A 144,179-nucleotide genomic window follows, 5' to 3' on the forward strand; every position below is an offset into this window, starting at 1 on the left:
AGTAAAGTAGGTAAGGCTCCACAGAGACCTGCACAGGAATTGTAGCAAGCCTGCTTTGCTTTTTAAACTTCCTTTAAAAATTGGGGTTTGGTAATTCTGAAAAATTTTATGTTGGAGCAGGAAAAGTGGGATTTGTTCTCTCTCTCTCTCCCCTTGGCTGACCATTGGATTCTTCCTCCCATTACATGCTTATAACAGCTCTAGAAAGTAAGAAAGACCTGATTCAGTAATATGCATAGCCCAAGTAGATGAAGAAGTGATTTCTACTGTTTAATTACTTAAGAAGTAAGTACTTTGTATTGCTGAAATCTGTCCTCTGAAGTACACAGATTTCCATCATCACAAATGTGTTAGAGAGGAATGGTAGTGTGCATCACAGTTTTTAGGGGATGGTATTTAACAGGGGGCTTTCTAGTCAAAGGCTGAGTAGGATCATCCTTTAAGAATAACACTACATGAAAATTACAGTGAAATTCTTTGTACGAAGCCTGGCACCACTGCAAACCCATGTGAGTCCTTCAGGTTCCAAATGAAGTCAGTGTCAGAACAGATTTAATGTGGTAAGGTTGTGTCTGAGGTAGTCCTTGCTTAGCATTAAATGTCTGTGTGCAAATAGCAACTGTTGTTTTTCCCCCCGACTGATCATAAAAATCTATAGAGGCTTTATGTATTTGCTTACATAATAGCTGTATCTTTTCTATAGACTTCACTGTAAAAAACTACAGTGCAGCCAGTGTATGGCCGTGAACCTGCCATCATATATGCATGACCACTATGTGAATATTTAAGTGATGTTTATGGCATGGCCAGCTCTCATATGTATGTGTGCTTATATTTATTTTGTGGGGTTGACGAAAGGATCGTCTAGTTTATTGAGACTGAGTAGTGTTACAAGGAAGTTATTTAGCGCCTGTGAAGCTGAGTATCTAATATGCCTGTGTAGGTATTTGTGTTAAGCTGTTTGCTTTGATGGGAGAATGTGCCATTTAAAATTTACTGGAATATTTACAGTATTTGAAGGGCAGTGTGGTGCAAGTATTCAGGTAAAGATTAACACCAGTGTGTACCAGAGGAGTATTTTTCACAATGTCACCTTTACATGGAAAATAAATAGAGGTACAGGAATCATTTATGGCCCCATGGCCATTCCCTTACAAAGCTGTAGTTTCATTATCTTAAAGGATATAATGTGCACTTTCATTTATTTTCCACTTATTTTTTTTTATTCTGGAATAAAAATGAGAAGTTGTTGTTTACAGTGTTGCATATTTTGACAACTGCTCTTTACAAATTCTTTTTAAGTTATCCTAGAACCATTTTTTCAATATACACAGTTCAGTTTAATCAAAATAATTTCACAAACTACTTCACAGAAAAGTAGAGACAAGGGGAGCTAGAGAAATAACCCAGGAAACAAGTATGCCAGCGTACAAAAATAGATTAGAGCAGTTGGAGATTGTAGGTATGAAAATGTAGTCTCAGTAACAGCGAATTTGAACTAGCAGATTATCTGAAGAGGTAATGCTTACCGGAGAAGAAGCTAGATAGATGCAGAGATCTATTTCTAATGTCTTTAATTTCTAGGCAAATTTATAAGAGAGAGGGAGAAATAGTCTCAAGTTTCTGAAATGTTCTCATCTGTGGGTGGAGACAGTAAGCAGAGCAGGCAGATTGCCAACATTTTGTCTTGATTTCTCCCCCTCTCGTGCACACCAGGCTGTGCATCGCACGCTCGGAGCCAGAGATCATTACCAGCTCCCCAGGAAGGGCAAGTGGTACGTGCATAGCTGTCCTCCTCCAGCTGATCTAACAGAAGGACAGCTTTAAATTGCTGTTAGGTCTCTATAAAGTCTCTGCTCGTGCAGCCTGGCTGATCCATAGTCTCTGTCCCTAAATAGCTTCTCCTGTTTGAAACACCCAGCTAGCTGTCACAAAGCCACTAGCAGAAGAAATCAAGACTGTGAGGGTCAAGTGGAGATTCAAACCTCTCTTGAACAGTATTGGAAAACTGGAATCTATATGAAATCTGGATAGCATAGAAGTATGAACTTAAAGCCTGTCATAAAGCATCCAAAGGACTACTAAGGCTACAGCAAGTATTACAAGGAATTCAGATCATTATATATCCTCTATGGGTCATGAATCTGTTCCATTTTCAGAAAAGGGATTTAAATAAAAATGCTTCTAAAGTGTCCAACCCTGAAACTGAAACACATGCTCCATCCCTTCAGACTGTGTTCTCTGGGAACGCAAAGGAGGCTGTGAAGCATGTAGCAGCCATTGGAGCAAAATATGGCTAAAACATTTATGCGTTATTGCTATGAGAAGTTTTCTTAGAAATATAAGTTACTGTGGGTCTGCTGAGCAAGCTCTTCTTTCTAATCCACACCACTTGTATAGATTCATGGATAATTTGGTTCTGACCTAGTTAAAAGTACAAAACAATTTTTCCTATTTGCTTACTCAATATATCCTGACATCTACTTCCAGCAAAGCCTGAAAAAACCTTTTTTGTAAGCTGCATTTTCTTCCTCCAGGAAGAACATTTGGTGATGTGCTCTACAGCTCATAGGCCAAGTGCAGTAGATTGCTACACTGCTATTCAAAGAGACTTGACTTGGGCTTTAAACAAAGGTATATTATTTTTGATATGAAAAGGATCAAAAGGATCAACAGCTACTGTGTGCCTGACTCGGCAGAGCTCTGTAATGCTGAGGACACAGAGTGTGGCACAGGCACCAGAACTGCAAATAAGTCTGGTCTTTATATCCACTCCTCAGGGTACAAGAATTTTTAAATCCAATGCCACGCCTGCTGAATACAGAACTCAAAAGAATGTGATTGTACAGCCTTATTGCTTTGTATCGGCCAATGGAGGTGATCTGGAGTGCAGAAATGTGCCTGAGACTTTCCAGGGAGGTTCTGAAGTCCTTAAGTGTGCTGCTCAGAAAAATGCAGATTGGAGCCTGTGCCTTCCTCACACTGTTACAATCCTGTTCTTCTTGGACTGAAGATCAGAGATCGGGTTTTCCTTTGGCATATTCATTAGTGCTTCTGCAAAGTTTCAGGTCTTTAATTCATTAGTCAACACCTACCATATATATTATACACATACACATATATAAAGACCCTCCAGAAAAATGTAGCATAGACTCTTATTTGACAAAGTTGACATCATACATTGTGCTGTGAATAACAAGATTTAAAATATCCTGTGGTACTGAGGTACAGTGAAACCTGTTCATTCACTTGCACTAGCACCCCCTGTAATTTTCTTTATCCTCTTTAAATCATCACCAATGTGTACAGAATGACTTTGTTCCACTTAAAGACCAACTTTAAGGAGGTGACTGATTTCTGCTGATCCTGGAGGTGGTTTCACAGGTTTCATTGTACTTGAAACTTCACAGCTTCCACTGAAGTATTTGGTGAATGTATGTATCGGCTTAGCAGAGTACAAAAGTAGAATAATTTTTATTCTTGCCTCATATTGTTGACAGAATATGGTGTCCTCTACCAAAACTGTTCCTTTTTACTTGACAACTTATCAAAGACTCATGTTTTCTAAAGGTCAACCACCAATCTTAATACAGTATTTCTTTTAAATGTCATCAGGGCTCCAATACTTGTAAGAAATTGCTAAATTTCTATTAGCAAAACTTATTTACAAATTTCGCCCATAAAAACAAAGTTTTTCAGTAGTTAAAGAAAAGGCATTTACATTACACTCACTGGCGTTGGTTAATGAAAGGAAAAAGCTCACCTTGCATCTTTCAGTCAACCATTACCTGTAAGTGACCATGTGAAATTACAACCAATGGTCCTATCTCTCATGCTGGTCAAAGCTGTGAAAATTTCACTTCAGATCAGGGGAGTTATGCCAGCAGAGGAAAAGACTTAAGGTCAGACTGATCCCTGCATACCATGCTGGGATGAGTTAAGGACTAAAGGGAGACTTCTGCAGCACCTGCATCTTTTGTAGCACCCATCAATAAACCCACCTTAAAACCAGCAGAACTTCCTTGAACTTGGAAGGGGAGAAATGTCATCGGGTACTATTATATTAGACTAGAAAGTATGTAGATTAAAAAGTGTGCATCTTCTCACTAGCATATGGAACTGAGACAAACTACTTTCTGTCAACAGATGTCCTCAGCTCTTGGACCTGGGAAGCTCTCTTCTTCCATCGTCAGCATCCTCAGAGCTAAGCAAGCTTAGGGCACTTGTTACAGGATGGATCCATGACGTCGTCTGTGTCACATGGCTAAAAAGAAGCAGGAAAAAAAAATAAAGAGGTTTACCAATCTCAAAACAAGAAATACCAGATGGAGTCTGGAGTTGTAATGATCATTACAATACCAGAATAGAATTTGTCTTTTTTTGCTAACTATGAGATTTTTACAAAATGTGGAATTTTCTGGGTGCTAGAACCTGGACTGAAGGTCTCATTTCCCAAGACATTACAGGGAATGCTTTTGTAAGAGATTCCTGATGCACACTGGTGATATTTCCTGTTAATTAATAGTGCTGTAACACTATTAATTAACCCAGCAACAGTGTACAGCCCAGACTAGCAAAGTCTTAAAAACTCCAACAAGGTAGCAAGGTTTTAACATTGCCATCATACCGGTTAAAGCCCGAGGCATAGTGGTCAGAGGATGTTGACCAAATGTGGAATCACATCACAGAAATACACTCAGTTTGTTAGAGCATGAACTAATATTCCAGCATCATAAAGTCATTCCTCTTCTTGCAGAAAAAGGTTGACAAATGAATCCAACAGGGGTGTTCTTTACATGTCCTCTAGATCAAATCCTGGACGTGCTTCCACAGCCTTTCCACATGTAATAAAAGGGAGTTGGTACTACTTTTTAAGGCTTAAACCCTACATTTGACATGCAGTCTAGGCTGCTTTAGTTTTTGGTATGCTTCTGTATGAATGGTTAGAACCTGATCAAGGCTCAGTAAGGACAGAGAAACGCAACAGGCTTACTGTTTGTGGATGAGAACACTGTACACCTTATGATTGGTAGTAAGCATGCTAGCCATACTGTGTGTGGGCAAGACACAGCCTCTTCTCCCTTCTGGAATAATGTGTTCTTGGTAAAGGAAATAGCTTCTTTTCACTTAAAAAAATCTTGCTAATAAATGCACAGTTTTTATAGTCAAGTCAGTGCAAAGATGAATTTTGTAATATAAGTTCATTATAAGAACTAGCTGAAAAATATTGTACATATAATAAACACCATAAAAGACAAACATCTCTTCCTCACAACTGCTAACATACAGTGTACCTAGAGCCCTTGCCTAACCCAGTGCACCTGAAAGGTGAATATAAGTAAATATGAAGTGTCATGATGGAACTGTTCCAGATTAACCTTTTCAAGTGAAAACATATTTTGTCTTTCTGTCTTCAAGAATGCTCTCTTGAATATCTGACTGTGAAAACTGGTATGTTAAAGTAGGAATCTGAGACAATGTTCCACCACACTGAGTTATGGGCATCACTGTTCCAGTCAACAGGATCATGCTATGGTCTTACCTTGTATTCACACCTTTCATTTGCGTATACTGAGCTCAGAATAAGTTGGATGTGATGAGGACAACATTACTGTTCACCAAGAGGTAAATATGATGCTAACATAAATCACATCTTGAGCTGCATTAATAGGTTAACCTAACTCAGAACTGCTAATCTGTGAATTTAGCCAATACTTCAACTGAAGCGACGCCCGAGTAAGGACCAAACAAGAAAAACAAAATGTGGAAGATAAAGGCCATATCCTCAGTTCTTGTCCTTAAAAAAAAATCCAAAAGCTCCAGCCAGTGTAACAATTCATAAGTGCTTTTTTGGTCAGAGCAGCACTGGATGGACTCCATTCCTTCATGAATATATTACAAAAATGTGTGTTACCTTACTGGAGCTGTAGAGATCAGTTTCACAAAAGTTAAAACAGAAGTATAACTGAACAACATGTAGCTACAGAAGCAACATGTAGCAACAGCAGACACTGGCCATTCTCAAGTACAGTAATTATTGCATTCTGAGAAAGTGAATGTCCCATTTTTTTCTAGGAATGAGAACAACTTTCCAAAGTTTCCAATGTTTACCTTTAGAAAGTCAGGCGATAGCCAACATGAAGAATGTGAAGAGAGTCCTTTTACAGTGTTTTATGAAAGCTTTGTGAATAAAATCTGCCTCATCAAGAACATCATTCTCTTATTCCACAACACAGGGAAATGTAAGTATTCATATTTATATTATGAATATATTTATATTTGTAAATATACTAAGGAGAATATCTTTGCTGTATTTTCTATAATGTCAGGAAATTGCTTTGTTTTTTTTGATTAAAAAATTTAGTCGATATGGCTTAATACTGAAGATAGCACTCTAAATTAAAGTCACAGCATGTGATTTCATTTATCTCCATAACGACACAGAACTCCTTCCAATACCTGTGGAATCATGGGAGCTGAATGAACTGGATTCCATCCATTCCAGCTCTGCCAATGCAAGATTTATTGCCTGCAGGACTATTTTAAGTGTTTATATTGCCTGCTTTTATCAAGCCATTTCTCAGCAATCCGTTACTGAATTTAAATAAGAACAAAATTATTTTTAAATTTTATTTTTTCCCATTTGACTTCTCCATGTAGCATGCCTTGATCTTCCATGTATGTAAATCCTTATCTCTGTCTTTTCATGAGCATGCAATATCAATCATGTGAAATGGGAGAAACCGCACAGGAGTAGAGTTATGTGGAGAAGCATTCATGGGTCTTTGATGTAACCAACTAAAAAATTCTTTGTTAAGTGTTTATTCTTCAGAAGATTTTCCTCCTACATACTTTAGGACCAGGAGGCAAATGATAACATGCCTAACTTTCTGCTAACCACGGTAAGAACTTGATTTTATTCTCATAGGAATTAAATGCAAAAATTTTCCAGATCTTTAATAGTGCAGAATTGTGGCACTGAAATCAGGATTACAGTTTTCTCTATTCAATGGCATAACATTGTTTAATCACTGGTAAGAAAGAGGAGAACTGGTTTTCATCCATTTTCAAAATACATGGGGCCAAATTTTGCTCTAATGTCAATCTGCTGTAAATGCTTCTGTTTTGAACTCAGTTCTTTTAAACTTGCACTAGACTTTATCCCATGAACACTTCTACTAGGACAGTCTGTTTTATATCCCTTGCCAAAATCCTTACTAGGAAAAGAACTCTTATAAATAAACATTAAGTCCAGATACCATGTCTCACATTGTAGACAGACACACACAATACTCACAGATTATTTAGGTACAGAATAAATGTATAAACCCTCCTGCTATTTATTTTTAGCTCTCCAAAAGTGCTGTGGCTAAAGAGCTTTGACATAATCAGTCCAAAGAGATAATCCCAGATTTACTGGTTTGCAGAACATTCTTGTATTAGAAATACATCCTGACTTGTGGGTTAGGGCCAGTAATAAAAGTGAGAGGGAATTTGAATCTACCTCTAGGTTTTGCTTAATTGATAAACCTGTTTTGAATATTAAAAGAATATTTGGAAAGCTAGCATTAAAAATTTTAAATGTAAAACATTTTCCATTTGCAAATGTTCCTGTTCAAAAGATTAATTTCACATTTTCAGAGCAATTACCAATATTTAAAGATTTTTAGGTTTTCAAACAAGTCATTGCTATCAGAGTAGCCAAATTTATTGTTAGAAAACAGAAACATTTGATCTGGAAATATGTCAGTAGCTTATTCTGTCTTTTTAACATTAGTAGATTGCATGACAAATTTTAGAACTTGGAAAAACAAAACATGAGTACTCAGGGATTTTTTTGGCAAAGAAGTGGTAGCGAATAATTTAAAATACCATTATAATTACCCTCCTTATGGCTCTCCTTTGCATGGAAGATGATTTATTTTAAAATGAGAACTTAAGATGATCTTTTAAGAAAAGAATAATTCAAAGATAAATCAAAAGCTAGTGGAAAAAATGTCTGCACCTTTGCTAGATTTTGAGCATTATCAAGACATCTTTTTCACCTTAAGTTCTATTCTCCAACTAGGGCCAAATTCTGGAGCCTAACAAGGAATCATGAAGAGTCTTGCAGACAACACAAGTGCTGTAGGTCACTGTGTAGGATGCTGAGCTCCAAAGCAGTCATGCAGTATTCTTTGAAGTTGGATTTTTTTTTTCCATTTTGACATGGGATGACATTCATAACACCTGGCTGAAATTTTCCAGTGTACCAGGGTTACTTAGTAAAACTAGAAGTTTTTAAAGTACTTTAAAAGAGCAATCTTATGCAAGATTTTTTAAAGATCTGTTCAGGAGACAAGATGCAGCCTTAAACAATTAATCAGTCAAAGTCTGCTAATGAATAGGGACCATTACTCATTAGGGGCCAAATAGGATTTAGTTGTATCTGAACTTGGAAAGCCAAATTCTGGCCTCATATGAACCCTGTGCTTCTCTACAAAATTGAGCAGTATTGAAGGTGAAAGTGAAAGCAGAACTCTGCTCATATGAAATAACACAAAACCCAAGGAAGCTATTTTCCTCCCTAAATGAACATACCCCATAAACTAAATCCATTTAATCCATATAGTGCTTTTGCTAAACTTTTAATCTTTCCTATCTTAATTTTTGATTTCCCAAACTTCACTGGCCCTTTAAAATGCAATAATGCTGAGCTAAAGGGTAAAGCTAAAGGGTACTGATGCTTGATGGAGCTTCTACCAATTTGTGCACAACTGAAAATTTCTGCAAAGCCACTGTTGCAGTGTAGTGCTGCTGACAGCCGCAAGGCTGAGACACAGGAAACTGCACACTCTGAAAGCTTTACCCTTTAGTGATTTCACCGTTGTTATTGAAATAACCATTAAAAAATGTAGCAAATAACACTGCTAGATGTAGATGCAATGTGTTGGAAGGGGACATGCTCTATACTACCTGGAAATACGTTCTATATTGTGCTTTTTTAGTTTTTAGACTTACACATGTATCCAAGGGGGATGTTCTGAAGCTACTGCGGAAGGAGTACATGCCATCTGCTAGATGACTACCAGTGTGGGAGACTTCCTAGTGTGTTCCTTTGTCACCCACTAGTATGCAGGCCCCCATGCAGTGGTGGTTTGGAGGCTAATGAGGGCCAGAGCAACAGGAAAATAAAGAACAATGCCACTGAATGAAGATCCTGAAACTTAATCCTTCAGCTAGAGCTTGTATCATCTTCCCTGCTTGCTCTTGTACAGAATCTGTCTGTGTAGCTCTTTGCTGCACTACACACAGCTTTGCAACATTTGTTTTAATTATTGCCTTTGTCTTCTGTTTCTGGGCCTTTCTGTTTCTGTTCCCCTTGTGCTTGGAACAGACTTTTGCTTTGCAAGGATCCTTTTTTTCTTTAAAACCCTTGTCCCAAATCTTGCACCTTTGTGAAGGTATCTGGCTCTTTCATCTCTATTTTACTCATACTCCTCTAACCTGGGCCATGAACAATATTCCTTACACACCTTCTGAAACACTGCACAATAAGAAAATATACCATCAAAAATAGATCCTGAACAAAAAGTGGAGTAGACCTAGCTTGCACCAGGCACCTTGAAGACCTTCATGTGTTGGTAGGGTGACACAGAATTACCTTTCCTCATGCCAGCAGGTGGCAATGAAGCATCTGAGGGAGTACCAGGGAGCTGTTATTCCTGAAGGCAGAACATAGGATCCCAGTAATAGCAGACCTTTTAATTACAGCCGAGCCCACTCCCATGATTGTGGAGTTTAGATCAATACTACACAGCAAGATTTGGTCCACAGGATGGTCAGAATGCTGGAAGTGTGCTAATTCTGTTGCCCTCAAATCTCTACCTAATAGTGTTTCTAAATCATTTTACAATCAGCTTGAATATAATGTGTAGTTACTGGTGCTGCACCTGACATGTTTTGTGAATGCATTCTTAATTTTGTTTAGGATTGCATGATTTTTGGGAGCAGAACTATTTCTTAGATTTCTAGAGCCAGTGCTTCTGACACTTTGCTGTTGTCCCTTATGAATTTAAACTTGTTATTAGTTTTTTGTTTCTTCAATGCCAATACTTATAATGAAATAAGCTCTCAGAGCTGGCACAAGCTAGCAGACCTAGTCATGATATCTGTCATGTTTGGTATCCCCTTGAAAGATACCAGTGGTTGGAAAGCAGATGTTAAATGCTGTAAGGGGATACCAAGTCAAGCAATGGAAAACTCTTGCTACTTTGAAGAGCAAATGCTGGGAGGATCTGCAAGGAGTAATTTATTTTGAACTGTAACTAAAGGGATTGTAATTTAGTAGATAAGCAATTAGAACAAAATAAAACAAGTGAATGATGCTAATGCAAGAATAATCATTCAATCCTTAGAGCATCTAGAGAAGACAGTTTCCAGATATGGAACCTATGGGCAGTTTGGGAAGGGTTTTTGTATTGTATTTATCAAAATCAGATTACTTGAAATTAAGTGTTCTTGTTTTCTTTCCCCTTTTTGTTAAAATTGGTTTAAAACTGTACCCTCTTTCAAGACAACATTTCAAAAGAAACATAAAACATATAATAGTACCCCAGGAGATGCAGGGCAGGTCCTGGAAGATGGCAGTCACCATAACTTTTATTGGCTGTAATAAGATTGAAAGCACTTGTCACTTCATGGAACTGTGTCCTAAGGCAACATAAATGTTTCTCGTATTTCCCTCAGGGATCACAGATTTTGCCTGAGTATTAATTAAATATTGAGAGATATAAAGTGAAACCCCAGGAGACAGTCTTGCTATTTATTCCTTGATTAAACTGGTTAAACACTTGTTTACTAAGAAGAATCTATGAGCAATTTCAGAAGGCAGTAATCGCTAGGAAGAAGATTTATATAGCCAAATAGTGTGTTGTATCATTAAAAATTGTCAACAATACACAAATGGCCCAATCTAAAATAAAAACAGTAGTAACAGTAGGATCTGAGCCAAGTCTGAATAAGCCCAAAGGTTTGACTGACAGGAGATGCAAACTCACACTTTTAAAGCACTACCTGAAATCTATCTCACCCCAGTATTAGCTAACTGCTATTACTCTAAAAGTCCTATTTTAATATATGCAGTCACTCATAATCCTGTGTGTCTAAGTGAACAATATGAAAATTCTGGCATAGTTTATTTGCAAATGCATCAGAACATGCTCAGGGCTTATGTTTAAACTCCACGTGTACTAAAATGAAATAGAGCTGGAGCGATGGCTTAGGCCCATGCTTCAGATGAAGCACACACTGAAGAAACCTTGCTGTGCATTGCTTTGCTCCTGATGGCTCTCCCAAGCCCCAGGCAGGTCTCAGGAGAACTGATGGTGTAGAGCAGTGTACATGACTTGTTCTGCAAGTGCCAAATCCTGCCCTAACAAAGAAAAATTTAGTAGGAGTCTGAACTTTCACATTTCTAGTCCTACTGACAGAAGTAACTAGTTAGGTGAGAATCAGACCTTTGGTCACATCACTGCAAGACTAAAATTACCCAGCAGACGTAACAAAAATCAGCACACTGATTTCAGTGAGATTTATAGGTCTAGAGCAAAAAAAAATAATTTCAGCTTTGTGCATTTTCTCACAGAAGAAATTTTAACAGCTGCATTATATGATAAGCCAGAACCTGGCCAGTGTGTGCAGCATCTGTGGAAGCTGAAAGAATGTTTCTCCATTTTGGTTCTTGATATTAAAAAACAACCAACCTTTCAGGAAAAAAGATTGCCCAACTAAAAGCAGCTTAAGGTCTTAACATTCTTGTATTACAAGCTCATGTTATCATAAAATCCAATGCCAAGTTCCCTAGTTTTACATCTGAGATTATTTTCCTTATAGTCGTGCAAAATTATTTCAGTGAAAATCAGAGAAACTGAATTCCCTGCAACCCAACTATCTGGCAATAAACCATGTCTAAACCTTAGAAATTATTTTGAATTTTCATTTTATACTGGTTATCTGTAAGATTTCGTGAATTTTTACTTAGCAAAATGTCTTACACTAAATCACTGCTGTGCCTCTTAATAAGATTTTCTTCATTCAGCAGTGAGTGCGAACAAAGAACAACTAGGGAGTACAATTTTCAGAAGAGGACTATTACTTCTGGATATACTTATTCCTAGTGTCCAATCTGAGACACAGCAAAGAGTCATGTACTTCAGATGGCACGCATTAACACTTTGTGAAAAAAGTTCTCTGAGATGTCTATAGTTGGTTATCCAAAAATCAAAAAGAAAAATGTCAGGATTACCCAAATTCTTATGGTTACATCTGAAAGTGTTTGAACTGATGTTGAGATGATGGCAGAGTGCTTTGGATTGTTATACATTAGAAAGTTGTAATACCAGTTAGCACTTGGGTAATGCTGAGCCAGTTTTACTTAAATATTTGCAGCTTCTAGTGACTCTATAACTATTCTTTCCTCCATTTTCAGATAGGAGGACTTGAGGATGTCAGGTAAAAGGAACCATTTTCAAAAGCATCTTCTATTTTTGAGTGACATGTAAAATAGGAAAGATTTAATTTTAAGAGATGCAAAGTAATTGCATCTTTCTTTGAACCCAGTGAAAACAGAGAGCACTCCATGTGTCAAAATACCCATTCCTAGTCAGAAACATTGAAGTTATTAAGATGGGGACACCTACAATGATGATTTTGATAACTTAAAATTTTGGTGCGACTAAGAGGGAGGTGGGAGCAGAGCTGGTACTGGATTCATCCTGGGGGAATTACAATTGCATGTTCAGTATGGCAGATGACATTTTTTCTTAATTTGCTGCTCTGAACTCACTGAAACTTGAGTGGAACATACGGAAGTTTACTTCTAGATCAGCTCTGCTATGATTGAACTTTATTGAACTTCATTTCTTCTAGGAAGGGCCACTCCACCCACTACTGAGATAACCTGCAAATAATTAGTATACTGTAATATCCTAGTGTATGCTGGAATAGGACAGCAGAGGCGAAGCTGAACACAGCTTCTTATGTTGGGGTTTCGGTCCTTCCTTTATAATGTAGTGGAAACGTGTAAAGTCTGCTTATCAAAGGAACAGCTTTGTTTTTCCAATTTAAAATGCAGTAAGTAAAATCAACTGTGATTTATTTTCCTTTTATGATGATACCTTTAGCTTTAGTGCTATCAAACATCAATGTTTATACTACAGAAGTTCTTCATCTATCACACATGCTTTGCTATTCTTAGTTCAGTCATAAAATCATAAACAGTTTCTGTGAATGCCCAGCTTTCAGTAAAATTAATGATGGCTCCTTCCCAAGCAAAACCAAACAAAACAGAATATTATATAATTATGATGTGTTGGCTTTCAAAGTGGAAGCCTGATTTGTTAGGTATGATTTCAAAAGCTACCACAACACGTCATGTGTGGGTTTTATTAATCTGTGTTTTACAAGTATTGACTTTAGGCTCCTACTTAACGTGAAGCCAAATTCTGTACCTCTCAATGAAGGCACCTTCGTTGCCTATTTTGTCACAGTGAAGCACACAATGCTTCCATGTGAAACTTCTGACATTTAGATAAACTGCTGAAAGATAACCCTAAATCAAATATTAAAGTTTCCTTTGTGTTATAAGATAGAAAACATCAGAGGCCCTAATACATCTAAGGGAAGAGATCCTAGAAGTTTAAAGTATTTGGGAACTTTTACTTGTCTTTCAGGAAAATTTAACTTAAGATAAAAGTTCTTGAGGAAAATAACAGTTAATGTGGAATAGTTGGAATCTAGTCCTATTAAAATGCTAGAAAAACAGTGTTTACAGGGGCAAAATTCACAGCTGGTCCTTACAAACTGTATACATATGCAAGCAGTGGGTGGAAGTGGGAGGGAGAATAGCAAGGCCCTACCTAATTTTAGGTGCCAGTCTCATGATACAGAGCTGCCATATGTTAAAGGTGAACATAGTGGGAGGATGGAAGAGATTAAATATAATGGTCTTTCTGGGAAAAAAATAGTGTCCCAGCTATGTTTTTTTATACTGTTCCTGTGTGATTCTAAACCACCAGTGTATAACTATTAATTAATTAGCATATATAATATTTCACTAGGAGGGCATTTATGCATTGACTCTTTCTCCTATTTGAGAATCAAACTCAGAAGCTACTAATTCACAAAATCTGTTCAGTGGTACACTTTCCATTTGCACTGCTGCAGTGCTGTGACTTCCATGAGGAATTTTAATGTCAGACCATACACCAAAAGTGAAATTTTGTTCTAATAATGGTTACAAGACTCAGTAAACTCATTCAATGTTACACCTGAACTAAGCCTGGGCAAAACCAGCCACATGACTAGCTTTAAAATTGAACAAGATGGCCCTTCTCTTACAAAGCTTCCCATCCTAATGCCTCCCAGTTGACTGTTAAGTGCATACATACACATCTGAATGTAGGTGATACTTTATGAAGGCTCTTTAGCCCCTTTGTGTTTCTGGGACAGAAATTTCTATTGGAAAATCAGTAATTTAGTTTCTTACAAGAGAACAGCCTTAATCATCTAATAAGTAAAATTAATTAATATTGAACCTTTTTACCTTATTATGTAGGGTCTCTTCAGTACACTGGTCCTCCAAGTTCAAGACAGACAATGGAAAAATTTGGAGAGGATCCAGTGGAGGGTCACCAAGATGATTAGAGGGTTGGAGAACTTGGCACATGAAGAAATGTTGAAGGAAATAGGTTTGTTCAGCCTATAGAAGAGAAGGCTCAGGGGGTAGGGGGTGGGTGTCTAATCAAAGTCTTCCAATACCTGAAAGGTAGTTATAAAGAAAATGGAGGCACTCTTCTCACAAAGATGTATGGCAACAGGTAAGAAGCAATGGGCATGAATTGCTTCAGGGGAAATTCTGTCTAGATTAAGAAAATATTTTTCACTGTAAGAACAATTAAACATTGGAATAGGGTGTCCAGATAGGTGGTGGAATCTCCCTCACAGGAAATATTCAAGACTTGGTTTGACAGGGCTCTGGATAACTTACTCTTCAACAGACACTTAAATGAGATGACCTCCAGACATCCCTTCCAATCTAGTCTTTTCTGTGATTTTATTCTACGATTTTGGAACTGCAATGGAATTCTGAAAACTCCATTAGGCTACATTCAACTGTCACTTTGAGCAAATGAGGTCAGAATCTCACCAAACTGACTGATATAAACAGTGACAGAAATACCAAATGCAAATTGGTGAGGAAACAGGCACAAGTAATGTTTCTATTACACAGTAATTGATGAGATGTGAATCTGGTGCCACGTATGAATGACTGATTGTATTACTAGATGCAAAACAAAATAGTGCTTGCCCTCTCCATTACTTTAAAGTACACCAGATTATCTTTAAACATACCTGGGGCCAAATTCAACCTCTACTCTCCAGCAGGAGGAAAGCACAGTTATACTAGCAACGAAGCTGATTGCTGCCTTTTAGTTTATTGGTGTAATTTTTGTCTTTCTGGTAACTGTTAATTTATATTATATTAGTAAGACACTTGAACTTGCTTTTCTCCCCAGTGCATACTGAGATGTATGGCAAAGAGGCTTACATTACTTTTGCTATTTCATGGTAAACCTATACACATGACCTTAATGCCCAGCACAGAATCATGTGAGTTTATGACACACCAGCAGACTAAAAGGTAGTTTTCTCACACTTGCCTGTACTTTGTGACTGATCTTAGCAACCTGGTTGACTGACAATAATTTACTGAGAGACTGAAATGATTTCCTGAATAAGGGAGGGGATTTCAGAAATTGTCTTAAGGTGAGGATTCATGGACAAGATACAGCTTTCCCTGGTAGGTATAGAGAGCTGTTCAGTCCCTTAGGAATATAGCCATGTAAATGTTTTATTCATGTCAGCTATTCACACAAGTGGGTTTCACTTTAGTGTGTAACACAAGCCAGCTGGTTTGCTTCTTTTAAACTCTGATTTCTCATGCACTTCATACTGCTACACCCCCTTCAGAGATATTTATGGAGGTTTCACAGCAAGCTGTCTCTCTCAAGCTTATGCGCTATTAAGATTCCATTCTGGGGTGTTTACTGCATTAGATTTATAACATGTAGATTTATGGACTCAGCTACTTGATGGCCCAATAAAGCATGTTGGAACTGAAGGCAACTGCTAATTAAAATACTATTTGATTGTCCTTAGCTTATTGTAAATCTTCTGTGGATTTAAACAGAGCCATAGTAGCTTCTATATAGCCTCACAGCCTAGCTGCATTATAAGAAAACTGCTAATTCTTATATAAGATCAGTTTAACTGTGACTACACTTCAGGAATTATAACATGTTTTTTATCTGTTTGTATACATGGAAGTGGGCTAGTGCTGATATAGTCTTAAGCCCTTCATGGCTTTTGCTGTTCTAAACACCAAAGAATGAAAGGATTGAAATTCACTGCCAAAGAGAACAAGAAGGTTACAGTGTTAGTATCAGGGCTGTAAAGCATCAACTATTTTGCTAATCCCCATTTAAACAATTAGATTAAATCCTACTGAAAAAGATCAGCTGATAAGATGCACCTCAAGCTAAGTTCCTCCTAGAAAAAGATATTTTCAATGTTGGGTAGAATTTTCATCTTGAGATCTCTACCATTCAGTGTTAGAATCAGGGGACTTATGCAACCCCTGCTGCTTGCTCTAAGTAGTTAACTTTCTCAGACTGATTTCATACACATTACCAAGTGTAGTAAGAGGTATGAATTTTCAAGCATGCAGAAAGCCTGGCTTACGCTCAGCAAAGGCATTTGGAAACAGTGATGAAAGCAAAATAAGAAAATAGTTAATATTAATTACCATGATGTCTTATTGCAATGCTCAGTTAATTCCATTCTAATGAACTGCATTAAGAGCTCTTAACATCACCTCAGTGGGGTGGCTCCATTTAGAAGAACAGAATTTTTTAGACAGTGGTCATGAAAGGTGATTTCATACCCTTCTCTGCAATTAAAATGGATGGATTTTTCTTGCCTGCCATGTCGAGACTGACATGCAGGACTTTACGGGACAGATTAGAGAAGGTAACAACGATGAAAAACCAGGGGAGCTATCACTTGTAGTGCTAGAAGCACATTAAGAAGAAGGAGGAATATCCCTGAGTCATTAACAATCAAAGATCAGATATGCAAAAATCCTTTGAAAAGCTTTTTCATGTGAACTACTGAATTCAAATCTGTAGTTTCAGCAAGTGTGGATAACACGCAAAACATCTGATGCTTTCTGCAAATTAGGCTTCCACCAGCTAGACTAGCTGAGTCTACTGTTGCTAATATGCATCTTATTGTCATATCTGCAATAGTTAATCCAACTGCAGAATTTAGAAAGATATGTCTTAACACATATTCAGCAAATCTAGCTTTCTGCTGAGTCAGCAAGATAATTATATGTATGAGAAGCACAGTAACAAAAGCAGAAAAAAGAAGAAGGTGGGGGGAATGTTTCAAGAATGTGAGATTTCTTCTACTCAGTTTCTAAATTTTATTTGCTATTACTGTTAACTATCTTCAAGCTTAGTTCCAATTACAGAGGTATAAACCCAGAGTACTGCAAGTGTTTTACCCAGAACAGAATCCAGCATCCACCTTAACTTTCCAACTGCCCTATAATGGCTCCCTGTACCAACAGATGGAGACCAAGGGAACAGTGCTCTATTTTAATAGTTGCTCTTGTATTTATTTCCATTGCTATGAAATTGGCTTTTAATTCACTTTCATTTCCTAAGTTATTTTCCTACAATTTTTGTTGGTAGAAATCCCATGTAGTAACCTACATCTGTCTGAAAATAAAAGCTGCCCTTTGATTAGAGCTGGAATGCAGTATCATATACGGTGTGTTTGGAAACCTCTAAAGTAAAAAACATGTCTGATTTAATACATCTAGCTTGAGGCACCATGGGGTGAATCAAGGACAACAGCGCAGTATGTTTGAAAAAAAAGAAAAAAAAAAAGTCCCTGCTTTTCTTGGCTAGATAATCCATAAACTTCAGTGTTATTTATGTGACTTTTTAAGTGTTTGGGATGAAAGTAATTTTATCTCACTGCAAAGATTTATTTGCTGCTTTTCCTGTCTTTTAGGAGATTGTGGAAGTCCACCTGCAAAACAGTGTCTTCCTGGCACCTATAAGAATGAAACAATATGCAAATTTCAGCAGCTACAATAACTATTAATTAAACAATGATACATTATAAATATGGAATGGAGATGACTTCTCTTTTTCAACAATTGTTTCAGTCTTTTAGAGGAATAATAGAAAAACCTATTACATTAAATAACTTTCATTATATTCTGGGAAAAAACAACAGCATACTGTCCAATTGACTTCCTTAAGCTTCTGGAATATACAAGAACTACTTCTTTTTCATGCATTGTTCCTCCAGAATCAGGAGAATATAACTGAAAAAAAATAATTTCCTATCGTATATAACAAATTCCTATAGCTTTTATCAAGTAGGTCTTTGTAACAAAGCTTTCAATTTTCTACCTGCAAGACATTAGCAGGATATAAACCATACTTTGTATTTGGTTAAAAAAAAATACTTTTTTTTTTTTTTTTTTGGTAAATAATTTGCACTGCATTTTTTTCTTCTAGTCTTTCAGGAATATGATCACTAAGGAAATGTTATAGTTAAGGACAGCCAAAAAAGCAAGTATCAAGGGCCCAAGCTTAGTGCTTTGTTGTTTTTTTTTTTTTTTCCCCAGATGATTACATCTTCAAATAATTACTGCATTTAAAGCTTTTGTAGAAGTTTTCTTTATGCTTTAGACACTGTTATTGTAACATCTTATCAATGTCACCTTTATTCTAGTCTCTGGAGAGTTTTGAAAAATTGTTTGCAGTATCTTCTAAAAAAATAACAGGTAACCCCTGATACAGCCGTATTTTCTGTAATGTTTTTGGCGGGGTGCATAACTGCTCACTGTTGCAATGCCTATCCTGAACACTGGTCAGTGAAATTCACTATTAATTAATATAAGTACTTCTAATAAGCCAACTATGAAGAGTATGGCTTTATCTTTAGCAATCCCTTGAAGATGTAGAAAGCAGATCCTGTAGAAACTGTAGATATAATTTTCATAGGGTAGAAATCAAGAATAAGAAACAGTATATATGCAGAATATGAGAGAAGGCTTTTGCAGCTGGTGCAGCTTCAGTGGCATTATCAATGGAATAAAAGTTGCTTAACCTGCAGCCAGTGATACCGTGAAATGTCAGTATTCTCTGATACTCAAGTCAGTAAAACTCCATTTAGCATCTTAACTCTAGAGTATAATGACTTAGCTTCTAAATGAATGGTATGGCAGTTGGAAATCTCTTGATCATTTTACAAATATAACTATATGCTTTCAGTCTTGTTCCTTCACCCTCTTGCAGCAAAAGAACTTATTCCCACACAAGGGAGCAGATTATGATGTCAAAAACCCCCATTAGTACCTTTAGATTTAGGTGAAAGAAGAGCATTACCTTCTAAAAAATCTAAAAGTATTCTAAGAATTCTTCCACTTCCCCAAAATATAAGGGTATTTTAAAAAGCAGATATTTATATTTGCAAACTATTTAGGGGATGAGATTTTTTTTTTTTCATATTTCCTGAGTCCATTATTGGGTCAAACACATAACTGGGGGAGTTTTCAACTTTGTAGACTGGGGTTTTCAAAGACATCTGAAGGACTGAGAGATACACTTCTCACAATTTCAGTTGGATTTGTGACTAAGCCCTCTAGGACCTTCTGGATAGTGAAGCCTCAATAACCAGAAAAGAACAAGTAACAGTGGTAATAAATATGTATATAAACCATATGACACCTTTTTTTGTTTTATTAATTTTTCCATTCACTCTCGGTTTAAAAATGTGTTTAATTTGATGTGCTTTTATTTCATCTCTGACCCATTTTCCCCCAGAACTACTCACTTGATGAAATATTTGATTCCATCTGCTGTATAAGCTTCTTCCCATCCATAAGGCAGACCTAAGATGAAATAAATAAGATATGTCTCTAAGCTTAAGTGTCGCAAAAAACATAGTTTTGAAATGGTGTTAGAATGCTGTAATTTCAAACCTTGTCATAAAAAGATTATAAATAAATTCTTACTATTTTTGTAACAGATAATAATATAAACAATACAATTTAATAAATATTTGCTGTGCTACAAAGCTATAAACCATTTGCTGATACTTTTATTACTAGTATTTCTTTTGTAGAAGCTGACAGTCTAGTCAGATTAGAGTGTAGCAGTTCACTCTTTCTGAACTTTTTATTGTAACTTAGATGTACATGAAGTGACCAACAAATCCCTCTGCCTGTGGTCTGCTGAGGTCTGTTTTTACAGCTATTACACACAGATGCTAATAACTATGTGAGGTAGAGGTCTGGGCAGAATTAAATTCTCTGCTGTTTGGTTTATCACAAACATTTGTGTTTATACATAATTCTTTGAGAATTTAAATACAAACTCCAAAAGACTTGCGACAGATTCAGAGAAAATATGTGCAGATATTTGTATATGTACTCATCTTTGTCTACTTACCCTGACAAAGGTTAATTTACTAAATGCATTGCTTAATTTTGTGATTTGCAGTAATGTTTCTGGGAGCTAAAGTATTTAATAATGAGAAGTTAAATTAAAATAAATAATTCTGAAGGGGTGCCACTTTTACATGGACTAAGAAACTATGCTCTCTTTTCCCCTTTCGTAATTATCAGTCATGCTAATCTTAAAAACTCAGTCCTGGACTTTGTTCTTAGTTTGAAAGTCCTGTCCATGAGAAAGATAATACTTTTAGTAGGGTACTGTACTATATCACTTTAAAAATTAAATTTTCATAGGAAACCGTTACCTTTTGTATTACTATCTGGTCAAAACCAAATGTTTCTAGAGTTTGAAAGTGCTGCACATCAGTCAACGTGCAAAAATGCTCCTGATGTATGCTTTTGAGATACAGAACTATAATATATGTGATGGAAAGTGCAAGGTCCTGAAAAACCTCCCTTTTTTGGAGACTAGAAATATATATCAAATTAAAATATGCAAGAAAATTTTACTGCAAGTGTTTTAGCTTGAAAGTCATCTCAAAATGTTAGCGTCTTAGGAGTTAAACTATTTTTGTTCAAGTCACAGTATATCTCAAAGACCAGCTCATTAGAACCATCTGTGAGTCTGCTTTAGATTTAAAACTTTTATTTGGAAAATGTGCTGGACTGCACGCACCATATGATCTTTGAAAGCTGCTTCATACCAAGACATGCCCTAAGTGCACACATTTTTTTTTTTAAATTTGTTTCTTAAAACGCTCATTTTCTTTTCTTCCATCATCACACATTTGTCTCTAGTGTGGTCCTTCTTAAAAATCTGGAAAGGGATGACTTCAGTTCTTTAAGATAAACAGAGTTTTACAGCTACTGAATCATGACTTGGCACAGTGAAGCAGGTACAAACCATCTGAGAAGTGATTATACCTGTAGGTACCAAGTGAAGAGCAGTAAGTCAGTCTACCAAAAGTCCAGAATTCAGGAGCCTGAGAATTGGCAATTGTAGAACAGCACCATTACTGTTTAGTACAGCTTGAAAAGCAAAAAGCACACTGGATTGATTTTTTTCCTTTCACTTTTACCCCGTATTAGTCACTTATCTCAGGCTTCTTCCATTTTCAGTTTAGCATAGATCTATACAATCTGTTCCTCAGAACATGCCATCTACTGCCTTGGAGAAAGAATAATCCACAGCTACTTCTCTATAAGTAGCAACAAGGTAGTTGCTGTGTAACGGTTTTCAGGCTGATTCCTATGAAGGAAGGAAGGAAGGGATGTTTTAAGTTATAAATGTGCTAGACATGATCACTAGTTCTTCCTTCATCTCCCACAATGGATGTGACCTTTATTCAACATTGATATTTTCTAATGATTTAAATAGCAATAGGAGTAATCTTTCAATTGCTTCCACCTGCCCTGGCCTTTCCTCCTTCCTGCATGCAACATGCATATCCAAAATAAATGATGATGGATTTGCTCAATTAGGAATAAAACCCTTAGTATCTGCTCTGTGCTCACATGGACCCCCTACATCACCTATTTCATTCATAAGTGATAATTATACTTTTTTCAATAGTAATTTGACTAGAATTATTTCTTTTTCTTTTTTCCTTCTAAATGAAGAATGGCATGTCGGTAGCAATGATAACTGATGCTCTGTATTATTTTCTTAACCACAAAAGACTATGCTTTTCAAAATCACTGAATACATTTATCACCTATAAATGAGACTCTTGAGATATCTCCACAGCCTTATTTGCCTTTTTTGACTTTATATGCATTGGATTGTATATCCTATCCACTCTTTATATGCGTCAAATTTTCACCTACATCTGTAGGTTTTTTAATGCCCTTATTTTCCATATTTTTACTCTTTCTCCACTAGTTTTTCACTGCTGTTTCCTTTACTCTGTTCCTTCACTGTTAGATTTGTACTTATATTTCTTAGTATTTCCCATGGTAGCCAGGAGGCTCTCATCATTTGCATCACATTTCCCTAGACATCATCTTCACTTCCTTCAAGCTTACTTTCTCCATGAATCATTCATAAGTTGATCTACTTCCTAGTGCTCTATTTTTTCACACCCTCCAGGGTGAGATTTATTGCCTGTCCTAGGACTTGCTTTGGAAGAGTGCTAAGCTCTCACCTGGAGTAAACAGGAAGTAAAGGAACTCAGTCACAAATAGAATCTGAAAGATACACGATTTAGCCTATATAAACTCTAGCAGTCTTAGGTTTCCTACATATTTATAATTTCTCCTGTGAATTGCTACTGTCTTTTATGAAACTTCATAAATAATATATTTTGGATGCAGCTGTCTGCATATATCATCTTAAAAAAATTACAGATTTACAATGTATAAAAATAATTTATTTTCAGCAGAAAATACTTAGCTTCTTGCTATTCAACCATTTGTGTTTATTTATTTTTTGCAAGGTAAAGAAAAGGTAAAACTGCAGAAGTAATTACGCATGCAAAAAAAATGGATACAGTCCAAAGCACCCTTTGCCCAAATAGAATAAAGAGCCTCCTGAGAGAGTGCGTGTTAGCCAAAAGACATTATAACCTACCATTATTTTCTTCTGAGTATACACACTCGATTAGGGTTAATACAAAGGAGATTTCTATAATTCTATGCAAAAGAACCCCAACAACAAACCACTTGTGATTGTATGTATACCAGTAGTGTCGCAGCTGGTCACAGAGCAGCAAGGCAGTATCCCTGGTGACTGCTTGCCTCCTCAGCTGCAGGATGCCTGCTGTGATAACCACTGTTGTAAGGTTAGCATTATATAAAGCAGAAAGGAAATGAAACCCCAGGGCAAATGAAATTTTCCTGATACTTGATAAAATGTGGATCTCATCGATCTTTATCACTTCCTGGGGTTAACAGGACAAAGAAAGCGCACCAGCACTGATCCTTCGCTGGTTGCAGTAAGGAGAAAGATAGGCATCGGCCCAAATTATAAACTTGTGTGAAGAGACAGACATTGAAGATTTTGCCTACTATTTCCAAGACAGAATGCATATACTCTCCCTCAATAAAAGCTGCACATAGCATGATCAAAGTATGTCCCTAAAGGAAGAAAGGGAAAAATACAGATATTAGGAAAAAGCCTGATTTTACTGGGCAGTTATTAAACCTCGAAACTGTGCAGTAATGTAGTTGGATGGGTTTTTTCCAATACGTTAGTTAAAAAAATACTAAAGTGAAAGAAATGTGAGGATCAGCAGATGAAACTAATAAAAGCAGATACCATAGCATGAATATTCTGTTGACTCAAAACTGACAGTTATTTCCCTAACATCTGAATACTGCAGCCCAAATACGTTTTAATTTCCTTATTTTCTGGCAAAATTACTCAAAGGAAATGAGAGATTTAGAGACTATAGTAAGAATTGTTCAAAAATTTACTGTTCACTAGGACTCTATCTAGATTTGACCAAAGGGGGACTATTTAGATGCTCCAAGATAAATATGTTGCTAAGTGCTTTATTTTGGCCTTAAGACCAGACTTTAAAACCCTCCTTCCATTATAGGCAGTCACACAAACATTACTGATGAACTTGAAGAGAGTGCTTAGGGACAGCTGTCCACCAGAGGTGGAAATCTCATCCTAAAAACTCTTTTGTGAAGCATAAACTTAATTCAAGCAGTGTTCACAGCTTTGTCATCCACCATAAGAAGGATGTCTGCTCACAATTTTTTTCCTCTTAGGGCTAAACAGTCTCGTGGTTGTCTCATTAAACCACCTCATCTGGAATTAATATGAAGTATCAAGCTTAAGGGATGTAATATCTACCTGGAATTCAAAAGCCCCACAGTACAAGTATTCTGTTTCACAATGAGCTCATTCTTTGACCAACAACAGAAACAAGGATGTCTTCTTTACATATCCTTTTATCTAGCTTGACTTTTCAAGGTATACATATTTTTTTAAGTAAGAGAGCATGAGCTAGCTCAGAACTACTCTTTATTTACCTCCTTGTAATTTATTTATATTTAATATTAGATTCTCAAAAATGATGAAGTTTCTTAAGAAATACAAATTTCCTGTTAAAAGTACTTCTGAAATTTGCTAAAGAATATTATAAATAGTTTTCTCCATCACTTGATAAATGAGGTTTTGAAATCTGATCTCTCTTCAATATCCACCAATTCAGCTCTTATCAACACTTAAACCTTCCTCATGTGGCCTCAATAATAATGAAAAATTTGTCAGTTAAGATCCCCAATGCCTTTGGCTCTTCTCTTTGAGCTATCTAGGCAATGCAAAGAAGATGGAAAGCTGCAGATCTGACTCTAAATTAGCCGTTCGTGGAATCCTGAGTGCTACTGCAATATGGGAATATCCCAGATATGAGACTAGAGGGATCACATGATGCAAGAACAGCAAAGGAACTCCTCTGTGAGTGATGCAGTTTGATACAGCTAAAGCAAAAATCTGTGAAGTATCCAGCCAGGTTTGTTGCATGTATTCCATGGAGTGCAGGCATAAAATGGCCCTTTAATTGTTTGAGGCTGTCAATAATATATACTGTATTTTGCTGCTTTTATTTGTGAGTTAAGTATAAAAACTTAGGTTCAGAAAGACAGCTTTCAGAAGTGACTATGCTCTTCTGGCATTTGCTTGTGTGCCACTTTATTCTTTAGACCATTTCAAGTGTTCTTCCCACAAACAAATGCGTTTCATTTTATGAATAATACTATGCTAAGGGGACATTCCATTCCTTTCTTTCACATATCAAATTCCATTTAAAAGAAATTGTTCTTTTTCTTTTTGTTGCTGGTAATTTAATAAAACAAAGATGGAGTAAGTAGTTTTCAAGTGGAGACATCTGGGAAATACTAGCAACTGAAATTTATGCTAATTTAGAGTATGGTTGGCAGGTTGGCTTGTTGCTCTCAGTCTTGATCCTAGAAACCATGCTTCAGGAAAAATATTTTTCTTACTTTGGATATTCAGGGCATGGTGAAAGATGACCTCATGTTTTCCCATTTTCTATTAATCATAAGATATTGACCTATCTATGTTAGCAAACTCATTAATCTCTGATTAAAACAATTACATCATATCAAGTTACAAATCAGAATGAGATTTATAAAATAGCTAGTTGATCATATGATCCTTCAGCATGAGAAACAAAGATCTTTATGGTAACTTTGAAATTACAAACTATTATGAATGTTTTTCTTCTAATACTTGTCTGTGAATAACTTGGTACAGTTAATTAGAAACAGCACGGATAGAGCAGAAATTGTAATATATGAACAAAGACCAGTCAACTGACTAATTTAAGGAAATAAGAATGACCCCAATCGGTATATGTGATCAGACATTACCGTAGACATATTGCTCTCCTACCTAACAAATATGGAAATCCAAATTTAGAACAAACTCTGCCCACTGTGTACACTTAAGCTTTTCAGAAATGAGTGAGAGCTCTAGTCATCTATGCAATGAGGTTGCTGCTATGAGTCTTCAGAAGGATAAAGAATTATCTTCCTGAAACATTACTTGAAAAATGTACCTTTTCAGAAGCTGAATATTGGAAATACAACAAAACCCCCCCGAACTATATGTTTTCCAAATGAAGACTAATATTCTCCTTTCAATAAAGTTTTAGGTACTGTAGGATCCAAGCAATTTAGACTGTTACTAAAATGAGAAGCAGTCTCGCCAATGCTCACTTTTATCTGTGAGGAGGTTAGTAGTGTAAGTACAAAACAAGCACAACACACTTAACAAGGGCAATAAAGTACTTTCTTCTGCTTAGTTAATGGCAATCAAACGTGTACAATCAATTATAGAGAAAGGGCAGAAGACTCCGGAGCTTGCAGTACGTAACTTACAGTAACATTACTCTAAAACATTCCGCCTTTCAAAGGGAATGGAAAGAGTACAGCAAATTAAGTACTGAGCTGTCTGCTTCACCAAATAGAAGCTGCTGTTGTAAGGGACACTGGAGAAGATACAGACTTCTCTGAGAATACGGAAGGTAAATAAGCCACTATCACTGACAGAAAAAAACAACTTTTGGACAAGTCCTCCCTTTAGCACAGAGGTAAAACAGAAGATTCATGCCATTATCTACTGTCCCAGGCTGGAATCTGAGCATCTACACCAGCTACTGATGTGAAACCGGGAATGTCTTTTAGCATACAAAAAGCTGAAGGCTGCTTTCCTTGAAATGCTGACATGAAAGGAATTCAAAGTACTACTAATGATTACTATTTTTGTAATGTAATCACCTTTCAGAAAAAAAGGAATTATTTAGCAACTTATATTGAAAAAAAACCCACGCTTCTTATTTCAATATGCTTATAATACAATTAATATGTATCACATTTGGCTTACAATGCATCTTCACATACCACACATTTGATAGTCAGAAGTTCAACAATCGGTTTTGAGAAGGCCAAGATACCATTAAGCAGTATGTCCTTCAACATTACAGCTATTTTAGTCAGGAATGTGATGTTTATTTAGTCATTAGGTTGGGAAAGTGTAAGCCCTCAAAGGTAAGGGCTAATGAAAGCAGTAAGGGATCATGAAAGCAGAGAAGAGTTTAAGACTTGCTCATTCTGACCAAACACTGAATTTTGCATAATCTACTGGCTCATATTATTTGCTTTTTAAAATGCATTTAACATACCAATCAAATACACTGCAATTTACAAAGTAATTTTTGAGGAATATTTGCATAAGTTAATTTGAAATGCATTTTGTTTGTACCTACAAATCTGAAACTGCTGAGGAGAAGACAGGAAACACATTATTTATTATGAAATTACAGAAATGGTCCATAACTGGGGAATTCTACATAGATACCATGTAGGCTAAAAGAAAGTTAAATTCATAGAAGTACTCTCTTGAGAACATTCTTGTAATGAATTGGTACACTTTAATCATCTGATTAAAAAGAATCAGGTATGAAACGTTCTTATCCCAGAAATACAAGCCTGTGCACAGGGCGTTCACGACCAGGACTACGTAATTATGAACAGCCTGGAATACTTCACTGTATGGCCCAGCTCTAAACCACTTCTTTTTCCCCCAGTTTTCCTACTCTCTTGCTCCCCCGATTACTCTGTTCCACAATTCATCCATCTCTTCCTTTCCTTACTGGATCAATTTCTCTTGTCACCATCTATTGTGCTATCCACCCACTTCCATCACTGTCATCTCACACTGCTCACTGACGCATGTGATTGTTAAATAGAAGTTTAATTAGAAAGCATTCATTGGTAACAAACTAAAATGACTGTCTAAAATTAGAATTGAGCAGAAATTGTCTGAGATTTAAAAAGCAATAGTAATACATGATATGTCTTTCTTGATAAGTAATATCTTACTTTATTGCAGTGATGATGAAATTAAACTGTGCAGGGGGCTGGCATGAACCACCTACAATTGAGAGACACAGAACTACTCTCTGCTGAGCTCATTTCACAGTAACTACAGACCCAAGTAATACTTTCTCTTTTTGAAACAAGAATTGTAAAAATACATTAACACAGGCTATCCTCTTAGCCTGTTACAAAAACCACTGTAGCCACACATAAATAAAAGAAGGTTTTACAGGAAGACATGACTTCAAAGCCAGATTATTTTAAAAATCATGTCAAAACTTCTTAGAAACTAGGATAGATATCTTTCATTTTTTGTTATAAATCTGGAGGGGAAAAAAAAAAATCACCATGTGCCTAAATTAGCATATTTTATTTTACCTTAACTGTGAAGGCTTCAAACATAATGCCTGTAGCAACCACTAGTGCAAGGCAACATCTCCACCCTTAACTCCCAGTTAATGATACATATGCTTTATGGCATGAGGTAACTGATCTAGTATGAGACTTACGCACATTTTGTACCTCATTTTGGTCTCCTTCATAAGCATCAAGCAATTATGTTTTCCTCTTTCAAATTCTCCTTAAAATACACTTTTAAAAAGCTTCCTATATCATTCTTGGCAATCAACTTTCTCTGTACTTCTTTCCATTTAAATTATCACACTTGTGCACCATATATGTCTAAGTAACTCTGCTAGCCCTCAGCTTCTCACTCCTACCTACTGAAAAAATGTGAAAAAATGTGACAACTGAAGGAACTGACAGAAAAGCATACCAACCCTCTTAGACAAGATGAGCACTGATAGCTTTAGCACACACTGACATTCGAAACAAAGGCCTGATAATTCCCCTTTCTCTCACCAGCTTTAATCCAGCTCTCTCAGGATGCTTAGTTGTGTAGCCACAAAAAATTAACTCAGTATTAACTGCATAAAAGTACGCACAACTTTGGTTCAGCTCCATACTGTAATGGTTGCTTTATTTTTTGGTACCTGAAATAACGAGACAGTCGCTCCCTGACTGGTGTGCAGACATACCCCCCCCCAGAGAGACACCGGGTAACCCACCACTCCCGGTAACCAGGCGACTGTGTCTGAACTGGGCTTGCAAATCAAAAGAAGAGCGAGCTCAGCCTTGAGTTTGAGACCCCAGGATTCCATTCCTGTCTCACCTGTGCATTTCCTCTGACCGAGCAACTTCCATCTCTATGCTACAAAATTTAGCAGGTTTTTTCCTCCCTTCTTATGTCAAAACAACGTACTATAATTGAGGATTAATATACCAAAATTCTAAGCATTATGCCAACAGAAACTAACAGAGGGACAATTTAGGAAGTATTTACCATCCAGTAAAATTGTTGATTCTGGAGAGATTTGAGTTCAGTCTCCATAGTTACCAAGAGCAAGTACAACTTGAATGGGAAGAGGCACAAAGTCAATTAATTTTTTCATAGTGGGGTCACAGTATGAACTAAAGAAGTCCATAGACTTTTAAAGGTCTGTTTTTAAATAAAGTCTTCCTTCAGAGATGCTGGAAATTAACTTAATGAGACTGCACTAATCTTGTTAGCCCACCTGCATTTTAAGGTATAATAGTATCACTTACTTGTTTTTCATTATTAAAATGTTTTGATTTGAAAGTCAGTTCAGACAGTGCCTATTCAAAAGCTGACTCATCTTTTCTCATTAAAGGTAAGTGAATGGAGAGAGAATAAATTGCTTTTCTAGCAGCAACAACAGAGTTCTGAAATCTAGGTCACATTAAAGAACTATCTTAAATACGGGCTTTAGAGACTGACTTGTCTTTTTCCTTGCTGTGAAACACTGGGAATAACATACATGTTCAATCACCAATAAATTAGCTAGCAACTTGTTCATAATTGATTAAAAATTATTTTTTTTTCTTTGATCAGACTGTAAAATTATTCCGTCCTCATTAGTGTCACCTTTTATCTAGCTTCTCTGCTTGTACATAATTACTGTAATGTTCTGATTCTCGGACATCAAATTAAACAAGTGGGGTCTAATTTCTAGGTCCTGTAACAATACCCACAAGTAAGACCAGTTAGGTGAAAACAATGTCATTCCTCACTCACACTCAACAAAATGTGGTTTTAGTCCAAGTAAGGAGAGTTCAGGGATAATTCAGGATTTAAAACCCATTGTAAAAGGACATTTCCTTGAAATGTCATTGAAAAACAGGATTAGAATTTTGCAAGACCTTGACTAACTGGATCAAATGTTTGAAATAAATAGGGTGTAATTCAATAAAGACAAATGCAAAGTACTACCCTAGGTGCAAATAATCAGCTGCACGAAAGCAGGTGGAGTATGTCTAGCTAGCCTTTGGTTCAGCAGAAAAGACTCTGGAAGTATACAGGAGAGCCCAAACTTCAGATGAATCGGTGACATGAAGCTATCAGGGAAAGGGAACACCATTTGGGGACATAAGAGCTGGTGTGCTACATATTAAAGCAAACAGACTTGTTGCATTTTTGTCTCCCACAGGAAGGTCTCAACTACAGAACTCAATGTAATTTTGATGAATTGCAGAATTCATAGAAACACAAGCGTCATGAAATGGCTAGAAGACATGCTCTGTAAGGAAAAAAAAGAGCAAACTGGTATGCTTAGTTTATTCTGGGGAACAGAAAACAGAGTGGGGACATGATATGGTCTTCAAATATGTTAAAAGCTGAGACAAAGATCAAAGCAGTAGAGTGTTTTCAATAAATACAGGGATGAACACAAGTAGTAATGGGCTTGAACAACAATGAGGAGGATTTAAGCCAAAAGAAAAGCTTTCTAATGGCAAAGATAATTAAGGATTGGAATAGTTATCCTAGAGTAGCTGTGGAATATGCTAGACAAATACCTGTTTGGATTAATGTAGATGTAATTCATGTTGCTGGAGGCAAGTAGATGCACTACCTAATTGCTGGAGGTCCTTTCTAGCTGAATCTTTAATGATTCCTTGGCAGCAAAATACTGTCCGAGTGCTAGTTTTCTAAGCTTTTGTATAATTTACATTACATGCTGACATTTGTTCTGTTTCCCATTTGCAAGACATTTTTACATCTTGTGTTCACCGGTGTAATATATTTTAATTATGTTATGTACCGAGCAACTCTACACTTGTCTCCTTCCAAGTATTTACTGTAAAACCAAACCAATCCTGGCCAAAGAAACGGGCTTTATAACATGTTTTTTTTAGGCTTCTCAAATAGCACCTGAACTCACACCCTAATAATAATACTAAAAAAACCAAAACAACAACAAAAACACAGCCAAAGGTGAAACTGTGAAAGTTTTTTTGCTATTTACTACTGTTCTAATAAACTAGTCAACCCTGACTTGGCTTCACTGGCCTAATTTATGTAACATTATAGGCACTGCTTTTAAGTACAGGTATGCACTTAAATTTTACTATTTCAGCTGTGATGATGCTATAGCTCAGTGGTCTCAAATTGTTTTAAGTCAGGGATCACACTACCTACCCTCCAAAATTCTCACAGATTATCATAATGAATCTTTTAATTGAAAAGAATGTAAAACTGCTAAGTTTCCGTAGACAAGCTGTAAATAAGTTATAAGAGTTTTGTGGTTCAGTGGCTGTTGACAAACCACAGCTTGGAAACCACAACTGTAATTCTGAATTACTTTGAAATATATGGATAACTGTGCATTAAAAATGTAATCCGGATCAAGTACACAGCACTGAAATATGGCATCAAACACACAGTACCAAAATATAGGAATTAGAAAAAAAAAAAGGCAAGAAACCAAAACCAGTAAAACTTTTTCAGAAAACTTTAATGAAGCCTATGTTGGCTGTCTCTATTCTTAAGTCTAAGCCCTCTCATTAGTCATTCTCCTTTTCTAATGAAGCCTTTCTTAAAGGGTAAGACAGTAGTAAAGGTGCTACTTAACACTGTTCCACAGTCAAGGCACCAACCAACATTTTTGTTCAATGAAATTGCATTGCATAAATATAACATACAGTAATGATAAAACAAAACCAAATTATTTTTATAAATCACTAACAAACTTGACAGTTATCGAAGAAAGCAGAATAATTTAATCTATGTTATAATAGACTCTAGTAATAGTAGGTTACTATCCAGGTAGAAAAAAAAAAGTTGCTTTTTGGATTTCCTACCACTATGACAACTAGTCAGAAAAAAAATTATTTAATTCAGGAGAATTTTGTTAAATCCTTGCCTTACTGCCTCCCCCCCATGAATGAGTAAGTCAGATGCTTCAATGGCTCAAATTTTTCCTTAGAATGAGGATGATAATTTTAATCAAGGTATACAAATGATGGAAATAAAGCAGATCATATTAGATATACAGACTCAAGCATGTACTTGTCTCAAAGGTCTATGTCATGGTTTGGGCTCCATTTTTAGTTTAATATCCATGCACACTCAATTTAATTTAAATTGGAAATATTTTAAAAATTGTACACCATTACATTTCTCAAGTGGAATGCTTCATTTCTGTTGCAATGAAACATTTTAAAATTCTTGGCTAGATTTTCCTTTTGGAATTATAGTTCTTGAACACTGTCAAATTTACAACTCTTCATTCTTATTTACCATGCAGGCAAAATTGGAAATTTAAATGATTTGTAGAAAATTCAAAGTCTTGCTGCAGTAAACAGTTATGTAGAATAAGCTTTTGAGTTCTAGACTGTGTCCTTGTAAAATTGTATTAAATATGCTTTTTTCCTGAGGGCTATAGAAACCATTTAGCCTGTTATGCAACTACATATTCACCTTTGGGCTTCTCATTGTGCTCTAATTTGCAGCGTATCTAAAGAGTGGCTGATAAGCCACTGATAACTTAATGAAACATCCTCATTTTCAGAATGAGGCAAAAATGTAACAACATCTATATTATGGGGCCAAAAGGGATTCACTTCTCATCTCCTGTGCATTTGATGTTATGTACTGGAACAACTGAAATTAAGTCAAGGGTTATTCTCAGTTTACATCATTGAAGACGTAGAAGGAAAATTACTAACTTTTATTTCAGTTCCCAAACTGTATTCCTGTGTTGCACTAGAAAACTTTTCAGATTAGTGAAGAAATATGGGTACTCTGCAATTTAATAAAAAATGTTACAATTTCTTGCTACCTTAAGTTTCATTTTTGGACAAACTATCAGTTTGTGTAGTAGCCACTGTTTCTGCAGTGTCACTCTCACAATGTGTGATAGCAGGGATCTACAGTCCAGAGCACATGCTGAACTGGAAGACAACTGCTCCTAGTGTCTATAAAGTTTTCCACTGCGCAGAGCTGGAAACCATTAAACCACTGCCCCACAGAGACTGAATCAAGTGATGCATTCAGCAGCACCACGAAGCTCCTGTCTTGCTCCACCTTACCTTTACAAGATGAGACTCAGCAAACAAGATAGTAACTAAATTCCAAATTCAAGACAAACTATGAGATGCTTCGGCTACAAAAGGAAGAGGTTTTATGTCTCCTGTTGCCTTCAGAACTCAGTGGAGGCCAGGAAGACATGCTACAGGCACATATAATTCCTGCTCTTCTGTAAAGAAAGATGGATTTTGAAGTATTGTTCTTGAGAAGTTGACAACATTTGGTATCACGCCACGATGCTGCATGAGGAACACTGTGCCAATATTCTGTGGCAGAAGACAGCAGTTGCCATAAGCTCAAAATTCAGCATGATTTTGGAAGTAGAAGGAGCCACTGATGACCAGGTCATATTCCAAAATGACCAATGTGACTCTGGGATTGATCTTTTTTTGTTAAAAATGTCAACTCAGAAAAGATTCAACAGTAAAAAGTTCATTTAATAACTTAATAATTTTATTTTCTACCAAAATGAAATTACCCTTGCAAGAAGTATTTTTGTTTTGAAGGAAAAAACCTTCAAACCTAAGGGACTAGCAAAACTCTGAAATTTTCTACTAGATAAAACAGTTGTTAAATTCTCTTTGGGGAAAACTCACCTCTTCTGTTGTTGCTGAAAGTTTCAAACGAATAATACATTCTAATTTCACCAAATGAATACTTTCTAATTGAAGTACTGTCTCAGAAAATGTTTAATTGACAAATATAACCTCTTTAAAGCATACAGCACTAATTTTAAGATTTAATTCTTTTGCTAGTCAAAAACTATTAAAAAGGGGAGCTGTACAGCTGTGTTCAGGATATATATTGTATAATTTAATAGGTCTCTTCTATTTCTGATTTCAGTAATTCACTGAAATATTTATGGCCTTGCCAGAACAATGAATACACAGAGTTACCTCTTTAGTTATCATTATGCTGCTCCCTCCCAAGCAGCTCTTCCTGTAAAACATACAGTTCTTGTTTATTAGCTGAAAGAATATTAAAGGTATGCTATCCTCCCAATGCAGAATTGTCCCCACAAAGATGATTCTGCAGGAAATAATGTTCTCTTTCTGATACTAAAAATATAAAAAGACAGCAGCATGAGTTTCAGCAATCAGCTAGCAATCAGACAATATTCTTGGGGTCAACAGAAGACTTGTATTTTGATATTCAGCCTCTGCAAATGCATTTTTAATATCACTAGCTCAATTGACACAAGTCAAGTTAGCCAGGGTATGCCTACTCATGTTACAATTACATCTGGATTTTGATATATAGACATAAACCAAAAAGAGGGGGGTGGAACAGCCCATGGTTACATATCAACTTTTTCAGAACTCTCCTGATGAACTACAGCCAATTACCTGTACAAAACTATAGCACTGTTGTATCTTTCATTTCAAGAACAAAATAGTAATAAGGTCTATGGCATGAATTCTGTTGTAATAAACATACCAGGGCCGCAGCAAATAAATAAAAGAAATATGAACACTTAACAATATTAGCTCTTATCAAAATAGCAAAATTGTTATTTGTGAAGACTTACTACTCCACCTTACAACATTGTTCCACCCACACTGTCAAAAGAATGGGAAGGGACAACAAACACACTGCAGAATATGGAATAGTTTTGGCAAATGACCATAATATAGTTAAAGAAACTAAACTGAAGAAATTGATAGATTCCGTATCTCGGCTTTTAATGGGAGATGCAAGACTTTGTGGTCCAAAAATCAAAAGCAACTTAACTATCAAGAGAACAAGCACTAACGGATGCTGCACTAAAGGAAACCAGCAGTTTCCTTTGCCTTCCTTTCATAGATAATCAGCATACAGGGAAAATGAAAACAAAAACTGTGCAACTAAACTTCTGCCTGTAGGATCTTCATAATCAAATGTATAGTGACTGCTGTGACTAGCAAGAACAATATCAGTAAAGTAAGTAGGATTTTTGGAAGCTATATTAATTTGGAGATAGTTTTAGTGAACTTCAACTTGTGTCAGATCCCAGGCTGACAACAGATTAAAGGAACACGATGGGGAAAAAAAGAGTTCAAGATGCACTGCTTGAGGTCCTGCTGAGCAGAGGAGCAGGCTTCATAGCAGTTAATGGATACTGATGACTAGGACTGTATCAACAACAGCAAGATTGTATTTTTGGATAGAAATCTCAGAGGCATAATGAGGAAATTAGCAGTCAAAATACTTGAAAGCTGCATTATGCTAGTGCACATTTCAAAATGCCAGTTGCCTGCTATTTTATGAAGAGATAAGTATGTTCTAGAGTTAATCAGATTCTGGCCATTACCAGTACTAATTGTATTTATTTTCTAATTTTGTGATAGAAAAGAAGAAAATGCTTTCTCAATTCTATTTAGCATGATTTGCACCATATGGTCTAGTAAGTGCAGCCAGCAACTACTTTTAAATGCTCTTTCACTGAGGCATTATTATCCTTTGTATGATGGAAGTAATTTTATGTCTTCAGGAGATGCTTGCATTCTACAAAGCAGGAAGGCCTCTCAAGACTTAGTTTCTAAAAACTGCTTACAGTCTTTCAAGATGATGAAGGATATATCTTTCAAGGGACGAGCTTGATTATTCTGTTTATTACTTTCTTATTTGCATTTCTGGATCCTGAGGATCCTGTAGGCTGTAGTAGTAAGCACTGGAAAATGAGATGTGGTTGTTTTTTTTTTTTTAAACAGAGTCCTCACTTGAAGAATTGCCAAACTGACTTCACATAGCTGACATTCAACCTACAAAGCTGAAAACTGCTCTGCAGCATTATCACAAGACAATATATTATTGGAGATTTTCAGGAATACACTGAACCTCTTTAAAACTCTTCCCTCAGGCAAAATGTCATGCTATTATGGAGGAAGAAGACAGTTTGTGTGGCTAATTCATGAAGATGTCATTTTGACCTGGTTGTCAAGGATAATCTTTAACAAGGGAAGGAGTTTTCTTTTGGAAGAACACTCCACAACCTTGTCTTTGCACCTAGACTTTGTTTCACATGTATTGTAAATTAATCAAAAAGGTATATTGTTTAGGGGTCCTTTACTTCATGTTGTACAAAATGAAGCTAGTCATGAACGAGAAGTTCTATTTAGAAGGTAAAATATATCGTGATGGTTGCCCAGCTATACATTTTTAACCACTTAGCAATCTCAAAAACTTATTAAAAAATATTAACTCCAATTCTTAGAGGATTCATTAACAAATTATTATGTTGTGGACATCTTTCCAGAAGACAGGAAAACCTTCAGTCTGCAACATAATATCTATTCTACTTTTTTATTTGATGTGTGATAGTTATGAAATGCTACATACATGGGAGCCCCCTTTTTATAACAGCCCATCTGCGGGAAAACTGAAGAATGTACCTGGGAAACATTTTGTGAAAATCTGGCATAGAGGACTACAGACAGAATGCTGTTCAATAGTTACTCTGCCTTAACTACTTTAAGAGAGAGAACAAGTGAGGTTTAAAGCTTTAATCTCATACACAAGCTCGTCAGAGTCCAAATCTATCTGTAACTCTCCAGATCAGAATGAACTCAGAAGGATGACATTCAATCTTAAAATCCTTCTCTGCAGAGCTATTTTTAAATCTGAGATTCATAAAATGGATCCCTGCTGTGACTCCAGAGCTTTCTAACATGTATCCTACCTATTATGTTTGACACAACCACATGTTGAAATTCAGTTGCATTCAGAACTAAAAGTTTTCATTGCACCGTTTCCTGTGTAGTGTGATAGAAACAACTCAATGTGACAGAACACTGTCACTGGTGGAAAACCAATTATGTCCTCTCTTGGCCACTTCTTTTCACTTCCACCAGTAATTCTAATGCTAATATTCTGGACACTTTGGAACTTTTTTTATTGTTTTTATTTTGCTTTCTCCTCCATAGAGTGATGTAATAAATATTGCATAAATAGTGCCAAATAAGACATTTTTCATATCTTGAAACATTTCCTCAAATATATTTATACAGTCGCTTTCTAAATTAAATTCCCAAATAATGCAAAAAGGATATTCAATTCTTTGATACAATGATTATTGTCAACCATAATTCAGCAGCTTTCCAAAAACTCCTATAATATGTCCGGGCATTTCTATTTTATTTTTGAAAACCAAACCGTCTAAACTGGATTAGAACTGACATGTCTGCTCAACTATAGGTAAATACAATCAAAATATACAATCAGTTCCATGATCTAAACTGGAAATCGTATACTAAGCCACGGTCGTTTCTTAGGTTTCCAACTGCATGTAGTGTATTACAGTAACTGCTCATGAACTAGCATATTTTTTACTAATGGGAACAGATTTCTGTTAGTGACCTGAGGATATACACATATCTCCAGATGAAACTGCAGGCTACATTCACTCCCTACAGCAATAAAATCTTCATTAAGACACTGTGATACATGTTCACGTAAATTCAGCAGAGTAACATTTTGTAAACATTCCGGTATGAAAATAGAGCATTATGGTCAGGACATTCTTCTAATTTTACATGATTCTGGAAATCTTCATATTCCTCATTCTGGCATTAATTTTCTGCTTTAAGTTTTCCAGGAAAAAGTGTACTCTGGAATAACTTTATATTCTAATTACAGTTTGATGAAGGTGCATACTGAACTGACACTGAACCTGAACTGTCCTCTGGTGTGATGAAAGACTTACTCTGCCAGTGCACATCCAATTATAAATAAAAATATCTATCATCTTTGGTAATGAACTGATACCAGATTTAAAAGCTCTGGCAGATTTCTTTTCTCAAGGTCACTTCCTGACTTCAAAACTCACATTTAAAAATTCTTAACAATGCTCTGATTTTCTAAAAATTTGGAGAAATCTTCTGATTCTGATGCATCCTTCACATCTTGGAAGAAAGATATGTATTTGTGTGGTTTAAGATACTGAGTTATTAAATCTTATATTCCAAAATCCTGTTGACTTAGACTGCATTCACTGCTTCTGTTTAAAGGCCACCAAGGTCAATGGAAATATTCCCAACAGTGAGTTTCAATGAGTTTCAAGTGATTTCTTTTGAGACAAGGAAACCCAAGTCTCTACAATCCCATGTGATGCTTACTTCTGATTACCTCCTCCTAATGTTTAGATCAAGATGATCTTGAACTACAGAAAGTCATTGGTATATTGTTTTTGGAAGAATGATGGATGATAATCACAGAACCAAATTAACTTTTTAATATTATACTTCCATTTTTCCCTTCATTGGGTGTTTGTTAGATAAAAGCCTGTTGATGAACCCGAAAGTAAAGAGACTGTGCATAAGGCAATGGAAACGGAAGAACAAAAGTAAAATGTAAAATTGAATCCACTGAGAAATCTCTAAATGATCTGCTCTGTGGCAGCAAATCACTGAAGTCTCCAGGATCATCCACTGGCTTTACAGCACTCTGTAACAGGTGACTACTTTCAGCTTGCATAGATCTTACCACCTGCCCAGTCAACCCTTCTAGAATGGGATGAAATGTATTGTATACCTCTGAATTATCAGGTCTTTTCAGAAATGTCTACCCATTGCCAGGTTAAACCTCATTTTTGATTTATTAAACCACTGTATTCTTATTAAAAGCTACTAAAAGAATAGTAAAAGAGGAACAAAACTCCTCTCTTTGGCTTAATATAAACAGAAGAAATTTTCAACTGATGATTAACAAATCAACATACATGCTATCAGAAATAACACAAGGAAATGCACAATGCATTTTCCTGGAAGAGCATTTATGATCCAAAAATATTCCGTGACTTCATTATAATTCAAAACACTGTTTGTTACAAAGATTTCTTTAATTTACTTTGTTCTTTGTTTACTCTCTGTATTTTCTGTAAAAGTCTCACTGTTACTTATTCCACAACCTCCAGTGAATTAGAAAATACACCTAATTTACTTAAATAAGGTCATTATTCTTACACCCATTGACACTGGTGAGATGCATGCAAGAAACTGTCCTGGGATATCTGCTTTGCACTTACTAGTTTAAGGGGAACTAGAAATGCACTTACCAGTTTAAGGGGATTAATACAGAAAACCACTTCTAACTCTAGACAGATACTAGCTTTTCTTCATTCTGCATTCTGTATCAGTCCTAGGAAGTACTGACTAAATCTTAAGCAGCCAGAATTAAGGCAGATCTGTCGTGTTGGAATGAATTAAAAAATAATACAGTAAACAAATTCTACTGGGTGAAGCACACAACAGAAAGGAGGTCAAATCACCGTATGAAAACAGTTCAATTGTAGGAGAAGGTTCTGACTGTGGGTAGGGTAAGTTTAGGTTATGGTAAGGTTTAGGGTTAGAAAAACAAAGGGGATGGCCCTTAGCAGCAACAGCCCTTCTGCGTTTGCAAGTCTCCCACCATTCTGAAAGACACCGGACTCTTACCTATACCATAGTCCTAACCCAATCCAAACAGAACCTCTACTCAGGATCCTTCTTCCATATTTGGGAAAACCCCGCCATATGGTGCCTACTGAAACATGCTACTCTCAATTAGCCAGCAGGATGCTAAAGCCACAACATTTGATGGAAGAAAGGAAGTATTTATGTGCGTGTATACACACAGACACGCACACAAAGGCACACACACTCACTCACAATCTACTTCCAAAATGGCACGGACAGACTTGGCAAGGTCTCTGGCTTCTGCTGCAAGAGCTGTTGTGACCGTAGGCCCAATCCTTCCCAACCGTGCAAGAAGTGCTTTAGTAGACAGTGTTCTTCTGTCACTAAGAGAACAAAAAGTAGTGTTTATTTGTAAGATTGTAAAAGAAATGGTTATTTTTAATAAAGTAAACTTGTGTTTCTAGATTGTTTTTGGTCTCATTCCATGAACAAAAAAGATTCAATCTACCATACTGATGTGTGCCTCAGAAGCAGTTCTGTCTGTACAAAAAAGGTATAGGAAAGTTCAATTCAAACAATATTCACGTCTCAAAAATCTAGTGTCAAGAACTCAGTGGTTGCCAGGAAAGTAATTTACTTAAAAGTAATTTTCCTGTTAGCATTTAAGAAGGGACTCTGCTTTAGGGGACCAACTCTCATCTTCTACGCTGTTAGTACGTCAGTTTGTCACCTTAGCTTTGTGTTTTATACCTCAATCCATCTACTAAAATAGAGTCTCTGAAATCTATAAATCATGCAACATTACTCTTGTCCAGTGCCAATGGGAACTCCATTTAATTCATTAGGATTATCCTATGAGAACACAGACATCTACAGTATAATAGCTGATCTGATCCTGCAGATTTTTTTGAAATAAAGTTCCAGCTAACTTCACTTAAATATATTTGATTTCCATGAGAGCTTTACTGAAAAAGATGGCAGGACAGAGATCAAACAACTTTACTGTTATATAAATATTAATTGAACACTATCTGGGATATATAGGCACAATCATGCTGATATTCTGAAGGACCAAAGGCTGCTCTAAATCTTGTTGAATATTCCTAGGTACTTTTTTAAACAAGAAAAGTAATAAAACTTAAATGGATATACATGTTACCAATTTACATGCTACTGGATTAATGAAGATACAAAATTGCTCAGGCAAATGTAAAAAGTAATCTAAAAAAATATAAACCACTGTTCAAGTTTCTTGCAATTTTAACTAATCCTTAGCACATTATAATTACTTTAGGGAAACACCCAGACAATCATAGCTATGTAATTACTAACTGTTTTAATTTAATTATGAGTTTTTTAATGAAGCTGTATCCTGAAAGCCTAATTTATAATTCATGCCATTCCCTCTCCTCCAATAAAATGACACTCAGAAACATACAGCAGAAAATATAGGAAAATAGCTACAAGACAGATTTGGGAGACTTTGAAACAACAGTAGAGGTTTTCAATATTAATATTGCCATTTCAATATGAATAACTATGCCATTTCATTACCTTAAAACTGTTGAGGAAGTGGAATTATCTGAAAGTATTTCATGCACAACCTGTTGGCCATAGTAAAGAAGTTAACAGTTTATAAATTAACACAGTCAAAAAGTTAATACCTTAATTTATTTTTCTATTTGGGTGTGGGGGATTTGATTTGTAATTAAAGAGTCTAGTCTCTCCCAGCTAGAAGTGTAAAAGTAGTCCCAAAAATATTATAGCCCCTTTAAATGAAAGAAATATAACAGCATCACTTTTTTGTTTAAAAACGTTTCAAAATATTATCAAATGTTACTTTTGCTGCCTCCTTCTTCTGGGGAATTTCATGGAAATTTATATGAGTTTGTGAAAAATTAGGTCAAAAAAATTATCTGATCAGTTTCATTTGTTTAGTGTATAGCAAAACATAAAGACTAAGTAAATTCCTACATGGAATTCCCACACTTATACACCATTTTTATTTCTAGCAATGAAAAGTTCTCTGTAAACTAGCTGATAGTCAGTTTACTACATTTATTCCTCAGAAACATCAACACAAAACTTCTCCAAATAAAGTATTGCTAGAAATGAAAGGCAAAGTTACCTCTACAAATTGTAGCAATTTCTCAGTAGCCACCTCGAAGGTCTTCCTAGCTGATTCTGATTTCCGCAGCTGGCAGTCAAGCACTGTAACTCTCTTTCTCAAGTCTTGGATGTTATCCTGGGAAAGATATTTCAAGGCTTTTATTCTAATAATTTTTTCCCATGGCTTACATAGATAGATGGTGTGAACTGAAACGGATGTCTGAAATATTTAACACACACTCTTTTCCACATTTCTGAAAAATACAGCAGCTCCTGAGGCAGGTATGCCTCATCTGCTAGTAAATCAGCTCAGACTGCAACAGATTTTGGCAAATGATATAAAGGTGAATTGAAATTGTCAGCTAACAACAGTGATAGGGCTGAAACTTAGAGACAGTTTGAACTGTTTCATGAATGGATCAAAAATACCAACCTGATGGTGACAGTATCTGTCAGCAGGGTGGAATAAATAGCCAGTATGTGAACAAACTCAGTCCACTAGTTTGCATCTGTACATCCTTTGGACAGAGTAATTATGGCATATCTTGAAGGAAATTACCCCTAAGATTTCTCTTAGTGCACTTGTATAACCTATTGATCAGTGTTATGCATCCCTCTGTACTTCAGCTAGAGAATGTGAGCTGCATTAGACCAAGTTCCGGAGGCTCAAGGTTACAGCTTGAGTCCCTGGCACTGTTCGTGTGAGAGGACCACGAGTAAAGTCTTCACATGTATGTGGGCCTGTTTGTTTAGCTAAGCTGTCAGCTAAACAAAAGTTCAAGACCAAAATATTCTCCAAAATTAAGAAAATATCACTATCATTAAAAATAAACTTTTACATCGGTGTAGGTAATCTTTTCTGAAAGCCCACTACCTGCTATAAAACTCTTACAAAAAAAACACCAAAACTCACTTATTATCTTTACTTGAAGAAAACGAGTACGCACATTTGTTTGTATACACTGTACAGAGCTGCAGAATCACGATCACTCTGAATGTCAAAGAATCTGTTGACTAAAACACCTTCTTTTGGTAATCTCACTGTCCACTATGGGAAGAGGAGCTGGTAAGCCCCCAGAGGGACCTCACACTTTATTACTACAGAGTATAGTATAGAGTTGGGTACCTCCTTGGATACTGCTTCTTTTGAATAAGAAATGCAGAGAATCAAATCTCAACTCAGATATTTGAGAGCTCACTTGGAATTTCAGAAATTCAAGCTAGCATCTCAGAAACAAATCTCTAAGAAAGCCACCCACACGCTCTCAATTTCTTAAAATTTTGATAGTTAGTCAAGTCCTAGAAAACAGTGCTACAAAAATATCTGACATAAAAGATGGGGCATCTCACCCTGATGTTCAGAAAGAAGAAATTCTAGGGTGTGATTCGTCTCATCAGCCACACTCAAAATTAGATGACAGGAATTCCTCCCTGGGAGCTACACATACTTGCTAAGTTGCTTCTTTGCACGCTTGTATACTGTAGAGCTTTGTTTTACCTTTTAATACCTTGTAATATTGAATTAATTCTCATGACGAAATAAGGCAACATTTCAGTAGTCTTCTTCGTCAATTCATATGCACATCCATTCTTTACGAGAAGAACAAGGTAAACACACAAAAAAACAAGCTAACCTGCTTGCACTTGTTCAAACTGCATTTAGAAAACAGATCTGCAATTACGGAGAAAAATTTAAAAGTGCTTCAAATACTTTATTCCTCAGCATGTTTTGAAATGCCTCACTGGAGATGAAGTGGTTTTAAAATATGAAGCTCAACTGAAAAAAAGATTTTTTTTTTTTTGGCAGGATACTGTTAGTAGCATTTATATTATTATCTTGATTAAATCTAAATTTACTTAAGAACACTACTAGACTTCATACTGTTATTATTTGCCTAACAGAAACATAAATATGGAGGCCATTTTTACATAAATATAAAAGCATACAAATATACATATAGTCTTTAAAGACAAGGTATCTGCAGTCCAGAAACAATTCCATGCTTTAATGCTTGAGATGTGCCATTTTGACCTATGACCCACATACGCTTCTAGCTCCTATTTTTCCAGTCCAAAGATATCTGGCTAAAGGAAGACTCATACACTTCAGATTACGCCCTTCACTACGCATCACTCCAGTTATTGAATAATACAAGACAAACAGTGACCTACTTTAGAAAAGCAGATGAAAAGAAAATGAAAACAAGATACATGACAACAGCAATGAAACCATGGTAACTACGACAGGCGACTGCTTTGCTTACTTTATTTTGGCCAGAATGATCAGTGAGCTGAGCCTTCAGCTCTACAATTTCAGCTTCTAATAGGCGAATTACTTCTTCATAGTCCATCTCCATTCCACGAGCCTGTCTTTGTGCAGCTTCTGCAAGATGAATCCTACTTCGCAGGGCTCTTGCCTCTTCTACAGCTGCCTTGGCTTCCTATAGATGACAGAATTTAATTGAAAAGCTACAACTCCAGCTAACAAAGAAGTACAGATTTAGCTCAAAAGTACTGCAGTTGGCATTAGGGCTACTTTTAGTATTTATGGTGAGATGGTCCAATTGCTAATTTTTAAGTGTATGATGTGCAAACAAAGAACGGGTATTTATATAGAGAGATAATTTTCCTAATAAATGAAAGCACGAATTCTCTGATTACTGTAAATCTAATTGAATGAAAGCTTTTATAGAAATGCACCTGATGCTGCTCATCTGCTCCATCACTTCCATACAAAAAAGGATTTTAATTAGATGTTATTTAATTTTAATATTATTGCATGAATTCACACTCAATTCAGAGTTCGCAAACCCTGTAGATGGACTTCTAATGCAAGTATCCAGTCCACACTGTTCTTAAAATAAGTGCTGTTTTTTATTTTTCCGTCTAGTTCCTTCTCTTATATCATTATCCTGTATTATCACAGAAGGGTGTTATATAAAATTTATATATAAATAATGCATGGAAAACAGGAAATTAGGAACCGTTAGCTTTTAATACAGCTAAAGTAATCCCTAAATTTTGCAAAATCTAATTTCAAGAAGGATATTGCACAGTTCATTGTACTACTGAAAATGAATTCAAGTTAACTTTGATTTATAAATTTAGAAAGTCAAACTAAAGGTCTGGACAACAGATGAGTTTACACTAGGAAAAAAACAAACAAACTGCTCATAAAAAAATGTAGACATGCAGGCTCACTGGCATAAAACCAGAAAACCATCTTTCCCCTTAGCTTTTTATTAATCTGTGGAAAAAGTCATTTTATCTGAATTTTCTGAATCATTCAAGTTATGAGCCTTAAATCTACAAATTCACAGAGCTAGAAAGTCTTTGTAAAAATTCCTCAGCTAAGTATATTTAGGTGAATATCCTATTCCTAGTCTACCTATTATATCTTATTATTATAACTATATGCTGATTGGGAATGGAACTAGAGGGGAAACAGTTAGGGGTAGAGAAGAAACACAATATAAATATATAATAAGTAGGAAATAACATTCTAGAAACTAGGCATAAAATAACTTTCTGAAAAACCTAAATGACCAAATCTTCCTATTTTTGTGGAACAAATGTCATATATTATTTAACAGGTATCACAATATAAATGTCTAGAGAGGTCAGTTAAGCTTACAGAAACAGATTTCATTCTATTATTTCCTAACTTATAAGCATTTGTTCTGAGCAATCAGTATCTTTCAAGTCAGGTTTGCCTATACTTTTGTCATAATGTTTTTTTTCTGTAAAATGATTTACCATTCTCAGATTCAGATTACTTTTAACCTGTATACTGTTAGTCTTAAACAGTATGTATTTACTTCAGTCCAGAAGTAAACTAATCTCAGTGACATATATATAGGACATCACCTTCCTCATATTTACAATGGTTTTGCAATATAATACCAATTTGGATGATTGCCAGGGACATTCTGGTCTCTCAGAAAATAAAACATTAGAAGAAGTAATCACACATATAGCAAACAGCAACATCATTAGTGAATACAGATGACATCGGTGTTATATAGTTTAGAGGCTTCTGTTGTAGGAACCCAAATGATAAGAGATATATTTCAATAATCTTTAATTTGACAGCAAGTATAATGATTCTTTTTTTTTTTTTTTTGAAGCACAAAGCATTAGGTGAGCCTATTCTACATGATGATCAGCTCCACCTGGAAACACAGACTATTCAAAAGCTTATTGCTGCATGTCTTTCCTTTATTTGGCTAGCTCGTTTTACAACTATTTCCCCAGCACTAAAAGCAGTGCAAGGGGTCATTACTGAGAGCACGCACTGAAAGATCACCAGAACAATCCATCCCTCCTGCAAGCCTTTCAGAGCAGTTCTTTTTCCTAGAAACAATTCAGACAACACAGGGGCTTCTAAGAAGTTAGGAATCTACAGAAGCAGAGGTCAAAATTAGTGCCTCTGTAGAGGGAATTTTCTTGCCACTGTATGACACAGTGTGACTCAACAGCAAGAAAACTGGGCCCTGCTAACAGAGAGGATGATTTGATAGCCTTCAGTAGCAAAGGTATCCTTCAGTAGTAGGCTGGAGGTGGGAAAAAGATTCTGGAAACAAAGGTGAAAAGATGCTCTGATGTTAAGTTTGACTAATATAAATGAACACAGAGGCCATGACAAAGGGTGGCATCTTAAAAATGCACTCATAGGAATTACTTAAATAAACTGACATCAGAAAAGTCATGGGAAAATTGCTATAATGAAAAGGGAGGCCTTCATTTTGAAATAAGACCTCCTTGAGATAAAGGATTAATCTCTTATAATCCAGAATTGCCTTTACTCCTCCATTGTTTTTTCAGAAACCCAACTGTTGAATATTAATTTCTCTGTAACAGCAGACTAAGTATGACCAGATTTTAACAGCAGAAGACCTAAAGGAATAATTAACGAACAATGGATTCTTACATTACAATGAAACGATTATCCATACAACAACTGAATTAGCAAAATTTTATGACAAACCAGAGCTGCTTGCTAGAGCAGGGAGGCACAAAGGGAAATGATACCACCAGGTTTCCCAGTTCTACAGTTACTGAAGCTGGCACTGCCACGTGGTGGGTTCTCTTAGGCAGGTAAGGGGCCCCCACCGGTGAAGAACAGACGGTTTGCAGCATGCTTCAGCAACATCTTCTCTTGTCCCATTCAACTACTTGTATGAAAGAAGACACAACATAAATGGAATCTGCAGCTGCTAATATTTCATCTGTATAAATGCCTGATGGGACCATTTGTCCTAATGCAGTATGAAGCCACTACAACAAATAAGAAACTGCAGGCTGGAAGAGAGAAACTGAATCCTTACAGAATCAATCTCAAGGTACAGGTTTTGTTCAAAGCCAGGTTCTATTTCTTCCTTGTGTAAATTCAAGTGTCAGGAGAAGATTTTTATCTGAGTATTATTCCAGCCACAACAAATACTGGAACAAAGGTATTCTTTTAAGCTACAGAAAAATTTGTAGTTACAATTCAATTATGTTTATTCACTAACTTTACAAAAACTGTATGCTGAAAACACCTTTTAAAAGAACTTTGAGTATTTTTGCTACATATTAAAATAAAAAAGGTAATGAAATAAAAATAAATCAAATAATTATCTCAGGTAGGGTGAAATAAATTATTTACTGCTTCCAAAACAGCAGACATTCAAGTTCTAGTTCTCAAAGCACCTGTTTTCCCCTTAGAAAACATAAGCATAGAATAGCAAATCTTAGCCCTATAAAATACAGGTCCAGCAGTATGGAATACCACAAACAGTATTCTATCTTTACAACCTTTCAGATTTACTAGGTTTAGCTGAGGTGCCTCAGCTGACAATAACTGCATAAAAAAAATACTCCGGTAAAGAAGAGATCATTCAGGTTGGTATGACCCAGTGCTTTCAGGCAGCACAGAATACAATCAAACTCATCCAGGAAGATAGAAGATGACATTACAGATTCAAACTCATGGTGTTGACAAGACTTCAGGTACTCAAAAGTGCCTTTCTGTGTTTTGTGGCAGTTTCAGCTTCCATATGATTTCCAGAAAGACCCAAAGATACTGCTATATCACAATTGCAAAGTAAAAATATATAAATTAATGTATTTTCATTGTCATAGACCAATATGATAAAGTAATTACTACCTCATTTAAATTTTAGCAATCTTTCTAATCTTAAAAGTCTGTTTATCCTGTTAGCTACTGATTCAAGCCCTGTTTAATGAATTGGTACTAACAAAACATGTTCATTACCCAGAATATTTGTATGCCTGTCCTAATTAAGCTGCAATCTCTGAGATTCACAATTAGTGGGCAACAGAAATACCACAAAGGATGCTCCAATATATCACTAGTAGCCTAGATCCTAATTTAAAATCTTGCTTTTTCAGGAAAGCAGTGATTTAAAAAAAATGTTGAAATTGCATTGAATTCAGAAGACCTTAAGCACATACTTAAGTTAGTTCCTTTGTTTACTTTTAATCAGGCCATTAGGGCTCAATAATGTACTCGTTAACTCATTTCACCAACTTCAGCTCAAGCAGGAATGCATTATCATAAGTTAAATGACAACTTGTACTGTAAGTAGCCCATTTAAAAAAAAAAAACAACTTCATATCACCATGAATCTCAGCATCAACACTTGTTCTGATCAACAGATATATATAAAATACTTGAAAATGCACCAAGTATAAACAGAACTAAAATTTCCAGTAAAAGCCTGCTTGCACACCCTAAAATAGGTGTCACAGTTCTGTAATTACATATAATTTATTATCTCTATTTCATTTCTCTCGATGGAACTTTAACAGCAGTTACTTAAAATGCTTACTAGACAGAGTATTTATGCCCCGGAGGTTTGTACAGCAAAGCTGACCTTCACTATCACATGACAGTAGTTGAGAAAAAATAAAAGTACGAGGACCTCGTGTGGTAGAGAATGGGCACTGCTGCCATTTAGACCATCTTAAGCCATCTTTGATCAAGTCGACCTTCCCAGTAAGAGCAGGTATGTGAATTGAAACACTCGATGCTGAGGAGCTGATGTCCATATTGTCTGTATTTTTGGGTTTGTATTTTGCACTAGTTTTAGTCTAGACTGATAGACTGAACATCTGCTCTAGTCTAGAGCAACAGATTGAACACCCAGTAGTGAATGAAAACATGAGGTGTACTACTGGCACATAACTCCAGTTAGATTTTATTCAAAAAAGATTCCAATTTATTTCTCTGCTGTCCCACAGTGTACAGAAGGCAACATCACAATATCAATGGAAAAAGCTTTCAAGCGGTTCTCTTATATTCAAGGAATAAAAGGTGGTAATGAAGGTGCTGCATAAATCTACATATATGAGCAAAACTGTAAAACTAATCTTAATATAATTGTATACAGAATATCTTGCATTTTTACATATGACATCTGATGGAACAGATAGCCATGAGAAACCTACAAGGAATACATGTAGCAGTAAAGGAGAGAAGAAAGACAGCCAGCTACTAAGAAGAAAAGAGCTGACAAGATGATGTTCAGTAGAAGCAGGAAACAGGAAAGTTACTGGGTTTTGAATCCAGGCAAGAAATGACATGGCACTTACATAAAATTGGAAATTTCCTTTAAGAGACACAAGAAGGCTAAATTTCATATGAAACTTTGATTTCTTCTCTCATAAATATAGATATGGAAACAGAAGCAAGACATTCCTCAGAAAACACTACCATTTTTTTTTTTTTCTGGTAAATATCACATAGAATTGTCAAGTGCATCTATTTTTTCATACTTAAAACTCTGGTTGACATATAGAGTAGCTAACATCAGGACTGTAGATTAGGCACACGGTTGCCTAATAACAGCAAAATCACTTCAAGAACACTCAAGACCAGAAGAGCACTACATTATTATTATTCAACTTATCCAATCCAGCTTGTTTTACAGTTCCTACTTTGATTCAGCAGCAGAGAAGCATTATTACTTTAAAAATCTAAGGATCAATATTCTCAACTTCTAATCAAAAGCTTTGCAGTAACAAAAGAACTACTTTGTGTTGAAATCAGTGTGAAAGTATAGTCTATACAAGCATCAAGAGAGAAAGAAGTGCTCCCTTCTCCCTTCCACAGAAAACAGTGAAAAAAAAATTATATTTTTTAAGAAACTTCAACATACTTGCTTGACTATTTGTACCTCCTCTGTTAACTGTTTCTGCAAATTCACAGATTCAGACAATTTTTCCTGTTTTAAAAAAAGAAAAAAAGAAAGAATTAATAATTAGGTCTGAAAGAGAAAGAGTTCTTATTCCTAAAACCTGGTTAGCTCTTTCAAAACTACAGGTAGCGATACTTAAATTCTATCAATGTACTTACTGGCTTGTGTACAACTATTATGTTCCTAGGCCACAACATATGTCAGTTAGTGAAGCTGTATAATGAGAAACACACTTATCAAAAAAAGCTCTGGTGGAAATAATAAATAATCAACAGCTTTTATAAAACCTGTGACAAAACCAAATTTTAATCTCTAAAAGCTAGTTTTTCAGATAATTCATTGACATTATCTAAGTTTCTTCAGCATCTGCGGATTATTTACTGAATATTTCTGTGCTATGTGAAAAATACACATTTGAAGTCTCTTGTTACCTAGTCACATAACACATGAGCAGAATAAAAACATTTTTGTGGCTCTAACAGACTGCCATACAACCTAAAATTCACATCATGTTATTTTCAATATTGTATGTTTGACCATTCTTTCACTCACCTACTGATACCAGAAGCCTGTACGTACATCACTTTCACAAGGTTAAAAGTTCTAATGAAGTGGTGTTTTTTTTTGTTTTGTTTTTTGTTTGTTTGTTTGTTTGTTTTAAAAACGGTACTATAAAGGCATAAAGATTCATACTGTGTCAGGCCATGGGTATTTCTCACTCGGTATCAAGTATTTGACTGTAGATTGTTAAGGGAGGAGTCTAAGAAATGAGGCAATTATAGATTGATCATTGCCAGTTTTCAACATGAGCAATTTAGGGACTCATGATAAGTATTCACTACTTCAATGTAAATTGGGTTCTTTCAGTACAAAGTTTTCAGAAGAAGAATCTTTGTGCACAGAGCAAGAACAGATCTTTGGGCATGCCAACCCAGTGTTTTTGTAATCTATAGAAAGAAAAAAACATTCTTGGAACAGGAGGCAATTTGTAGAATTGCCTGTATCCTGGGATCAATTTTCCAGTCCTGTCCAAGAACAAGAGTTAGGTGTGCTGAGTATCGAACCAGAATTTTTTAACTTTTGCCTTGTCAAAAAGGAAATTCAGGACAGGTTGTAATGGTTGTAACCCAGAGTATTAGGTCTTATGTATTTTGTAATATCTGTGAAAACATGTAATAATTCTGAAAGCAGATTAATTTATGCTCCAGTTTTGACATATTTCAAAAGTATTAGCATATGCCCAGACACTGCGGTTACTAGGATCACACATTTCTAAATAAAATTACTATGCAAATCAGTTACTTCTCCAAATTCACTTTTGTGAAACGTCTGCTTAGTCTCATTTCTCCATGAGTCAGATTAAAAAATGCATTGGTATTCAGTATAACAAATAATATTCACTGTCTCCAGAAATATTTTGTAAGCATATAATCTTCAAACATAATTAGGATTGCTTGCTCTGCCTTTTTATTTATTCAATCAAAAATTGCACAAAAAATTCAAAAGAAAAACAATAAATTACTATACACACTCAAAAAGGAATGTCTCTTAAATAATTTAAAGCAAATAAAAATTGTTACCTTTAATTTGCTAATTTCTTTCAAAGCTTCTTTTCTTTCTTTCTTAAGTCTTTCCATGTCATCCTCCAAAGAATCACAGGTTACAAACTGTGTGTATTTAAATATGTAAGGTTAGAATGTATTGCTAACTGTATCTTCCATAATCTTTAACATCTTATCTTAAAAGGTCTTATAAAATAGACAGGTCAATAAAATGAGAGGATAATCCTAATTTTAAAATACTTTAAAGCGCTGAAAATAATAAAAATGTTTAAGAAAGTTCTGACCAACTTATCTTCCATAGGAACAATTATTTTTCCTGTTAAAAAGGATTAATAAAAATATTTTTTAAAGTACTAAGAATATAATAGTAATAGCTGCTGTTTTCTTCAATATTTTAAATAATACATAATTTTATTTTAGTATTTCTATGTGCAAATACTCTTTCTTAAAGTCACCTCTAGAATAAAGTGATTTCCACTACCATAGTAGTTCAAATCACTGGGCCCAATAATTGTTTTTCACTCAGACAGGTAGTAGCAGTATGTATTCCATTAAGAAACCTCAGTAAATCACTATTGTCCGTACTTATAACAAATCACAACATAATTACGTGAATTGCTTCCTGCAAAGTAGGTTGCTTTAAAAAGCTTCACAGAAACTAGGTTATCTCAAAGAACACCATGATATGGACCTTTTCTAAACATCTGCCCAGGATCTGGAGTAATCTTACATATAATAAGCTCTCCAATAATCTCCTCCCAACAGTTGAACACAGTACAGGCACATCCTTTACCTGCGAATCCAATAAACTGGCAATTTCATTGACCCCAAATGTTACAGATTTTTGGCCGTCATCTGTTGCATTCAATTGCATGGAGAACAGATTCCTTGAAACTTCAACGAAATCTAAAAAACAGTTTAGATTTTGTTGCTGTAGTCCACAACTTCAGTTTAGCAGCAGTAGCAATAGATGCAACACAACTACTAGTATCAGAATGTATGGCTACTCTTTTATAAATGCAGTGTTTGCCCTTCATAAGCTTTCTAAAAGAAAAATGTCTCTCTGAACAGAATCATTTGTTAAAGCTGGTAAGAATAAAAAGTTCAAAACAGGTCTTGGGATGAAATATCCCTGAATCAAGCTGTGAAGGAGAAAAGAAAACAAAAGGTGGTGTGAAGTTCCCCTTTAAAGTATCTGGTTAGAGATGCTCTATTTTCAGCAGACCCCTGTGAAAAACTAAAAGAAATCTGCACACCTCTTACACACCTGCCCTTCCTGATGAATTGACCTTACTAGAAAAGACATAGTGTCTCTGTAGGAAAAAAGAAAAATTTTGTGCTAGCTCACAGTTCACAGTTTCCTTTACAGGTCCCTTAAACCCCTGGCAGAGACCTGGTAAAACTGATGTTGACCAAGTTGAAAGTTTTAAATACAAACAATACAGCAGTCTCAATCAACATGGCTTGGATTAACCATTCATTCTCAATGTATATAAAAAAAAATTCTGCTAGAATGTAACAGAAGAGTGGAAATGTAAAGGCCAGTTTGTTTATACCACATAAAATCTGAGGGAAGATCCATCATCTTTATCAATAAAATATTTGAAAAATCCAGTATCTTTTGGGATGGTTAAGTACAGGAAAATAGTTTTCATATACTAGTGTTTGATGCTGTTTTTTCATAAACTTTAGGTAAAATGAAATTTCCATCATTTTTAGCATCAGAACTATCATCTATCTCACAGTTTATGAGAAAAATTCTTAAATTGTTAGTGTCACCTACCAAAATCCTCATAACCAACAGAAGCAACTTATTCCAATCAGAACTAGGTTTATCTAGAAGAATCATGATGGTATCTCTTTCTATATGCAATACTTGAAATTCTCTTGCTTCTTACAAACTAAACAAATAATTTGTCAGTTTAGTTGGTTCAACAAGTCTCTTTAACTATCAATATTCTCTCAAGTAAAGTCTGGAACAACTACAGTACCCTACTGCCATGGCAAAAATTTAGGAATTTGTGAGCACAAGATCAAAACTTTCTCAAGGCTACTCTTAATTAGATAAATTTGTGATTTGTTTTCCAATTAGGTATTTCAGAATTCCAAGCTTATTCTTATACAGTAGAATAAGGTTCTTAGCTAAAAGAACCATTTTATTTGTAGTAGCAACCCAATACTGACAGGAAATATATTAATGGTTATTATCTATCATTTCTGTATTCCTACATTTCATTATTTTCCATGGTAATTAACAAATTATTACCTCCAAAAGACACTGTTCCTTTAGAATCTTTCTGAAGTTGCTGCCTTAGGGCTTGCTGCTGTTCATCTGTGGGCTGAATCCCAAGATAATTCAATGCCTGGAAGGAGAAAACTTATTTTGGAGAAAAAAAAAGGACTGGGGATAATGACTGCAGGGACATGGGGGAATAATTAAAGAGCTATAGTTCAAAGAGCCTTTGTAACATAGTACACTCTCACTGACATCACTTTTATTCCAGAGTCACCTGGTGACTTTTCTTTCTAATTGATAGATGTTCAGATATTACTCAACCTTGAATACAGATGAGTGTAATAAGCAAAACCCTTTGTCCTTAATAATTGCCTTAAAAATCCTGAGGGATGTTCAGATTCTCAGAAGAGTTAATCAGTAATTAGATTAACAAAAACAGTAATTTGCTCAATGTATAAAATGAAATACTGGCCTACAACCTGAAAGAACTACCAGATAGAAAGTCTGGTGTATAATTTCTACTTTAAAGTTTGCCGGCTTAGAAATATTCTCCAGATGTTTTATATGCATCATGAAAGTGGAGAAAGGAAAACTCAAAAGTTTGCAAGTATTTACCCTCTCCAGCTTTTCTGCTTTGAGACGAATAGTAGAGTTCCTTCCTTGCAGCTCATAATCATCATTCTGGCTGGAGGAAATATCTAAGAAGAAAAAAATTAAAATTAAATAATGATATAGTTGTAACTATTGCTTTGAAAAATTTGTTCTGAAGCTGTGCTCTTCAAATGGATGCCAGCTGAATACCCACTCACCACAAATAATATTTAGATTGACTTTTTTTAAAAAAGACATAATTGTAATAAACAAACGTTATGAGTATCAATCACTTAGCTACTTTTTCACATCAAAAAGTGACAAGTAGCAAAGGAACCAGGAATAACTTTGAGCGATCCATCAAGCATATGGCTTATACTTGTGGTATTTTCTCTTCTCTCAGAGATACACAGTTACTCTGGAAACAGAAGGGGAAACACACTTGTGAATTCTGAGAAAGACCTTCAAGACACACCCTCAGCATGATCAACAGTTCCCAAAAGCATATCAAGTTATCTGGAAAACACTGTGGAAAGAGAGGGAATGACCTGTTGCCAACTAAAAGCTGTGTGGAGTTAGTTTAGACTGAATTCCAGCAGGCTCCTCACTATTTTTCCTGTGGAGGAACTCTTTTCCGAGAACTACCATCCATTAAGCCACCATCCGTCATCCCCTCCTTTCCAGTCCTTATAGTCAGAAATATAAGTTTGCATAATTTTAGCTAGTTGCATTAATAACTTATGGTGCATCTATTTTACTTCCAACATACACAAATTATTAAGCTGAGGAAAGGGAAAGAAGGTAGCAGTACTAAGCAGTCCATATGTAAGGTTTCAGAATAATTGCCTTTTTTTTTTTTTTTTTTTTTTTCGGTATGCATGCTTAGTTTTAATGGAACTTGACAAGTAAAGTCACAGCTTTGTCAGGTTTCAGACACACCTGTGGATAAAACACAAGAAGCAGCAATCTTTGGAAGCCTTTGATCACAGACAGTAGGCAAAAGGAGCAGTTAACTCTCAATTTCTTTGGATTTTAGATGTATGTAAATAGAACAAATTCACTGAGTTGTTTTTGGCAGAAGAAAACTGAATACTTGTTTGCGGTCACTATTTATAACTATAATTCAGATCTTAATTCATTATTTCATTAATGGACTAGAGAAGTACTGAAACGAAAGCCAGCATTTGAAAACTAAAGGATCTTGCAGTTTGAGATTCTCTCTAAAGGAACAGAAGGAATCGCATAATTCTTTCTTTTTTTTTTCCCCAGTTTCACAGCATATCTGTTTCCAAGCTCAAAGTAATTTACATTCTCTTTATATGCCAAAAGCATAAACCAAAACATCTTGAAAATCTCTGACACTAACACCTCTCACATGCTATATTAAATTCAGAAGCCAGTGGGCTAGAACCTCAACTGAATTGGCACACTTCCTTTGAACTCCAATGAAAAGCCTTGTGTATGAGCTTGTGCAAGAATTTCTCAAAATTATGCTGATTTTTCTTACAGCATTAAAAAAAAAAAATCTTAGAGTTACTTTAATTTTTCAAGGTTATCTATAAAAGGTTGTCCTTAAAAAAGGGCAGCATGAGAGAAGTGGCAGCTTTGACTGAGGATACGCTATTAAATAAGACAAAAATGAAGAAGACAAGAAACAGTACAAACTGGAGCTGCAAGTATTTCTGCTTTCCACTCTACTAGCTACGTTATTCAGATATGTTAAGAAACTGCAGCCACCTTGGTCTCTTTAAGCAACAGTGAAGCTCCGGAGTATTGCATTATATTAATTGAATGTCTTATATTCTGAATATATTACAAAATAGCCTTTTGTCCTGTTGTTCTGATTTAGCTGCGGTGTTTTTCATGATCAATGTGAAAAAAACTGTATGATCATTAAACTCCAGGTGTATTCAATACTACAACCTTTCCAATTTCAAAAGTTCACCTTCGGTCAGCTCATCCTTCAAGGAAGGAAGCAAACTGATCAGATTTGCAATATGGTGACTGTTTCATTTGAAATTTGGATATGTAATATGGGCCATGATAAATGCAGGTAGAATTTAAATAACATCAGTGGAGTGACATCTAGAATGATTCAGATCCTGTATGTTTGTCCTTCCTCTTCTCAGTATATTAGACATCAAGATGAGAAGCACAGGTTATGCTTACTTACTACTGCCTGAAGAATATAGTTCAGGTCTTCATACAGAAATTCAGAATTTAATCAGTTATTACTGTGTCAGTTGAGACTCATTATTATGTCGAATTACTACATTTTCACTATTTGTAAATACAACACGTATTTGTAACCCAAAGGAATTAAAACTGCTCAGTTCAGATATGGTTCTGACCAAATTCCACAACCTCTGTTTTATCTTGGTGTTGTTTTCAAAATATATATATTTAAATATATGATCAAAGTGACTGTTGTCTTTGTTTGAATATCACGACTCTCCAATATATACACACATATATTTTCTATTTGTTATTAATTGAATAACTGTTAAAGTGGTCTGGATGCTATTTCTATCCTTTCAATATGCTGCCCTGATTTAAAAACAAAAAAAAAAAGTGTAAGCAGTATACATCCACAGAATTTCATCAAATCAAGAAAGCACAGTTTCTATGGCAACCTAATCTTGATCTATATGTGAGTCTTCATTATCTGGTTTCTATTGAGTCTATTACCATTACTGCTGTATAGCAAATGTTGTGATCACTCATTTTTGTTTGGTTTCAGCTGTTTCTAAAGACAATGTAAGTTATATTTGACAGAAACTACTAAACAATCCATTGATCTCAGTCCTTTATTTAGTACTACAAAAATAGTGCAATATTCCTTTTTTTAAAGATTATTGAGTCTCATGATGTACTATTTTCTGTATGACAGTTATGGAAGAAAAAGAGGATGTCAGGGAATTAAATCAGCATTTACCAGTGGCAGACACATCAGCAGGACTGCTGCCTAGGGAAGTAATTGGAGACTGCTCACCCACCTTGACTCCAGTTTCCATCTATGAAAGAAAATCAAAAGTAATGAAATACCATTTCTAAAGCAGATCACAAGCCAAACTAGAAATACACATTAATGTAGAAGAGGGAAAGGAAGGAAGACCAGCGGGAGAAATAGGCTGGATAGATCAAAACAACCCTAGGAGAAAATGGAAGGCACAGAGAGGTCATGGTGGTGGTAAGCAATGCCATTCGAAAAACTTAGATCAGGGCCTTATCAAAACCTTAGTTAAGTTTTGAGTGTCTTCACAGATTAAGACAGCATAGTCTCTCTACGCAACCTGTTTCAATGTTTATATCTCTAATAGGAAAGAAAAACAGGCAAGAATTTTAAGTACAAATATAAGAACAACTGAGAATCACCTCTTTTGACTTGGTGTTTGACATGGAACATTTTGTTCCTCCTTTTTCAAAGACAGTATGTCATTTAGTTTTAAAAATGCGATAAACTGAAATTTTTTTTTTAAAATTTGGAATGATAAAGTTGTTTAAAAATCTTCTTTCTTATGGCCAACATTACTTCTTTAAACTAATGGTGAGCTGTATGAATTAAAACAATTGTTGCTTAGCCAAAAGAAAGAGGGAAAAACCCCACATTCTTTTAGGACTCTGATTTTTAAGCAAAAATCTCACCATGATGGAGGTTGTGTAACTTATGAGACTGTACTGTACTCACACATATGTACTAATCAGACAGTACTTTATCTCTGAAATATATAACGATATATATCTAATTCTGAAACTTTACTCCCTAGAGAAACAGTAAGGAGAACTTGTATCTAAGAACATGGCTAATGCTTATTTTATTTATTTTCATACCACAAGCTAACTAATACTCTTATTCCTCTCATCAGTGTGGTTTACTCTATTGTTACACAACATGTTTTCTGAAAAGGTCTTGATATTCCAAAGAATTAATATTGTGCAGGAAAAAGAGCTAGTCATGTTCTTACTAGAATTGAAACTGAATTAAAATAACCCTATACTGAAATTCCAGTAAAATTAGGAAAAACAACCATTTGCTCACTTTATACTAAGAGGCGTAATAAGCATACTCACAGCATTTGGAGTGAACATTGAAACAAGCTTCCCATAAGGAGATGCAAGAGAACCAAGTACTGCAGCCTGTTGCTCTCCATATGCTGCAGAACACATTAAGAGGCTGGAAGGACGTTGCAGATTTTCTGAATAGCTGGGAATATTTTTTTGTCTAATAAAAGCTATCTCCCAAAAACTTTCACACCTAAAATTAAAATTTAAAAAGTTTCAATATATGGTATACTATACTGTTCACAAGATTATAAATTATTCTTGCAAAAATTACACTTTCCCAGTGTGTGATCTTATTTAATTATTTTTCTAAAAGTATGTTCTGTCCCCCAGCATTAAAAAGGGCAAATACTGTCATTTTGGGTTTTGTTTTTTCTTTTGGAAGTAATTAAAGTATCATAATTTTACAGGTCTAAAAGGTGTACTTGAGTATTTTTCTGTGAAATAATAATGCAATTGAATATTTTTAAAAAAATTAATATCCCTTGCATTTCTTCTAAGTACACATGACATGAAATTTCACATTAATCTGATCATAAATACAACATAATAAACCATTTTGGAGGGTTAGCTGTTTGATAGCAACAGATACCTCATCTTTGTTCGGTTGATTATACTTGTTGCCTCTTCATAGGAGACACCAATCATTGACTCTTTGTTGATGGATACAAGTTGATCTCCAGGCTTTAATCGTCCATCCTAACATAACAAACAGAAAACCAAACGCACAAATTTCGTATTAGTTGTTAACATTATAGAAAGAACTGTGTAATCACACCACTTTAACATATTCCTCTGGATATGTTAAAATGAGAAATATCAAGAATGGCTATACATTTTGGCTGACAATCTTTCAGAAATAAATAGCAGATCAAATGATAATCACCACGATTGCAGTCATTATAAAAGCTTCATCAGACAGAATGGATCTCAGATATTGCGTAAAGAAGAAATCTGGACCCAGATACATATTTCTGTTAAAAACAAACAAACAAACCAACCACATATATTTCTTTTCCAGCAAAGAGTACCAACCCATCTGACTCCAGGAAGCTTCTTTACCAATTAACTGAGCTGTGAGCTGGATTAATTTGTATTACAAAACCAAATGTTCTTGGCTATACATGGGACTCTTCAGGCACTTACTAGCCATAATAATCTTAATGAGGAAACCAGATTAGTCTATTAGAAATTCACTAGCTGAGAACATGATAGAAATAATATTGTCAACTTTGTGCTTCTGTTGAATTCATTGCAAACTTTCTACCAACACTGGAATGTATCACATTTCTGTCCCAGAGACTGTAAGACAAGACTTTAAACATGGTAGGCTAGATTTCTCACTAAGATAAACCTTTCTCTACTCACATTTTAAGAGGCCTCAACAATTTAACTGAAAATTAATGTAATTCACCTATAGTTACAGAGTTAGTTATGACATTTGTCTAATGTAATACACATCAAATTACACATAACATGTCTGTGTTCTTCAGCCCTTATGAAATTAATCACAGAATCAATCTGACCATGTGAAACAATCTCTGTACAGAAGAAGATACCTACGAAATAAGTAAAAAATCTTTTCAAGACAAATATAATTTTACATATTTAATACTCACATACCATAATTTTAGTTGTGTTGTTTCAAACCTATGATGGCACTTTACTACATTTTTTTGTAACTTAGTGTTTTGGTTTTGATTAAAGAAAAAAGTTGTAGATCTTTTATTTTGTTTGCATCCAGTCTATTAAAATATATTAATTTCAATGCTGCCCTCATGTGGCAGAGATTTAAAATACGCTTGCTACTTCAGTTTCTCCAACAGGATAACCAGGACTGGGAAATTATCTCTACTATTGCTAATATTAGAACTTGTTACAAAAGTCTCAGACTATCAATTATGTGTGATAGGCTGTAAATTGTATGTTTACAATGAGAAAAAATTTTTAGAAGCCACAACAAAATAAGAGAAAACAAAAGAAGAATGATTATTATTTACCTACTTAAAAAAAGTCCTGGAGAAACATTGCAATTTTTCCTTCCATATTAGCATTTCAGGATTAACCTTAATCTACAATAATTCAGTCACAAATAGTTAGAGACTGTTTTGGGGTAAAACTCATTGCCTGTGAAATTAACTTGTACCCTGTTACTTGGCAAGAGGCAAAAACTGGTTATCTGCACATCAAGTTAACCACAATAACTCAAAGGATGCAAAAGGAGACACTTGAATAAACAGTTTTGTGTACCTGAACCAGACAGTTCTGTTTTTTATTTATTTTTTAAAACTGACAAGCCATCCTTATTTACATACTGCATTTGTCATAAATGAAAACAGTAATCAGTACTGATTCATTTTATTAGTCTGCACTATCAGATTTTTTTTTTCTAATTTCCCTACGCAATGCTTTCCAGCTGCAAGGATCCATCTAAATTAAGTCTAAAATGAAAATGATTTTTTGAATGTCCAAGAAAAAGAGATGCAGTCTGTAGTTCTGTCCCATCCTTGATTTACCTCACATCATGCAACCTCTTAAAAAAGTTGATTTCTGACTTTCCCATAGATCAACTGGGGAAGAAGATCCTCATTTACCTCAACTGAACTCATGAATAATTTTCACTACCATGTAACCATGATATGGTGCAATACGGTAATTCTGTTTAAAGAAAAAGCAAGGAGAAACACAAACAATTTTTGTATTTGAAATATAACTGTATATATAAAATACTGAAGTAGGTACTAAATGGAGGCAAAAATACAGGTGACTGAAGGGGAAGGGAGGGAATAGAAGATCTTTACCTTATGACAGTCACCACCAGGGATAATTTCTTGAATATATACCAAAGGTCCTTCATTTCTGTTAATTCCTCCTACAATATTCAAACCTAGACTTCTTCCTTTGCAAACAGAGATAATCTGAAATGCACTATCCCTATGAAGACAAAGAAAAGTAGAATTACTTCACAGAACTAGATACTCAATAAAGACTCAAGTGATGCAGTATTTTTATCTTACTGTTTCCACAAATATGTATTACAGCAAAAAATAGAAACAGTGGACATTTAACCTCAATGTTCAAACATTACGCTGCCTACTTACTACAAAATCAGCAACTTCAAGTGTTACTTTTGGCAATTACAAAAAGAATTGATATACTGTTTTACAAAGCTAAAAGCTCCTCTCTACCGTATCTAACCAAGGCTTATGGGAGTACCTAGGCACACATAAACCAGAAACATTAATTCATTAGGAGACACAAAGATCTAAAGTCAACCTAATTAATCTACTTCTACCATGTAAGCAATAAACAAATGAGAAAAATAACTTATTAAAACTGAAAGTCTACAGTATCAATGGTATTGTAAGTTACAGGATTTAAAAAAAAAAAAAAAAAAAATTGAACACTTAGTGCTCGACCCAAAATTTTCCTGACCAGCCAAATACAGACAGCATTTTCTACAACTCACACAAGAGAGTTACAGTCAGTTTTGGAAATTACTTTGCAAACTTTGCAGATGGTGCTGCAACAGAATTATTTCTGCTGACGGTGGTGATATTATCCTTCAGATGCAACTGAGGACTGTGTGACCTTGATGATGACCCAGGAGAAGGGCTGTCTATAGATTTTGCTTAAAGAAAAGAAATAAAACACACAGTTGGGAAAAAGCACAAAATTTCAACTCATGTAAGTAAGTTCAGTAGGACTATTTTCATGTTAGAAAACTGAAAATCTATAAGCAATCGGACAACAAAAGAAAGGTTAAGTCTACACAGCTAAGAATTGCAAGCCACCCAGGGTTCCAGGAATAATTATTTAAAACATAGCAAGTGATGATTTTTTTCAAACTGGGTGCAAAAAAAAATAATCCCAAATGCCTGCTAAAGAATAATCACTCATGCTATATAAAGGCATCCTAATCAGGCTACAATTGCACTAAGATTAGGATTTAAGGTATTCTAGCTCAAATCTTAGTATTTTAAAATCTTATGGTACATTTCATCTACAGATGCCAAATACTTTTCACATTATTCATTAATTAACATTGCTGAAAGTAGGTGGTAGTATACTTAAAGAGGTGGGGAAACTGACATACAAACCCCTCTACATGTTTAGTCTACAAACTAAATGTTAAGTAAGCAAACGTGTGTTTTCCCTGACTTTCTGTCACTTCCTCCAATATACCCTCCTCCTGAATGAAAAGAGTTTTAAGTGCAAGCTTCTACTCCACTTAAGCAGAACTACAGTCCTGCAGCATTATGTCAGGCTAGGAAGCAATCTCTCACCAGCTAATAGCTGTGTCGGAGAACTTCTTGCAGAGTTGGTATCATTGTGAGAGCCGTATTTATCCATCAAATCAAGAAATTCTTTCCTGTGGCAATAAAAAGAACCTCCTTTGTCAGGATTCGGCATTAGTTAAAGCATACCCTTTGAAACTTGCTACTCTTTCTACTTAACAGTTACCCGTCAAGAGAAGGAAGCTCAGCCTCAACTGAAAGAGGAAAGTTCTGTCAAACGTTCAGAAGAGGCAAGAAAAACATAATATAATACAGAAAGATTAGGATGGAATAGCAAAAGACTATGAATGAAATGGGCTATTGCTAGAAAAGTTTAATTATTACCTCACTTTACCCCAGATTTCAAAACTTTAAAAACTCATAATTCAAGTCAACTACAGTTAGTAAAATAGTGGTATTACTTAGGTCCAGAACAAGTTATTTATATTAGAAGGAATGAGATAATATACTTATAGCATGCTCCTATTGTTAAAGAATGCTTTTAGTTCAGCTACACTGAACAGGAACACAGAAGAGACTGACAAAGAAAGATGTGACACCTCAAAAAGAGGATAGATTAAATATTTATTGATTATTCAAGAGTGAGTAAAACAGATGCAAATTCTTCTATTTAGCTTTCTCAGAAATTTTAAGTCTATTTCATCTGAGGTAGAGATCACTATATATTGAAATACATGTGCTTGGGCTTTGCTTATATTTTTCATTATTAAATCTTTTTTAAAAAGCCCCAAGAGATGAAATCAAGGGCAATATTTGGTTAGGCACATTGTTGAAAAAAATAAGAATAAAAAATAGAGGCAGTTCTTTGCAGAAAATAATCATATTGTAACAAACTGGCAAAAAAGCAGCAAAGATGTACAACCTGTATCATATGCATTAAAAAGAAAACAAAAACTCTTGATTAATATACTACTGAAGCCTAATTTAAAAAAAAAAAGTTTCTAATCTGAGCTATGATTACCTCAGTGATAACAGATTAAAACGATATAAATTATCTAGAATGATATAAACCAGAAATATCAGCAAATTAATATAGAATTAGAGAGAGAAAACATAAATTAACTGATTGCAGGGAAAATAATTCCTAAGTAATTCCAGTGACTGCTGAGGGTTGTTGAAATCTGCTGGATGCATTTTTTTAAAAATGACAGAATTTATTGAACTAATGGCAGACCTAGTGAACACATATAAACACAGTTGAGTGTAAATCAAATAATCTTTTAGCACAGGACTGTACAGTCACAAGAAATTAATTCACAGGTGTCTGAGTGACAGACTGTATGCAAAGGCAAATTCTACACAGGCTGTTGGGCATACCACCAGAACGGTAAAAGGACTGATGGATTTTAATTATTCAGGGAATTTAGAGCAACTAGGGCAGTATGCTTTAGGTAAAAGCAGATTAAGAGTGGACCTCACATGTATCTAGGCAGCCTGAAAAAATGAGAGATCAGGGGCTACAGACTGATTTAAATGTCTGTCAAATACAAAAAATAAAGAAACAGAAAGAGAAAGCTTAAATCAAACAAAAAGACTGAAGGAATTTAGAGAAAATTCCTTTATGCAGAGATTACTCTGTAAGTGGAACATGTCAGGAAAGGCAAGTAACAGCAGATACTCTTGCAATGATTATCAAATACAGTTACGTAACAGCTGTTTCCTCCAGAGATTTAAGTCAAAGGGGACACAGACCTGGATCCTAGCATTTCCGATGATTCTCTGCCAATATTGGTTTATATGCTTAACTTTAAACAGCTTAACTTTTAAAGCAATATTTAACATAAATGTCCTTCTAATGGAGGTATTTCGGACTACCTGCTGCAGTGAACAGTTTAACCTACTTATCCAGACTAATTCAAAGCTCATTAAAGATTGAAAAGCAAACTTCTGAGGTGAAACATTAACTAAATCTGCCTTTCTTCAGAAGGTAAGACCAGCTTAAATTAACCAGATCTATGGTATCATAGGTCTAAGAGATTCCTCATTTTTTATTATTTTAAAATGTGAGAAGTATAAAAAAAAAAAATCACAGCAAATGATTTTTAATGGTATTAGCTGGTAACATAACAATTCAATCCTCTTAATTAAACTGAGATTGGCCTGAGCTTGCTACTTTGATGCAAATGGTCTCAGAATGAATTGGTATCAAAATGTGACATGTGGTGCAATTTTGTGATTAAAACTAATCTGAAAGAAAAATACATGCAAGCCTGCCCACCCAACCTTTTATTAGTTATGAGGTTAAAACAATGTTTTATTTTTCTCTTACTTTGCTTCTTCATCTCTAGCAACTAGCAGAGACATGTGATTAGATGCTGATGCTGCTCGCAAAATGTCAACAGCCCTAGAAGAGGGGGAAAAACAACCAAATAAATATACCAGGATGCTATCAAGACGTACACAGTGTGTAATGCTAAAAGAGCAGGAAAATGGAAAAATTCTTAATGTTAACCATTTTGACTGCCAGATACAGAGAAAAAAGCTTGCCAGCAGCATAACAGAAATTAAGCACTGGAGAACTGAGTGAAAGACAGACTGTGGGGAGTGTGTGCCTGGAGACAGAAATAAATTGGGATTGCCCTCTCCTTCCCTTCCCTTTTGTCCCCATCTCTCCTTGGTCCCTCCTACTGCCTTCCTGGACCTCCTTCAGGACTAACAGCCTACACCAGAACAAAACTACTGCTCAGGTATGTTTCAGTGCTCAGGATTTCCCTCAGCAATATATACTGTAATTTTTCTTTGAATTTTAAATCTATGTCTCCAACACTAAGCTGCATTGATTTCTGGTGATCCAGCTACAGAAACCATCCAACATATTATGCAGATTTTTCTAATCAATTTCTCCTTCATTATCCCGTTACAATGATACTTGTTAGCTGCATCATTTACATTCATCAGTACTGAACCAACAGATAGTTGTAAAAATATTTTAACAGTTTAATATGTTTTAATGCTATTTTCACATACATTCATAATCTACATCATTAAAGAACAAGCATATTCTGTCATTATAAAAGCCTATAAAGTCCTGTCACTGTCCCATGATAGTTTTGCCGAATTAGATTTACAGGATAAATTAATTGCCAGTTGGAACTCCAAGGACCTCAGTGGAGTTGTGCTCTTTCAATCATGGGTCGATAATGTCCAAAAAATCCACATAAATTCTAATAAATAAGTACAAACATACCTTTCATTGGTCACTCCAATTAGGTTTTCTCCATTGACATCCAAAATTAGGTCACCAGTGAGCAAACGGCCTTGTAATGAAATCAAAGGTAATGCATGAATCAACAGGAACATGATGAACATATTATATCACAGTAATGAAACAGGGCTTTTTCTTTCCATTTTATGCAATCTGATGCAATAAAGAACCTTATGACTTTTAGCAGATTAGGTTCTGATCCTAATTAAACTAGGTTATTCTGATAAGACAAGTAACTATCAATCAAGTCATATTAATCACAGAATAGCCACTAGAAGTGAATGTTATTTAACTATTTGTATTTTTTACACTTAGCACAAATATTTGTGGGACTGGAATTTATATTTCACAATTCTAGAATTAACTTTCAGCTGAATTTTGCTCTTAACATACCTGTAAGTTACCATGCATCAATATATTAATGTTTTATATATTAATAAAGACATCTAAAAGATTTTTTAGAAACAAATCTGTTTTTCACCTTCTGCAAATCTCCAGTTTAGGAACTATCACTTTTGAAGTAGATTTAGATTATCTGAAATGATCATTCTACACAAGACGAGATGAAATCTCAAAAACTGTATACAGACGTAGAAGTATATTCTCTAACTTTAACACTGCAAACTCTACCTAGTATAATTTCTTCTTTCCACACCAAACAACTTAACCACCATTAAAAAAAATGTAACTGGAACTCATTAAAAATCCAAGTTCTATAAAGGAAACACCACTCTTATCCCTTATCAATTAAAAGAGATTTAGCATCTCAACACTTATTTAGCAGTGCTGAAAGACCACCAGTTGCTTTCACACCAGCCATATCTAGATTTGAACACGTTTTCAAGAACTATATTAAAATCTTTTCCGATGAAGGGCCCAAGTTTCATTTCTCTATCTTAAAGTAAGCCTCAGCATCATGAATCCTGATTAAACCATGCTATTTTAAATATCCTTATCCACAAAGTAAAATAAAGACGACTTCTTTTGACAGCTTTTTATATGCAGCGTGTTTGTAACAAAAAAATCTAAAATTACTTACTATCTACAGCAGCAACCCCTCCAGGCAGAATTCTCTTTATGAAAATCCCATAATCTTCTTCTGTTTGTGCTCGATAGCCTCCAATAATTTTAACTCCTGCACATCAAACAAAAGAAACAAACAAGAAATTGGTTATTCCACCTACTGTGCTAAATGGATTTACAGTCAATCCAAAAAAGCCAGATAAATTAAATTTCTGCTGATGACAGTGTGAACTGGAAAAGCTCACCATGTGCTTTTAGATTTGGTTTACTCTGAATCAACAGAACATGCAATCTAATTACCTAATCCATTCTGACAATCAGAAAAAGAAATGCGGTGAACAGCTCGATTGATTCCATGAGGGCCCATAATAGTCCTAAGAAATAAAATAAAAGTCATTAAATCCCTAATTACAGAAACATATGTAGAGCTATGTTAACATAAAAGAAATTACAGTGACCATGTTTTTAACTCTAATACAAACCAAAACCATTTTTCCCCACTGACAACTTCATGCTGTTCGATACCTCTGCACCTCCCCTTTCCCAATGAAAAAAATCAATCTCCTCATAGCAAAATATAAGATGGCAAGGTAAAATAAAGTACATGTAGTTTAATTCCTTCTCCTCCAAGGCATTTCAGTCTGAACTGTGAATCCCAATTTATTTATAATAAACGGATTATGATTAAATAGAAAAAAAATCCTGCAACCTGGTCCATCTTAGCATTTAGGCAAGAAAAACATCATAACATCTTAGATCAAGTAATCAGTATTAAAACAAAACCACAGCTAAAGCAGTGTTACAAGAATATCTTCTAAAATATCTACCATATAGTTTTGTGGTTATTTATCTACATAATCTTTTCCTTAAAGTCTCTCATTTCCTCACTCAACATTGTTTTCTTTCTCTGTTTTTAAAAAAGGTTTCTTTCCAAACTCTATTGCCTACTCCCCTGTGTACCTTCCCACCCCAAGACAAAACACCAGGATGGCACTTGAAATTGTCTAAAGGCATATTAATACTTTGGAGGTGGTTGATAATGCTAAAGAATTAAGGAAGAATACAATGTATTTATAGTTCCATCGGAAACATGATCAGGATACTGTTCTGTGAATGGAAAGTGTTAAGAACACCTATAAATCCAGATTGCCCTTTACCATTTTTTATTTTTATTTAGATGAATTACTATAAAAATAATCCAAGTTGTATCATAGCTCCTTTGCCCTCCTACTGTACTGTTTTTGGAGAAGGCTCATCAGATCCCTTCTAGAAAAAAAAGCAGAAGCACCACTTAGGTTTTTCTGCTTTGACCTACATATTGTTCTGTATCAGATACTGAGTTGCATTTTCTGGAGCATGATGTTAAAAATGAAACGTAACAACCAGAATTCATTAGCAGGGGTGAAAAGAAGATCAAAGTGGAGGACACAGTGACCCAAATCCTCCCACACAACCAAATCCAGCACACAGCCTGAACTCCATGCCTGAAACTTGGTATTTCTGCAAAAGCCAGAGTATGTGTCATTAAAAGGTATTGTGCCAGTTGGAAGAGAAATCCAGAAGGTCCAAATGTCCCTAAAGTCTAGCACCAGGCAAGAGATCCAGCTTCTAAAGAACATCTGCAATTCTTTTTGATTTAGTATAAGAAAACTGGATGAGTTTTTTATCAAGTGATAAGCACTTGGCTCTGAAAAGCAACAATTTGTTCTACAACCTCAAATTCCCAAGTATTTGCAAAATTTGCCTTTGTTTTAGAAAGGCTGGCCATAAGAACAGACCTAATAATTCACAGGTTTAGAAACAAGCAGGAAGACTATGCTTCAGACATTGTCTAATTTTCATTGTAGTATTTCCTGAAGAATTTGTTTTATAAGCTAAAAATAAATGATGAAACCTAGTTAGTGTAGTGTATTTGGCCACTGACATGACAGCACATGACCTTGCTACTATGTGACAGAGTGTAAGGCACACTTTGTAAGGCTAAAAGTGAAACAAGCTGCTTTAACTTAATTACAGTCTGAAAGGAAGAATAAATCCTTAAGTTTGCTATTTCTCTGACAAAACTTTTTTTATAAACTACTTCCATACTACAACAGCAGAGTATTTTGCATTACTACCTAGTACTGTCACTTCAATTATCCCATGAACTTAAATTGTTTTGAAGCTGAAAGACAACATACTAGTTATGTTTTTACAGGTCTGTCCTGATTTATATCTATCTTTGAACACTTAAACAAGGTATACTGATCTTTAAAATAAGTAGACAATTCTATTTTTTTCTCTCTTGCCTTCTGCTACTACTGTTCTGTTTCTTGCTCTGCCATGCTCTTAGCAGTTTTCACATAGCAGATTTTTATTAAAATAAAAAAGCAAGAACAAATGTTATTTCAACCTCACATGTGAGTTTACTTTCATGAAGTCTCAGAAGATCAAAGCTCAGACTCTAAGTCTAAAGCTCAAAGTTCACCAGAAGATGTAGGACCTATTTATATACTACCATATAAAATGATCATGAAATATGATCAAATTTGGACACAGACACTTAATAGGAAAGTATCTACATTTCTAGAAGTAACAGGCAATACTTTCAAGAGACCCTAACTAACATGAAATGAATTCTGACAAAGAGGATACAGAGAATATACAGACCAATAATTCACAATGGAAAGGAATAAGATACCTCTGAAACTGTGAAATTGTCATGATGTTGGCTCCTACAATTATAAGGAACTAACACTTTGAACAGACACCTTTATAAGGCATTCAATTGTATTTATGCTCTAAAGGCTAAATCCCTCCAATACAGGCACTATAAAATTACTTTAGCACATAAAAGTAAAGACAAGGATCTTCAAATACCCTGAATTTGTTTAGCATATCACATCCTGTTGACTTCTGGTGTTAAGTTTTTCTCCCATATAACTCAGAGATGGATCTTCCAGTCAAGCTACTTGTCATAGTTCTAATAAAATAAACAGGGATTTAACAGTTTCACTATAAAAAGACTTGGGTTTAGCACCCATCCAACATTTGTTTCATGTTATCATTATTTAATATTAATGAAATGTTAGAATACTTCCCCAAAAACACTGGAAATATGCTCAACAATATAAGTAAGTAAACAGGCTTCTAAACCAAGTGGCAGTAGTTAAAAAAATAATTTCATAAATTAATGATTAATAAATTAACTTCAAAAAATAACGTTCTATGTAGAAAAAGATGCAAATTAAATAATCCAATGTTGCTGCTCATTCCTTGAGAAGTCATGCAAAAATACTGGTAAGCAAGCTTTTAGCAGACAGAAGAAATGGTGTGAGACAATAGATGAAATAAAGAAGCAAGACTCTACAAATGTGCACTCTGATACACTAACAAATACTAAACACTCCAACTGAATCCTGGAATGCTAGTAGACTATGTGCATATAGTTTTATGTAGATGTTCTAGTAAAGAGAGTTAAAATGAAATATCTTATACTTTTTTCTATTACTTTTTAGCAGCATACAGAAAGAAGTTCAACAGCTTCATATCTTCTAGAGACTTATCAGAACATATGACTCCAGATATTCCTCTGATTTGTATTCTTGATAAGTTATTAGCCATTTATATACACAAAATATTTATCTGGGTTTATCAGTGGAAGAATAATACCCTTCCCTCACAAAACAGATAATACTTGACACAAACAAAAAACTAAATGATAAACCCTGACTGCTTATGAAAAGCTGAAAATACCTACAGCTTTTAAATTATCTTTACTGTACTCTTCTCAAAAACAGACTAGAAGAATGCCATCAGATGCTAATGGTTAAGCATACCAGTATAAGAGAGAAAGACCATCAAAACGCTCTGGTTCGTCTTCATCTCCTGGTGAGAGTAAGGACATTCTTCTGTACAGCAGCAAAGACAACGACAAAGCAACCACAATACACTGGAGGTTTCCAGTTCAGCTGGATAAAGGTTACATGCAGGACAATTTCTGCTACTAACTAAAAAAAACCCCAGACAGACAGCGCTTGAAATGAGAGTGTCTGCCTACTTAATCTTCTCTGAAACTCTCTGCGTCACATGGACTAATTCACCTATCGAAGTAATGTTTACTTTTTCCCCCATTTGAAATGGCAATTTATAGCAACTTTGAAGACTGATAAACACAAAGGATAGAAAATTTATTTGCATTTACTACAACTGTGATCATGCAATCTGTATCTAGCAGCCAAAGGCAAATGAAATAATAAAAATAATAATCTTATTTTCTCATGTTCTTCCAACAATTTATTTGCATGCTCCCTCCAAACAAGGTCAAAAGCAATGACTCATGACCTTTCTAAAGCAGTCTTCCTAGCAGACTGGTTTATGTACCTCCACACACAAAAGGGAAAGCCAACAAAGCAGACAGATCGAAAGTATTACTGAAACAAATGTCATTATCCTATTACTTTTCAGCCTCAATCATGGTATTGATTTGTGTCATGCTTTAACTTGGATTTTAGTCTTTCAATATACAACAGTCGAAAGTAATTAGGTTACATATTTTTCTCTAGAAACAGAGTCTGACACATCTGTTTTTTTGTGAAAGCAAATTAAAATGGTGAATTTACATTGTTGCACTGAGAATAATCTAGTTGAAAAGGAAAAAAATATACCACTGTTCCCAGAGGTAAGACTCTTGTGATGCAAGGCTTGGTCTTCCAGATATATGCATATTTTCAGAAGTTCTGAGCACCTGACATCAGTTTGGTTAACTGCTATTTTCTTCCAGGCTTGCATCAAAAGAGGCACTCCTATTACTCCCTCTCTTTCTAAAAGATCTTGAAAAGCGTGCAGTTTAAAATGAAAACCAAATATTCTGTGTTCACTGAGGACTTTAAGTAGAAAGGTGAATCCTCTCCAGCAGGGAGTAACCCTGTGATGAGACGGCATCTGTCAGCGTCTAGAGCTGCACAGCAGGACAGCCTGGCTATGTGAGGAATGCATATGCTTATCTCATGCACCTTTTTTTTTTTTTTTCTAAAGTTGTAGTGACTGTGATTTTATTACCACATAATCATTCTGGAGAAAGGATCTTTTTGCTTATAGGCAATGTGCTCTACAGTGTTTAAATACACAGAGGCCAGTCCCTAGAGCCTGCAATACACACACAAGAGGGGCATAAGGGCACCAGGTTAAGGTGCAGATCAGTGATGGAAGTAGGAACATAAAACACCCTTCCGAGTTCCCGAAACATGAAGAGCTCCACTGCCATCATTTGGATTGCTCATATCCATTAAGTGATGAAAATTTGACCCTTTGTAGTCTTTTCTCAATTGAGTTTAACTCAGCTGGTGTTACTGTCTGATGAAAGAAAAGCCACGGATATTTTAAGCATCATATCGATTAGATTTGCCCTAAGCAAGTGTCCTGGTTCGGGCAAGGTTAAAGAAGATAAAAAAAATACCCATAAGCTTTATCCAATAAAATCGTCACTGTTCTTAACACCAGTGGAATTCAATTCGTTGTACCGGTATCAAACATTTGTCAAAACAGCTCACTCAGACCAACATGGCTTGTATCCAGTGTCACGTTTTCTGCAATGGAAACACCCTCCCCAATTAAAAGTATGGCTCAAGGCTATACATTTCCATTATTAAAAAGCAAAAAAATATTTTTATTAAACTAGACATGACAAACTTTCGAACAATTTAAGCAGATATAAAGTAGCATTAAGCTTATTGCTTCCACCTCTTTTTATTAGTTATTATCAGTAATACTTGTTCAAACAATTGTTCCTCCATCCCTTCTTCAAAGTAAACTATACATTGTTCAGCTTCCTGAACTCATATCCAAGGCTTATATCCCTCTTTACTCTGAAATTCTGCTGCTGTGATGCTTTTAATGTTTCTAAAGGATTCATACAGAAAAAGTGGTATTATTGCTTCTCTTGTAAGTTCTCTGACTTTCAAGAACATACTCAGGGGAACACAATTTCTTTTTTACTTCTAGAAAGATCTAGGAATACTGTAACAACTTAAAACTCCATAAAATATAATATCAATAAGTAAGACTAAATTTTCAAGAGACAGCATTTGTTATTTTATGCAGCAAACAAACTAAGCTGGTAAACTATTCTATTCCAGCAACGTTATTACTTATGACTCACCTTTCCCAAAGGAAGTTTTGAAATGATTTAGCAACTGAGATGGATTACAGGATAATTTATCAGATGACAAAAAGATTTGCAGAATCTTCAGAAGCACAATTCGCAAGATCTTTTTGTTATAAATAAAACAAAGGTCTTTCACAAAAATCTTATGTAAGTGAATTACGCAACTGTAGCCTTTCAGGTTCACTAACACTAAAACATAAAAATTCATTATGATGCTGAGGACCACAGCCAAGAGAACGCTGTATCATACAGCGTGAACAAACACTTGCTTCTGATCTATCCAAAACCACTAATTATTCAAATACATTTTGCTGATTAGGTCATAAAGATTAAAAGAAAGCATATGTTATTATATGGCAATTGTTAAACATGAAAAAAAGCTTGAGCAACATTGTAATTGTGGAGAAGCATAAATGATTTGAGGCTAACCCCTTGTCTAGAGAAGAAAGGTATTATTTAAAGTTTAGGTAAACCTCAATCAACATATAATCAAGTACATTCTTGAAGCATTGTGCATTGATACTGTCTCCCAGGGGAAAAAAAAAAAAAGTATATAAAATTATAGTCCTCCATCATCATGTAGCTCAAGTGCAGTTATATGTACCTTTCATGTTCATCTCTTACGTGAAAAAATGCCTTTGGAATACAGTGATCTAGTAACTATTCATATAATATACCTTCCAGATGAATCTAGAAAGTCATAGCTGTTTTGAAGATGTATCTTTGTATTACATATCCTGTATTTCCATCAAGCAAGCAGAGTGTTTGCTTCTCCAGATCCCAGTAAAAGCAAGTCATTTTGAATGTTTTGTGGATGTTGTTCAAAAAAATCAAGTTATTTATGAGCTGGAGTAATTCAAAAATCAATGCTACATTGTTTGACAATTTGAATGCTATTTACTGGATTCTATTGCACAAGCACAGCAAACATGATAGTCCGGCAAGAGCTGTCTGTGCCTGTTTTTAATTATGGTTTTGCTGACAGCGTTGGCATGGTTACTTCGCAGTTTGAGAAGGGTCTGGAGTTATGATTTGCAATCATGACTGAATCCATGTTTGTCATTTAGAATCTGATCCAACTCCTAAGTGGATAACATGATTTACATAATTAATATAATTATCATTATGTATCCCATGGCATTGCTAAAAAATAAGATGGTTCCAAAGCACTACATATCAAACATTAAATGTATGCAGACGTAATATTCTGAAAAAGTAATGCATTGTAATACATAAACTCTATACCTTGTTTTATGCTACTGTATGTACCCTATGTACATAAGGAATTAATTTGCTGTATATCTTAGGTTTTCATAACTGCAGAAGCATTAAGGAATTTCTTTGCAGGGTTTTCTCTCTACAATACGAGTCCAAACCAAGTGCTGAATAAATTATTGGAAGCTTATGAACTATTTCCTCCCTTCATGTGTAAATTCACTGGTGTTGGTATGAGCTTTTCTAAGACACTGCTTCAGACTGTTTCAATATCAGTTATTTTTCTTTTAAGACTTCATCAAAACAAGATCCTACCAATGAAACTGCAATAATTTTTGTGTTACAATCCAGTAATTGTTGTATTCCTGTGTGTGGAGATAAAAAGTACTTACTTTTTATCTGTACTTGTTAGTGAATCTGTACTGGACATCTTCTTAGGTCCACTATTTTATTAAAAGTTCAAAATGAAGAATTCTGACACATGAAGCACTGGCTTATAACCAGGACAATAATTGCTGTAAAAAAGGAGAAACCGTTTTTTGAAATTTACATGGAGATGTTTATTTTCAGACACCGACAACAATTCTTATTTACTACTGACTAGCTGAAATCATGTGGGAAACTTTTAATTATTAAACAGATAGACTTCATTGCTGAAAACTGTAAGCAGCTAACAACTCAGACTTCACTGTATATTGTACCAAAACATTTGACGTTCTAATTTCCTCTTAATTTATGAGGTAAGAATTAGGGTAAACCTGAACTTCTTGTGACTAAAATCTTCTAAAAAATTAAGTAACTGAGATTACAATTTCAGGATAATGCAACTGCTAAAGACAAAAACAATCCAATTTTTTTCCAGTGAAGGTTATTTGGGGAGGGAATGTTGTTTTGCCATAAGGTGTTTTCTGTGTCTTGTTTTTTCACATTTTTTTAAAATGACTGTCCAGTATACTGTGCCTATGGAATTTTCATGTGAACTATGTAAGATGTAGGCCAAAATGCACACAGAATGGGGTTACGTATGACTAATGTAGCAAAAACAGTCATTCACACTGTATTTTTATTAGCACATATGGCGTCACCAAGAAATACAATCCTAAATGTACTGAGATACAGTAATTTGAAAAATTACTGCAAAAGCTCTAATGCAAAAATATCTGTTTGTATCAGCACCAAGTTCTCCTGACCTCATGAGCTGTATGGCTAAACGCTCACATGGCCATGAACCAAAAAAAGGATTACTCCTAAGACGTCGTACAAGGGGGACAAGGAACTCCCTGAACAACACACAGGCAAAAGATGGCCACAGGTGCTAGTGGTACCAGCGACACACTGCAAACCTGGGCTAAAACAAAGCAAGCTCCCTAGGTGCACAGTGTCAGCCTCCACAAAAGCACAATGACCTATTCCTGCAGGACTCTATTTCTGCACAAAAAAAAAAAAGGTCAAATTCACTTTGGAACATCCCAAGTTTTCCTGCAGTAAATGTTTTCAGATCTCTCACTGAAGGATTAATAAAAATGCTGTCTAAAACCAGAGGAAACACCACAATATTGCTTCGCTCCAGGCTTTATCATTCTCTTATTCAACACCCCTAAATGGAAAATGAAACACTATCATGAACTGCCAAAGTCATTGTGCGACTCACATTACTGGAACCAGCATAAGAGAAGAGCAGAGCTCTAAAGCACTAAATTCAAGCATCGCTATAGGAAAGTTTGTTACAGTGCATGAGACCAATCCTGAGAAAAAAAGACTGTGATGGTTAATTTGCCATACCTTGCCTGTCCTGAAGTTACTGCCGTTTACAAACAGTGCTCCATCACTTTGTGGCATGTTTGTGCCTGAACAAAACCAAACCCGTACTGAGTACAAAGAAATGAAACTAAACATGAACCAAAGCACCACCGGAGGGGGCGAGGGGGAAATATAAATCGGTGTCAGTGTCCACAAACCAGGCTGACCTGCGCGAAGACAAAGGGATGAAGCCCCCTCCTTTCTGCTGAAACAGCCCCGCAGCAGAGCACGGCACGGTGTGCCCGCTTGCTGCCTGCGGCCCCACAACACCAAGACGAGGAGCAGGGGCACAAAGGAGACTTTACAAGCGCTTGGTCGTGCGCTCACAGCCCCAGAGGAACCAGCCAGAAAGGTCCTCGCGTCCACCACCCTGTCCCGCTGCCCGTCGGTGCATCCTCCCCGCCATTTACCCCGCTGAGGTGCTCAGGTAGAATCATCGCCCCCTCTCGCCCCTGCTTCGCTACGTTAACCCGCTTCTGGCAGAACTTTCCGGTGGCCTCGCTACCGGCCAGCAACCAGCCCGCCCCGGCGCCGCTCGGACAAGGTGGTGCAGGACCGGCCGCGGCCACCAGCCCGGCGGCAACCCCCAGCAGAGGCGCGCGAAAGCCCGCCGACCTCCGGGGCTGCGACAGTTTTACCTCGAGCCGCCCGGGCGGTCTCGCTGAGGAGGGAGAAACAACCGGGCGGGGTCTGGCTGGAAGCCCGCGCGCCGCTCTGAGGGGGCGAGCGACCCCACCCGCGCCCCGCCCCGCCCCGCCCCGCCGGCCCGGCCCGCCCCGTTCTCCCGCGGCGCAAGCCCCACCGCCTTCCTCGGGAAAGCGGCGCACGGCGACCGCCCCTCGCGCCGCCGAAGCGGGGCCGGGCTAAGCCGGCGGCGGGGCGGGTGTGAGGACGGACGGAGGGAGGGCGGCGGCGCAGCGGCGTGTTCTCGGGCTCAAACTCTCGCGAGAAGAGCCGCCCGCGCCATGGGGCTGTGCGGGCGGGGCTGGGCGCGCTGCGGGGCTCTGCGGCTGCCCGCGGGGCCCGGCCCGCTCTGGGCCTTGGCGCTGGGCCGGGCGCTTCGCTGGCAGGGCGGGAGGGCTCGGTACGGTCTCTGGGCGGGGGCGGGCGGGCGGTCGCCGGCCCCGCGGGAGGCCCGCGGGTTGCGGAGCTCCAACCCCTTCACCCGCAGGCAGGAGGAGGAATGGCGGCGCCGGAACCGGTCGGCGCTCGCTTACATCGCCGCCGCCGCCGTGGGGATGGTGGGCATGTCCTACGCGGCCGTGCCGCTCTACCGCCTCTACTGCCAGGTACCGGGGAGCCCCGCGGCCCGGCGCCGCGCCCGGCTGCTGCCCGCCCCGGGGAGGCGGCGGGTGCGGCCGGCGCGGGTCGCTCACCGCCTTCCCTCTCCGCCAGGCCACGGGGCTGGGCGGAACGACGAGCGCTGGGCACGGCGCGGAGCAGATCGAGCGCATGGAGCCGGTGAGGGGCCGGGTCATCAGAGTCACCTTCAACGCCGACGTCCATTCCAGCATCCAGTGGAGCTTCCAACCCCAGCAGAGCGAAATCTACGTGAGTGGCTTCGCCTTCACCCTCGCACCGAACGGCTCGCACCCGGAGCGCAAAGCGTCGGGTTTTGCCTCGCAGGTTGTTGTTGTCCCCCCCTTTGCATCCTGATCGTGCGGACCCCATCGGTTTGCGTGTTTGGGCCCTGATCTGGCCGAGCACACAGCCGGGGGCACGCTAGCCCAGCGTGCTGCACAGCGTTGTTTCTGCTGCTGGTTGGGAAGGCAGAGCTGATGTCTCCTATCAGAGGGTAGAACTTGCCTTGCCTCTTGTGGTGTTGCTCCCCTACTGTCCCATCACGGTACCAAAAAATAATTGCTATTAAAAGTATATTTACATATATACTTTGTTATATATATTTTATGTATATATATATTCCCCCTTAGTACGTTCTCTTATTGCCCCTATTATTGTAGGTCTGTTTCGGTGTTTTTTTTTTTTTTTTTAAATTAACATTTTAATCTAACTATACTGTTTAAAATTAGTTCATAGTAAAAACTCAGAGAAGGAGTCACGCTTCTTAAGTGGATTCTGAGTCCAGTAGTGAAAGAATGGTAAACTCAAGCCTGCATATTACAAAAGTTCTGTACGCTGCTAAACTGCTGAGAATAATGGACGTCTCAGTGGCAAACTGGTTAAGATGAAAAATGCACACAAAATATTACTGATGCTTTTAATTTTGAATGGGGGTGAACTGACTTTAAGCAAACTATTTGTGGAGTAGTAACTAACCTGAACCAACAAAAGAGAAAATGAACTAATTCTAGCTAAAGTCAGGACTCGGAGGGGTGGATTAAAAGTAACTCTGCAATTCCTTTATACAGGTGGTACCAGGAGAGACTGCCCTGGCATTTTATAAAGCGAAAAATCCTACTGACAAACCAATAATTGGAATCTCTACCTACAATGTAATACCCTTTGAAGCAGGACAGTATTTCAATAAAATACAGGTACGTGTGAACAAAGCAAAGATTACATCCTTCTTTGCATGAATGAGAATTGTTCTCCTTAACTTTTTCTCATTTTAATCCTCGATACCATTGTTTGTATGCCAGCATTTTAAGAAAGTACCTTGATTTTTTCAAGTGACAGTGCATCACTTCATTTTAGCCTGTCTTCATGACAAGCTGCAGTACATGTATGATTAGAGTGGCTCCCAAATACACCATAGTACAACTGACACTGAGGGCATGTGGTAATAATGTGAACTAGCCTGGTCAATGTGCATGTTTGGACACTTCCTTAAAAGCTAATTTTTTTCCTGTAACACAAGAGGAACGGAATTTCTCACTGGTTGCTTACAGGGAGGTACAAGGAATGAGAGTTGATTTTAAAAGATGAAGCTTTTGCTTATGTTGGCAGAGATGAAGTTTACCAGAGTTAGTGTTGTTTGTTTTGTGCTGTTTTTTCCTCCCCCATGCAGTGTTTTTGTTTTGAAGAACAGCATCTAAATCCTCAAGAGGAAGTGGACATGCCTGTCTTTTTCTACATTGATCCAGAATTTGCAGAGGACCCTAAAATGGCTAAAGTTGATTTGATCACGCTCTCTTACACCTTTTTTGAAGCAAAAGAAGGACAGAAGTTACCACTTCCTGGATATCAGTAATGAGCAGTCCATACAATTTCACTTCTGGTACCTGACTACTAGTTTTGAAACCCTTTTTCCATGGAAGAAAAAACTGCATGAGTACTGTGCAATATGGAATTATATTATTAAACCACCATGTGCCCATGTTGCTGTTATGAAAGGATATATTTCTACTTTTTTAAAATAAAAATTTATGTAGTTGGAATATTATTTCTTAGGGATACTACTTCATCAGACAACAGAAGAGAACACACTGTACTTGGAAGAGAAAGGGTTTTCTCAAGCCATCTTTTTACAAGATGATATATGTTATCTGAATACTGTGAGGCAAATTTTTAAACCCAAGAGGAAATTGAGATCTTCATTTAAATACAGAGGAACAAATCAGTTCATTAAGTATCACTGTTGCATTGCTGGCCCTGAAGAATAACTCCCACGTAAGTTACTTTATAAAAAGATAAAACCAGGTAATCAGTTAATGAAATCTCTAAATAAAGTTAGATTATATTGCTGTGTAACCTTCTCATGGCACAGGAGGATAATGATGATTCAGAAGATGATACACCCTCACATTGTTACCGAAGCAGTAGTTCATTTGGTAAGAGCAGACTCCTCCAAAACTGTTATCATTTGAATAAGAAACAGTAATTTTAATGTAAGCACATCAGATCTGTGGTATGATTTTTGTTTAGAAATACCATCTTCAAATTTCAATGGTGAATTCAACTCATTTAAAATATGCGTACTGCTAATGACTGCTCTTTAACTCCGCAGAGGGCTGTACAGTGGGTGCCTCTACAACACAGACAAGCTCGCTTTATGCATGAAATGCTTTAAAGGGAAAGGAAGAACATAAACAACTGCTTTAAACAGCAGGCTAAATTAATAGCATAGAATTCCCCTCAAAAACCAAAAGAAAGTCAACTTAATTCAGAGATTAAGTGCAACAAAGCATGCCCAGCAGCCTATCAGTTGCTCAGAGGTACTCTATTTACCATGAGAACACGTATTTATGTAACTTTTGGTCATTATCTGTAGGGTAGGGATAGTAACACTTTATCACAGCTTTGCAAATGAGGAGTGAGTTGCAGAGCATTTTCATTTTCAGACAGGAATTAATCTCAGCCCAGTATTTCATCTGCTAGGCCAGTTCTTCCAACCCCTTTCAGCAGATGAGATCTAACAGAGACCCAAGTTGGTTTGTTTGGATTCTAAAATGGTAATGGGTATATCAGAAATAACTTCCAGTTAACTTCAATCTCAATTATGTTTACATACAATCATTTTAAAGTGCTTTTTTGAAAATAAATGGAAGCTACATTTAAAATGCATTACTGTACCAATTATACGTCTTGTTTAAATAGATTCTGGATGATTTTCATGTAAGGTCTTCACTGTGTATTTATTAAAGTTTTAAAACTTTTCATTCTTTCATCTCTCTAATGCATTTTATCCAGCAGAACATGAGCAGCTCACACAAGTGAAATACATCTGTATGAAGACAGCAAGCTTTACAATCTATAATTCTAGTTATGCTTCAGGGGGGGAAAAAAGCCACAACAAATCTGAACCTATGCTAGGAAAAAAAAAAAAAAAATCTTACCTGGCTTATCTTCAGTCTGTTGTCTTTTTGAAAGTCGAGTTGATTATGGGAGTTTTCCATACGTTTCTGAAGCATGTGGCCAAAGTAAAGCATAAAAGGAATATCCCCCAGCAAGTGCCACTTTTATAAAAATGTGTTTACCCCCATTTTGAAAACCCAAGTTTGCACAGATACGGAGCACATTCCAACTATAAAACAAGCTCTCTAACCTCAGTAATTAGTTTCCTTTCATCTATCTGTGACTATTTCATGTCTTCAATTGTGGAAAATTCAGTTAGCAATCATCCATTATGGATTACCATACTGAAATAACCCGTTTTAATTTGTTAGACTTGGTGTGTAGGGTTTTACCAATAGAGCTAAGCTGTAGGGAAAAATCGATCCACCTCAAATCCTATTTTCAGCAGTTTTCTCAAGCTGCTGTTCAGACCACTGTGAATGTGAGAAAAATAAAGCTGCTTCCCTTCTCACCTCTGCTTACAAAAATGCCCAAACTTCTACAAGGTTGTGGTTTTGATAGAAGGGTTCTAATGGTCCTACAGCAAACTGCAAAGTTCCCAGCTCTGCTCCTAAACTACTTGCAATGCTATCTGTGATTGGTGTTTCATGGAATACACATGTCATCTGGTAAAAACTCAGAAGTGGTGAGGGTTAATTTCTCAGTAAGCATTTGCTTTTATTTGGAGTTTTATGCTACAAAAATTGCAAAACCAACTGAGAACTTAAACAGTTAACATAATGAAAACATAATGAATATTTAAAATGCAGTATTTCACAAAAAATTAGCTTACCAGCTATTAACATGAACCAAGTTCTCAAATTTTATATCAATTATAAATTCAGAGAACTATACCTGTTAAAGTGCACATTTGACATTCAGCATTAAAATAGATAAGGCACTTTATTATTAAAAGATAAAACTGTTATTAACAGGGTTAAACAACTCGATTAAAATAAATGGATAACTATTGCTCATCTGCATTGTAGATGATTATTTTTTCCTTCACCAGAACAACAATCTCTGCAGGGCAGGAACACTGAAAGAAATGATTGATCCCTCTCCAATATTTACTGAGTAAATACAAGTAACAACAACACAGAAATAAGCAGGTTTTCTGTTCTGTTAATCATGGATGATAGCACCTCATGTCCCAGTTTGGGTTCTTACCAAGACAAAAAAAATCCAACTATATTGGGGGCTTTTTGGAAGAAAATAAAATCTGTATTCAGAACACGAATGTTGGAAAGTAACACCACATATCTTCAGACGTTCATCAGGAGGCCCAATTTTAGAAGAGTCTTACATATCAAAACTCTCTTACAAATTTCTAGGGAGATTTAACACAGGCAGTAACAAGGCCAAACTAGAAACTGGATTCTGCAGTTTCTGTAAACATAACATTCTGTTTTGTTTGCTGCATAAAGGGGTAAAGAAACAGTTAACTTGGAAGAAAAGCTTTCTTCTATAGTTGCAAAAGTCCTTTTAGTTTACTGGTGTCAGGTGTTAAGTGTTATTTCATATACAGCTGAATTTAGAAATCATGTTTTAAAGGCCCTCAAAATATTTTAATCCTGGAAGTTACCTTGAAGAATACACAGTTGAACATGTAGGACAAATTATCAAGGTGTAGATCCAAGTAACTCTTCAACTTCCAAACAGCTTAGTATTCCAATACTTACTGTTTTTTGTGTCAAAATACAAAACCTGTTCTGTTATTCACTTGTACACTATAGGAAGCACTGCACAGGACCAGCGTCAGAGAATAGCGTGTGCTCAGTAAGACTTCACCTCCACCTTCAGCATTCTGTATTCTTTTTAACTTCTGTCTTCAGCACAACATCAATTTCTTCATAAATGGCTCTGGAAGAAGAACAGAGCGACTCCTTTATCACAGTTGTTTCATTTTGACAGAATGCACCAATGAAATCCTGCCCAAGCATAAACTGCCAAGAGGTTATATTGTTTGCCTAACAGAGTAGCATCAGTTGCAGGACGCCCAGGTTTCCATGGAAACAAAGAGCCAATCCTGTGGTGTGTCTGTGATAGATTTAATGAGACACCTCCGGACATTGTCACTTTTGATTAAATAAGTTTGGGAACAGGACTGCAAAATGCAAAGGGCAAGCATACCATACGGCGTGCAATTATTACACTAGTTAAAAAGAAAAAAAATAACAAAGCTTTATCATCTCAGAATTCAGTGGTTCCTCAGAAATAAATTTTGTGTAGATGGCTCAATTTTTTTTGCATTTTACCAGTAGAAAGGAAAGTTCTGCCCTCCTTTTGGTTTCATATTAGTTTTCTGTCTGACTATCTGGCCCTCTGGAGAGTCCCAGCATCCATTAGCTTTTGTAGCATATATTTAAATTGAAGATTTTCTTGATAGGCAGTAGAACAACATTTGTAATCACAGTTGCTGCAAATAGGAATTACTTTGGTTACCTTGCTCCAGGAACTACCTGTGTTGAAGAGTCAATCAGCTTCCTCCACCAGGGCCCTTACCATGTTTTATTCACATTTTCATATCACTGGACAGCATTACTCCACCAGTTTTACAGATGCTGTTCAATGAAAACACTATAGGAATTTATCCCTTAATTGGTTATGCCAGAAATATTGGAAGAAAATGTACAAAATGCAGTCATTCATTTACATTAGCAATCCAGTTAGTCAGCTCAGTCAGTCCTAATAGTGTGGTCTGTTTTCTCACTCAGAACAAAAAGCCATCTCGGAAGCTGCCTTGCCTTTGGCACCTATGAAAACTGTACGTTATCTATTTAAAAAGGTACTTACTCAGTGGGAGCCAAGGGGTCAAATTCCATTATCTCATAGTAATGAGGTGATTGTGACTTGTTCTTTGATGCAGCTGAAGAATAAAGACAGATAAATCCAGATCTAAATGTAAATGAAAAGCATGCTTACTGCATGCTACTTTTTTGTATCTTCCTGAAAGTAGATTATCTCCTGAGTACCTAGTTGCTTTAAATGCTAAAATGGACAGACAGGTACCTAAGAGAAGCCATGAGCAATATGAGACTTTGCCAATGTTAGTTGCTGCTCCTAGACTTTAACACCCATTATGTAAAGCCCTTAACTCGTAGCAAGAAGAATATATCTCCATGAAAGCTAGGTGGTTTGCAGTAGTTATTACCTGCTGGTGATGGTCCATTTAATGATGTATTATGTCCAGTCTGCAGATTTACTGGATTCAGAGGCACTGGGCTTAAAAGAGTCGTCAACTAAGGACACCAAGCAAAACAGTGCATAAACAGATTGTTCTCTGAGAACTGGTTTGACTTAACGTCTACAACTGCTGATTTATCTTTAGACTCTCAAACTATCGCAGGTAAATTCTATGGTCCACAGTTACCAATATAACGAATCTCCATTCCCCACACAAAGTGCAAAACACCTTTTAGAGTTATCTATTGCACATTTATATAATTTATGTCTGTGTAATCTGTTACACTACACAGACTGAAAAACAGCATCATTCACAATACAGGTATCTGCTTTTACTTGTGGTTTAAAATAGGGAATATGCGTGTGTGTTTGGGGGCTGCTTCTCCTATTTTCTGTTTCATACTACCGACCTACAAAATATCATTCAAATTCATAACATTACCTCAAAGACTCTTCATATTCTTTGCATTCCTTCTGTCATGGGTATTTTGTCTGCAGCATATGCCATTTGTTCTACACTGTACCTCCTTTAAGTGTTTGTTCTTTGTTTTTTTAAATATCTTATTTGAGATAAGAAATACACCAGAGTAACATAACGGCAGCAGGAGGAGATCTCAGCTTGCTTCACACAGCAACAGATTAAACACAAATAACAGAGCAACCGCTTTCTACAAACTCCCCTGAGATTGTGCTGGACCCAAGAAAATATGCTTTCATATTAACAGCTGCGGTATCAAAAGAGGAAAGTTGGCCTGGTCACCAAATACAGTGTTCCCTGATGTATGGAGAAGGGCCACAGAATAGATCTTTGTATCCCATGTGGACAGCAGTTGGGGTAAAATCCAAACCATTCTCATTTTGACAGTTGCCAGCAAAGAATGATTATCCTGAACATGAGTGTTACTCACATTGCTATATGAATGTCCAGCTGGGTTGCTTACACTATTGTTTTGTGCTTCAGTTGCAAATCTAGGAAAGAGTAATACATTGAAAGTAATGGAGAAATTATCAAAAGTGTATATTCTGATTGTTACATTATTTTTGTCTTGGTCTGTCTTTACCTTATGTCACAGAGAGTAGCATGGGCAGGTGGGCCAGTGTCCCATCCACATAAAAAGCAGGGAACTACAAGGACACCTCTCCTATCTTACTGTTCTCTTCTTATTGACCTGTACGATTCATCTGTTTCTCCCTTTCACTGCAGCACTGGCAACACTCAAGCAGAAAGTCATATATATCTCAAGTATGTTTTGACCATTGAGATAAATTTATGTCTATGACTACTGCAGGAGTAGTATTTTTTAAGCATGTTAAGCAATGTCTAGCACACAGGTGGTTTTCACTTGTTTTACTGGACTAATGTGTAAAAGCAGTATATCTGTAATCTCAGAGCCATCTATAAACTCATTAGATGAACTACAGAGTACTAATACCTCTGAAGATCTGTTATCTGTTACCATTGCTCGAGAAGAGATTACTCACAGGAATTCCTGAGCTTTTGTAGTAGTTGTTAAATCCAGCTGTGGATAAATTGGTGAATGACGCCTCTTTTTATCTTCAGGGTGTGCAGATATGCAATCTGAAATTCAAAGTGGTAATTAATGATCGTTTAACATTATTAAGCAAATGTTAGTTACTTGTATTATGAACAATGAAAGGGTAAAGTTTTGTTTAGAAGGCATATAAAGAGTCTGAAACGAATTGCTGTTTATCACATGAAAGGAAATTTTAATAACTGAGAAGGTTTTAGATGCAATATATTTATCTCCTTAAAATGTCAGAACAACATTAGTAGTGCTATACATGGTAGATACCATTTAAAACTCCTTTCACTATTTCTAAAAGGTTAAAATGGAATTATAGGCATTTATTCCTGAGGTGATATTCACACCTTTAACTTCAGTACACAGACTCCCGTAGAGTGGATAAAGGAGCAGCTTCTGCCAACAGTACCGGGGTACAACAGGGTACCAAAGTTAGGAGCTTTCCTCACTCCTCTGAACTATGAAACTAGTCTAAAATTAGAGGAGATGTGTACCTTTCTCAAAGTGAAATGTTTCTAAGACCAAGTGCCTCCTGAAAAAACTTAGGACATCAAGAGGGTATATGAAAAGTGTTTCTTTCTTCCAAGCCTACAGAACAAGCAACTACCAGACTTTTACAGGCTTCATTGTAATAGAAAACAGAGCACGTTCTACTGTTCAAATTTACATACTGGGGGAAAAGGTTATTGCTTCCACTGTAAACAAATTACAGGGAACCTTATACTACCTTATATTTTTTTCCTATCTACACACATCAGTTATTCTAAGGAGATTTAAGGAACATCCTTAAAGTTAAGGAGTATCTTTTTTTCTTTCTTACACGGAATTTCTTGATTCCCCCACTCAGCTCCTGGTTTGCTTTAGGAAACCAGACTGCAAGGGAGAGGTGCATTCATCACTTACTAAGGCCTGAAGGAGACACTGCAGAGTCATGTTGCACCACTGTTGGCACAGGAGATGGAGAATCGATGGAGAGGTCAAGCAGATCACTTGAAGGAGCAGATGGCTGTTTCCTGTACAGCTTAACATTTGAAAAGGAATAAAGTTGTTTAAGTTTGTTTTGGTGTTTTGTTGTTATTTGGTTTTGGGGTTGTTTTTTGTTTTTAAAAAGGAACTTGTACAGTTTAAACATATTGCTATTTTCACAGAATATAAACTTTAAAAATAATAATATTAAAAATTGGAAAGCATGACAGAAGACTAGGATTTTTTTTTTTTTTGGTGAAAGTTAGCTAATGAAACAAAAATGCTTTCTAGAAAAGATCAGTTTCAGCAAGGTTGCCATCTCAAAAAATTAAGGAAAACAATTCCTCAGTAGGAAATACAGCGGACTCAATTCTAAAAAGCAATCGTGAGCTTGTTTAGATACAGGTTTGATATTGATCTTCTGACTGGTCCTGTACAATTTTCAGACTACCTATTTGTGTTATTGAGATTTGATACATATTTAAGAGATTTTTTTCATTCCTGCTTCGGATAGGAAAAGTTCAAAATCACAACAATGTTTCCTAGGACACTGAAAAGGATTCCCCGTGTTTCTCTTCTGAATGAATTAGAATTAGAAATGTAGCCACAGATTTTAAAAAAACTACATACTTGAATTGTACAGATTTGGTCAAACCAGATTAAAAAAAAGATGATGCATTTTAAACTTGGAGACTTCTGAATAATAAAAGGGCACAGACTGTACCATTTGGACTATGAATTAATCCAATAGTGCATCCACCAAAACATTCACCTACAATACCAGATTGTAGTAATAGTGGCTTTTCACGGAAAACAAGATAATCTTCTACCTCTTTTAAATAATTATCAGCTGTATTTCAGCATTCACAATGCTGTCATTTTCATCGTGAGTCCTAAATAACTACACAATTATAGCTTAGCAGAAGCTGAAACACATGCAAAACTACTTTGGGCAACATATTTAACAACCGTAATTATCAATCAATAAAGGATAGTCATTAAAGATCTGCTACAAGCCATTATTCACAATTCTGAAAAAGCTCTGAATCAGAGAAAAACACCAGTAATTGTGAATTTCGATAATTCTGATAGTGTAATGGTATTTCAGTCTGTAAATGCTCAACAGAGAACAAATGAAAAGAAACATTATGGCTCCTCATTTCGTATATGGCAAATAAAAGTGCTTAGCTGTAGAGGTAAGAAACCAGCATTTGAACAGATATATTTCTCTCATTTTTCCTGACCAAGCTTCCATTTTCAATGACATTATTTCCTACTTTACTCACATGAATTTGCATGAAATTCTGCAAGTGAGACTTTAGAAAAATTGGTAAGAGTAGTATCAGCCTGCTGTCTCCTGTACCTCTTTCAACTAGAAAATAAAATTCTGCATATATCAAAAGCCTATTTTTCACAATGAACAAAAAAAGGAATGTTTAGTCCTGCAGTTCACAAGTTCATCTGTAATTACTCACCTCTGTGCGTTCACGTTGTATTCTCTGATTCTCCAAAAAACGCACTCTGTTTCGAGAGAACCTGTTCAAGTTGCAGAGGTAAATGTTCATTCTGACATTTCTGTGATGTCATTCATAAGAATATAAAACCAGTTATAATCAGAGTTTGATTATCAAAAGACTCCAGAGGCATTAAACAAGCACTACAGCTGCTTTTCTCTGGGGCACTTGTCTCTGCACTAGCAATATGACTCGCTCTTCTCCTGGGCCTTGGCTCTCTATACTAACATCGGTTTGTTCTCGGACTCACTTTTGGAGACAGCTATCTGTGTCTTCCAAAACAAAACCAAGGCTCGGCTGACAATAAAGTCTGCCTCTGTTCATGGCAGATAGGTAACTATGACCATGCGCTGTACCACATCTGTCTCCTGACAAGAAGACTCTTCCAACTGACTCCCAAGAAGTCGCCTGTTCTCAGAGGTCCCCACACTCCCTCATGTCTTCTCAGAACAAACCACACGCCTGTTCTGGTACGCAGCCCTCACTAGTTCAGGAATTTTAAAGAATTTTTTTTTTTAAAAAAAGGAACAAAAAAAATCCACCTGCATAAGTATTTATGTACTAGGAGTCATAACAGTGCTACACTGTGTCCAGAGGAGACCCAGTCAAGTGATAGGCAACATCCATAAGGTCAATCCATTTCAGAAGTAAGAGCCCTAAGTGGTACAGACATAAGACAGCCTATACAGCTATACAACTGTGTGTGCCCTTTGGAGTTACCATACTGGTGAGGCCCACAAAGATAGTATATATGCAGGGAGGAACAGAAGAAAAAAAAAAAAAAAAGAAAAAAACCTTTTCAACTGCAGAATGTAAAATATGTATCTGAAATACAGGAAGAACAGAAAAGTTGCTAGTGCCACTAGAGGGAGTCACTGTCACACACACGAGGCCAGTTTATTGCACAATGGTGATTGCTCCTGATTTAATTTGGACTCTATATTAATAATCAGAAACAGAGAATGCAGCATGACTTGTCTTCAAACAATACACATAGTATGAAACAGATGCAGCTAGTTAAAATTAGTTTGTCTTTTACACATCTCACTGTTCAGAGAGAATTCCAAAGAACAAATTTGCAACAAACATTAACCAAATACATTTTAATACTTATCAACTCTAAAGCACAATGTATCTGCATCCAGGAAGACTCATTACATATAAACCATAACATTATATACTAAAATGCAGTTGCACTTTCTGTCCAGTTTCACAATGGCCAATTAATTGCTCCTTCAATCCCAAGAAGTAAATCTTTCATAAGGAATTTGTTGACTTACATCCACAAGCGGCTGCTATTCACAGTTCAAGAGGTTCTTGGCATTGCCAGTATTCACCAGTTGTAACAGAAATGTAAGCCCACATCTGACTTCTGTGGATTTACAGAAGCTGAACAGAATTCTACGTTTGCTTTACTGAAATAAAAAGCTTCCTAAAGCAAGAAGTGAGCCCACAGTTCTTTCTAGGCAGTTACTGCAAAATACATCAACACTGTTGTACACATATGATTTAAGAATAAATGAAAACTAAATGTTTTCAGGGTTAGGCTCAAAGTTTATGCCATGACACTTAAAAACATTAGTGGTGATGTCAGTGCAGCATTCAGTAGAGGATTAAAAGAAATTACCAAATTCTCTAAATCTGCTAAATCTAATCATTAACGATTGCACTTGATGCATAATGATTTCCAGAACATTTCTTAGCCATGGAGAAGGTATCAACTACTTAACATGGAAGGCTAATTCCTATTAAACCAGAATACTCTCTTTGAGTATCCTCATGTGATATTTTGGGGGATAATACTGGAATTCTGAGTTTAAAATTCATTTCAGTTTTGCTAGCATCTAGTCATGATAATACTCAGGATGTCAATGCAAGCACTGCGGTGCTTCCATGTGTGAAAGAAAGAAATGTTTTCTCCTGTAAGACAAGTAGAACAGCATGTTTCAATCCAGCTGAGAAAAGCAAGCAGCTCTCTCAAGCATGCAATGAGGCAGAATGCTATTCCATGGCCGATTTCTGCAGTAGAGCTGTCAAAGTTGTTTAGAAAAGAGAACAAATATTCTTTCCTTGAAGCATATATACTTAATGGAGATAAGGACCATCACCGGTACCAAAGGGTTTGTAGCAGACTGATGACAAATACACTGTGCATTACCAAAAATTAATGTCAAATGCTAAAGTGATTTTTGCCTGTGTGCCTCCATCTGATTTCCTATGCTGTTAACTTGTTTTACTTTGTTCTAATGGCTTTCTAACTACCTCTATGAACCCCTTCTGAAGTGTTTTGAATAAGGCAAAAATCATAATTTTCTCCTTTTGCAATCATGTTTCTTTTCTGGATTTGAGGCTAAAATGTCTTCTTGTGAAGCATCAACATTATCGTACAGACCACCTGTGACCATTAAGTGCACATACTCAGTTAAGATACTAAAGGTGAGAGAGGCCCTGTACTTACCTTTCATGTCCCAGAAGGACATTATTCAGATCTTCATTTACTTGTATTAACTCAACTATCACATCTTCATTCTCCACTGTCACCAACAATTCCATGATCCTCTCCTGCATCATCCGACAGGTCTTATATAGTTTCTGCACAAGGCAGAGGAAGAAAAAAAAAAAAAAAAAATCGTAACTGTGGTCTCCCAATCTGTCAGTTCTGGAGAAGAATGACAACACTTGAGCACTACAGACTCACGGGTAACATTCCTTAATTTACACAAAACGCATGCATACCAAACATGGCAAATTGCATAATTTTCATGTCTTTGATCTTTGCAAGGCAGGTTGACAACTCCTATCATCAGACAGCTCTCCTACCCAATCCCTACCTCTTGACCCACCTTTATTTCTAAAGATATATCTGTCTCTAAAGTCTAAATTACAAATTGCAAAATAAAAAAGACCCCTCCGGGTGACATGGAGCAAATTTGATTTGATCCTGTTTGAAGCTGATTAGGCTCAGCAGGATACTTCACATGAATATAATGGATGTGATCTTGTTCAGCGTCTGCTTGCAGAAAAGACAACAGTAATCTAAAGGACAGACGTGCTCAGTAACACAAGTCTCTAGCTCTACCTATTCCTCTAAGCGGGAAAGTTCAGATGCACTTAATCCATGTACTTTTTGAGAAAGTAACACAAACCTAGCAGAATCCACTGATAGGAAAATTATGAGAGTTTACGGAGCAGAATTTTGCATTACTGGCAGTTGAAATGGAAGATAGTTTATTTATATTCCTCTCCACTGCAGATTTTGCATGTTCAAAGAAGCAAATTCTTTAGCAACAGGAACTTCAACTCAGCCAACATTACTTCCCCCCCGACAGTGCATTTGCAAATGCTGGCTGGCTCTGCTTAAGGGGAAAAAAAGGAGGGGGAAAATTGTTCTATTTGCACGCTGCTATTCAGAAATTGCCTTGGTATTATTTTCCAAGCGATCTGGTATTTCCTCAAAAAACATATACTTCACATAAAGACATTATTTTATTTATCTAAAAAGAAATTTTGCACCCCCTTGCCAAATCTGCATAAAGATTACAGAGTACTGTACCTCTGAGTACTGTATCTTCATAGACCAGGATAAAACACGCAAAAAACGTATTCAGTTTAGTGTCTGTAATTAAATATAAAATGTCTCCAACTCCACACTTTTCTACCTGATCTGCATTTAAAAACAGTATATTTCTTATGACTCCACTATACAAGCAGACTAGCTCCTTTATAAATATCAATATTCAATAGAGAAGAAAACTGAAATACTCATTTCAAGCACACATTTGCTAGGCTTTGCTCCTACCCACAATGATGCATGTACTCTTATGCTTCAAAAACTGGAGTTTTACAACAATGAATGACCAGCTGGTGTATCAATCAGTGATTCCAGTGAATTTGTGCTAATTCTTACCAGCTGATGATCTGGACCCAAATTCCTCTATGTCTACCCAGTATGTCTATTCACTATTCAGTACAAAAGTTTGTTACTCTTCTTGGCTGATGCTGAGCTTTAGCTATTCTTTAACTACTGTTACTGGTCAGCACAGTATTTCCAGTGAGATCTGTTATCATAAGCCTTGTCCAAAACAGGGTGGAGAAAGGGAGGAGTCTAGCCACTAATGAAGCTACAGAATTTAAAATTTGTTGCACTGATAAAATTTACCCTGTTACAGTTTTTATAGAGAGACTCCAGATAATCAGAAGCACTGAAATTAATGTCTCCAACTCACTCAGAGGCTAAACAAGCAGCTCTTTTAATAAAGGACTTTGTTCTCTGACAGCAAAAACTTAATCCAAACAATCCAGGCAGAGGCACAAAGAAAAGGGAACATTAAAGACTGGTAAAGGACCAGGATAGCCATGCTTGATGCTTTACATGACTCAGCGCACAGAGGGAATAACGCAGAAAACTCAACAGTGAAATTAACACAGAAGGAACCAGTTTTTAGTTACTCTCCCACAAATGGGAACTCCACACCCTGTCCTCAAACTTTTGCCAACAACTTTATTACTGGGAGTGTCAATAAGAATCCACTGGTTTACTGTGGGCAGCCTAATCTGTGCGCCCACATGCAGAGGGGCCATAGTAGGAGACAGGAAATGAAAGACATACTTTTCCTGTTTTGCAACCAGAAGCACTTACCTTGTCATGGACTGGGCAGAGGTGGCCAACTATATTAAACTAGTGTGTTCTCCTACCTGGACTTTCTTTCACTGCCTGGTTAAATCATTAAGGCCTGTTTGCCCCTTGGCAACCTCCCTGGTGGCAGCAGCACTACAGAAGTGATGTGTGTAGCACAGCCACAGATTAGCTGTTTAGGTGGTGTCCATTGCTCAGACAACCTTATACTCAATCTTTAGTGCAGGCAAAGCAAGCTCTCTGCAATTCCCTGGAACAGCTACTTGCCCGTGTTTAAAGTCTACTCTGCTCAGACCTCTCCTCCTTGGACTTGTAGCTCTGCAAATCTCTGCAAAAGACACAATGTTGGAGATGTGACGAATCTCCAGGGGAGCAAAGACCACTGAGAGATTGCATTTGTCTTCTACCTGATTCCCCCAAATCAGCAGCACTGTCTGTCTTTAAAGATGAGAGATAGCAGCAAACTGCTGCTATCTCCCCATATCTCTCCTCCAGCTGTAAACCAATCCATAAGTGGACGCACCTGAACAGCATGACCTTGAGGGCAAACCAGTGGCACCCAATAAGGGCTCCCTGCAAAAGGAATAATTCTCCACTGGGCAAGAGAAGCACGCTGAAGGCTTGCAAAATTTAGATCAGCTCTCCAATACATTTAATGCTGACAAATTAACAAAAATGCTTCTTCATCATAGAAGTTCAGATGTAAGTTTAGAAACAGAAGGATGTGATAAAAGCTTCTTAAATTCTTGCGGACAATATGAAACAGAAAAATGTCCATTGATGTAGGACACCATTGAAATGCTGCATTTTTAATTTCTAAAATAGAAAATACAGCATGAGCAAGTAGAAGTGACATTACAGAAAGAACATATACATGTTCACTGTCAAATCTAAACTGGACTAATGCAATACACTTCCTTCAGGCTACACTTTAAGAGCACGTGGATTCATCTATAGCACAGCAAGCTCCCAATCTTTGAGGTCACACACATAAAACCAACACTTCATATTCTTCACTGGCCTTCAGTCTGCCTTTAAGGTACTGGTAATAACAAAGAGAGTACTGAAAACTCCAGGGCGGATATGAGAGAGAGAATGTGTCATCATCTATTTTCCCACAAGGCAACTGTGTTCAACTGGAATGTTCTCGGGGCTGTTTGACAGAACACGCTTAACAGAGAGTACTCTATTATGAAATTCCTTTGCCCTCAGAATTCCCTAGAGCTTAAATTTGCATTGCAAGCTGTATTGTCCTTTCCTGACTACCTAGATGTCAGAAGGTGAAGGAGACAAAGCTGAGAAAACCAGAGATACAAACTTATTGTTGAATTCTATTTGGCAATCTGAATCCAGATGCTAAAAGAAAGAATATAATGTATTTTAAAATCAATTTTGACCAAACCAAACCAATATACCCTACCAATGAATTATCACATACCTGTAAAAGATTCATATCATCTGGATTTTCAGAGCCAGGAACATTTTCTTTTAATATTGATGACATGACTCTCACATTCATTTTTGCCATATCCAGTTCACTGTACAGTTTCCCAATCTGTTGGGTTCAACAGGACAGAATATTGTGTAGGTGAAGAGAGTGTGAGCAGAATAATTCTTACCTCTAATACATACTTTCTTCCCCATTAGGTATAATATGGGCCTAATTAGCATTATTTTACTCTGGTGATATGCCATGAAAATGAACAGAATTAGCTCAGCTTTTATATGTGCAACCAATCTGAGATCCAAGTCTGATAGTACTACTCATTTTCCTTACAGTTAATCCCTCTCACTAATGTTACTGTTACTCTTACTCTTTTTAGTTATCTACAGGCCAAGCAGGAATGGAAGCGAACTGTCCCCTTCCCTCCTACTTTTTAGAATAATCTCTTCACATGATCCTTATGCAAAAGTAAGTTTCACTTTCCCACCTATCTTCGAAGTGACTTTTATCAGTTTGCATAACAACATTATAAGACGTCATTAGATACTCTCATGCTAGAGCACACTATTTCACTTTCTGGTTGGGGTACAGCATGGCATTTATTGAACTCTCCTCTGCCTACTTTGCTTTGGCACACCACTGTATAAAACATCTTCAGGAGAACAAACCTAAAAACCATTAATATAGAGCTATGCCACTGGAACTGATGGTCCCTTCCAGTGGCCTCCGCCCCATGTTGTTGAAATTATATATTAAGAGAATATTTCAGGTGGACCACCCTCCCTTAAACCTTTAGCACTGCACCTGTTCAGGAGTCAACAATAACGTTGGGCCTGTCGGAAGAGGCAGTAAAGAACGTTTTGCAGGATTAGCAGAAGATGGTGATGACTTTGTAGAAGGCTGAGATGAGGTCTGCAGAAAGACAAGAGAATAGAGTTTGGCTTTAACAAAAGAATTGAAGTAGACATCCAGATGAGGGGGCTACAAAACCTATTTGATAGACTAGACTACTGGGCATTAGGTTTCTCATAATCAGTGCTTCCATGGAATTTGTAGAGTAAGGTCTATTTACAAGAATAAATGGCTAGTTTGTAATAAAATGAGGCTTGGAATTCAGGTATGTTTTATATGCATTTGCAAGTAAATTCCATCACAGGATAAAGTGGGAATGACTAAGAACAGGCAAGCTCCTTGAGCTCTTAAGCCACCTAACAGCCTTCCCAAAGTGACACTGTAATTTTATAATGAAAGACAATTTAGAATGTGATCACACTTGGAAGCAGTGGAAAAGTTGGGGGGTTAAGTGTGGGTCTCTTCAGAAAATGAACTACAGAGGCCTTCTGGATCAAAAAGCTGGAACACTTTGTCTGCAGAAAGCTTCACTTGCATGTGAACTAACTGCTATAAAAAAAATTCCAAATCCAAAACCTGCACAAGACTATACAGTTCAAGTCCTTCACTTCCTAGAGACTGGGGTAAAATATGTGTTCAGTTCTGCTGTTGTTGAGATCAACAGAAGGTTTCCCACTGATTTTAATTGGCTAATACACATAGTAGGCAGAATTGTCTCTATTGTACTCGGTGAGAAAAAAAATTGTCTACTGAGAGCATTCTTCACACATATTGTTCAAACCACCTTTAAATACATAAGCTTTTGTGCACTCCACTATTCAGTCATCAAATCAAACTCAGGATATGAATAATTTCTGTCTGCACTGATTATAGACATCTAATTCTGTAATTGCAAGGTTCCACCCAGTGGTGGATGGCTTCCACACTTCTCAAAACTCTCGTGAAAATTCTTCCAATAAAAAAAATCTGGAAAGAATTGCTTTAAAAGATGTACTCTATTTTCAGACGATGTCCAATGCTCAAGCCATACTTATATTTATTGTCCTAGATGCTACACAATGCTACCTATGGCATATGCTTAAATAACATATATTGTGTAGAGGCTGTGCAAACAGCTGGAGACATATAGAGGCAATAATCTTTTCTTACAGATTTCTACCTCTCTTGGTTTAATTTTAGAGATAGATAATGCTCATGTTCTGAACAGTACGTGTTTCTGTAAAAAGCTTACTCATTTTACCTGAGACTTTCAGAACTTGACAAGTTTGGGGCGCTCAGCTCTCACTCATTTTAAGGTAAACAGCATGCCCAAAGACTTTACACTCTTTGAAAGTCTCAAGAAAGAGATACTTCCTTTTTGAGAACATATCCACTAATCTGTGATTTGAAAGAAAATAAACTATTATATAGGCCGGGTTTCTTTGTTGTTATCTTAGGTGTTATAACTGAAACTGATTCTAGCTCACATGATTAACTAAACTAGGTTGGTCATATTCTGCCCTGGAGCATTTAAGTAAAAAAAAAAAAAAAAAAAAAAAAAAAAAAAAACAAGGGCAAACCAAACACACCTTCTTTGTCTACAGAACTCATACAATTAACACATCCTGTTCCTGATTTACAATGGTTAATGAAGTATCTCTGTCTATCCTCACCTTAGGTCCCCCTCTGCTGGTGTCAGCAGATGGAAACTCCACTCCTTTCTTCAGCAATTCTAGATAAACTTCTTTTACTTCACTCACATCCACCGTTCCTTGGAAACCTCGGGCCCATGTCTGGTTTTGAAATAACAGGAACAACAGTCACAGAAATGGACAGTCAGTGGATCAGACAAGTGCTTCTAAAACATGTGGTCCTAAAGGCAGGCTATTCCCTCTATCCACTTCAGCTAACTCCATTCAAAGCAGCAGGAACCACGAAAGCTCCAAATTTACCTCCTCTCCTGCTTGCTAAGTGCAAATACAGAGGGAGCACATATGCCTGGGAAGGGAATATAAAAAGTGGAGGTTGACAGTTTTCCAGTTCCCTCCCTTTGTCTTCCAGTCTGGGCTACACCTGCATGAAATCAGGCACAGGAAGAATTAAGTCTGCTTTAGGAAGAAGTTCCCATGAGCAGTACAGAAATGGGCTACATCATTAAATATTTATCATATAACAGAGACACAAACACTTACTGTTTACTCTAGACTTACCATGATAAAGGTCAAGATTTTCTCCTGCATGTCAATTGGCAGATTGTATCTTGGATTCAGTAGTTTCACCAACTTATCTTTACAGAAATCTTTCTTCACAACTAAGGACTGGAACCTTGGGCCACAGTTCTCTATACACATGTCAAGCAGCTGCACAAACAAAAAGCTTTTGTTACATAGATATTAGGGAAAGACAACTTGACTGCTTTTGTTTAATTTGTTCCAAGGTGTTATGGGGAAGAGTACAAACAGATATGAACAGATTATTGCCAGCTATCTCACTAGAATGTCTGATGAGGTTACTACAGGGAAACAGTAGCTTGCTGTGTGCAGTTATACCTGTGCAATATAAAATGAGATGCATTAGCCAGAGTTACACTTTTTAACAGAGAAGTACGGTCACTCTTGTTTCCATGTCATTGCAGTTACTGAACATACGGGACTTTAACAGCATGAAATCAGTCCATAGTTTAAAAGAATTACTTGTACGGATTTAGTAACAGAATTAAGTCACTGCCTAGCACATAGGTACCCTGGTCTGACAGATTCTGAAGAGCTCTACAAGAGAAGAACATAAGATTACTAATGTCTCTTCTAATCTGCCCTGGGAGAGACTAATGAAAAAATAGGAAAGAACAAATTCAAGAACTCTGAGTACAATTTCTACATGTTTTAAAGGTCACACTGATTTGAAACAGAATAGCTGATTTGTTCCATTTGCCAGATTCATCTTCATTAAAGAACTCTACTTCCAGAACTCTACTTGGAATGCTCAGAGTAGAATCACTGCAAGCAACGTGTCTGCCCTATCAAATACAGTGGTATGTGATAATGGCATAATACTTCTTCCTTGTATACCTCAAGGTGACTGATTACAATTCCCATTTTACAAAAGAGATATCAAAAGCTGTCACTACGTCCTAGTCACTTGCAGTCAGGCCAATACAAGTCTTAATAGGAAACTGGGGTCAGATCAGATGCAGAATCAGGAATAGAACTCATCCTGCCTGGCTCAAATCTGGAGATTGATCACAGGACTATGATGCTCCATGTAGGGAAAAACGGTCACAGTTGTGTTTTTTGCTCTCCGACTTATCTTTACTCTCCCCTCGCAATTGGAATGGGAAGATAGAAAGGTGAAAGCAAAGGGTAGAAATTAACAAAAGTTTTCAAAATTTTATGTATTTCCAGACAAAAATTCCCCTGAATCATGCAACAGACAGGATATCTTCTCAAAAGGATATACAGATTTTAAGGGACACTGCTGTAATCTTGATAAAAGTAGGTTAAATATACTTTCCTATTCAGAGCAGACTATATTTGACTAAGTTGAAATAATTTTAGTAACTCATTTTCTAGCCTCAGGACTTGGGGATTTTTCTCCCAGTGTGATCAGGAACTTATGGGAGAACAGGTTTAAGACCAGAAGAAAATATATTGCTGGAATGAAAACAGGGTAGAACAAAGACACTGGCAGACTGCTGTGCAAAAAACTAACTGAGAGATAATTACAAAAAATCTTGGCTCGTATCATTATTTTTCATTTGAAAGAGTACATGAAACATATGCTAATAAGCCAAGTAATTTGCCTGTGCAGTACTTCAAAGATGGTCTGTGTAAAACATTCTCAACTCAGTGCATGGGAAATTTGGTATGCTACTCCTCTATTATTAATTCCCTACTTAAGGGACTGAGCATTTACCCTCTGAATGAAAGTACTGAACTAATGGGCTAGATCCTCCACTCAATTATGCCAGCCCAGCCCACTCAGAGCGAAACTAAACTGGTGCAGGAAAAAGAATTTGGCTTAATTATTTTTAACTGGACTATTCACGAGCAAGCCACTTTCATGCTAATAACACCTTTAATTAGAATTTCAATATGGTTATTTATCATTGCAAATATGACTTCACCTTTCCAGGCAGTTCCATTGGAATGAACAGATCCAAGGTAGCCAAGTCAACCACTGCTCCACACGGCACAATGGAATCTCAATAGAAACATGTTTTAATAACAGAACTGGCAAATTAACTTCAACCAAACTATTAAACTTCCTCTAAATGACAGGCAGGACCTGAGAACTGTTGGAACTGGCAGAGCTGCTATATTCCAGGCTAGCTGATACCAGACATCCAGGTGAGAAGAGATCTACACAGAGCAAAAAGGGGGGCAAACTGCACAGTCGAAGCCATCTGGTTCACTGGGCAGCAACATAAAGCTAAAATGATAAAGGGCATCTGAACAGAGGTGAAGACAAACTGTAAGGCAGAAACAAAAAGGGGAGAAGTAGGTGGGTATAACAAAGTCAACTACATTCCTTATCAACAGAGACCTCATTCAGAATTCAGTAGACTATCTGCTCATCTAAAGCAGGCAGGTATGGTCCATTAAGCTGGAATGAATGGATGGAGTTTGTGATGGACACTTCTCAGACCTAAGGTGAATGCAAGGACACAGATGCACAGTTTGCTTCTTCCTATTTCTGACTCAAATGGAATAAGTCATTAATTGATCTCAAGGATTACATTCAAATAAACATATACTGATGTCTACCCGGTCAAGTTTTTGAAAGGCAAGATACTATTTCCAAGTGTCACCATTTAAAAGTAACCTGTATGAGCAGTTTTTTCAGCTCTCATTCATCAGTTACAGTGTAGTGGCTATGTAGACTTCATTGAGATTCTGTATTTCAAAAATATTAATTTTTCAGAAGTCTGATTTTTCAAATTACATAAGTACTGAAATATGCATTTCTTCTGCTCCCACTCTATGTCCTTTTTTTTTTCCTCTTTGCCCACATATACCATAAAGTGCAATAAAAGTGATGAGGATGTTTTTGATTGAGGAGCTGGAAAGCATTCACAGTTTTTCGATCCTCTGCTTTGTGAAATGTTAATTTAGCAAAGGAGAATCTGAAGGCCACATTTGCCATGCTAGATTTTTTTTTTACATCTGAAAACTTGCAGAATATTAAAAGGAAAACCAGAAAAAAAGCCTAAGGCAAAAAAAATAAACTCCAAAATTTAAATCTAACCAATGACTTCCTTTAAAATATTTTCTACCAGTGTAGTGCAGAAATGAAACAGTAATTCCACCTTAAATTTCTGCCCACTGCTTTGTATGTAAGAGTGTCTGAGGACACAGGTACAGAAAGGGACATATTCAATAAACTACTTCCCCATGTGCTGTTCAGTTCCTATGATCTTACAGGCATCAGAACTGTGGCACTGCAGTAAATGCTTTGCAAAACCAAGGGAGATCTACAGAGACGACTGACCAGGTGTCTCAGTGTTTACCACGTAAACAGAGTTTACGTATCCAAGGCCTATTAGCAATAAGAAGTCAAATAACACACACATGCTTTGTTGGATTCCTGCCTAAAAATTCTAATCCTCTTCAGATTGCAAAATCACCACTGCCGAGCCTGATCTCTTGGCTTTATCAAAGACTCTGCATGAAGCAACTTCATGGCCTGACACACATACATCTCGATCCGCGTGACTTCACAAACAGCAGGTAACTTCAGTAGATCAGAGTACATGAAGCCACGCCATAGCCAACACATTATACAGCTGGCACTCACCCTTCTTCCTCCAAGTAAACAAATAAGCATCTACAAGCCAGGAGGAAGAAGACACTGTTGAGATTTAACATGTTTCAATGACAGAATCAGTGCTAACACATGCAATCGTGCTACTTCAGATGAACACTTTCACATTTCCCTGTGTGTAGTCTCTGACAATAAGCTCCTTAAGCAGTTTCATTAGAAAGATTAAATTCCAGAATTTCAAGGTTGAGTAAATGAAAGTGGATCAAAGCACATTCCAAGAGAAAAGTGATTTGTAGATCTAGTGCTGCCTTAGTTGTATTAACCTAAGTAAGAGAGACAATTTGATATAGAGTCTCAAAAGCTGGAGGACCCCATTTGCTGTAGGAAATACAGGCAGTAACCTACAGTTCATCAAAAGAGAGCCCTTATTTTTGTAGAAATCTGGGAGAAAAACAATTCTGAAGAGATAAGAGTTGTTTTAGGAGTTGAAAATTATGTTTCTTTTTCCATTTGCAATAATTTGCTATTCCAATCTAAACATTTAAAAAACTGGAAATGAGAATAATTTCATGAAGGCAATCAAGAACATAAAACCAGAAGATATAGCCTACAGGAAGACTGATTAGGTAACAAAGGAGTTAAAAGTAATACATGGTCAGCAATGAGGTCATCAAAGGGAAGGTTTTACACATACTAAACTGACAGGGGAAGTGGTAGAAAAACAGAAAAAGGAAAGGAGCCAGGGACAGAGGGAGAGACAAAGGATGGAATATCTTATGTAAAAACAAAAGCGGGAAGAGTGAGCATTAGAGGAAGGCTGGCACTTATTAAAAAACAAAACAAAACACCAGAAGATTAAGGAACTTGGAGAGAAGAAACCTGCAGTCAGAAAACTGAAGCTGGGCCAAAAGGATGTGATTGCCTGGCAGGCACAGTTACGTGCATACGTATAAGTGGGTGAGAACAGACATGGAGAAAGGGGCCTGGAACAGCAAAGAAACTGCGTGAAAGTGTTGAACTACAAGTCCAACTGAAACCTGGTACACACTCCAGTTGCAAGGAAATACAATGAGTGTCCAGGTCAATGTGATAAAGTTATTCCTTGGATATAGCTGAAACAAGATCCTTCTCCCACCTTTATGTTCTTATGAGCTAAGCTATAATGTCACCTTGGGTATATCTGCAGAGTAAACATCCAAAGAAAGGCTCCTAAGTCTAAGCACTCAGTTATCAGAACTCCAGGTGACTGTGTCAGATATTCATAAAAGGACCTAAGTGCACAAAGATTGTAGGAGAAAGAAAGCAGATCTGATACATACAAGGACTTCAATTACAGCAGAAACTGAGTGTTTCTGTTATGCAAACACATAGAACACACAAAAAGGTGACTCATGAGACAGTGGAGGAGGAAGCCAGGAAAGAAGTACGGAAATGGAATGAGCTGAAGGTATACATCACTATGTTTAACACACTTATCTGCATCTCTAACTTGTCAGAAGACACCTGGGCAATTGCTAAGTAACCTACAATTCGACACTATCAATCACCTATCTTTCTTAATCACTTCTCAGCACGTATTGATATAGATAATGATTTTGCATAACAAATACCAAACCCATGTGTAATAGTACCCAGTATAATCCAGACAGGCCTCTACAACCTCAAAGAAGGAAATGGTGAAGAAAATACCTCTAGACAAATAATGAAAGACACAAATCCCCAACAACTTAAAATACAAATGGCATGATTCTTCTCACAGTTGCACTATTGTTAGTCAAGAGTAATTCCAGTCAGGAACTCTGGACTTATGACAGTGTTAGCAACTTCCTGCTACGGGCTACATTATCAGTGTAGTGGAAAAGAGAGAACTATGTTCACATACTCCAGTAAATCTTAAATTGACTGAAATCACAACACTTCCCCGAACTCTGGGATAGTTCAGAAACAGTCAGGTTCTGGAGGCCAGATTATCTCAAATGAGGATATTTCCAGTCAATCCAACCTTTAGTCATAACATCTGAATCTTATGTGGTTTACCCTGGGCCTTGCTCCCTTGCTTAACTCACCATCGTTACCCTTTCATTCAAGTTTCTCATTTATACGTGGTAACACTCACCTTTACAAAACCGGTATTGCACATTCCATGATGCTGTATACCATGCTTAGTTTAACCAAGATCAGTACCACAAGGTGAGTAATGGAATGGTTAAATGTAGCTTTTAGGTAATATCCCAACCTCCATATCTTTCACAAACAGGTGGGGCACTCACAGAGGGAGTCACTGAAGTAAGAACTACACTACTTTTACACAGTACAAGTTTAAAAAACCAAAACTGCAACAATAAATTTAAGAATTTGCATCATCCAGGACTCTATGGAATGCCAGCAGACCATCTGATCTGCACTGTGGTAGCGCTGTACACGCAAACAACAGACAGAAAACACCACGGAGAGTTGTGTCAGCGATAATTTGCATGCCACCTTATCGTTTAAAATGTTTTCCTTCTTAGTGTCTAATTAATATAAATATAGCTGTACTTACAGACAGGGTAAGCCTGATCTCCTTATGGTTACAGTTTTTGGAAAGCTTTTTCTTTAGCGCTTTAACTGCGTCTTTAGGTCTATGACAAGAAATTAAGTAGAAAACGTTACCAGTGAAGTTAGACTGTTTATCTAGTTCATAACTCTATCCAAGAGCCAAAAATACTGGCCTGAGACACACAAACATATTCATCCCCGTATTTACACCCACATAAAACTAGAGCAATTGCCCCACTGATTTCAGCAAAATCACTTCAGCATTGAGCTAGAGTAACAAAGCCGTGAATCAGGGTTGTTACTGCAGACTGTGCATTACTCCAGAGACTAGTGAAGAGAAATAAAGTTATTCTCCAAAATTATTTCACTGCTGTACAATAGATTTATCTAGCTTTTATTGCTACAAAAGGGAACAGCAATTGCCAGCTGTATCGAGTTGACTGATACTTATTTTTCATGTATGATGCAATTAAAAAATACTCTCCTGGGAATGCTGTCAGGAGTAGGGGTATCTTGGCTAACTTCCAATCTTATAATTGCAGGATGCTTTTAACTCACCTAAGTAATCACCATATATGAATGGACAACCCATCCCACCCTAAAGATAAGGGCATTTCTAGCCCAGTCATTTTGATTTCTATATATACACCCCATATCTTTTAGCTATCTATGCAGGAGGAAAAGGGTGGAAGATGGTATCAAGCTTATCACATGTGGGAAACAGTTTTGCCTGATTAATATGGGCTATCTATAGTGTACAATTATTAGGGCCAGCTCAAGGCTCATGATCAACAAAAACAAGATGTCTTAAAGTTTCTTTAGGATCTCTCTAGCAATAGGCATAAATACGTTTCAATACGAAAAAAAAAAAAAAAACCAACCAAACTTTGTTGAAAATATTTCAAAGTCAATGAAATTAAATGGTTATTTACCATTACTGCATTTTTCAGTTTGAAAAGTTGTTGTAACACCATCAAAAAAAAGGAAGAGATTTCTCTATTTTTCTTAATTCTATGTCATAATGTCATACCCAGTTACACCAGTAGAGCATCAAGTGATGGATGAAAGTACGTGAAAGGAGAAAAAAACATTCTCTTGCAGAAAGCTATACTACTACTATTCCACTCCTGCTTCTTGCTTCTTTCACTGAAGCATCTGGAAATGCTCTGGTCAGGAGCTGGATATTGCATTAAAATAACCATTTGCCTAATTAGATACAGCAGTTCTGCTGTTCCTAGTATCCTGTTACAGACTGTGACTAGTAGTAGTTGCCTAGGAGGAAGTTATAAAGAGTTCCTCTGTAAGCATAAGCTGTGCATAAGAGGAAATAGTTTATTAAAAAAAGCTCTGTTGCATAGAAGCTCCACATAAAAACTAATGCTAAGGGTCAAAGCATGCTGTTGCTTATGGCAAAGAACAGAAGGGAGTCATTACTGACCTTCCAAGCTCTAAGACCCATGGGTGAGAGTGTGGGATCCAAAAAAAATAAAGGAAAAATTGATATTAAAAAAAAAAAAAAATTTGTGCAGAAACTAAGGCATACCTCAGTCTCCCAGAGAAAGCTCTCCAGTCACTGTTAAAATGTGCCACTGATAGCAGTAAGTTCTTACAACTCAATGCTGAAGCAAATCTTGCATAAGAACAAATTTCCTTCTCCTCCTTTTACAGGTGGGAACAAGGAAGCACAAAGCAGCAAGCGGCTGAGCAAACCAGAAAGTGGCTGTTCAGTGCAAGAGGCCACCTCTGTCCTGTGAGCCCTGAGCACATGCTTGATACAATGGATCCCACTGAAGAGAAAGCCAGCCAACACTTCACTCCTGCTGTGAGATAGTTCGGCTGAGAAATTGCATAGGGGGGAACTCCGATGAAGTTAAAGCACAGTGCTGTAAACAGTCTTGTAGGCAGCCAAGTACTCAAGGTCTTTTTCCAGGATAGGTTTTACAGAGCAAAAGGGTATCCATTTAGCTTAACAAGCAGTACAGGTTATACAAAAATACATCAGACTCAGGTGAGAAACCTAGGTTAGCACCTTTCTGTAGCATGCGTCTATGGGGAGGAAGAGCCTACAACACTAATCTCTGGAAGCCCTGATGGCTAAGCAAGGGGCACTGAGACAGGCAAAACTCTTCCCGAGGAACCAACGATACCTGCTCCCTGCTGCTATTTCGTTTCGGGTAACTTCACATACGCTTTGTATGCCGCCTGCTCGATTTGCCTCAAGCAAAGCTACTGCTGCCTCCGAGACGAAAAAGCGGCCGTTCTCACTGCCCACAGATGAAGGGGGCCAGGTCACAGCACTGCCGGTCCCTCTGACACCGGGGTGCCCCCCCTCCCCCGCCCTCCCCGGGACCACAGCCCCCCGCGCCGCTCACCCCTCCTCCGTCGTGTTGATCACGTCGCAGATGTGCATGAACTGTCCCCACTCCTCCGTCTGCAGCGCTCCAAACGTCGCCCGCTCTGAAAGGCCAAGGGGCAGCCGCCGTAGAGCCGGCCGGGGTCCGCCCCCCCCCCACCCCGGCCAAGCCGCGCCGGGCCGGGCCGGGCGGGAAGAGCGGGGAGGCACCGTCCCGCCGCCCCTCACGGCCCGGGCAGCGAGGCGGGTAACGGCGCCCCCCGGCTCCCCTCAGGCGGGCTGCGGGGCAGGGCAGGGCGGGATGCGGCGCCCCCTCGTTACTCACCGACCAGGCTGCCCACGGCGGTGCCGAAAGGATCCTTCGGAGCCTTCCCGAAAGCCATGGCTGCTGCCGGCAGAGTCGCGCGGCCTCTGAGGGGCGGCAGCCCAGCCCAGCCCAGCCCCGTCCCGTCCCGTTCCGTCCCGCCGGATCCGGTCGCTCCCTTCCTGGGACTGGGGCGGAGCCGCCTCCAGGTACCGTCGCGGCTCCTCGTTGCTGTTCGCGGCCGGGCCGGGCGGGCAGCACCGCCCCCGCGGCACCTGCGCGGCCGCGCCGCTTCTGTCCCCACGCAGCGGCGCGGAGGCGCTGAGCGGCGCAGCCCCCCTCGGCCGCGGGCCGGGCCTGGACACGGGCGGCTCAGCCCCGCACCCAGAGCTGGCTGCCCACTGACTTCCACGCGGGATCGCGTAGCCACGTCCTCTTTTTCCTGCTCCTTGGCCAGTATTTAACATGTGCCGGGACCCCCCGCCGCTCATCTCGAAGTCAGAGGTCCCTCAGCCATCTCCTAAATGGAGCTTAGTAGCTGAAACCGCGAGGAACTTGGCATTTCGTTCGGAAAAGCTCAGATCACCTGAGTCCAGCCTACCCAGGGGCTCCAACCTGCCTGCTGACACGTGCGGCTTGGAAACCTACGTTAACTAAAGCAGGAAGGGAAAAAAAACCCCAAACCTGCCCTGCAGCACTCACCCCCACGGGTCTGTTCAGCGGCACTGTGGCAATTTTGTGTTTTCAGGTATTTTGAAGAACCTTTTCTATCAGGACTGACTTTAAAGGACCAGCTTTATGAGAAAAGTGTTAAGATCTTCATTTCAGGTACCAGACCACAGAAAATCAGGCTTTTCAAATGCAGAAAAATAGAACGTGCACTTTTAAACCGATACCTGATGCAATTTGGTGGTTAAATGGATTACACGCACACTATGTGCAAATGTATTTCAAACTTAAGCATCCACTGCTATGAAATCACCGGGGCTGACCACTGCTCCTGCAACATTCATACATGTTTTCTCAAACCTGTATGTTCTTTTCTGTTTCACAGATTTAACAGATACAGATGCCCAGATCTCAGAGAAGCAGGGGAAAAAAAAAAGAAACAACCAGTGCATGTAAGTTACATTCATAAAGTCATCCTTTGTAGGAACCGCTAACATGTTCATCTCACCACATACAAGTTTCTACATGTGGGACTTTCTTGCTACAATTACTATCAATTACTTCCATTGTGTCACTTCTTCACAAGTCTGACTGTATCTCACACCTATACAATACTTAGGAACGAATGTGGCATGAATGAAAATTAAAACCTCAGCTGTAATTTTTGTTGACTGAGAGTTGTAGTTATTTCAGTATCAAACAAATACAGAATCATATTAACTAGCATTTGAGTACAGCTTAATCAGTCATACAGTCAGAACATGATGTAACCAAATAAATTATTTGCCTGACATTAGAACTTCATGAATTAACGGAGCTCTATTTGCACTGATTCTGATGTTCTTTCTCGGATAAACTCCTTTTACTTTCTTTCATAACTCTATGGCCCCATCTACTGGATGGCTTTAACTAACGGCTGGAGAGCACACTTCTGTGTACCTGCAAGTATCTCTACAAGAAGCAAGTTATTACAAGAACTTTTAGGCAAGTTGATTATGTGCAATGAATGCAGGAGCCAAGTATTTTTCTTACTCTTTCTATAGTAAATGGGTGGAGTTCATCATACAGCTTGGTGAGGTTTCATTTGAGACTGTTTCTAATGAATGCATCTCAATTTTCCACATTTCTGTTAGTCTTGTCATTTGGTTATAAGCAAGACATCATCTGTCAAAACAGGAGTTTGTTTATTTATTCTTGGTTGCAGAATTTTGAAAGACATCCTCTAAACTTTGGTGTTTATTTCATTTGTTCTTTAACACCACAACTGGAATAAGGCCCTATTTAAATTAGCCTTTGTTAAACCTGCAATATGAGTCAGTCTTGTTTCAGAGGGCATATTTTATTGAGCTACGCAGGGGAAAAAAATCTGATAAAGCCTTTTTTCATTGGAATGTACTGATTAAAGTTACTCATTGACAACAGCTACTGGTCTAGATCTGTGAACTCCTAGTGAGCATCAGGTTCTGTTTGAAAAAAAGCCTGCCTGACTCTTCAGCCTTCTCTGGACTGGAGTCCTTGGTATTTGAGTTGGTGGCCAGAGTCCCAGGAAAGTCCTACTGCACTCTTTGCAATTTTACTATTATTGCAGGTATAGTATTATATTTAAGTATTACTACTAAGGGATATTTTCTGTCTTTTGCAAGCACATACAGTATGTTATAAAAAGAAAGAAGAGGCTAAATAATTTCTCTTTGAAAAATGTTTTGAAACAAATGTGTTTAGTGGCATAGTTTATGTCTGCGTCTTAAGCTAACATGTATTATACCAACATAAGCAGGCTTGTCAATGCAATTTTATTTGTACTAGAGATTTTGTAATTGACACAGCAATATCAACAATTATAAACCCACATCCCTAATTGCTATAGCTATGCAGAGATTTTTTCAATCTAGTTTTGCTGGTTTAAAAGTTGTATATCATTAATTTAGTTTTTCAGTGCTCACACATTTATCTTATTTAGTTTTCAGTCCTATTTTCAAGGAATCACACACACAGCACACTGAGTGAAATACTTAAACAGATCTCATATTAATAAGCTGATTTATGATATTGACTTGCACCTGCTGTTATTTGTTATATGAAAATTATAAACCATGGTGGAGATTTTTGCTTTAGTGTGAAAATGAGAGAGATTCTTATTATTCAACAGAGATCGGGTGAGGAGTTGCAAAGTATTCCCTCCTCTATCTCCCAAGAGCTGTATTTACTCTCAGAGTCTTCACCAGAAGTCTATTTCAGTGTGACTCTTCCTTGTTATCCAGTACAACAAAGATACAATCAGCGGGATTCTCACTGTAGCTCATTAGACCAGATGCTGGTTATGGCCTGTGCTGGTAGCTCAACTTGAACAAACAGCTAGAGGGCTAAATCAAATCCCTTCTGCATCATCTCCATTAGCTCACTGCCTTCAGATAACAGCAAACCTAATCAGGAGCTATTTGGGCAAATTAAATTAATGTTTGGTACCCTGTCTCACTAAGAACACAGAATATCTAATAAGAATATCTATTTAAGTAATTACTATTTTTTTTTCCTTTAAATCTAAACTCTGTTATGTTAGCAGCGTATTTAATTTGCCTGTGTAGAAAAGGGGAACAAATATCCCAGTGAAGGAGGGAGGTGTCTGTGGCCTGCAGAGGGCAATCTTGTTCAACGAATCTCATTTTTCATGTGGTCGCTACTGGAAGTGAAGGATGGTTTATCGAAAAGGCAATAACCTATCAGCCATATTGGGTTTTCTCATCTGTACGGTGTAGTTCAGATGCAGCTCTCTAGCATTATAATGTTTTCTTGTCATTTGAAAATTTTTAAAAAATTACATCTCTGTATATGCAATGCAAGCTCTCAAAAGGTAGGAGGGGGTAGGGGATGTAGTATTTTTCAGGGCTGACAAGTGGATGACAGATTTTCTCACTCTCTGTTCTGTGCTGCATTTCCTGGACCTCACAGCCTCAGAACACTGTCACTGCCCTGGAACTTTAATGTGAAGTTGAACAAATCTGTATTTCTCCCCCTTCTAAAACTTTGAGAATTTGAAGTGAAAAACATTTTAATAACACACCATGGGTGCCACAGCTAATTTGAAAGTAAAACCATGTGTACCTTGTTTTACATAAGGCTAAGTGTAAAATCTGTCAGAAATAAGTATTTTGCAACTTTTTTTTTTTTTTTTAAAAGATTTTGCATATTGCTTCCCTCTGGGCTTCTACCCTCACAATGTGGTGTTAATCCAAAAGCTTTCCTGTCTATCATCCCTTTCCTTTCAGGAAACAATCCTCCTTTTTCCCTGGATCAAGGCTGGAGATAAATATTTTGTTGTATATTGAGGAAACTTACCTAGCCTTTTCTCAAGTTCACCTTCTCAGAGACAAAGATGCATCATCCAATTCCCTCAGCTTCCCTCCAGAGGTGTATTTTCCTGCAATGGATTTCAGATTTATAAAGAAACAATGAAATCATTATTATACTGCAAAATATTGTAAGTCTTGACTCAACCTGTATGAGGTTAATTATTAAATATACCTTATCCACTGGAAAGTAGAGCCCTCTGCTTGAATCTCTCAGGAAAACCTATAAAGAAATAAAAAACTCCCTGAATCTTAAATTACAGGAATTGTAGATGGTTTTCCCATGAATGGGATGTGACTGCTATATATACACTGCTGCGTAAAGAGCAAGCTCAAAATGGAAAATAAGGTATAAACTCAGTAATTCAGATTTATAGCAAACTAGCATATGAGAAGCTGGGAACTCTTCTATCATCTTGCCTGCAATGGAAAATGGCAAATAACTGCTTCACATTTAAGCTGACAATGAAGAATATATGAATTGGCCAGACATTACTTTATATCAGAGGCTATTTAAAGAAGTTTATTTCATAGGAAATCCTTTGTGAATTTGGACCATACTAAAACAGGAATGCCTTCTGAGTTACCATAACACTTTTTTTCTCTGTGATACACAGCAGGACATTCATATTACATATGGCATACATTACTGTGTGCTACAAGTTCAGTTTAATTTTGGTTTCAAATTCTTGAAGTTCATTATAAAAATCTTTCATATCTCACTCTTAGCACCAAGATAAATTTCTTTGCCTTCAATGAACAAACTTGAAAAATATTGTGATATTAATTGGTGCAGTTTCTAAAAGTAAAAAAATACTTGATGAGTGATGAGGTCTTCAGATATATGTTTTCATCTATAAGTGTGCTGAAATGTGATATAACAACAAATATTTTTGTCTGTTGTTTTAAAACAAAAAGTAAAAAAAAACAATCCCCAAATCCTTAGGTATCAAGTATGTGGTATAAGAATCCTTTCAAAAGCTGCAGGAATCAACCTGCATCAACCTGAACCAAGCTGATATTTTCAGTACCAGGAACAATCTTAATTATTTGGGCACTATTGCAATTATCAGGGTAGAAAGCAATCCTGGAAGAAAGTAAAATCCTCAACCTTTGCACATTAGCAGCAGGTATGGCCTTTGCTGAGAAGGTAATTTTTCTCTTTGTGACACTCCCACTGCCACTTGAAGTGCAAAACAGCTTTAGGCAAGAGCTTAGTTCAGCACTGTTTCTTCTCATTTTCTTAGTATTTGACAAACAGTGATAACTAAAACCAGATTCTTTAAAAACACAAATTTAAAGAAAATAGTTTTCAGGCAATGTGTCCTGATTAAATAATTTCATCAATATTTGATTGCCCACAAATAGGCATACTGGCTACTGGAACAAATATCCAAAAGCTTCATAGTTAAATCATGAGCTGGTAGCTCTGTGTCATCCACAGAGCCCTGGTTCAAATCCAAGCCTCCTCCAACTAATGTAATGCCATGCCGCTCACATGGCTATCTCCTGTCCTAATTAACCAGGAGTCTCAGCTGAGCTCTCTGCTGGATTTTAATTACAGAGTTATTAATTCATGGGGAAAAAAATGACAGATGTTTCAGGTTGGTTGTAGCAAATTAAAAGACAGGTGCTTGGCATAAAAACTCAGAAATGATTAAACAAATGACTTATGGATGTTTAGCTCTTTTACAGTGAGCAGTGTACATAGTACCATTTAGTATATTGTAGCACAGGGTGACTTCTCAGGATAAAAATAACAATAGCAACAGATTTTGCTCTGTCTAGTTTTTAAAGGCAAAGAGGCTTATAAATCTGTGTTCTTAATTTGGCTTATAGCTTTTGCTGGGTTTACTCCTCTTTCCTCTAAAAATAAAATCCAGTATTTTCTTAGGTTGTTAGTTTAAAAAAAATTGCGTGATGCCAAGGTAAATAATGAAACTAGTTGGTTATGCTACAATTCTTGTTACTCAAACTGAGCATATATATAACATGACTAATTTTCATCTCATAAGGGACAACAAATGTCATAATTTTATTAATAACTTCAATGGCTTGATAAAGCGGCTTAGAAAAATGTTAGCTCACATCAAATAAACGCACTGCAGAAAACACAGGCATGGCCTGAAAAGCTACGAGGGTCAATATTTTAAGGAAAGCCAGAGGAATCCAGTGCCACGATTTTGAGCTCTCCATCAATTTTGCTGTTCCACAGGAGTCTTTATCTAAAGTCTCAGCAAGTCTCATCTATCATGAAGGTATACACAGTCTCTTAGTTGAACTGAGGAAACGGTCTTTCAGTAGACAGTTGGTTATTAAAGAGGGTTATTTGGATACAGGTTCTCTGTCTCTGTTTCGGTGTTTTTCTGCTAGGGAAGGAAATGTTGCAGGGTTTGCGTGTTCCGGTTTGTTTTTTTTTGTTTTTTTTTGTTTTTTTTAACTGAACACACATGCAATTTATGGTACAGTTCTTTTCAGAATGAGCCATTTTGTATTTTTTTCACATGTTAGTATCATATAAAAAATGACAAAGCGTTTTGCCCATGTGAGGACTTCCGTACTGTTTTTGTTTTTTCCTTAATGAGAGTACAGTTCAAACTACACTTCTCATCCCAGTCACTCAAAAAATTATTCAAAACCAAAAATCACTAGATTTCACTTTGAGAATGCAGAATCAGATCCACTGACAATTCCAGAACTAGAATTGAATGAAAGCAGAATCCCAGGAATGGTTTTGATTTTGACAAATCAGTATTCACTTATCAGAGGTGTTTTGTTAGAAAGATCTCCCAGCAGCTGCAGATTTTGCCACACATTAATTGCCTCAGAGCTAGGAAATCAAAAAAAAAAACCTAAATGAAACATCTTTCCAATTGTGGAGACAGAACTATGGGGACCTACCAAAAGACCCACTTCAAAGGCAGTCATTTTCCTACTGTCAGAATGGAGGATGTAGAGAAAATTTTGCCAACTGCTATGTATCTGCCAGTCAGTAGAAGAAACAAATACATGCAGATTTTAATGCTGTAACTGAATGAAAGCTGAAGAATATCTTTCCCTGTTGCTAAGGGAAGCAAACGTTCATCCTGTTTCGTAATCTGAACACAGAAACAAAGTCTGCCCATGTTTGGACTGAGCCCTCTTCTAAGGAAGAAAGTATTCAGATTTCTTGTACTTCCACCACACTTCTGCACAGTTAGTGACTGCTGCCTGTTGTGTGTGGCTCTGATCTGCGGGGCATCCGCACAGTTGGAGCTAATAGATTAATGCACGTGGCCTAAACGGAGATTTATGGCATTGTCACCTCTGTGTTATGCTAAGCCTCGAGTACTGTGGAGCAGGGGAATCATACACTTTTCTCATGGAGTTCAGACTCTTTCTTTTCATTGCAGTGCACTGGATTTTGCAGCATGTATATAAACCAAACAGGTTGTACAGTGACCTGCCATGGAGCCTGAGCTCACTGTAATTAAGTTCAGTAAGGAGAGAAATTGCAGAAGGTACATCCCCTGTATCAGGATGGAGCAGGGTGAAATTATTGCTGGTTGCTCCTCTGAAACTTAAGATAAGAAAATCTCTGTTCAGAGTTGTAAACCTCAAAATATACCCACTGTTTTGGCTGCATCTCCACACTGATATTTTTGGCAAACATTTCTGTGCAGTACATTTTACCCAGGGAGCTGGAGCACTGGCATTTGCAAGGCTATGCAGCTACCAGTAATTTAATGCTGTGTGAAACAATTCTCATTAAGACTAAAAGGTACAGTTCACACACTTCAGGAATCCCACTGGTAGTTCCAAAAGCAGAGAACAATTTGGGATGCACTGTGCATGCTCACTCTGACAGCACATGTCCTGTAGGCAAACTGGAAATTTCAGCTTGTCCATACTTGAGTTTTTACCACAGCTGTCACTGGGTAATGATGCATCAATGTCAGCAATGTAGGAATTTTTTACTGAAATAATCAATGAAGTAGAAGTAAAAATTATTTGAACTGTTTGCTGTGAAGACAGCTGTGAGGAAGAGGGTCCAAGAATTCCTTTCTCCACCATGATCAATATGTCAGAGGTCTTCCTATAGTAGACTGTTATACCAAGTCTGTTGCTGCTTACTGATGTGGTTACTTCTGAAAATGAGCAAGAGTTCTTCCATCTTTTCTACTAATTCAGGACATGAATTTTTCCTTGCAAATATACTCATTTATATGCACTCCCTACTTCTGATCTCGTGAGCGGAAAGACTGCTAAATTGTACACATACATCTGCTTGAAAAAATGCATGAAATTCAGAGCCGAACTATACTTTTGACCTCTCAGCTTAGAAGAATCATAATCCTTGGCTTTGCACTGATGCTTTGTGAAAAACATTGCTGAATTTTAGCATGAAAGCAGTCTTCATGAAGCCAAGCTAGAATCCAGCCAACGTAAACTCAGTTCCTGCACTGTCACGATCCATGTTTGTTCTGGCTAACCACTGAACAACAGTCCTGGCAGGGAGAAGAAGGACCAGCAGTATTTGCATTGCCTATAGAAGTAGGTGTCAGAGGTCATAGGGAGAGGGGAAAATGAGCAACTCATTACACACGTGCTGGATAGTGCAAATGCCTGCTCAGGACCACCAGTTTAGTCAGGAATTCCCTGCCTGAACAATCCCCGTTACAGAGACAGGGAATGCCTAGCAGAGTTCATGCTGATCTTGGTAGGAACTTTGTGCAATTTAACAGCACATACAATGAATAAGGAAAATAGCTGCAGAGCAGTAACTGTTTCTGCCTTTTCTGCTTGTCTTGTACAGAAGGACCAGTTTAAGATGACAGGAGCTCTCCCACACATGCTTTCTTCTATGCAAAGCTTAATGCCAGGAGTTATCAACAGTTCAGTGCAGGTTGTTCTCATCTCTAGGGACAATGCAAAAGTCATTGTCTTTTGGCAGTCCGACTTAAAGGACCATTTGGGATCTAGCCATAAGTAACTCAACTGTAAATTGCCACGCTTCTCTCAAAGTGAGATTTTGTGTCAGAAAGTGTTCCTAATTAGTCAGAGTGGATATCGATACCTGTGCTTAGTCAAATGTGAAGAGGGGAAAAAGATGAGGCTGAAGAAAATGTTGTCAACCTTCAGAGTAACAGAGAACAAATACTAACTTTTCAGTTCATGGTAAGATGTCATTTGACAAAGCAGTATCCTGAAGGTGGGAAGCATGAAACTTGTTCCCTGATGTACTACGTGCATGCTCACACATTCACCTTCCTTAGATACTTGCTCTGTGGAAATTCTGCAGAATTTGCCCCCAAACTTTTCTCTAAATTTGCAGAAGGCCCACCATACTTTTCTCATTTGATTTAATGTTTTCTCCTACTTGTTTCTCATTTTCTTTTGGCCTCTAAAATTGTTACCAGACCCACTTCTCCACCCTTTCTTATGACAGAATTGTTCCCTAAAATGTTTTCCATCCACTTATTCCTGGAACTGTGTCCACAATAAAGATTTCTTCCATCATGAACTGAAACACAAAGCTACAAAAAGGGCGCTGACATCACTGCTCACTTGACCACTTGCTTACAGAGAATATACATCCTGTATTTGCATCACTGCTATGAAGGTACCTATTCTGCAGTCTTGTCTGCAGGGCAACATATAGTCTGGCACATCTCCATACAATGGCCCCCCAGACAGCTCTACCTGTATGGATCAGAGATCAGACTGTTAACTCTGAAGAGCTCAAACCTTCCCACCATACTCACTTATAATGCACTCTGGTGCTCAAATTCTCAGCAATTATAAATGACAGCATCTGTTAATTTTAGCTACTTCTATGGTCCCCATTGCTACAGTAACTGAATGCTTTATACTCTTTAGTGCATTTACCTTCCGATTCCATATTGAGGTGGTGAAGCAACAATAGAAAGATTAAATGTTAGAGTCATTAATTTATCCAAAGTCCCTCTTTTGATGCCTAGTTCGAGAGATCTGATGCTTGAAACATGCTCTCAGCTGTGGCTTGACCAGAGGCTGGAAAATTTTGTTCCCATGCCTGCCCACAAAGTCTTTTGTCATGACTGAACTGAATAGCTTGGCCCCTAATTCACACCTATCTTCGGCGGTAAGAAGCTAGGTGCTCTGCTATTATGTAAGCAGTACCAGAGGATTCTTATTGAAAGTATGTAGGATTATGCCTTCTTTCATAGAAATGGCTTCCTAAGGCCATATAGAAATTATGTGAGGATGTTGAGGGTGCCTCCTTATGTCTGGCCACTGTGGGTTTTATTTTGCATTCCATTTAATGAGCCTTGCTCTCCTTACGCATCCTGTAGGAAGTCTGAACATCGTCAGGATTTGAACTTTGTTCAGTGCCTGTAAACTCTGTTTTTTCGTCTAGATATAAGGAATTTGCCCAAGATTCCACAAGAGATCTGTGGTGAATTAGGGAATTGAGCGTAAGCCTCTTATATCTTAGAGTAGCAGCCTGACTGTTGCTTTCAGAAGAGCTTCACTACATTACACCAGCTAAGTGTCTGGCTCAATCACTATTCTGTGGATTACCAGAGGGCAGATTAACTGGAGTCTATTGAATTTTTAAAACATAAAATAAATACTTGCTATAAGCTCTTAACAGGTTTCTCCTAGCAAGGTTTTGAGGAATTTCCAACACTGTCTTAATTCTCTATCTACATATGTGCAGAGGAATTGACAGTACATGTACCTGCACAGTAGTAGAGCAAAGCCTCACAACGTTACTTAAGGTTAATCAAAAGTAATTCCTGACATTCCAAATAAATGATGTTTTCCATTGCTATACACAAATGCACTGAAATATAGTTAGCATTTCATCTGCTAAGCAAGAATAACCTCAGCCCCTTTCAATTTGGAATTCTCTAACCACACATGGACGATAAGATGTGCGTTTACCATCAATTTTCTGATTTTGTGGGGAATGAGGGCTGAAAGCAAGGCAGATGGAGCCTCTCATGCAGTGGCTTGTTACTTACAATTTCTTTACTGTGAGTTCGTGCCTACCCCTCAGCTGAGCCAAATCCGTACTCAGCTGCATCTGGTAATACAACACTCACAGCTCAAGGTCACTAGCTCTAAATTGGTGCTTCTTTTTAACTGGTCTCACTTGAATGGTAATAAGCTTCAAGTAGCGCTTAGTCTTAGCTTTGATTCAGTTAACAGTGCACTATCATCTCGTGAACAGGATACCTGAGCTGCAGTTAGACTCTTGCTGTTCCTTTTGCTCAAATCAATGGCAGAAAATATGCAAAACTGTGCAATATTGACAGCAGACTTCTGAATATAGATATATGTTTACCTACACACCAGAAAGGTGATCACTAGTTTCTCAGTGTTTCACATCACTTCTAGTTTTTCAGTATATCCTGTGCCAATGGAATACAGATATAATAAAGGAAATTAATTCCACTGCCACAACCTGAAAGAGCAAAGCAATGGCAATAGGCGTAATGGCATAGATGCAGTGCACAGCATGCTGGCAAGCTGCAATCCTGAGACTGTTCCCATGGAAGACAAAAAAAGTCTTTCCTTTGCTCTTCTTTAAATCCTTTTATTTGTGAGGCCTAAAGGCAAGCCCAGTAAAATATGGCTAATTAAACCTCTGATCTTTAACCATTGTGTGGCTGGTGTAGCCTTCACATACAATATCACACAGCGTAGCTGCTACAAGTAACATCCTAATAACCTGCTAGTATTCATTAACAGCTGCTAGAGGGAATTGGTTTCGAAGCCTCTCTGTTTAACACAGACCAAGACCTTTAAGTCTGCATACTGAAACCATTTTTAAAAACTCAGCTCAATTGCAAAGTGAAAGAGCTAAACCCTATGAGGAAACCGTAATGACCTTTGCTGGTATATAGTTTGCTTTGCCCAAGGATGTTTAATTTCTTGATTCAGTCAGTCATTTTGGACAATTCACAGTTTGGCAAGCTGTTTGTCATTTCCCTCATTCTTACGAACACTGTTAATATTTAGCTATCAGTTGAGTCAGTCTTTACTCCCCTGTAATTTTTTTCAGTTCTTTCTATATTTCTAATGACTGATTGTAAATATACATTCCACAGAATGACTGATTTTATATTTTTACCCCGAAAATCTTGGTGCTTAGTCTTTTGCTTTTTAAAAGGAAACTTACTGTGTGTTTCTTTTTGATTAGGACCATGATGTTGTCAATCGAACCTCTACAAAAGTCATTCAGTACTCTCTCTACATAACCAAATAAAAATGTGTTACTTAATGTGTACTTTATTTAATGCAGAATATATTATTTCTAGTCAATGCATATTTCTGTAGATGTGGGAAGCACTGCTGTACCTCATAGGAGCTACAGCTCAGATGCTCGCAAGTTCCTACTCTGTGGATGGAAGTGTCTTTGGACTGTCTTTATCAAGAGAAATCACAGCTTTTCCTCAGGATGAGGCATCACATGAAATCATGGGATATCCATAACCTTGATAATATGGAAAGCTCTTAAATCTTTCAGTATTATCAATGATTTTCCAAATATTTCTCTACACTGCTGGCATCAAGGTAAGAACAACAGACACTAGCTACTAAAGAATATTTTAGGCTGACTGGCAAAGCATTAGCAACTATAATCCTATTGAGCAGCATGTCCTTCTTCTCTTTTAATGCATAGGGACTAGCACCAAGTATAGATGCATCTGACTCATAATCAGAAATTATATTTAATGCACAAAAATTACTTACCAGGACCCTGTTAAAACAGAAATAGTGCAATGCAGGTTATAAAACCAGGATGAAGGAGCCAGGAATCTTGGGGTCTTGCTTCTGGCTTTCAAGCTGTCTTGCTATGGTCTCAGGAAAAAAAAAAAGAAAAAGAATCACTCACCTCTGTGTCCTGTAATTTACTCATCTGAAAAAATGAGATAACTTCACTGATCTACCTCACAGGCACTGTGTGAGACTTCAGTAATATTTGTGAAACTATACAGTGATCTCTTGGCAAGAAGTGTTCTAACAGAGCATAAATGTCAAAGACTACTTTCAAATCAGGCAGGTTTTGGTGTGAACGAAAAGTGTGTACCAGACTGACATGGATGGTGCTGTAGTTATTTCCACTGTGATGACTCTTTTATTGTTTCATCTCTTTTATGGCCTATTTCATGGCCTATTTTGATGAGTTAGCATCGCCTAATACTTCTCATTTTCCCTCCAAAATTTCATGTGTCGTCCTCGCCCTGCTCACATTTTTTCCTCACAAACTGCTCATGAATTGCCTTGGCAGTAAGACAGTAAAGTGATAAGTACTCCTAGAATATGGCTTATGGTTCACTGGACATCAGCAAATGCTGTCAAAGCTGATAACCTTCAGCTGGGAAGGTGACAGTAGTTTCACTCATGCAGTCATTAACCTACTGTACGGCATGTGTTATAGTTTTATAGAGTGGAGCCAGGCTAACAGCATGCTCAGATTGGCAAAGACAGGCTAGGCCACTGTCAGGAAATTTTATTCATGAAGGTGACCTATATTTTTAAAAGTGTACAAATATCACATGTCAGATTTGCATCAGTGACTAATATGTGCATAATTCAGGTGAGATCGCACAGAGATGACCAAGCATGGCATCTTTGGATGTGCAATGATGAAATATAAGCAACTCATGTTATCAACTGCATTAAAAAAAAAAGCTGAACGCAGTTTTAAAATATGGCCTTAAAACTCTCAATTTTTGCATATGAAGCTCCTATCCATTCTGTAGCATGTTCCAGAGAGAGACATCTTTGCTAGTACAGGGAACCTGAGACAGATCTGCATTATTCCCCTCTGAGTGCAAAAATATCTTCAAGCAATATCTGAAAAAACTCATTTAAATGCTCTGTGAATACAGCCCTTCCCAAAGGCCAAGATCTATTCATGTATTTTGGATGATCTTCAGCTAGAAAACCATGCAGCTAATGCACCCGTCTTACCACGTACAGGATTTAATCAAAACAAAAAAAAAAAAAAAAAAAAAAGAAGAGAGATAAGCTGAAAAAGCCAGCCTACAGCTTCTAACCTAGATTCATGCTTTTAAATAAAGATGGTCTGAGTATGTTCTTATTACCCAATTCCAACAACAGCTAAGGTTCAAATGAAGAGCCAGAGTATTTTCTTAGGGATGCTTAACATTATATTGTCTCTTTTTCACCTTTCTGGTAAAATCTCTTAAAAATATCAAACATCAGCTTCATGGAGAATGCTTTGTTTTCTTTTGCTGTGAGAATGGATGCAAGGATTTCAAAGGTTATAAGTTACGAGCTGATATTACAGGTGCTTTACCCAAGAACTGGCAAAGTTCAAGCTCAGACTAGATATCAGGTTATTAAAGATTCTCCAACAGCTACCATAGCTTAGGCAGGATGTGTGAGTGAACACAGTTTAGTTTCCCTTTCTTTCCTGAAATATAATTTGCTTACCCTACTGCTATCACATACTATATTAAATAATGTCTTTCTTTTATTAATGACAGCTATTTTCTGAGCTTCTTAAACTTTTCTAAATTTTCTTAGCACAAACACTGTTCATTTAATTTCTTATCCTGAGACTGATAACAGGGTTTCTATATAAATGAACATTCATGATCAAAGAGCAACTCTGTATCATAAACAAATAGCTTAACCTAATTAAGCTCAAACACTTCCGCAAAAGCTTAAAAAAAAATTGGTTGTAATTGGAGCTCCATTCAGGTTCAGCTGACTTCATATTTTTAGTTTGTTTGGCATTTTTTTCCTTTCAGAGCTTTCCATAAACAAAACATTTTGACAGTGTTGCTTTCCTGGGAAAAATGTTGGTGGTGCTGAAAATTCAAATTTCCAAAAGAAATGCAGTTCTAATTGCTCATTTTTACAGTTCTTGTAATTCTCATGAAATGTGCACACCAAATGCAGTTCTAATTGGCACCTGACTGTTTCACAACTGTGTAATAGTTGTGTGCATACAAGTCAGCAGAACCGAGTTGGTGCCCATCGCGTGCTGAAACCCCAGTAACTCTGTGCATATCTGAAATGCAACTGCATGTATTCTTCTTATCAAACTCATTTACAAAGTAAGGGTTTGGTTTTGAGGACTAAAATGGAAATCCCTTTAGCATCATTTGATGCCACTGTCTTAAACTATGCTGTTTGTCAAGCATGTTCAAGAGTGGTACACATTACTCCAGCCACACGATACCTTCTTCATTTTCAGTGCATGTTGTTGGTTCCTTATGGAAAATTACTATTTAGGCTGAGATTATCAGACACTAAGATTTTAGTATCTAATTTATGATCTCACTCTCTACGTCCATTTTAAAAGTGTTATGGAAAACTTTTCTTAAGTATTTATAGATTAAAAACCACCAAGTTAGAAGGATTGATCATTTCCTTAGATTGAATTCTGGGGTGACTTACAATAACATTACACCTGTATCCTTTACTTACTCAAGTCAGTTGTTTTAAAATTACAGAAACACCTGTGGATGGTAAAATGGCACAGAAAAAGAAATCTCTTTATTGAAACATAAATTATCTTAACATTAGAAGGAATAAATATTTTGTAATCTATACAGAATTGTGTATTTCCCTCATCATCACCATAAAAACTGAATACTTTCTAGCAGAGTTTTAAACATCATGATTATTGTCTGTTATGTTATCTGGTCTCTTCTTCTGTAGTGAACGATTTCCCATTTTTCATAAGCTTTTAATTCTATTGATTTTTAATTTCATAATTAAAACAATTTGCTGTTTGACTAGCTGTAGAATTTTCATGAGGAGATAGTGATTTTCCGAATGCTCTTCACTTTTTATATCTGTTCTGCACTCAAATATCAAAATACAAGCTGTGATTGGTGTGTGGATAAATGTATGAGTAACTCTACTATAATGTATACCTATTAGGAATATTTTTTGAAAAATAATTTCAAATTCTTATCTACTAGTAATCCTGTATAACTGTTAACAATAAATTTTGTTCTTTGCATATCCATGCTTGTAAAAGTTTAGTATACCGATGATTACTGAAGGCCTTAATTGAAACAAATTCATGTATGTATTTCAACAAATATTTTTGTTCTCCAATACTCAATTTTTTCAATCTTCATAATTTCTTTTCCATTTCACGAGAAGAAAGTTTTCAGTGAAATTTATTTTAATAATTGGAAAGTATTAGAAGTACTAAACCAGATTATATGTAAATTACATAAACTTCTGATTCTGACTGTGTTTAACAGGTTAAATGTTCTGTCTTTGCCACTTGCAAGGTTAAGCGCTCAAAATGGGACATGCTGGTGTGTAGGTCATATAATTCACAGCAAGTGGTACTCAGCAAACCAAATGGAAGATCTTTATTAAAATCTGTAACATACAACTTTAACACTCAAATTATAAGGGAACCACTTGAAAAGAGCTAAAGGCTATTTTCAGGTTCAATGTATTCACTCTGCTCTCAACAGTGATCAAAGTTTGGAAATTCGCATGTCTTGGACTGGTGTGAGAGCTAAGTTGGAAGAGCTGCAAAAACACTATTATACGCCCAAACTACAGCAGTTTCATAATTGGAGTCTTACACCTGTGAACGGGCAAGCAGCTGCTTGCATTGCACAGCTCTCAGTAGGTTTACATCGTTGCATTTGTAAGGGTTAAAAGTTAGTGTCATGAATCTGAACACTAAGACAAATTACACTTCCATTTTCTATGTAAAGTTTTCTAACCAAAGTAGTTATTTTTTAATTGGTGAGTATTACTTTAAAATGAGACACAAGATTGTGAGGTTTTTTTGCAGGGATATTTCAGTCATTGTCAATCCCTCCCAATAAGTTCATGCCTGCCTTTGTTCCATATATTATTATTTTTTTATCTTGAATTTTCTTGAGTTTACTGATACTGTCTTTTCCTAATCTATCCTGAAAGCCATGCAAAGTCTATAAAGTTAGGTCCGAAACATATTGAGCCTTGGGGTGACACACTAAAAAAGGGGTGGTTTTCTTTGATTTCAAAAAGACCACCTTTGTATGTGTAACTATTACACTTAAACAACTGTAGTGAAAGCCCTTGACCAAAACAACCACACCACCCTGCATTGCGATTTCTCCTCTGTCGGTCACTGAAACGACCTTGGTTTAATTACCTGCATCTCAATGAGTGAATCTACACAGAAAGTGACGGTTAATTAATGAAGGATCATTTCTTACTTTAAACCCATCAGGCAGTGGCTGACAAGCAAGTCCGGTCCTTGCAGTATTATCCTATATCTCATTAGAAATGGTCACATTGATATGCGAGCTCGGGTCTAGAAAAGGAACAGGACAGCTTGTTAATGAAGAGAAGTGATGGTACACTTGCAAAAAATTTGAACACCTGTATAGGAGTCCATTATCACTAATGTTGATGAACTTCAATTTTTTCCACTAGCTTCTTAATTTCAAAATAGTTCAATTTACTCCTTTTAAACTTACCAAACTTAAAAGTTTTCCACCCAGAGGTTTCTGTAGTTTTTCTACCTGAATGAATCTGGCTAAATTTAACAAAATAATTAGATCCTCTCTCATATATTTGTGTAGCTGTCACAAAACCCACTCAGGTTGCATCATTTTAAATCTGGTGGCTACAAGAATTCATACTCTTGACTCGTGCTTCTAGATCTCCGAGGGAATCCTTCCCAGGAGCGCACTGCTATGTTTTAAAGCTCGATGCCGCACCTCGTGGTGTCCAGCAAACCATCCACAGGCAGGGCTGAACCAGCCTTTCCATTAGGAGTGCCTTCTCATACACTCAAGAAAGTTATTTTACAGCTCTATAAAGGAGAAAAGCATCGAAGCAAACTGTGGAGGGTCTTATTGTTATGCTGTCATCCCTGTAGGTAAATCAGTGATTAAATAACACTTACTTTCAGCTACAACACATTGAGCAATGTGCCACAGGACCAGGCCTCCTAATCTACTGCTGCTCTTGTCTCCAGCAAACCACACATTCTTACTGTGAAAGTTTTAACTTTGGTCATTAGAGGTTTTAGGGTTTTGCTCCAAAAACAAAAACATAGTTTACAGTGGATATGACAATAAGGTGAAACTTGGAGTTGCACTAAGACTTGAACACTGACATCCTTAATGTGGAGCAGCCTGTGGGTGTAAAATACCCTCAAAGTGCACTGAAGGCCAAAACAAAAATCCAGAAAATAAGAACTGGAGAAAGACAGTTTCTCAAAGCAGCTGAAACCAAAGTTCAGAAGTTTTACTGGGAGCCCTAAAAGCCCTCTGTACTTATGCTTGTAAAGAGATGGACATACACCGCACATAAACCTTTTATTTCCAGTCATTCATATTGTTGGTATAAAGTAGCATGTTCATGATTTTAGAAAAACAATTCCAGTTTGTTTATTTTGAAGGCCATGGTGAAGAATCTATTTCTAAGACAATAAACAGCATCTTACATCTGGCTATTGCTTAGTATGATGGTGGTAATTTAGTCCTATGTCACTTGGAAATTTTCTAAACATAAAGTGAGACTCAGTTTACACAGAAAGGCTTTTAAAAGACATTTGCAGACAGATAGATTATGCCTGCAGTGATTAGTAGCTCTCTTAACACATTGGATTGCAAAGATCAAACCAGAACCTATTTCAGCGTAGGACCTTCCCTTCAAAAGGCAATACCCCACTAGAATAAAGAGCATTTCTAGGCACTGTAACCAGATCAAAGGGATCCAGCTTCACCTATGAAACCATCTTTGGGCATTTGAGGGTTCAAAGCCCTGATGCTTTGAGGTCAGAAGGTGTTTTCCTTTTTTTTAACCGGGGAGTCAGGCTGGATTCATAACTACCTAGAGTGCCAGCACTAGGCAAATGTTTGCCAATTTTCACATAATTGACAAGTTTTCCAACTACAGAAGTGGTCAGAGAGGCAAGCACTTCTTACACTGGTGAACAAAGAACATATCATACCAGGGGTTTGCTTGCTTCTGTGTCTTGACTATATTTGATCTTGCAAACATTACAGATTTTGGCTGCCTTGCAGTTTGTGAGGAAAACATTGTTTCTTTGCTTTAGGTCATAATATGCTCTTCAGCATCTTGCAATTCCTCTAACTTTTTTGAATGTCTTGCCTTCTTAGTCTTATCCACTGATTAAGAAATAATAACAAAACAAGCCTAAAAATGTTGATCTTTTTTCATCATCACTTTTGAAGGTTTACATAAATGAAGGTGTGACTGAGTTTAGAGGTAAAACTTTTCTTTAATACACAACATAAAACAATTTTTTAAAAAAGATTGAAATGGTAAATTGCTCCCACCTTAAGAGGAAGATGTCTTGTGTGATCATGCTTGTGTCTTTTTTATATGAAGAAATATTAAGAATTGTTTCTGGTTTGGGCACGCACGTGCCAGAATTTAACTCATCACACTTCTATGTTTTCAAATACCAGGAAAAAAAAAAAGATATAAAGATGATATGAAAAGTTTTCTGCAACTGTGAAACAGAGCTCATTTACGTTTGCAATTTTCTATTAATTTACTACTAGAATTCATTTTGCATTTATTCAGTCCTCTAATGGCTTAAAACTGTGTCTTTGGTCTTTACACATTTGTGATCTCAGTCATGTCAAGTTTTTTCATCTACTTTATGTTCATTTATTTTAACTTTTAGTGGTCTTCTATGCAATTCTTTATCCCTTTTATTACAAGAAATTTTATAATGCCCTAGAGCTTTGTTAGTCAGCTGCTACAAGGTTCTTAACTTTAGTTAATTTATTCTTTCACTTTTCACTTTCAGATATGGAGCATGCTTTAATATTTTGGTTTTGAATATGAAAGAAACTTTTACTAAGTAGGTATATTGCATTGGTAGATCTTTATTTCATTTCAACAGTAGCGTTTAGGTATCCTGCTAGCTACAGAATGTTTCATTTTACATAATGATTTTAATTTTTTTTGTAATATAATTTAAACTTTATTAAAATATTGCTAATATAGCAATCATAACATTGCTAGGTAGTTTTACTAAATAATTATTGCAAGAATGTCCTTTTTCATTGTAAAACCTGATATTTTTGGTTGCTTATTACATTAACAAATCCTAAGAAATGGCAGTTTGCTTATTGTACTGGGTTTGTCTGGGATAGAGTTAATTTTCTTCACAGTAGCTAGTATGGGGCTGTGTTTTGGATTTGTGCTGAAACCACTGTTGATAACACGGGGTTGTTCAGTTACTGCTGGGCAGTACTTAAACAGAGTGGAGGCCTTTTCTGCTCCTCACCCCACCTCACCAGTGAATGGCTGGGGAGGTGTCGTGGTTTAGGCCTGGTTGGCAGCCAACCAAATGCAGCAGCTCTCTCTCCCTTCCCCTCTGGCAATGAGAAGGGACAGAGAGCCAGGCTTGGGGTTCAAGATAGGACTGGGATGGGGAAAAATCCCCCTTTTATGATCATGAGCAAAAGGCAGACTCGTTAGGGGAAGAAAAAAAAGAACATACATTTATTACAGACACTAACAACACATAACAGAGTAGAACAGTGAGAAGCATTGCCACATCTTGAGAACATCTTCTCCCCACCCCTCCCTTCTTCCCGGGATCAGCTCTGCTCCCGATATCTCTACCTCCTCCCCCAGTGGCGCAGGGGCAGGGAATGGGGGGTGCAGTCAGCGCTGCCACTTCCTTCATCTTCGGTGAGGGGAGTGTCCGGAATTTGTTCCTCCTGCTCCATTGTGGTCCCCCTCTCACAGCAGACAGTCCTCCACAACTTTCTCCTACCTGAATTCCTCCCATGGGCCGCAGCGTTCCCCACACTGCTCCGTCATGGGTCACTAACTTCCTCCGACTGGATTCCCTCCCACGGCTTCAGCCCTTCCCGAGCTGCTCCAGCGTGGGACTCCCCCGCATGCTGCAATCCTCCCAACACTGAATTACATCAGCGGGGCTACCTTTTCCCCTGAGACCCCGGCCTTCTTTGGGCACAGAACCTTGATCATCTGAGCAGGAGCAACAGGCCATAAATCAATGTCTGCTCCACCGTAGATCTCCATGGGAGGCAGGGGGGGGCCGCCCTGCCGTCTCACCACAGGATACAGGGGGATCTCTGCTCCGGCACACCTCCCCCCTCCTTTCTTCCTCCGTTCCTCCACTGACCTTGGTGTTCATGCAGCTGCAGCGACTCCTCCTCACAAGTCCCACTGCACGTCACCATGTCCCTTCTTAAATACGTTATCGCAGAGGCACAGCTGATTGGCTCAATTTCCCAAACAGAAGTGGAGCTGACTTGGAGCTGGGGGAGCTTCGAGAAGCTTATCCCAGGGGGCTGCCCCGATAGCCCCCTCCCCTGCCACCAAAAAACTCCACCACTCACTCAACCCAGGACAGGAGGCACAAAGAGCTGGGTGGGGACACAGTGGGGACAGCTGACCCCACCTGACCCCAGGGATATCCCAGCCCATACGGGGTCATGCTCAGCGTATAGAGCTGGGGGAAGGAGGAGGAAGGGGGGACGTTCGGAGTGATGCCATTCGTCTTCCCAAGTCACCGTTACGCGTGCTGGAGCCCGGCTGTCCTGGGGATGGCTGAGCCCCTGCCTGGGATAGGAGGTGGGGAATGAATCCCTTGTTTTGTTTTGCTTGCGTGCACAGCTTTTGCTTTACTTGTTAAACTGTCGTTATCTCAACCCACGAGTTTTCTCACTTTTACTCTTCTGATTCTCTCCCCCATCCCGATGTGGGGGGAGTGAGCGAGCAGCTGTGTGGGGCTTGAGTTGTCAGCTAGGGTTAAACCATGGCACTTATGTACAGAAAAATAAAGGGGAAACCACTAAAAGTATCACTTACCTTAATTTTACATGATTATTCCAATCACATCTTGTATCCCCATCAAGTGACGTAATGCCGGCTGCTCTTCCAATTTGGGTAGTTCCCACAGGAATTCGTTAAACCCCTGCAGTGATGTTATTATCCAAGAGTTTCGTATTTTTATCTTTCAGAAGTAATTATTTGCATTCCCAGCCAGAGAGCAAAGCTTGGAAATCTAAATGCTAGTCTCCAACTTGAAAAGGCTAATGAAAACCTAAATATTACAAGGAGGAAAGAAACCCCAACTGTTAATTTCTATTTTTAATTCCCTTTATTCTAAAGTTTATATTTAAATTATCGTTGGTCTGACTCACATTATACTTGGAGCGGGAACACTACATAAATATAAGAAGTATCAAACTCAGAGAGAGAAATTACGAATTTGTTTGGGACCTATATCGGGACCTAATTTGAAATCCATTAAAATGAAGGCAAAGACTTAATTTTGTTGGAAACCTTTGTAGTCCCTGACGAAATGGCCAGCTTAGAAAGATTAAAAATATAAAACGTGCTTTCTACATAATGTTTTTTACTCTTAAACATCACCAAGCATTATACTGTGCCCTTTGATTTGTAATCTGTCTTAAATCTCTGTTCATATTCCTCTTCTTCCTCTTACTTTTTTGACATTAAAGTACTTTTATTTAGCTCATTTAAATCATCATATCAGTGCTTTCAGCAGTGTGTCACTTTTTAAGATGCTTTACGAAACAAACACAGATGATGCCCTGGCCCAGAAAAGGTTGCGCCCTCATCAGACACGAGCCCAGACACAAGTGAGGGTTGGCTAAAGATCTGCACAAGCTCTGTGCACCATTTTTATCCCATATCTGCTCAGCTGTACATGACAGCCAGTCAGCCTGTGCAGCTCCCATCTATGGTTTACTAACAGGGATGAAAGATCTGGAAAGGAAAAAGTGAAAGCTGAACCACAGAGAATAAAGGTGATATTAGAGAAAGACTAGGTATCAGCTTAACTGAATTGCCCAAGATTAAACATGATCAGATTCTTCAGTCTCATTGAAGAAGCATGTTTTGAAGAGAGAGGCTCAAGGGAGAAGAGGTTGGAGGTGTATGAAAGCTGCAGCTCAAATGGTGCTGTAACATATCCAGCTCTAAATGTCATGGCCTAGCTCCAAACGTTATTATGAACACAATACTGACAGGCTTATTTGCCTTCTGTGTCTTCAGAGTGTGCAGAGTTCACATTGTCAAACCTTTTCTTTTATGGAGAGCTACAAAGCAATATCCTACTTCTATTCTTAGGTGAAAGTCTCTGACAAAACCTGGGCTACGGCAACCCAGGCCCAAAAAAGTTTCTTGATAAAACCATGGCAGGTAGTTGAGCTCTGTGTTGAATGGAGAAGATGCAAAAGTTAATATCTGAAAAAAAAAGACAAAAGTCATGACCAGACAAATGACTAAACTTGAACAGATGGAGAACAGGTAGCAAAAGAAAGGTAAGGAAGAAGAGCTAAGCCAAATCAAACCATCATCAAAGTAAGAAAAAAAGGCAATCCTACCCCCTTCTGGTATGGTGATGAGTGAATATGAACAAGAAGGAATCTGAACACTGGTGTAAAATAAATGTTCAGCTGAAGGCTAGAAAGTGATTGCAAAGGAGTCCTCAGTGTCAGAGGTCAGACATGGGCATCTTTGCATAAGTGCTTAGATGAACTGCATCCCTACCCTTCTGAATAAGGGTGGCAGAAGTTATCATAGGAGAATAAGAGAGGAGAACAATCAAATTCAACATGACAAGTGTTTTTAGCAGCAGGTGAATAAGATCAGTTATTGAAATAGCAAATTTATTGCCAACATTGAGAAAATTAGATAAAAATGTAGGGTCTGAAGAGCCTCATTCATAACAGATATGACACAAGCTGGAGTAAACACAGAAAACTGTTAACTTTACATGTCAATAAATAATTGAAATAGTATATAAGAGAACAAAATGGCTTGGCATGGTTTTGACTATTCAGCATCATAAACAGAGTACTAATACCATACAGCTCTGCTCATAAATTTGTATTTCGGACTATTCAGAACAATATACTTGAGAATTTTCAAACTAGTTGCATGCTGCATGACTGTAAAATCATCATGCTTATGGTACTAACTGAAGTAAAAATTTTAGGAAGGAAGCTGGAAAAAAAAGTAACTCCACATGATTGTAAGTGAGGGGAAAAAGTCCCAGTTAGCAACTTAAGCTGAACTATATTATCAGAAATACAGATAGAAGAGAAAGGTATGCAAAGAAACTTCGTTAGAAAAAAAAAAAAATCAGTGAAAGTCTTTTAACTAACCGTAGTAGTCAGTTCATCAGTACTAACATCCTTCATGTGCTACATGAAGTAATTCAACAACTGGGATCTGTGGTTTAAATTCCTATTTCACCTGATTATAGTGGTGTAAATTTGAATGTACATTCAATGGGATGTATTAACTTCACACCTTCAGCATTGGTGGAAAAATGACAAGGAATCCATGAGAGGATGTTCATATTCTAATGCACTCGACAAGAAATGATCTAAATGAAAGCAGCAATGCCAAACAGCTAGAAGCTTTGGGAAGTTCAGCACTTTTCACCGGGGTCCTGCAATATCCTCATACATAAGAAGTCAGTTCCCGTCGAAATGTGTGCTCCACAGGCTGAGGCAGGTACATCTTCAGGAATGACATTTACTATTACCAGATCAGTATATTCTGTTCAAAGGTATGCTTATTTCACTTCTGTTTTCTTCATTTAGCTCTCATTATGCTTAAACTATGTTTAGCGTAAGTAACTTTTGTAAATCTATTCCTGAAAGGTATAATGACCCCTGAGTTTTGGCCTCAGAGTCACAGTTCACCTTTCAAAGAAAATTATTTAAAAGACTTAAGGGTATAACCCCTGAATTGAACAGTAGATGAAGCAATGGGAAGTTGGACTGGTAAGGATCAGGTGGAGCAACCATCTATTCACTGGTTGTATACACATTGATTTGAGGCATATTCGTATAACATAAAGATGTGCTGGAAGTCCTTTTTCTGGCATCTGAAAAAAACTTGCATGGGGGGAAACTCGTGTGGGAAAAACTTGTGTGAAAAAAACTCAAGTGGAGAAAAATTCATGTGGGGGGGACTTGCATAGGAGAAACTTGTGTGGGGAAAACTCACGTGGAAAAAGCTTGCATGGAAAAAACCTCACATTGGGCAGAAGTTGTGTGGAAAAAACCTTGCATGGAAAAACTTGTGTGGGAAAAAGCCTCGCGTAAACAGAGTGTGAGCTCTGTGTGACCAATGACAGTCCCTGTGAAGACACCTTGACTCTTTTTCAGAATCACGGCAAGACCTTTCGGCTACCCTTTCCTCTTTGTCCCATGGGGTCATACCCACGCTGGAGTCCTCACACACCTCCGGCCACAGCCAGCAGCAACATATTACTCAAAAGGGCTTGGGCACACATCTACTGCCACTAGCTACTACTATGAATTTTGTCCATTTATTCTGATTTTAGGTTATACCTACTTGTCTTTTTAAATAGAAAGTAAGTATATGGACCGTGATACAGTGTTTTCTGCCTGCTTTCAGTTCTTGTTAATGTCTTCAAGGTGCTATGGAAATAATGATGATTTTAGCCCCTAGATTTTAGGGAATAAGGACCAATCATAAGGTATCAAATGCTCAACACTTCTCTTCCCTCTAAGTGTTGCTTGAAAACAAAGAACAACTTTTTATTTCAAAACAAATTTCCATTTAGAAAGACCTGTATTTATGGACAGAAAAATGCTAAAATTAAAAGTAACATCTCAAATTGATCCTATTCCACAAGAGACATGAAAATGCTCCAATTCAGAATAAAAAACAACTGCTGGAAAACAAGGAGTCTAAAAATCCGTCAGTGTGGAGATCTCTACATGTTCAGAGCCAGCTTGGCTTTGGAACTGAAGAGAGCCTTGCTGCATTTACAGCCGGTACTGAGAAGTAAGCCTGGAGTGTATGCCAAGTGATGCACAGATGCAGCTTCTGTGTTGCTTCTGGGACTCAAACTGGCATCGTCACGCGGAGCTGTGCAGGTCTGTGTACGTGGAACAGAGCGTGTCAGAGATCTCTGATGCACCATGTAAACATACCCAAGACATCTGCATCTTTATCTTGACTCTAGAGAGTTAATTTGATGAAGAAACAACTGAAAATAGCCAAAAAGCAGAAAATATCTGTGGAACTGGACATGGTTTTCAGTCTTATAGTAGTTAGTGTTGCTCAAAGCAAGATTTGTAATATATTAACCCTTACTGGCTAAAGGCAACTGGTTTTGCTCACCTGGGGCAGATTTTATGTCAAGATCAAGTTACTTTAGATCTCAATAACTGTGTGTTTCCTTTAGAATGTTTGCACTATGCTGGTCTCCTATTTTCCTTAATATTGCCTACATGGTTACAGAGTGTGGGACCAGGAGGATGGAGGAAGGGAAAATCCCACAAACTTGAAAGGAGTTAGGGACTGTATTCATGTTACCACATTTTCCCTGTGGCACAGAGAGTGATCTTCTATTTCTGACTCCCATCCCCAGTACTTACTGAAGAAACAAACCATGCCTGTGAGATCTTAGTCATGTATATTAGAGCAGTACTGAAAATTTCTAAGGTGAGGAAAATGGTATTAGGATCTCTAAAAAAGAGAACAGAACAGGAGCTGAAGTTGCAAGAGGTTGCAGGGGCAGCAGGGATGAACTTTAAGACCAGACTGGCAAAAATCCACTTATAGTGACAAGTTTAAACTGCACTAAACTAAGTGGGGGCTCTTCCAGTTCTAGCCTAGAGATGGACCACAGGGGCAGACACCTGTTTTCCCCTTGGCATAAAAGGATTAATATTGCTTCTGCTTTACCCCTGGTTTTAGTTCTGCAGAAGTACTGAAAGGGCAAATTCAGCTTCGCTAGAGAAACAATAAGAATTTAGCAACAGAGTTCATACAGAAAGGTAATGAAAGAGCAAACTGTTTCAAGTTGTAAATTTATTTGAAGCATATTTGAAACACATACGTAATTTTTATCTAACCTACAATATCCCACAAAAAAAAAAAAGAAAAACTTTTCTGCAAAATTTCTAGGTGGTTGCACAGAAAAAAAAAATATATCCAAGCAGCTGACCAGCAGGAGAAGAATGAGGTCAGACACATTTGAATAATTCACAATGGAAAGGAACCACCTCCTGATTTAATAACAAAGACTAGAAACATCACATTTAATTTCAGACCTCCTTGTTTCAATCAACTCTGCTTTTCTTCTATACACATCCCTTCCTCTGAGGGCTTTCCTGCTAAGAGTCTGCATCAGCAGCTTGGGTTTAAGTTTGCATCAAGCTGGTTTTTATAGTAGTAAGCACACTTGGAGGTTACAAAGACACAGTGTGTTTTTTGCTGCCTTGGATATCATTCACAACAAATGATTTATAGCTGCACTTTAAAAAAAAAATTAAATCAGTACAAGCTTTAAATAGTTCAGGTCTTAAAAAGGAGTGAAGTGATTCTATTCCAAGGTTTTGGCACAAAACCTAGTTGTGAGTCAGGTAAGCCGAAAAATTACTACATCTCAATTTTTTGAAAATGTTTTCAATGACTTATTGAGACTTTAGCCTTCAGTCTCAGTGAATTTGAAAGCTGCTGTGTTAAATTATCCACATAAAACAGGATGTGCTGAATTAATTTCATATTAGAACACAAGCTCCATTATTGATAGGGCTACAAACCCTCAGGCTGACCGTTTTACTTGCTCAAAAATCTAATTCAGATTGCCCTGAAATTTAATTTGCCACATGGAGGCAATGGATAAAGTAAGTATTCCAAATTTTGGCTAATATATTTTAAAGATCTTGGTATTTCCTCTCCATGATTCCAAGAAAAACACACAGCAAAATATAACACTGAACAAAATCCTCTACTAAGATTGACACCAAAGTTACTGATTTTTTTGGTATATATTTAGGTAATCTACCTGGAGTTTTCATTACACCTTAAAAAAGTTTCACATGGATCCCCAGAACCTGAGAGGTCTTCTGCAAGATCTCACCTTCAGGTAATAAAAACTGGAACATCAGATTCTTTTACTAATTCCTTTTCTATAAGCAGTGTGTTTTGTATTGCTGCAGAGAAGATCTAGTCAGCCAAATCTTTGACAGAGTTTGCCGCTGTAGCAGAATTGCTGTTAAAAATGTTTGTGTGGTGTTTTTTTTTTTTTTTCCTAACTGGAAACAGGCACACATTAGACCCCTTTCATATGTTTTGTTGCCTTCTCTATTAGGATTAACCTTCTCAAATATCCACCTCTGTCACATCCATCAGATATCTTGCTTTCCATGGCCCAATTTTCTTTTTTTCTCCTAGCATTGATCTGGATTTCAGCTCAGCTCTTGCCAAGCATAGCTGCCATTCTCACATAATACTAATGCTGCTTCTGGAGAGAGCTCAAAAACCCTACTATTTTTTTTGCTCATGTGCCTTCCTTGCTTGCTTTACTTTCTTCCTTCTGTTCACCCACTGATCTATCCACATACAGACACTTAGCTTTACAGGGAAAACCCAGTCTTGGCAAGGACAGGAATAATGCCTATATAATCACTAAATGGGGACTAGGAACCAGAAGTTTTAGAAGGCAGGCCTGAGATTGGAGTCTGCAGAGTATTAATGGCATTGGACTTGGTACCTGCACTCCAGCCTGCTCAATAGAGATGGATGGGCAGCTCTGGTGGGAGATGCAGAATGCCTGTGAGATGGTACTTAACTTAATCATGAAGACTTAAGTCAGCATTCACCTTTTCACAAACCTTTCTTTGCAGAAATCACGAGTGCAGTTGACAAAATTTGTCCTAGGTATTTCTTCTGTAGATAAACCAGAGGGGAAGGCAGGGTTAATTATATTGCCCTAAGCCACAGAAATTCTCTTACGCTTTTCAATAACATCTCAGTTGTCTTGGGCTGTTAAATACTATTCACAGGTGCTCTCACGCTGATTCTTTGGAAGGGGGTGTTGGAGATGCTTAGCTTGTGCTGTGGCAGTCACATCGGTGTTTGCAGAAAAGGCAGGAGTTTGCCTTTCTAACCTATGCCTCAGCTTAATGATGGTGATAGAAAGTGGATCACTATTGGCCAGACAATGTGCATATATCCCTCATAACTCTTTTTCTAATTGTGATAAATCCTCCTTAAATTAGCTTTAAAATGCCAGTGCCTTAAACATTCCCTGTTCCTGTTTTGTCTCATGGGATGATGATGTTTTTCCGGCACCAGGAATTACTATTTAATAACTTGGCTATTTAACCAAGATTAAAGTGAGGGCTTGTAGAGATCATATGTACATTAATATTATTATAAACAGATCCCCTTCCAGAAATATAATGAAATTTTCAGAGGACCACTGTGTCAACAGCAGCAGCAGAATCATAGAAAGTAATTTTTTATAGTGCTGCATGTAGGGAAGAAGTCTTGGCTTGAATACTCTTTGTAATTTAAAAAAAGGATTGTAAGTCCAAACAGCAGCAGTACCAAGCAATTAATGAAATTAGTCTTTTGGGATGGCTCAGTGTACACTCTTAAATATGTTGAAAATTAGCCACAACTCCTTAAGGAGTCTACTTGGAACAAAAGTGAAATTTAAATCCTGACTTTAATATAATAATGTGGAATAAATCTTAAGACTGCTGGTGCACAAGTTCTCTCAACTCATTTGGTTTGGGTTGGGTTTTTTTAGTATTTCAAGTTAACATTTTACTTTGTGCACATGTTTCTTTATGTCTTTATTACATTCAGTTTAATATTTTATTCCTCCTAATATTGTTTCAAATATAATAAGTTTAAGTATCATAATCTCCCTGGGTGATGACAGATAAAACAGAAGTGAGCTGCATGCAGTACAAAATCTAGTTCAAAGCAGCCGGGAACAGTCTTGTATTGCTGCAAGCAACAGCAGCCCATGTCTCCAGCTGATACCTTTGCAGAGAAAGGCGGGAGGTTTTTGGGTGTCCCTGGGAGGAGCTGTTCTGCAGCATCACTCTAAACTGCTTGAGTAGCATTTACAGTGGAAGAACAGAGAAAAATCCAGCCACTTTTTTTGAACCAAATTAATGAACTGTCATTTGGAATTTGTGGTGCTTACTGACCTTTTGAAACTGTTCCCCAAGTAGCTACAGGAGGATTTAACAAGCAGATCTAGACGGAGCTGTGCTGCTGCCCAAGAACTGTAGTCATCAGAGCACTTCTGCTGCCCAGGAGGCAGGGGTTTCTGCTTGTGTTACATGAAGATGCCCTGTTACAACCATACAAGACTCTTCCAAACATCCTTAAAGAGGGATACTTTTTAGAAAAAGAGATTAAATTCTTTGTGTCCTTTCCTTTTTCTGTATGGCTTATAATGTCCTAACTACAACAGACTGGCCACTTCCCAGTGCTTCATTAAAATGAGTCTCTTTGTTTCATTAACATCTGTCAGACATGGTTTATTCCTTTTGCTTTCATCCTGCCTCTGGAGAGCACTGTGTGAGACATGGAGTGCTCTGTTCTACTTGCATGGGGTGCATGTGGTTTTGGTTTGTTTTTTGTTTTGTTTTTTTTACCCACTGCTCTGTACTCAGTGAAGAAAAGAGTAATTCAGAGATGCCTGGTAGGTTTTGATAGGGAAGATGGAAAGGTTTGTGGTAGTCATTTACTCTCAGTACTTTGCTTTGCAGCCTCAGACCAGGAGCCCAAAAAGCTCTGCCTCCTGCACCAGAGAGGTGAAATTGCCTTGTATCAGAGAAGGATGTGTCAGGAGGACAAATTCACTCAGGTGAAATTCTCAGGTCCAGGAGCTCAGGATATTTTGCAAGTCATAGCATTGTCTTGCAGTAGTAAAACTAAATATTTTTATGGCTACTGAAAAAAGCTGGGTGTAATGATGAAATATCATAAAAGTTAATAACACAGCAGTGCAAAGCCAATTTCAGGTAGAGAATTGGACCCTGCCTAGACTGATAGTCTTCACTTAAAGAGCAGAATTTTGTTTGATTCAAATGCTACTGATAATGAACTTTGTTTGGCTTATCTGTAAAAGAAACAGAAGTTAGAGGAAAGACAGAGAAATTTTTGCCTAAGATCAGATGCTCATCCATATGCCAAGGGCCAAACACCTTTCCAAAACAGATGAAGCAGCAGTTGTATTTATTAAGAGCTTACTTTATCAGTTTACTTTTTACTTGCATAATGTTGAGTATTGCTTTGAGGTGGCATCTCCATTTGACAAATCTGATGAATGTTTGACTGGTTGAAAACCAAAGATGGCTCTCACAGGCCACGAGAATATGTGAATTTCATATCTTTCTTTGGCTACACTGAAGTGGCAATCCTGTGCTTGAGAAACACCCTGTATTGATTGAGGAGTGTAAAGAGAAGGGCCTTAGAACTGGGAAGTAATGTTGGAAGGAAATGGGTATAATTAACTGAGTATTGAGCAAGACAAAATAAACTATTTGTGAAAGCAAGGCCTAGAAAGATGTACTGCCCACACATGGGCTGTGGTGAGCTCCACTGTTGGACAAGAAAGGCAGCTCTAACTTGGACTTTAAGGAAGCATGTGCTTTCTCTAAGGAAAATCTTTGCAAGTCATTGCTAAGGTGGCTTATTTCCACAGAGCAAAAAATTAAAAAAAAAGCCAAACCATCCTTGTTTTCTATCTTTCCTCGTCTAATTTAGGTCTGTGACAGATCCAAGTAGTCTTTCTTTTTTCCCATTACCTCTCAAATCCCAAGAAGGCTAGAGTACTGAACTGGTGTATGTGGTAAGTTTGGTACTAGAGACTGCTTCTACTATATAAACCAGGGTGAAATTATCTTGCAGTATTTCAGACTATGACCTTTTAAGTAGACAGACCCAATGATTTTCAGTCAATGCTCCCTCTGCTTGATTTAGAAGCCCATTCAGAAGGTAAAAAGGCCAGTTCATTGTGGCAACTCATTATTCCACTGTGCTGCTACATCCTGATAGATAACAAATCTGACCTTTGCTACAGAAATAGGTTGTTGTGGGCAGTAAAAGTTCACTTTGAGTGACACCACGAATGCTAACTCTCCTGTAGACAAAGACAGCATGGGGGCAGAATATGCAATCAATGCTCCATCTTGAGGAGCTTGCTGAAAATCTGTATGAAAAAACCTACGTTGTCTTCCTATTTTGACGGCCAGGACTGAGCTCATGAGTCTCAGGCCTTAGTTTAGTGTCCTGAGCCCAGAAAAAAGTTACTTAATTTTTGCTTAATGAAGTGAGGATCAGTTGAAATTTAAAAAATGCAGTGAGCTCCTTCTTAGACCTAGAAATGCATTGGCCCCATTCTTGGTGCCAATATTAAAATTATGCTCTTGAAATTCTGGCTCCAGCTGATGATGGTGAGCACTTAAAGTGGAGCTGTAACTATATGGTAAATTTAGCCCTGAAAAAGATGTGCGAATAAGTTTATGAGGAATGCACTAATTATGGCAATGTTCAGTGCTTCCTTGTTCAGAAAATTAATTCCAAGCATAAAAACTGATTCTTGATATTTTTCAACGCATCAGTTTTATTCTAATGCCACCTGACTTGATATAATGAGATACTATTTTTCTCAGGACTTTTTTTCAGTCAGGCAATTGAACAAAATCTTGTATAATCCATTTTACAAGGTTTGATAGGTGAAACAATAATATTATCCAATACTTATCAGAGTCCAGAACATATAAGCTCACAAAAAGTATTTATCTGTTCCTCATTTAGCATTCTACTAAATCAAGGTACTTCTATTCCCTGGCTTCCAAGTGAAAAAAAAACCAAAAACCCTGATGAAGCCATCTGAAGTGTGACCACTTGCAACCTGCAAGAACTGATGTCCCGGAGATATGGCTCTCCAGCTGAAGACTGTGCTGGCCACCATTGTCCGGAGATGGCAGTAACAATGCTGGTGCCATCTGCAGACCTCTTACTGCTTCACTGAAAGCTTCTTTATTAGTGAATGTTGACATCACCTCAGCAGTGATCTAAAACCCCAATATACAGAAACTCCTCAGCAAATGAAAGATTCTCCCTAAGAGAAAGGTCTTTGGAATTCTGGAAATAATTATTGTGTTTCAATCTTTAAGGCTTGTGTGACTACTTGAAAGTTTTTTGGCTGCAATTCCACTTCAGAATCAGATGGTATTTTCAATGACACACATCAACGGTCTCTATCTTTTTATACCAGCTGAAGATCTGGTCAAATAATGTTCTTCATGCTCCACCATTTAGGCTTTTTTTTTTTTTATTATTTTTATCTGAAAAATCTGTTGTTTTGTGAACAGCTGAAACACTAAAGCTTAATTTCTAGGAATCTCTGCCTTGAAGTTTGGCTCTTGTTCGGAACCTGCAATGGCTAATGAGGGTGGTGCTTGTATGGCAGGGTTGGCTTAGTGGGAAGCAAATGGCATCAAAAAGCCAAAATACTGAAACCCCACAATTATTTTTAAAAACTACATCCTTAATGGCCACAAGACTCAGGACAGTTATCCTCCCTGATACAGTGTTGAGTTGCTCATTAAGCACTGGTAATTAGAGTACCCCTGCTGCCTTGTTATAGTACTGATAAAAAACTATTAACTTGGCATCCTCCCAGAACAGCTTATTTCAGGAAAGTTCCTCCTCCTAGACTTTCTGTTGTGAACAATCCCTTTTAATGTGCTGACTCAGATACTGCTTTAAGGCCAGTTTCTTTGGAAAAGAAAAGAAACAAAAAAAGATGAGAAGGCACCTATTTTGTGGAATTTTTAGCACTTAAAGTTCACTTGCTCACAGCTGTAAGATGCTGTATGACTAGACCCACAGACAACAAGGCAGAACTTTCAGAAGTGTAACAGTGATTTAGGAACTCAAATCCCATCAGTGCTCAATGGGGCTCTGTTCCTAACAGACACCTGGAAACCCAGCCTCACCGACTGCCCTGGTAAACTTGCCAAAACTCCTCTCTGAAGCAAGATGTACATTAATTTTGTAGGTTAATGCTTAGTGCCCCTGAGGTTCCACTAGAAATGACTTTTAAAAACTAATGCCATCAGCAAGAGGATCCAGTAAGAAACAGGCATATTTGCAACACTTCTTTCCTCCTAATAAATCCCCTGTAATGAGACATTTTATTGCCTGGGCTGACCTTACTCTTTCTTCTGAAGCTGCACGGCAACCACAAGCTTAGAGCCTGATTACAAGAGGAATATTTTTTCCAAAACGCCTTTTCGTAAGTTAACACCAAGTTAACTAAGAGCGTGTATAATCCTTTGCTGCTTTCACCTAGTTGACACCAGAGGAATGGCTGCATGAGATCTGACGGGTAAAATATCAGATTTGAAATGTCTCATCTCTCTAGCTATAACCACGCTCCAAATCTAACTTGGGTTGTATCTCGCCATTTAGTTATGCATGTTTCAAACTTCCTTTATTTATTTCCTAGAGCTCATCAAATCTTAGAACTTCGATTTTGCAAAATATGTCTAAACACATATTAATCTATGTTGAAACAAAAACACAAGCAAAACTCACAAATGTCCTGGAAATAAAAGAAACTGGGTATGGAAAACTGTTGTTTGGTATATCATTTTATACTTTTGTCCTCTTGCATATTTTTATATTGTTTTATGCCAAGCCAGTAGCAGTGATTCATTATATGAAATTGGAACATTATAGATTCAATACGGAAGCATTTGTCTTAGTGACAGGAAAGGATCCTTTAGGTCACTGAGCCACTTCCCTGCAACTGCAGGAAATTGCATAAAAGGCACATGAGCTAGAAATATCCCCAGAAGCTTAACTCCATTCAGCTGTGTACTTCTGGATTTACAAACCCCTGACTATCCCACAATAAAATGAAAGCTGTCAGAGGTAAAGAAAAGCCTCAAAAGCTAATCTATGCTGTAAATCTATGCTATAAAACACAGCCCAGAAGCACTGACAGTGCACTAGGTCCTGGCACTGGCACAGACTTTTTGAGGTTCCATAAAACAAATATTCTAATCACAAATGTCTGGTGAGCAGAAAAGCCCAAACTTATGGACAAGACATTAATGTCCATGTGTGTTGTCTTCTCTGAAGGGTCATTTAAAAAATGAAAATCCCTTGCAGCCTTTGTCACCCAAGCTCCAGTGACATCAGTTCCCTCCCTGCTATTGTATACTGCACTATGAACTTGAAAATATTGCTTCATGTCTCCATGAGTGACACCTGGGGCTGCATGCATGCCATCTGATGCACATGGGAGTGAAAGGAGTTCCCTAAAAGTAAAAGATGGCAACATCAGTTCCTATTCTCGCAGCAGGCCAAGCCATAAGAAGAACTTACTGTGTTGGAAAGGATTGTAATATAAATAAGACTATGGTACCATTATTTTTATTCCTGTGATATTCTGTAAATGAATTGGCCATAGACATTTTACTGTGTGTGATTAGAGTCTTATTAATCCAAATGAAAGAACAATAAAGGCTTTCAGAGAGGATATCAAAGAGTAGATGTGAAATATATAAAGGCAGGAGCTAGACAGTACAAAATCTAACTGCTTTGAGGCTATGCAAATAGCCAAGAAAAGTGGGTTTGTATTGACTACAGATATTCTTGCAGTGGCATAACTGAATTGGAAAATGCTCTGAGGTATCCCAAGAGATTAGATTCTACAGAACTATTTGGGATCATGAAAGAATCTGGAACATAAAATCTTTCAGAAAGTACCAAAAATTCAGTGACTTTGAGAGTTTACCTCTTTATCCAGAATAACTAACATGAAGATGGAGATAAGAAAAAAAGATGGAAAGCAAATTGCAAAACACTGGCTAAGCAGGAGGAATGGTATCAAATCTTTATGTTCTTTGTCAAATTTCCATGTAATCTCCAATAAGGAAAAAACACACCTTTCAAGTGTCCAGAATTAAGTTACATCATTGATTTCTAGATGGTGGCTATCAAGAAGAGTCATACTATTTTAAACTAAGTATCATCTCAATATCAAGCTTTGCTTAGCAACCTTCAAAGAACAGCAGATCACCTGGTGGAGATATGTTGCTTACCTGAAAATGCCCTCCCATGCTCTCAGAGCATCAGATGCACTTCAGCGGTACAGAAGATGTCCTTGTACAAAAGCTGATAATCAGCAGTATTTGTACAAGTCTTTTTTCTTAGCAGTGTTCTTCCGATGCTTTGACAGGTGAAAAAAACACCAAACAACCAGAATTTGTGAAATTAACAGAGGGAAGTGTTGACCTTGGTCTGTCATCCCACCAACAATTTACCTGAATTATGTATCCAGCTCCAAAGACTCTTTCTACGCAGATGTCTAAATGTAAATAGAAAAACTGTAACATATATCCAGCTTTCAGAATATTCTATGTAAGGTCTAGTGCAATGAAAAAAAGTATTATTCATTCAAACCATTTGGAGTGCTCTGAAGCTTTGTACAGCTTTTTGCAGAGGCAAAGAGAAAACTTTTGGTTTGGATTAAATCAGCCAATACAGGTGAGTGTTTGCAATGCTGACTCTTGAAACAGGACAGGGCAAAAGTCTCACTCTAAACTCAACGAACTCATCCCCAGACCTTATTCGTAATAGCATTGAGTAATTTGCCAGTGATGTGCCATTTGTTCATTTTAGTCTCTAAATGTTTTCTAATACTGAAAAGAATTGTGAGGAGTACGCTGTGATTTTAGAAACTGCTATTTAACTGCTCAGACTGTAGTGGGTAACTAGAATTTCTAGCTGGCCAGTAAAAAGAGCCAAGGTGTTACCTGGTTTGTCTGTGGACTCACTCATTGACGGGAAAGAGGAGAAGAGAATAATGAAATCCTGCTTTCCAGGCAGGTGCTCCAAACCATTAGACAGTTTTTTCACTTCTGAGGCTGCCAGCCAAACACATGCTTAGAAGTACTTATAAATATATCTGTATTGCAGTCTCTTGGGTCTCAGGTTGTATCTCTCTTTAAAACTCTAAGAGGAAAAATGCATTTGGAAGTGTTATATGATTATGAAACACGCATGTCTGATTAGAAGTGTAATTACATTGCATTTTGATATCTGTCAGCAACAAATGGTGTTCTTATAGGCCAGATCATAACATATGCACTCTCAACCCTAGACCTCACGAATTTCTCAGCTGCCATTTGAAGATAATAAAAGAAATCCATGTTTTAATTTTTAATATTTTCAGTGCCTGTTCTTACAGCCATTATATATTTTGGGAATGAATGGCTGAATCCATCATCCTGTCTCCAATGGAATCCCTAGAGACATTTTACCTGAGCCTTGCTGCTTTTTTCTCCCTCCTACACAGACTTGCTATATTTTCATCTTTTATAACCAGGCTGTATATTAACAACGAGGACATTAACTCATAAAAACATTAACTCATTGGGGGAAAAATATACCAAGAGAGTGCATCGAACTCCCCCATGTATTTTGACATTCCATTTAGCAAACTGTGTTATCATTTTAAGAGTGAATAATCTCAGCTCTGAACAACTGCAAGGGAAGTAGAAGGCATGTGAAGAAGAAAAACCTAGACAGATGCACGTATCGAGTGCATTTTAAATAATGTCAGAACTGAGTGTCAAAGCACAGAGCTTTCTCTCCCACAAAAGGTCTGGATGCTGAAATGCGAAGGGGCAGCTCTCATCGCTGTGCCTGGTTGCTAACAACAATAACTGCTGCTCACATTTCTCTCAATCCCTAAAATGCACTTAAAGCTTTCACAAGTTGGCATTACTCTGCATCTGCTACTGTTCATCCTTTTTCTTACCCTGTTTGGATGTGACCAGGGGCATGGCATCCCTGCTTTGCTGTTAAGTTTGTTCTCAACTACAGAGAGGTAGTCAGTCCCACATTTACCTGGTCACCACAGACTTGAGGCTGTAAAGGGCCAGTGGGCACAAAACCTGTATCTCATTGCACTGAAATCAATGGATCACGTGGAAGAAAAATCATCACTTCAGGTACTTTAAGGTACACGTTTTTTCTAATGCTGCCAGATGCAAGAAAAACGTAGTTCTTCCTTTGCACAGCAATTTGGTGGAGTGCATGCCTGCAGTGAAAGGTGTAGCAAGTCCACACAGCATAAGGGTTTCTATAGCCTCTCATCAGAAACCCTGTCCCATGCTGAACTTGTGTGAGGTGGTACTAGCAACAAACAGTGAAGAGCTTTTGAATTCACCTAAAAAGTGTGCAATTATCACAGCCTTTAGGAAAAGGCGAAAGAGGCAGCTTTGGGCAGAGTGCAAGCAGACAGAAACTCAAGGCCACGCAACGCTGTGGAGCAGGGAAAAGCAGATGGTGTGAGGTTGCTTTGACTACAAAACTTGGTCACACTTAAAGATGCTGTCCTCTAAAAAAAAATCCACCACCATTTAT

General features: G+C 37.3%; 3 protein-coding genes across 18 annotated transcripts; 1 reads left to right on the forward strand and 2 right to left on the reverse strand.

The window, feature by feature from the left end:
• Window positions 1–1,208: 1,208 nt before the first annotated feature.
• Window positions 1,209–77,037, reverse strand: STXBP4 (syntaxin binding protein 4). Of its 14 annotated transcripts, none has more exons than XM_042802368.1 (24): window positions 76,941–77,037; window positions 76,121–76,185; window positions 74,731–74,853; window positions 67,279–67,352; window positions 66,995–67,090; window positions 65,938–66,007; window positions 65,020–65,094; window positions 62,739–62,824; window positions 61,954–62,083; window positions 61,254–61,386; window positions 59,045–59,151; window positions 58,462–58,645; window positions 57,326–57,404; window positions 54,415–54,497; window positions 53,830–53,926; window positions 52,357–52,469; window positions 51,582–51,668; window positions 49,963–50,028; window positions 44,065–44,241; window positions 41,820–41,936; window positions 41,246–41,295; window positions 39,944–40,074; window positions 19,960–20,017; window positions 1,209–4,264 (listed from the first exon to the last, which is right to left on the reverse strand). In XM_042802368.1, exons 3-24 carry the CDS (start codon window positions 74,766–74,768, stop codon window positions 4,153–4,155), a joined length of 2,163 nt encoding a protein of 720 aa, XP_042658302.1. In that variant the 5' UTR covers window positions 74,769–74,853; window positions 76,121–76,185; window positions 76,941–77,037; the 3' UTR covers window positions 1,209–4,152. The 14 variants fall into 14 exon arrangements, with proteins under 14 accessions (XP_042658302.1, XP_042658305.1, XP_042658301.1 ...); XM_042802371.1 differs by lacking the exons at window positions 76,121–76,185; window positions 76,941–77,037 and adding exons at window positions 69,838–69,940; window positions 76,777–76,855; XM_042802367.1 differs by lacking the exon at window positions 76,941–77,037 and adding an exon at window positions 76,777–76,854.
• A 66-nt stretch (window positions 77,038–77,103) lies between these two features.
• Window positions 77,104–86,660, forward strand: LOC104368640 (cytochrome c oxidase assembly protein COX11, mitochondrial). 2 transcript variants are annotated; one of them, XM_042802376.1, is made up of 4 exons: window positions 77,104–77,427; window positions 77,534–77,689; window positions 78,508–78,633; window positions 86,450–86,660. In XM_042802376.1, exons 1-4 carry the CDS (start codon window positions 77,104–77,106, stop codon window positions 86,513–86,515), a joined length of 672 nt encoding a protein of 223 aa, XP_042658310.1. In that variant the 3' UTR covers window positions 86,516–86,660. The 2 variants fall into 2 exon arrangements, with proteins under 2 accessions (XP_042658310.1, XP_042658309.1); XM_042802375.1 differs by lacking the exon at window positions 86,450–86,660 and adding an exon at window positions 79,107–79,415.
• On the reverse strand, window positions 81,712–108,605 carry TOM1L1 (target of myb1 like 1 membrane trafficking protein). Of its 2 annotated transcripts, XM_033002622.2 has the most exons (15): window positions 105,970–106,151; window positions 105,664–105,748; window positions 103,296–103,374; window positions 97,204–97,353; window positions 96,667–96,786; window positions 94,967–95,074; window positions 94,157–94,273; window positions 90,541–90,674; window positions 88,044–88,104; window positions 86,506–86,623; window positions 85,541–85,637; window positions 84,967–85,027; window positions 84,027–84,114; window positions 83,669–83,741; window positions 81,712–82,735 (listed from the first exon to the last, which is right to left on the reverse strand). In XM_033002622.2, exons 1-15 carry the CDS (start codon window positions 106,025–106,027, stop codon window positions 82,672–82,674), a joined length of 1,413 nt encoding a protein of 470 aa, XP_032858513.2. In that variant the 5' UTR covers window positions 106,028–106,151; the 3' UTR covers window positions 81,712–82,671. The 2 variants fall into 2 exon arrangements, with proteins under 2 accessions (XP_032858513.2, XP_042658308.1); XM_042802374.1 differs by lacking the exon at window positions 103,296–103,374 and having other exon boundaries at window positions 81,714–82,735; window positions 105,970–108,605.
• Window positions 108,606–144,179: the final 35,574 nt, after the last annotated feature.

The sequence above is a fragment of the Tyto alba genome, unplaced genomic scaffold (genome assembly GCF_018691265.1).
Source record: "Tyto alba isolate M040663 unplaced genomic scaffold, T.alba_DEE_v4.0 Super-Scaffold_39, whole genome shotgun sequence".
NCBI lineage: Eukaryota > Metazoa > Chordata > Aves > Strigiformes > Tytonidae > Tyto > Tyto alba.

Coding starts and splice junctions, on each gene's coding strand:
- STXBP4 (XM_009965756.3), bottom strand. CDS start 70,864: ATGTCCTTACTCTCACCAGGAGATGAAGACGAACCAGAGCGTTTTGAT. Junction 66,008..66,994: donor AGGGGTTGCTGCTGTAGATA/GTAAGTAATTTT, acceptor TTTCATTACAAG/GCCGTTTGCTCACTGGTGAC. Junction 41,937..44,064: donor ATCATTCTGGCCAAAATAAA/GTAAGCAAAGCA, acceptor TATCTTTCCCAG/GATAACATCCAAGACTTGAG.
- LOC104368640 (XM_042802375.1), top strand. CDS start 77,104: ATGGGGCTGTGCGGGCGGGGCTGGGCGCGCTGCGGGGCTCTGCGGCTG. Junction 77,690..78,507: donor CCCAGCAGAGCGAAATCTAC/GTGAGTGGCTTC, acceptor TCCTTTATACAG/GTGGTACCAGGAGAGACTGC. Junction 78,634..79,106: donor AGTATTTCAATAAAATACAG/GTACGTGTGAAC, acceptor TCCCCCATGCAG/TGTTTTTGTTTTGAAGAACA.
- TOM1L1 (XM_042802374.1), bottom strand. CDS start 106,439: ATGAGCGGCGGGGGGTCCCGGCACATGTTAAATACTGGCCAAGGAGCA. Junction 86,624..88,043: donor TACAACGTGAACGCACAGAG/GTGAGTAATTAC, acceptor TCAAATGTTAAG/CTGTACAGGAAACAGCCATC. Junction 85,028..85,540: donor ACAAAAGCTCAGGAATTCCT/GTGAGTAATCTC, acceptor ACTCTTTCCTAG/ATTTGCAACTGAAGCACAAA.